The sequence below is a fragment of the Scomber japonicus genome, chromosome 1, assembly GCF_027409825.1.
Source record: "Scomber japonicus isolate fScoJap1 chromosome 1, fScoJap1.pri, whole genome shotgun sequence".
Lineage (NCBI taxonomy): Eukaryota > Metazoa > Chordata > Actinopteri > Scombriformes > Scombridae > Scomber > Scomber japonicus.
The window spans coordinates 28,377,038-28,489,191 of record NC_070578.1 but is presented as its reverse complement, the minus strand read 5'-3'; the positions used below and the strand labels follow the sequence as shown (position 1 = coordinate 28,489,191).

Below are 112,154 nucleotides of genomic sequence, written 5' to 3'. Positions count from 1 at the left end.
ATCCATAAATACTTTCCATGTAGTGCAGAAGAAATGACTCCCTCATGGCCAGTACATTACGTCTGTTACATTAGTCTGGAACTATTAAAACCCACATAATTATGAAAAAAATGCTTGTGAATTATGACATTTTTAATGATTTTTGTAAATAGGTATTTTTAATACCGCCTGGATGTCTTGAAGTTACTATAGGATATTTGTTTCCTTTATATTTTGAAGGAAAATCTTTGTACAACTGCAATGTCTGTCCTGTGATGATGAAGTACTTTTAAACATTTGTAAAGCAGTTACACACATACTTACATATAGCAGTGAAGGTGGTGTGTAAATAACTCCTTTACATAAAGTTGACATTGTCTCGTGAGATTTGGAGAAATGTCAATAACTTTAGGCCACTTTTTACAGTGCAAAGGTTGGTTTTTTTGCTTTTGTTATTTTAATGTTCAGAAACCCATTGTACCTATTCCTATGAGGAATTATGGTTAAGTCTTCTTTTCCAATAATGTTTTTACACAGTTGTATATTTTTGCCCTCTTTTTTAAAAAAAGTGTACAGTACATTCAATTTGTGTTTAATAAAAGTGATTATAAACTTTGTAAAGGCAACTTTATGCTGTACTTATTATTTAAACTTGAACTTTTAATATGTTTTAAAACTTCCCAAACTCAGACAAGCAAGTCATATAAAAGAGTGTAGGTTTGTATTGTTTTGTTTTCATTGGCTCTAAGTTATGGCCTAATGTTAAAAAAAAACAAAACGGGTCTATTGCACTATTTATTACCACTGAATGCGTTTAACCAATATACAATACTTTATCAATTTTTAAAAAAGAAGTGTTTGATTGTTTTTTCTGTATTCCTTGCTTATTCTTGATATTCAGATCAGGATGAGGAAGGGTACTGTATTATTGATATGATGTCATGTGTGTATGTTACATTTAATAAAAAGTTTAGGGTTTGGAGGAGATTTCTTTAGAGAAGAAAAATGAGAAAGGAAAACAAAAGTCGTTGAGGAATTGCTGTTCAGTACTTAAAGACCCCTCAAGACATGTTCTAAGACTTACAAAAAAAGTGTCTGATATGGTTTTTCCACAAAAAAAAGAATTGCTTAAAAAAAGAATTGCTTGTTTTCTTATCTACTTATATCTACTTGGTACTTCTTGAGAATTCAGAATATTTGAATATACGAATAATAATAATAATAATAATAATAATAATGATTTCAGAAGTTCTGTGGGATACAAGATGTCTCCTAGTTCACTGTCCATCCTCAGTGTATGCGCACAGGAGGCTTAAACTTTCCACATAACACTTGTGTAAGTTGCATACTGGACCATGATTGGCTCCAAATTAGTTGCCATGTCTCAAATCTTGTCTTAGGTTCACACCTTTAACTTAGATTTTCAGTGAGCACAGTGACACTTTCCACTTTAAACAGATGGATGTGATAACAACCTTCTAGCATCAAACTCTGCACACATTCTGCACAGGGTTCACAATTTTTCATGTCTGTCAAAAAAACAGTCACGACAGCTTCCACAGCAGCTCAACAATCAAAACACAAACAGGGAATATGATGGATGGAAATCCATTTGATATGACTCAAAACTGCTGAAGACTTGTTTAAGCTTCAGATAAACCTTTAAATGCAGACCATAAGAATTGAAAGAATAAAAATGTTTGAATAAGTAACAAATAAATAAAGTAAAATAAGAGAGGATAAGAGAAAAGATTATTTAAAAAAAACTATGTTAAGATAGATTCAAAAGACAAAAGAAAAGAAAAAACTATTTATTTATATAATTTATTATTATTTTAGTTAAAGACATTTCACTGCTAGTTTTAGATTTAGTCTTAGTTTTTCATTAACTATGATAACCCTGCTCTAGACCAGTGTGTATGTGTGGGTGTGTTAAACTTAAATAACTACATAAATAACTAAAAATAAGTAACTTTTTATTTTAAAGTAAAGGCATGACTGACAGACTTCTTTAATTAAAAAAAAATCTGAATACATTTTGATAAACTTTTCAAAACAGTGCGTGTGCGTGCGCGTGACAAAACTGCGACTGTGCAGCGCGCTGTGATGACGTCGCGGAGAGAGGAGGTGCGGGTTTGCCACGTCGGTCTCTGTGCAACGCATTTTTACACTGTTGCTCCTCCACCAGCCCCCCCGAGGGCTAACTTTTAAAGCCGTCTTTTTTCTTCTTAAATGTTTCCAGCCGGAGTGAAAGCGACCTCTCAGCATCGTCCGTGCCGTCGTAGCTCAGCCGGGAGTGTTGAAGCTCTAAGGAGGAGAAATGCTCGGTGCTGTCTGCAGACACACAACTGACTGATGCATCCTCGCTCAGCTCACCCCCCCGTATGTTGTCCATGTTGTGTGAGTATAACGACGGCTTTTGCAGAGCTTTTTATACTCTAAAACAACCTTCATTTGTTTTCCGAAAGCCACCAGCTAAGCTACAAGCATGCATATTTAATATTTTTAACATCTTTGTGGACGTGTGTGTGTTGAAGTTTCCGCGGTTAGCCTGATGTCATGATTCAGATAGACAGGCAGGCAGGTTTAGCATGTCATAGCAAGTCTCTGCAACACACAGAGAGAAAACACACTTCCTAAAAGTGTTCCCCCAAAAGTAACATAGGCCATGAAAACACACACCACGCAGCTGCAAATTCAAACAACCTCCCTTCTGCTTTGTTTTGTTTTGTTTTTGTTTTTTTGGAACATATATATAACTTGTGGTGAGCAGAAAATTGGGAACGTGTTGCATTTTCACAGAGTTTACAAAATCCCTCGTTGTATAGATTATTTCTCTAGATCTCAGTTCCTGTTTTTCACTTTTGACTCAACTGTAATTTTGTTCCCTTGCTGTGTGTGTGTGTGTGTGTGTGTGTGTTTAACTTGTTTCCTGTGTTAAGATTCAGCTTTAATATTACACACACACATACACACACCGGCTCCATGTTTCATGAACCATATCTGCAGAAGAAGGAAATGTTGATATAGACAGTGGGTTGAATGTTATCTGGTATACTGGTTTGTGTTTCGTTTTAGGAGCCTATCACCGGTTGATGTAGTGGGGATGAGTCTTTGCTTCTTTTTTTCAACCCACCAAACAATGATAAGGTGCATAGTGCTGTACATTCAGTTCAGAGTTCAGTTGCACCTACATTAGCTCAGATGGGACATAAAGATCACCTCCATACACGTATTAACACATAAAAGTTCACTGGTTGCAAAAATAATGTGTGTCAGATATCAAATAAAAATATAATATTAACATGTTACTATCCTTAAAATGGTATCTAATCTTTCTCATCCCTCAGTCATTAAATATTCAAATATATTTCATTATATTCATATTAGAGTAGTTGTGCGCTCACAGGCCTAGATCTTAAAATCGTATTTTCAGAGAGCACAGAGAAATTTCCATTTTCTGCAGATGAGTGTGAAAACAGATGCATCATGCATGCACACATGCATCATTCTGCTCATTGAAGCTCAAACATGAAACTGTAGGAACCCGTCTTTGAGTAGAGGAGGACTTTAAATTATTTTATTTGTGGCCAGTGAGTTTGAAGTTTGTAGAACTGCCATGTATCAAAAATAGATTCAATTTAATGCCGACATCTGGATCTGCAATAAAATAAAATATCTATTTATTAATTGACAAAAAAGTTCAAAAAAAGTCAAAATTGTCTGTTTCCAGCGTCCCATATTTGAGTAAACTGAATTATCTTTGGGTTGTGGACTGTTGGTCGGGACAAAATACGACATTTGACGATGTAATCTTGGGCTTCGAGAAACAGTGATCATGATTTTTCACCATTTTATAGACCAAACAACTCATTGATTGATTGAGAAAATATAATAAATAATGATAATTGCAGTCCTCATTGAAATAAAACTAACAAATGTGTAAATAAAAAGTATTTGTTTGAATAAATTAGGAATCACTTTCCACATCTAGACTATTCATTTTCAAATGTTTTGAGTGATGTTTGAAATAAATCATTATGTCTCCAGACCTTTTTGAGAGGGAACCTGCGCTTGCTGCATCAGATGATTTGACATGTCACAGCAGGAGGTGTAGGGTGTAAACAATAATTACATAATTAATGGCAGCGCTCCAGTTAGTAGTAGAGCTATCGTTAATGGTATTGAGTACACCTGCGGTTTTCTTGCTATGTCAAGGTAAATGTCTGCTGTGAAAAAGGCCCTCAAATAGTGGTTATTAACAACTATTCAAACATCCAGGGGATGGAGAAGAGGCTCCACTTGCAGCTTTAACACTGATGTAAATGTCACAAAGATGTTCGCTATCGAATAAATGAATGAGTGAAGACATACTGATCGTCAGTCACTTCACGTAGACGTTACACAGGGTTTGTCTTTTTCTTGATATTTTTTCCTCAAAATGAGCAGCATATGAACAGGTCTGATGGTAACAGATAGGTGACGGCTCTGTTTGTATTTGGGGATCGTTGAGCAATGGAGTGACAGTAGCCAGGAGTGCTGCCACTAGGAAGGGTTAATCATTTTTAGTCAGTTTGTGTACACACTGTTGCCAGTTTATGAGGACGCCTAGTTTAATATGACAAACATCAGTTTATACCTCATAAAATCCTCGGTTTTTGTTGAAGCCGTAGAGAGGTGTCGACTTAACTTTATGGCTGTTAAGAAGGCTGAATTGAACTGCGTTTATGTCTACAACTATTTATTTATTTTTATTATCGATTAATCTGTCAATTATTTTCTTGATCAACCGATTATTCGTCTGATACATAAAACATTAAAAAACAGTGAAAATGGCCACTACAATATCTTAGAGTACACGTTGGCATCAATAAGTGTCTTATTTGGTCTAATAAACAGTCCAAAAAGTGTACGTACAATTTACGGTAAGTAAGTAACCATCAAAAGCGGCAAATTGTCACATTGAAGAACCTGGAACCATCACATGATTGTCATTTTTGTTTTAAAATATTACCTAAATAGTCTACACCTAAAAGTAGGTGACGATTGATTTTCTTTTGATCAAGCAATCAATTAATCAACTAATTGTTTTCGCTCTAACTGCATTATACTGTAAAATGTGTCTCATATTTTATCCACTTCCATTTATATCAATGAGGTTACACTAAATACTACAATTACAGTTTAATTCAGCAGAAAATAAGACAACAATTATTTTCTTGTGTAATTGTAAATCAAAAATTTCATCAGTGACACGCCAGCGTAAAATAGTGACTAAGGATTGATGTCTTTCAATCATGATAGTAGACTGGTAAGTCTGGAAACAGTGGAGCAGAGCTCACCTGGTTATGTCCAACAGTAATAAAATTATTTTAAAGTTCATACTTTATATTGTGTTTGTTAAACAACAATTTGTGGGTTATGTATCAGACAATTTCTTGGCCAGTAACAGCCACTTCCTGCCGTTGCGTGAGGTTGCCAGGCAACCAGGAGGAGGATCCAGGAAGTCATTGCACCCGGCCAAAAAATAGATCTGCAGATAGAGCCCGGCTTGTTGTTCCCCTCTGTTCCCAGATTATATACTAAGCTAAGCATCTGTGCTCTCTAGCCTCATATTGAACAGACAGCTGAGGACGGCATCAGTCTTATCATTCAAGTCTTGGCAAGAATTTTTCCTAAAAAGCCAAACTACTCCTTTTAAACGTGTATTTTACCGTCCTCTGTGCTGTTTCTGGGTGTTGATGGCAGCTGTATCCAGGACGGGTTGGCTCATTTTCATTTACTTTGGAAAGGTGAACTTATCACAGTTTTCACACTGTCCGATAACACTGCGGTCACTGTACAAAGATAAACAAAGTCTCTAATATTGATATGATATTCATAGTATTCGTTCCCCTGTAGGACTCAACAAAGAAACTGCCACATCAAAAATCATTTTTGTCATTTTTTTCATTTAGTTGTGACCTTTCTGAGCTTAAAGCTGCAGTTGGTAAGTCTTATAAAAGTAACTTTTTGTCATATTTGTTAAGACTGTCACTATGTAAAGACAGCATTACATGAAACTAGTAATCTGTAAAAAAAAACAAAAAAAAAAAAACAGGCTCATTTAACCCCACCTACTGCTCCTACTGCAAATTGCCAGACTCCACCACGACCAGACAAAAAGAACCAATCAGAGCCAAGATTGTGTCTGATGGAGTGTCTGACAGCTGTCAATCACTGCTCCATGCACACAGCCCCCTCCCCCTTCCTCCTCAGCTCGGTCAAGCTCATATCTCCGAGAGTGGCTTCAGGAGCGTAGAGAAAGTAATGGCGTAGCAACAACCACCGCGTGCACGTGGTCGCGTGCACGTGGTCAGCCTCCTCTGGGGGAGGGACTTTGGAGGCAGGGCAGGAGAGCAGCGGAGAGGGAGGGATCTGAAAGTTGTACTTCTTCAAATTTGATGCTAAGTCCTCTCTCTCCTCAAAGTTACCAGCCTACCAGTTTTCTCAGTGCCAGATTGTGAGCAAATAATACTAATAATGTGTGTATATGTGATATAAAACTTGACAGGGCAATGTTGGCTTCAAAAGGTTTTATTTTCTGATTCTGATCTGTTGAGTCCTCTTATGTTTCGTTGGTTAAAAACATTTCTTCATCTGGATTGTCAATACCAATTATCTTAACCCACACAAGGCAAGAAAAAAAGGTCTAAATTCTCCAATTCCAGTCTCTGAAAAGTAATCATGTTCTGGTTTTATTGAATCTTCTATGATGGTCAACTAGACTGGTCTCCTTAGACTTTTGGAAACAGTGATTGACATTTTCCACCGTTTTAATTTAATTGAGAAAATAATTGACAGATGGATTTTTTTAATCGACTGATTAATCAATAATGAAAGTAATAGATCAATAATAAATTAGTACTTAATCCCTGTTGCCTGAACCAACAGATAACAGGAGCCGTCCAATCTTTCTAAGGCTGCAGCAAATTTTCATGATCAAATGATGTATTGATTTTCTTTATACTATGTAATGTCAAAATGATGCTTTCAAATTACTGTTGCTTTTACAAAAAAAACATCTAAAACCCCAAAGACATTAAAATGACAATGATGTAAAGTTTAAAAGATTCAACATTTAGTAATTTCTTGCCATTTCAGGCGTACAGTTGATCTCAGCGCTCTCAGCAATAATAAAGCAGAGAGATAAGCAGCAAATCCTCACAGATCAGAAACTGAAACCACAGAGTATTTGACATTTTTTGCAGCACCGATGTTACGATGAAATTGTTTAATCTCTAATTTCAAACCTTCAGTAAAAGTTTCTCACACAGATTTGGTGCTTGTTCTGTTTACAGTGTGTTTTTGAAATAAAGGCCACCTCCACTAACATCAGAAATAAGCCACTTTTATGAAGAAAAAAAACACTGATATACTAAAGAAATGAGTAGAGGCCATTTCATCCAGCAAATGCCACATATTTCAGGACAGTATTTCTTCTTTGGTTATCATCTATTAAATCACTTGACGTGGTATGTCAGGATATGGTTGGCTTACCACCATTGCTGAGTAATTTCCTGGGGGAACCCCTGGCAGCTTTTGTTAGGGTCAAAATGAACCACTGATATGGTTTAATGTCAGACAGTCACGTGTCAGTCACGTGTCACTCACCTGATGTAGGTTTGAGGAATTATCAAAGCAGCACCAAACTGACTATTTGTTAGGCTTTGAATACTTTGAATTTGTCTTCTGTAAGCCTTACCTCTGTTACTGATCACACCGCTATTATCAACATAACAAACGTGATGCATGTTTCACAGTACAGCAGATCCTTATGCTAGAGAAAACAGCTGATTTTACACTAAACCAATTTGACCTAGTATTGTATCTGACAGATATTATGGCTTGTACAATTAAGAAAAAGCAAACAGAACATTGAAAGAACTGGAGCAGCAGTGCTCTAATAGTCCTTAAATACTTTCACTTCTGTTTACTTATTACTTGCACAGTGTAAAGTAAATACCACGGGACAGATCTGGCTCTGGGGTGGTTGGCTTGAGGTGTGCGTATGTCGATTAGGCCTCGGGTTTGTTGTTTTTTCACTTTGTCGTTTCAACCTTAATTATGTCCTTTCTTTTTTTTTTATAACTCAGTCTTGTCTTTTTGTTTCCTTTGCAGTGGCCTTGGTGTATATGGTGGCTCATTGAGGAGAAAGGGAGGAGTCCCAGCAGCTGTTGGTTGGTGGGCAGCATCCGTGGTTGCCGCGGTAACTGGCGACCATGCCAGGGGGTCGCAGGGGTCCCAGCAGACAGCAGCTAAGTCGCTCTGCTCTGCCATCCCTGCAGACTCTGGTAGGAGGCAACCTCGGCAATGGTACAGGCCTCAGGAACAGGTAAACACACACACACACAGACACACACACACACACACAGGGTTGTATTACTCAGAGTATTATGGGCAAACTGTACAGATGTAGTGTTGTCTGTCAACTAGAGCATTTCTTTCCCGTCATCCTGACTTGAAATGTTTTTATGTTCTAACCCACAATTTCACAGTTTGTTGACCAACCCTAATTTTACACAACAGATGTTATCTATCGTGTGACAGTAAAGATCTTTGTTGCTCAGTCATATGGAAATTATTTCAAAAACTATTCAACCATGAGTCAAAATATACAGCAGTATATTCAGCCTTCATTCATCATTTACTTTCCTTTACACTCTGCATACCATATTAAACTACTAAATAAACTACAGTTACAGTACTTAAATAAAGTGCTGTTATAATGAAATGAATAGTTAGCAGTTCGTTAAACCATTACAATAGAAAAACACTTGCCTTGCCTCACCTCACCTACATACATCACACATACTCTCCCAGGAGAGAGGTCTGGATGGATGGGCGAGTGTGTGCGACGTAGGTGAGATTTTTTTTTTTCATGTCTGTAAGAGGGAGTGAGTAAGAAGAGGAGCGAAACCTCAAAGCGAGTGTCAGGGTGGTGGCTTATAAAGAAATCACATGACAATTTGTACTCAATATTCACAATATAGTCATTTACCACATCCCATGTAGAGCATGATGCAATACATGCTGCTTCCTCTGGTTTTATATGATTGTAAATGGAATATTTTTGGGTTTTGGACTGTTGGTCAGACCAAATTAAAATGATCTCAAGTCGCAGCCTTTATTCAAACATGTCCCCTTGCAGATTACAAATGTGGGCACAAACTAAAGACTCCTTCAGCAATTTTAAATCTGTTTAAATACATATTTTCACTGCACAAGACAACATATGGAGGGATTTTGAACAAATAAATATATACTGGTATATTATTACAATACTTGATGAGATCGTTTTAGAGCTTGCAGTATATAAGTGATATGAGAAATAAACATTTCACTCATTTATTTAAACTGCTCTTATAATTTGGTTTGAATTCTGTATAAATGAATAATATATGTATATATGAGACACAAACATTGTTTTTATGCACACACTCTGCTTCTCAGATATACGTGTCTGAATGTTTGTATTATCTTTGTGTGCATCGCTTTTCAGGAGCAGTAACTCGGTGGGTCTGTCTGCCCCACCTCTCTCGGCCCTAATTACCCCGGAGCCAGTCCGTCACTCAAGAATCCCTGAGCTGCCGTTGGACAGCAGCCTGCTGTTTGAGTTCCTGCTCTTTCTTTATTTGCTGGTGGCCTTGTTTGTCCAGTATATAAACATCTACAGGACGGTCTGGTGGTACCCATACAGCCACCCTGCTGCCTCTACCTCGCTTGTAAGAACACAGCACACTTTACACACACTGCTTCACCTGTTGACTTTGTGATCATTGCTTCCTCTCTCTTAACTTAAAATGTCTGATTCCCAACACTAAATTTGTATACTTAATATAAGAATACAGGGCTCATCATCCAACTAAACTTGAATTTATTAGTATTTGAAATATTGAAAACTTTGTGAAATCACATCTTAAAAATTGCATCTGGAGTTTTATACACTATGTAGCTTAATACTTTATTTGTTTCACGTTGATTTACTGCTGTGTAATTGGTAGATTATTTTTCTTTTCACTTTCATTTACGTCTTTACTTTCTCTTTACTACATTGAACATAACCTTTTGCAACAGGAAACACAGCAGCCTTGAGGTTTTAGGGGAAAACAAATCTGGGTTAAAACCAACCTCCACTTTTGAAGTCTGGGGTTTTTTAACGGAAAATGTCAAATGCCAAAAAGGATCAAGTTTACCCTGAAATATATCTTGGCAAAAGTTTGCACAGGTTTTTGATGTTTTATGATGATCTCCTGAGATTTGAAAACAGAAACATTCATTCAGCCAGTGCATAAACAAGTGGTGATTTTATCTATTTACAGTTCATAACATGGCAGATATTTAATTGGCATGTTTAGTTCTCACTTCAAACTGTGCTGAAATATTAAAATGTCTTCATGGAAACTAATGATATCCTTTTTTTCTTCTTTGTGTGCATTAATCTGCTGTGTGCCTGCAGAACTTTCATCTAATGGATTACCACCTGGCTATCTTTATCACAGTCATGTTGGCCAGGAGGCTTGTTTGGACTATAGTTTCAGAGGTAAACACCCAGACCTAAACATTTATTATGCAGTGGAATTTATTTTTCCCTGAGCGTTTTTAACACATTTAGTCCCATGGGACTCAAATCTAAATGAGTTATTCTATTGTCTGTCTCATCCAGGTGTCTCAGAGTAGCGGGAGATCACTGGTCCGCTATGTGGTTCTGATCGCAGCAAGACTCAGCCTGCTCACAATGTGTGGTTGGGTGCTCTGCTGGACACTGGTCAACCTCTGCAAGAACCACTCTGTACTCAACCTGCTGTTCCTGGGATACCCGTGAGTCTTTCATACCCCAGCGTCACACTCAAAAGGAGCAAACTAGTTAATACAAATTGTCATCAGGTCGCATTTAAAGGCAAGTGTCTTTATCTGTTCTGAATGGATTGAAAATGGTGCAAAGCACCTGCCATCACAGAGAGGGCCGAGCTGCAATGAATCGAACAGATGGGGATAACAGTTGACACTAGCACAGACTCTCCTCAAATCAGTCATAGTGTCGCACTTAGTTGTACTCACAAAATGTGAAATAGTAAGCAAAGACAATTCAAAGTTCAAATTCTTCTTTTCCCACCTTTTTTCATCACACTTTGCCATCTGATGCATGAAGTGGACGTGAATGTCAGATTGTCAGTTTCCAAGGTATGAATCAAACTGGTGCCATGTTTAAATGTAATTTGTGACCTTACAATATGTGTAAAAGAACATTTTTACGCATAGTAGCCACATTAAGACGATACTATAATCGTCACCGTTGTCAGATTAAATAGTTAACCAGGCCATCTTTGTGGAACTTAAACCGGAACTGGAGCAGTAAACTAAAGTCAGTAAAGATTTCTTTATAGGGTTTTTTTGTCTGCATGTGCTGACAAAAGTTAAGGAATGGATCTGATGGAAACAAGTGCCTCCAAACACAAATTCAGCCATTGTACAAGCGATGTTGGAAATTCACGTCTGTTGTGAAATGTGTTTATCGTAAATGTGTTTTTTTTCCTTTAGGCCACCACACATCTCTCTAGACATAAACTTGATTTTCAACCAAGTGATGTAGCTGTTGCACTTTAGCTGTAAAGTGGTTTTACTAAGCATGTTTTTCTGCTAATGGAAGTAGAATTTCTGGACCCGCAATCCCTTTATGTCTCACCATTTTAAATATGCATGATGCTTTCACATCATACAACTAATTTTAATCCTGCCATCATTTGAAACCAAAACTCTTGATGCTCTGTTCTCACTCACTGTCCTCCCTCCATCCTAGATTTGGCGTGTATGTTCCGCTCTGCTGTTTCCACCAGGAGGGGGGGAAGAGCCAAACGGCACCGGCTGATTGCGATTACCCAGCAGACCACCAGCAGACTGACCTAACAGAGACCCCGTTCTTTCGACCACGTGATTTCCTTTTCCTGTTAAGAGAGAACCTCAGAGAGCAATTTTCCAGTGCCCCACACATGCCTACCCACACCTGCCCACCACACACACACACTCACACACCGGAGCTGATTCGAGCGGAGGTGGAGGAGCTGAAGAGCGACTTCAATCGACGAATCAAGGAAGTGCTGTTCAACTCACTGTTCAGTGCTTACTACGTAGCCTTCTTGCCTCTCTGCTTCGTAAAGGTTGGTAACTGTCACTCCAGTTGCTTTTAGGGCTGCAACTAACGATTATTTCCATTATTGATTAATCTGACAGTTACTAATTTAAGTAACTACTTTTTTTTCAGTTAACCAATGGACTATATTTGGATTATAAAATGATCTGTCTTGTTCTGACTGAACAGTCTAAACCCAAAGGTATTCAGTTCACTGTCACAGAGGACTAAAGAAAACCAGAAAATATTCACATTTGAGAAGCTGGAATAAGATAATTTGGAAATTTGATTTATAAAAATCACTTCAAAGAAATAGTTGGCAACTAATCGACTAATTGTTGCTCTATTTGTATTTTTTCTTAATTTCAGTGTTGATGTGCAGATTAAGATGAAGCATTATGAAAACCTTTAACTCAGGGGACTTATTGTGTGTTCATTTTGAAGCCCTTAAAAACATGGCTTAAAATGTAGGCATATAAGATGATGATACACTAAAAGTTTTCCATGTCAGTTTAGAAGGAGTACATCTCAAGTTTCTTATTTGATATTTCTCCAATCCTTGCTTGAACCAGAAGTAATTTCTGGTCCGCCCTTTTGAAGGCTGTCTCGAAGCTCTTATTTCTGCCTTGAGTAGCGAGGAGGGGTCTCTGAGGATCCATGAGTGATACATGAGAGCAGCCAACCGACACACCCCCTAATTGGAAAGCAGCTGATCTGATACATCACAACATCACTGAGTGGAGACAGACTACAGATTAAACTCAACTGTATTACTCTCCATATTTTATTAGTTTTCTGTGTGACCATCTAGTTCATCATACCTTTCATGATCTGTTGTTAGCCTCCCATTAACTTTTATTATGGATACAATTATATCATGGAAGAGTCTGTCTGACAGCAAGAAACACATTTTAAACACATTTATATTTTACATAATTTGTAGTTTTATTTCCATTCAGTTACATTTGAGGCTGAAAATAATATAATAATAATATAAATGCATCCTGCCAGTAGAAACTGTTCATGCCTCTGAGCAGGACACAGAACACAAAATAAATACAAAATACAGGTTTTTATTCATGTGCAGGTGTTTGTCAAACAGATAACAGGCTGCAGAGAGAAAACACTACTGCTCTGGCAGTTATAACTGTGTACCTTTTATCAGTGTGCACATGTGTGCAGACACAAACTCCATCTAAATTCTCTACAGCTGATAGAGGTGACTGACAACTGATCCAGCTGTGATCTGTGACAGCTTTCATCAGAAATGGACGTCACTTTACATGATGCCTTGGAGGAAAGGACATTGCATTTCACTAAAAACTTATTTCCTCTCTCCTTCCTCACATAGTTTCCTTGAATCTCTCTATGCATACTCAGTGGGAGGGGCGCAAGGCAAAGGCACAATGAGGGAAATGTGGATGCAATTAAGAGACCTGAGATGTACCCAGAGTGATAATATGTGTGGTCACAGCTTGTTTTCTCTGCCCTCCAGTGTCCAAAAATGTTATTGCAGGTTATAGTGTTTCTCCATAACATCAAACATTCATGACTAAATATTCAACAACCAAATTTGGGGGAAAAACATTTTTTGGTTCTATTTAGTAAGAGCACTGAAAACTCACCTAATCAGGTCTGATAAGATCGACGATAGCCTGGCAGCATGAGCACGCAACCCTACAGCTGTCATCAGATTATACATAAATGTTGCTAAAATCCTGATTGTGCACAGAAATATGTGATTACGTTTTTTCCAGCTGAGTGTGGCCCACTTGTGAGAACAGGCAAAAAAAAGTTTAAAAAATGTCTGGCACAAAATAACGAAAACATTGGTAAAACATTGTTTTTTCAAGTCGGACTCCATCGCTCACAGCAAGAAACGGATGAGAAAATCATTTTTAGGGCCTTTAAGGCAAATTTACCTTTTCTTGTCATTTGTTCTTCACAGAGTACTCAGTACTATGACATGCGTTGGTCATGTGAGCATCTGATTATGGTGTGGATCAACGCATTTGTGATGCTGATGAGCCAGCTGCTGCCCCCCAGCTACTGTGACCTGCTTCATCGCTCGGCGGCTCACCTGGGTCGTTGGCAGAAACTGGAGCATGGCTCATACAGCAATGCACCACAGCATGTGTGAGTGGCTCTTTGTGTACACAGAAGTACACACACAGAAAATACTCTTATTAATGGTTTATGTGTAACTGTTGTGTCATTGCTTTTTATAGGTGGTCAGAAAGTACCATTTGGCCTCAGGGGGTGTTGGTACGACACAGTCGATGTCTGTATAAGGCAGTTGGACCCTATAATGTCGCTCTGCCCTCTGATGTTTCACATGCAAGGTTTTATGTGAGTATCTGTACTTAATATTGTAGTGACAGTAAATAATTCACTTAGAGTTAAACAATATAGGACACCTTTAAAGTATAATACAATCCAGTACAACAAAACTGCAAATGTGCTTAGCAAAGTTTGAGAGACTTAGCAGCTCACATTAATGGTTACTTTTTTATGCTCATTCTCTCACTCACTACACACACACACATTACGCACTGCCTTATTCCTTAAAAGGAGCTACGCTACCAAGGTTGTCCCAGGCAATGACACAGAGGTTCCATTTCACGTTTCAGAAAAATGCTGTACAGAGGTCCCCAAATGCTATTTATTTCCATTGGCATTATTTTTGGCATTAATAAAATATATTTTTAGCCCGATAGGGGTTCTCATTACCCAAGCAACCCATCAGATTTTGTACAGGCCACTAGGGGAGACTAAAATGTATTGTGTTTTGTATATAAATGTAATGTGTTATATTGTATTTTATTGTCACCTCTGTGCATATTAAATTTTTTCATCTTTGACCTTCTAAATGCTCTGTAAGGCTTTTTTACTTTTCTGATTTTCTCTTGCTGTCTTTGTTCCAGTTCCTGTTCCACAAGCCATTGCGGATCCTGAACCTGCTGATCTGGATCGAGTCCAGTGTGGTTCTATACCAGTTATACTCTCTGCTGCGCTCTGAGCGCTGGAACCACACTCTCTCTCTGGGCCTTATTCTCTTCTGCAACTACTATGTCCTTTTTAAACTGCTCCGAGACCGCATTGTGCTGGGCAAAGCCTACTCCTACCCCGTCTCCTCCAATAGTTTGGGGCTTAAGTCGCAGTAAATGTTCTGCACAATGAGACCTTACCTACGAACTCTGGATGTGGAGGGGAGATGGGTGGAGGTCTGGTGAAGTAGAACACCAGCAGGCTGTTTAGCGCTCACACTTGGAGGTTAAGTGACTTGAACTCATAATAATCGTGTTTTGATACGGTTCTATTTTTAATGCAATGTTTATATATACCTATTTAAAAGAATATTTTTATTTTGTATACTATTTCGAGTTACGCCGGGCATTACCACGCTGACGGCATTAGCATGTTGTGTTATGTTGTTGCTAGGCGACAGGAAAGTCAGGGAATGCCAGGAGGTGACTTTCACCAAAGATATTATAAGTGCACGTGGCCAATCACAGAGCAGACTTGGCCTCTGACAGTAAACACAACAAGCAAATCAGAGCAGTTGAAGGAGGAGTTGTGTCCGAGATCCTGAAACCCGATTGGTCTGTATTCTATTTCAATCCTGAGGCTCTCAAAGCTTAAATCAGAAACCAGTTAAACAGATTCAGCTGTTTGGGGCAGAAGAGCAATTTGAACATTTCAGCATTTCTGTAGCAAAAACAGTCGTCACTGCACTTAACAATTTCTTTATGGTTTTTTTCATCAATGATTTTAAAGCAAAACACATGTTGCACACATTTGGTGTACAGTTAGATGATAAGATAGATACCACTCTGTCCATCAAATATAAAGCCACAACCAGCAGCTGGTTAACACAACATCAAGTAGAGATACATTTACCTCCAAATGACTTGAGGTCAGTCTGTAGGACAAAACACCTTAGGTACTCTCATCCACTGCCTCTGCAGAGAATGCTGTATTCATTCAACTTGTTACTACTTCACATGCTACTCTGTTGACAGTTACAGCACCAGTCTTTACAAACTTACAAGTGAGAGGGTGTTGGCTGAAGGACAGAGAGATGCTGTTGGTATCCATCAACTCAAAGCACACCCAAAAATGTCAACAAACCATGGGTGTTTCTTTACTTTATCATACAGCCCTGCCCAGCCTGCCTGTGGATACATACAAAGTGTAACGTTTGAAGGGCTGCTGCTGTAGCCAGGTGATTTTTTTTTTTCTGTAACAACTGATGTCTGACCACACTCTGACATGCTGAAATCTTCTTGCCATGATAATAGTGTATGACGCATTTCTGTTCCTAAATGTCATCCAGTCAGTGTTTATTTTATTGCCTTTTTGGTGCCTGAATAGTTAAACCCCACAATGGAATTAGGACAATATTACATCAGGTTCATCTTTTTGTGGACTGGATGCAGATAACAGAACAAATGTGGCTAATAAAGTTTTGTTTTGGTACGTCCCAGGATCCAACTTTCTCTTCATATGGATGTGACAGCAAAGGATGTTTTAATAGTATAATTTTCATGGGAAATGATTGCTAAATCAAAGGGTGATGAAGGTGGAGGGGAAAACTGTATGTATCACCAACAGTTCATGTATTCTCAGTTACCAGAAATGTGTTGCAAACAGGTTGCCTCACATGTTGCCTATTTGTTGAGTCACACTTGGCACCCTCCCTCTTTTGTTGTTTCTTCTGAATTACGTCTCCTCTCCTACACCAACTCTTAGTTACGGTCGAGTTACGGTCCACCATGCAGATAGATCAATGCAAGTTCAATACAAGTTTTTTATAAGGAGGTGAAACATCATTTGAAAATCTGAAATCTCCTGTGCTGTTCTGAATTTCATACTGACTTCAGTCAAGTTTCAAATTGAGTGTAGATGAGGAGGAATGTACTTTGTGATGAACCAGTGTGTTTTACCGGTGCTGCTCTGTGCCTCAGCTGAAGTGAGAGGAATCTTGAATTCTTGTACTTATTCACATTTGTCTGCAAACCTAGCTCATTGGTGCTTATGTTCTGTTAGCACACAGTTGGTCATTTTCCACTTGAATGTAGCAACATTTTATTTCAAGTGACTTGAATTGGCATGTTTTTGTCATTTGTAGCACTGGCCTTCAGTTGAGCACCATCACTGAAATATTAATTTCAATGGGTGTCACTTTTGACTTGCCCTAATCTCAATAACATAAAATTTAGAGATATGTTCTATTAGTTGCTTTGAATTTTGCTTATATGTCAGTTCTCACTTGAATGTTAAGTCTTTGCTTAAATAACTCTGTCTGCCTTTGTTGGTTTGGTGAAACTTACACAATCATCCCTAAAGAGCAAAAATTAGCAATTATATTTGGAAAGTTTTTAGATTTGCCTGAAGTGTACTCGATCCTCCCCCAGCCTACATGATTCTCTGAGACAAGACAAAAGTAAAATAGATGCTGATAATATCGGTATATGTCCCATTTATTATAGAAGTTGCAGGATTTGTTTTCTATGTGCCATATCCCAGGATGCTGTTTGTGGTGTCTTGGTTGAACCTGTGGTGGGATGTGTCAGTGCTGGAGAAGTCAGGAGCTGGTCCTCATATTTCGGCTTTTTACAGTATTAATTTTCCCCACAGCATTTATAAAATGCTTTTTGACATCTGAAATAAAAAATGGTGTTTAAATCAAAATAGTGGTTTTATTTGTGTATAAAATATTGTGCAAAAGCAGACTGAGAAGAAAATGACACTGTTGCTTATTTCAAAGCATATATTTCATTAAATTTGTCTTCAACTTGAAACAAATAATGCAATTGCACAGAAGTTAATCAAGGAGAAGGTAAAAAGTGCATATGGAGGAGGCCTAGGCTATGTTGGCATAAATGCTCATTGCAGACACCTGCAATGTTTTATCATTCCCACCAGAGGGTGCTAAGCATTAAAGTAACATTCAACAAAATGTGTTCAATTGAAGAAGTAATTGCAGCCTTGGCAAAACTAGTCTGTTGTCCTTCAACATCAGTCTGTGTAACAAATGGAATAGTTTGCAAAAAACGGTTTTAATTTAGCTGACATAATACATCATGCTTGTAGGTAACTAATGTGTCCACTGAGAGGAGATACATGATGGTGTGGACAGAAACAATTGGCACCTTTGGTAGCTGACTTGTACATTCATCCACAAAAATCATTATCAGTAGAAAAAGTTCTCCAAGAGTTATAACAGTGCAATCTTCAGTATTAGCACAATAGAAAGGCTATAATGCATAATGAAACTGTTCTCCCAGTCCTGCTCCTTGGGGCTTGGTCCAAGGAGATCTTAAAACATCTGTCCTTGTTCCGGATTTGAGGGACTTCCAGATAACTTCATGTTCCAAGACGCAGATTAGCTTGTCTCTGCTCTGCAAAAACCATGTATCCCAAATGTTTCCCCAGTTAACATGAATGTTATCATGCTTTAGAAATGTGTAGGTGAAAATGCAAAACTGTAAATGAACACACTTGACCTGTTTTATATGGTGTCATTACTGGATTTGTTTCTGTAAGATCGGTATTTACATTACTTCTGTTTCTGTTAATGGGAGCAGCACAAAATTTAAACATTTATGTTGTGTTATGTCATAAGAAGCAGGTTGAAAAGTGTTGATTCTTGCAGCCTCAGTATGAGGTTCCTAGCTTCACTCCTGTGTCACGTTAACTCTCCACCTTTTCCTCACCCTTCCCGGCAGTCCACAAAGTTACCTTTTATCCAGTAGCAGATCTGAGCATATTTGAGAGGCGTGATTCTTACTGCTACATTAAATTCCTGAGACGCTCCTTGTCGCTCTACCCACTGATGCCCAGAAAACACACCTATCACCTTTCGCTCCCAGCGCCGGCGCCGCCCGTCCCACATCCGGGCGTAGACTCCTGACCCGCTGGCACCAGGCTGAGCGTCACAGTGCTGGTACAGCAGGTCTGATGTTTCCTCACCTGCCTGACAGAACCGATACACCAGCTTGCCGGGGCGGTCATTGTCAAATCCTGAGAAATGGACTCGATGACCAGGCAGCCTCTGAGCCGGAGGGCTGACACCCAGCTTCATGTGGCGGCGTTTGTGGGGTTTCTTGAGTTCAAGCAGAGCATAGTCATAGTCCATCCCAATGTCATTGGCATTCCCTTTAATCCATCCTTTGGGAACATGGGTGCGCTTGACTCTGATCCACTGGAACTTCATTTTGTCATTGGTTGGTGGGGCGTACGGAGCAGGGCCACCTTCAACATGATTGGTGAAGTTGGAGGGGTAGAGGGTAGACGACTGTGTTTCTCGCTGCTTGGGTTTTAAAAACCCAACACGAAGCTTCTGGGCTCCTTTCACATAGTTTTTACCATCATGAACACAATGAGCAGCTGTGAGAACATGGCGGTCCCCCACCAAGGTACCAGTGCACCCGGTGGACAGTTTGACAGCCACTGAGAAAGGATATTTAAGCAGGAAGTTCTGCCCTGCAATGCTAAAACGCCCATCATGACCAAAGATCTGTCGCTTTCTTCTGACGTGTGACTGCTCGGCCTTCCCAGATGACCCCATGGAATAAGCCGGACGAGTGTTAGAACTGTGGTTGTAGCCATAGATCCCAATTGCGGTCTCAGTAAGTTGACCATCAGAGTGGAGTGTCTCGTAGGCCAGAAGACCCCGCAGATCCCAGTAGCTCGGTCGAGGGGCTCTCTTATGGCATTCTGGGTCACAGGATGAGGTGACATCCAGGCGGGCTGGAGACAGGAAGTGAGGGGCAGGCCGACTCTCTGTGTGCTGTGGGAGGACCACAGGAACGCGCTGGAGAATCCAATGGGGGCGTGAGGATGAGGAGAGGATAGAGGGAAGGAAGAGGACAAGCAGGAGGGGGAGGATGGTGGCGAACCTGTGGATGTATAGGAGGACAGATCAGGTGAGCTACTGTACCAGGAAGATGGAATGTGATTCTGTGGAGTGCTTGGCCCACCACTGGTTGACCCAAGATTTCTGCAGAGCACCAGCAGTTCTATTTAATGTCACTAAGTGTGTGCATGAAAAACATCCTCATTCCTTAAACTCGCATCATGGATTTTTATTTACAAGAACGGGAGTTGAGGCAGGGCATTTCAACTTGAGGAATTTATATCTGCGCTGGAATTTGGCAGCTGTTGACTTGCATTGTTTTTAATGCTGTGAATATAACAGACAGGGCAAAGATCAGGCCTTACTAGGCTCTGATGGAAAATTCCTAAAGTGGCCTGAGGGATTGGCTTTAAGCCTGCAAGAGTGGTTAAATAACATTTTGTTGCTAGGATATTTCTATATGGGTAAGGGGTATACCATGGCATAGTTTTGTATCACACAAACTGACTCCTTCCTCTGACACAATGGGACTAGCTACTGTGCTGTCATGGAGAGAAATGGGGAAATGGATAATATTAAATAGATAACAATAATCATAATCATAATCATAATAAGTCTATCTTCTTTACAGACTAATGTTAAAATCTGCATCCTGCAACTCATGAAGCATGGTCTTTATTTTAGAGTGAATAAATAATAACACTCTACCAATCGTTTTTATTTTAGCACTGCATCACTGAAATGTTAAATCTGCAGTTAACATTTATGTATCCATTTTATAAGGTTTTCCAATGCAAATTGTGTGCAAAGTCACTGATTCCTGTAACCGCAGATTTCTCCATTACGCACATGCAAACATGACAGAGGTGACTTACCAGGAGCGCATGGTTCGGCTTCTGAAGGTGAGCCGATGGCTGAACACAGAGGAAACCCCCCTCTGGAAGAACAGGCAGAACTTGCGATGGGGTTATATTGTAACACTCCTGCTACTAAAAAAAAGCGGTCTCATTCACAGCTCTTCTCTCAGAAACTGACGACTTTATTTATTCCGTGACAGTTCGTGCAAAAGCAGCAGCCGGGACAGCAGCGGAGTTGGATCATGGTGCGCTGCTGAAGGAGGTGGTCTCCTGTCTGTCTGCCTGAGCGCACAGTGTCACATCTGCCTACGATGATATGAAGAGATATCCGACCCCAACGCGATCATATGACACATCATTGCTGCTGGTAACCAACTTACTGCTGTTCATTATGTCAGTGGTTCTCAAAGTGAGGCTAGGGGACCCCCAGGGGTCCTTGGGGGGTCCCTGAGGGGTCCCAGGGAGTCCCAAGCAGAAAAGGGGAATACTTTATTTTCACTCTAATCCCATCCATAAGTAAAACAATTAGGATGACTATTTTTTCACACTTTCTAATTAAGCATCTAAAATCAGAAATCTTATCAGATTGGGGTCCTGGGTCCAGGGTTTAATTTGTATCAATGTTTTGGGGTTCCTGAGGTGAAACATTTTGAGAACAACTGCATTATGTCTTCTTGGTGACTCACTTTTCTTTGGTTCAATAAGGGTAATGATAATTAGAGGTAATGCTGGTCTGTCTTTTGCAGTTAAATTTATTGAACATTTATTTCCACTGTGTGATGAGTTTCAATACACTTCCACTTTACTTAAGTGTTTAACTAGGGCTGCACAATGATTACATCTTTTGTTGATTCATTTTAATCAATTATTTTCTGTATAACATTTCTTAAAACAATGGCACGCCCATGCATGTTGCTAGAGAGCAAAATTACAATCTGCTGTCTTTTACTTACTTAACCCTGTAAAGGCTGAACCATCAAATCATTTCTAGAAAATTTTGATTCTTTCAAACTGACTTTGCATTAATGAGTTTTTTTTCATTTTTAAACACACAAAAACATACTGACTTTATGCATGATAATAATACATAAGGCATTGAAATGCAATACAATGAAAATTGACAAATTTACAGTTGAATGACCTTCTATACCTACTGTATCTAATTTGATATACACACATTTTCAATTTACCATAAAATGAGCTACACAATATTTAGTCATTCAACATTGCATTGGTTTATCTGTGTATTACATGTATCTGATTGTATATATCAGGTTTTTCAGGAAAAACATATGATCACACTGATAATTTAGAGGTCTCTAAAACTCATGTATCAAATATGATTCAGCTGGCATTACAGGGTTAAAAAGCATTTTCTTCCCACTCAAAAAAGTAAAATAAAGTAAAATGGTTGTTCACTATAATAACATTCTTGCCGTAAGTCATGCTTGCTCTTCAGATCTGAGTATAAAGTCCCCTTGCCCTATGTGACATTGTACATATATTTTTGTTGCAGTAACGGTTCACTTCCTGTGCAATGATTTTATTGCGGTCTTATGTGGCTATTTCTATAAATATTTACATCTGTTGTACTTATTTGGACATTTTGAGAAAACATGCGTAGGCTATTAGAGGACCAGGATGTAAGAGGGCAGTGCAGATGGTGGAAAAGGAACTTGAAGGGTGTGTGGCTGTGTGCATGTTTGCTTGTGTTTCAGAGACAAATTGAGATCTTGCATATACTGTGACCTACTCGTCACACAAACACTGACCCACATCCATTCTTCAGATCGGGCCAGATTCCCCCTCCTGCTCTTTCTTTTCCTTTCTCTTTTTTTGTGTCTCCCTCTGTCGCACACTACCCTACTCATTAAATAATTATGTAGCACCCATACATCAATGTTTTGCCCAAGCACACTTTCACACTGTCAGTGCACTGGGTTGATGCACCCTCATGACCCTTGGCATTAATCACAAAGACTTGGGAGAAGTTATTTATTTCGCAACAAAAACCTCATGTTTCACGCTGTGCAGCTGGGATTATTCTGAAATATGACATTTGTATTCAAAAGTGACCTCACTGCTGTCGTGAGTGCTTCTTGTGAAGAATTAGTTCCGTGGGCAGCGTGTGGGTCTCATGCCAATGTTGGAAGTTTGATTTCCACTTGAACCACCCATGCTGAAAATGTGCAAGCTGTTGGTAGATGCCACCAGAAAGACAGGAAGAAAAGAAAGACAGGGTGGGGGGGGGGGGGGGCACTCATGGGGACTCATGCATGGCTGAACAGTTAGTCAACCAACCTCCACCCACCCTGTCCTGCAGCAATGTGTTCATAGATAAAATTGTAATGAAAAACAGGGCATTATCACTGCATTCATGCGTAATTTGTGAGCAGCTTTCACATTTTGTCCATGCTTAACCCTCATGTCTTCCTCCCAGGTCAAATTGACCCCATCCGTTTTGACTGTTCCTTCTTTCTTCCGTTCCTTCCTTCCTTCATCCTTTCCTTCCGCCCTCCCTCCTTTCCTTCCTTACCTCCTTCTCTCTTTCTTTCCTCCCTCCCTCCTTCCTTCTTTCCTCCCTCCTTTCCTTCCTCTCTCCCTACTTTCCTTCCTTACCTCCTTCTCTTTTTCTTTCCTCCCTCCTTTCCTCCCTCCTTTCAAGAGACTTTCAAGGACAACAGGAGGGTTAAAGCTGTAGTTTGAAATGTGGAGAAATGGATTTATTTGCTTTCTGGTGGAGAGTTAGAGAGGATTTAAACCTGTCTGGTCAATGTAAGGTGACAGCTTGTAGCTAGTTAGGTTAGCTAAGCAGTGAACAGTTACCTTGGCTCTGTCCAAAAGTAACAAAAGCAAGCACCTCTAAAGCTCACTAATTAACATGTTAACATTATTTCTTGTTGTCACGGTGAAGTTGGATCAGTGGAGACTTCAGGAAGTCACTGCACCCAGCAAAGAAATTGTCCGACACATAATCCCCATAAAAACTGCAACTTGTTGCTCCCTTGGTTTTGGTCTTAAACTCTGGTTTTAGTACAGATTCAGTACAAATTAAAGTAATCAGCTCGTACAAGTAAATTAGATTCAAGTTGTAAGGGGGAATCCAGATTTTTGTACCCTACATTTGGATGGAGATAGTCACTTAAGTGGGGCATCAATCTTCTCATCTAACTCCCAGCAAGAAAGCAAATGAGCATAATCCCCAAAATGTTGCTTTAAAAAAAATTAGAATCCCATTTGAGGTCTCCTGCAATTGATTATATATCAGCACTTTTGCCAGCACACAGGGTGGACCTACTGGCTCATCAAACACTGCTTTGAATAATACAAAACTCCACCCATCCCACAACACAAATTTACAATAAACACACACACACACACACACACACACACAACTCTGGAACAGTATTTGGGGCGAGAGATTCTGCCAGCATCTCGTCCTCCTCTCGTCCAGTTAACTCTGATCCGCTTTAGTTTGATCCGCCAGTAGTACCTGAGGGTTCAAAACAAGACTCTCTGTAGATTCCTATTGGACAGCTTATTTCTTTTTATAATTATCTTTTTCTCATACCAATAAATAGTCTGAACATTTTGGCACACGTGAAATATGAAGCACAGAGGTTTAATTTTATAGAAAGGACTTTAGACTAAAATACATTTTTCCCCTGGAGGGCACCAGGAAAGGATGCCTCTTTCTAGTGCCTGGGTGCTAATAAGGGAGACATTTGTGTTTGTTTTGAATTGTTATGAAAGGGCCCATTTGTTTTGCTATGCCCGCTGTTGTCAAGGAAACCCACATTCCCTGGAGTACTGTTCATGCTGATTGTTTTATTCCTCCCACTCTCCTCCTCTCGCTTCTGGCCACAGACACAATCAAGCAAGTGTGGATAGTCTCATGTTTGAGTCTTCTCTTTTCTTATGTCCCCGTGTCTGTATGTCTGCTCTTTTCCTTCGTTGTATTTTCCTATCTTGTGTGACTCTCAGTCTCTCCATTCTTGTTTGAATCATCGCTCCCATCCTGAACCTCTTTGCTCACCCGTCCCTTGTGGCCTTGAAACAGCTGTTTGGCAAAAAAAAAGATAATCACAGAGGTCTTTTAACATGTTGTCTGCTGTGAAATCTTTTGGGAAACTTAGGCCAAGTTTGAAGCTCAAGGCAAAGCCAAAAGGAAGATTATACAACAGTTGGCAAGTACATTTGGTATATAAATTTGAATAGCTCGTGTTGAAGATAGTAAACACTGTTTTGCTCAGTTGCAGTGCAGAAATCACTTTTTGATGAAGACTAGTTAATTTTTTTCTTTTTTCTTACCAACAGTGATGATTGTATAACAGCAGGAGAGCAAGTTCATACTTATATTGGCTGCAGCCCGACGTCCCAACAGTCATTTGATAACAGATTGTACACTGAACATATTCAATGTAAACAATGTAAACTTGTGCACTAGAACGTGCACATTGTGCAGTCAACCATGTCGTGAGAGTTTATGGGGCCCTGCTTGATCACAGATTTGGCTTTTAAGTCTTATGGATGCGTTACATAATGTTTGATTGAGGCTGCAATCTATGGTGGATTATTCATAGTTTGATTAATAAGGAAAGAAAACCTCCTTTGTACCTTTGTGAAAACGTTAACCAGGGCATAACTAATGCAGGACTTTTGTTATAACAAGATCATTATTTCCTTTTTACAAAATACTTTTTCTTATTATAATAATTAAGCTTTCTCATGATAAATTCTTTTTATTGTCACAAACTTATACCATGGGTTTGGTTCTTTTTCAACAGAGAGTGCACAATATCCTTCCACATGTGTCCACATGATAATAACACAGTGTAAGGGTGCTTAGATTAGATAGCTTAAATTGTATTATATGTTAGCCCTAAAAGAAAGTAAAACATGATCAGTTCATTCAAACATTCATGCGCATCAAGATAATATAAAAATGTCAGTAATGAATATAAATGGCAGTAATAAATATAGAAATAATAGCAGTTGTTACAGTTTTAATTGCACATGCCGGCACATTCTAGGTGCATACACAGTAGTGCGAGTTTATAATGCTATTATAATAAAAACAACCTTCACCAAAAACAAGCTGATCTTGTTGAAATGTAAGTAAAATAAAAGATTATCAATTCAACTGAGGAGCAACACCATCCTTCCCTAATGGAGTAAAAGAGTAGAGTGACTCATCTCTGTCACACTACTTAAAGCAAACACACAGCTCCCACGCTGCAGGATGGACCACAAGCATTGGCTCTTTTATACCGTGGGCATGTAACACCCCCTGCCATAGGAGCAAACCATGGTTGACATGCACAAACAGCATGCAAACTACACACTCTGTTTTTGATGACTGAGCTATCCTAAAAAAAGTTTAAAAAAAGTTTGCCTACAGGAAAGAAGTTTTGCATCATGACTAAACCCTTGACACATGATACTCTAGTTTATTGGAAAAATGACTCACATCCTTGAAAGATATGTCAGAGCACTTACATCCAGCAGGAGTTGTGGTCTGCTGTTGCTAATTTTTTTGTTCTTTTGTTTTATAATTTAATGTAATTTGATATACAGATGTAATTATGTCCATTTAGAGGGTAATTATTATTTAAATGTATCTCTCTCTACTTTTCCTGTCACCTCCACTGAAGTCATTTTTCACTCATAAGGCCAACACATGTAATTAGATCAAAGTGTAATTTAATCATAACATTGAGTGTTTCATTGCACAAAAATTCTGTGGTATTTTTCCCTTGAGTAAGAGGAATGTTAGTCATGGGTGCAGTTCATTGGGAAATGACTCGTGATCTCACAACATACATGCAGAACAAATTCTGAGATTTTTTTTTTTTTTTTTTTTTTTTTTTTGGTAACAGCTTGTTTTTCCTTTCCTCTGACTCTCTTTGAATTGAATTTTCACCCTTTACTAAGGATTTTTGAGGCAGCTTTGACAAGGTTGTGTTTGAACCACTGCTGGTGTGGGTCTGTGAAGTCACTGAAGCACTGTGACAAATACATTTGAAATTATGTGACTGGCTTTAGTTTTCTTTGTCTTACATCATGATTTTTAAGTGTGGAATACATTTGGGTTGCTTCATACTAATGGTGTTTTATTGGACCACAGGGTGTTCGATATAAAACAACTACAGGATAAACTGTAGTACTGTATCATAGTATTGTATGTATAAACTGTATCACTGATGTTAGTGGTGAAGAGTCAACTCTTTTAATCCTAATTGAAATGTTGTGAATGAAAAAATTAAATGTTGCAGCATCTTTTCAACACACAATTTCTACCTCAGATCAACACATCATAATTGGTCCTTTGAATTAATCAGCCTAACTCACTAAAAATACTAATTCTATTATTAAAGTATTGACGTTTCAGGCACTTGGGTTGGTGAAACATACGTCAGATGATATTGTTACGAAATACAACAGTAACTTAACCTTTAAACAACTTAAAAACTTGAAGATGAATAAAGATGACTAAGAAGGCAACTGTAATGTAACATTACTGTGATGCAGTAGAAAGTAATGTGTGTGTCCAGCACTGCCTAACTCACAAACTAACATGTATCCCATTATTAAAATATTATATAATCCGTACATGAACAGAAATAGAAACATTTGTAAGCAATTTGTGGCTATCTTCATGATGAAGAATTTCTTGGCGAACAACTATGCGCATCAGTCTTCACCACAGTGAAGCTGCCAGATTTGGTACCATTGTGTCTGCTCAGGAACCAAAACCAAAACCAAAAGGTTATGGACAAATGGATCAGCTGTTTGTCCAGAAAAGTTGCCTCACATGAATTCAACTGAAACCACAAATTCTCATCTTCATATTTCTGTTCAAATAAGGAACATTTTATTTAAAAATGTGAGCTTTAGAGATGCTATTATACATAAGTTTGAATTTCACACAGAGCCAGAACAGTTCTTTCATCCTGCCTCTGATTTTTCTTCTAAGCTAGGCTAACCAACATTCCAGTCTCCAGCACCAAATGTAACACATACACATGAGATATGACATCCAAAATATTAAAAAATTATTGCCAAAAACTGCGAACCATTCAAGCAGTCTGGCCCAGATATTTACTGTAGATAAATTCACGGATAAACTATTTATCTCAAACTTAAAGACATTGTCATAACAGCAACATAGTTTACAGCTATATGCTTCACAACAAAACCCAGCTGTAAATGTAGTCAAAAGTCTTTATTATCATATTATTCACTTGAATTTTCATAGAATATCAGTAACATGATTTTATAATCCAAATGCATTGCCTGCCAAAGGACACTGTGACTCAGACAAGTACTGCATTTGCTTGTGGTTTCTCCCATTCTGACACAAGTTAAATCACTTTGAGCATCCACCCATTCCTGAGAGAGCAACCACACACTTTCTGTCAGGCACAGATAGACCCCAGATATCAGGAATCCCTCTGAATCCAATCCATCATTTAAATCTCATGGGTCTTTATGAAGGATTTCTCAGGGCTATCATCTAGGGATTGTCGCATTCTCAAAGAAAAATATATTCATCCTTTGAGTATGGATCAATTATGTGTGATTGAGAGACTAATTTCACACAATCAGACACATTTTGAGATGATATCTTGCCCCACAGCAGTCCAAGGTGTGTGTGTGTGTGTGTGTGTGTGTGTGTGTGTGTGTGTGTGTGTGTGTGTGTGTGTGTGTGTGTGTGTGTGTGTCTGTGTGTGTGTGTGTGTGTGTGTGTGCATGCATGGGGATTTTCTAAAGAGTAACAAGTGGTTCAGTATGTGTTACAAAGTCAGGAGAAAGATGAGCATCTGCTCTACAGGAGTATTAATCTCTCCAATGTTCCATCCAAAGCTGCAGGGACAGTGCATGTTAGTCTCATCAAACCTTTCTGTGTGACTCAGATAACCCAAAACATCACCCGCACAATGACTGTTATTCAGCAGCAGGTTTTTTGTTGTGCTCCCACTTCTGATAGAGAATATAACCTCTTTTTTTCTCTCTCCTGGTCCATATCTTTGTATATCTGATAGCTCAGAGGTTCAAAGTCAAACCCTTCCACACAGCACACACTTGAATATGGAGTCTATCAGCATACCAGCAAGATTGCCTCTGACCATTATAAATGCCCAGCAGACCACAATCAGCCCCCTTTGCACTTTTGATGATGAAATGATCTCCATTCCCCTCGTGCGGGACCAATTATCTCACTGTGGGATTGTGGGCGATGTTAATGATGGAGGTCTGGATTTGAGTCACTTCCAGGTCATTGAGCTGCAAGCTGTCCAGCTCTTGCTTTTTGTCAAATGGATCAGCCAGCACTGAAATTCAATTCAATTCAATTTTATTTATATAGCATCAATCACAGTAGAAGTTAACTCAAGGCACTTTTCACATGAAGCAGGTCTGGACCGTACTCTTTACTTTAACTTGAAAGGAAAAAACTTGAACCAGATCCAGGCTTTAGAGACGGAAGGAACAACAATAATAATAATAATGAAGGTGTGACTAATGATGATGATAATAGCATCATGCATGGGCGTCAAGCAGGATAGGATTGACAGGAATCTGACAACGTATCCAATAAAAGTGAATTTTCCCGTCAGTCTGCGCCTACAGCAGCATGAGTTGGGGCTGGTCCAAGGCAAGTCTGATCTGGCCCCCAACTTTATTTCAAACGAAAGTAAAGCCTACTCTTAAACACAGGGGGGTGTCTGCCTCGCATACTGAATCTGGAAGATGGTCCCACAGGAGAGGAGCTTGATTGCTGAAGGCTTTGCTCTCCATTCTATTTTTGGAGACTCTAGGAACATCAAGTAAGCCTGCATTCTGGGTAGTGTTGTAGTGGGGTAATAGGGTACTATGAGCTTTCTAAAATATGATAGTGCCTGACTGCTTCGGAATTTACAGGAAGTCAGCGCAAAGAAGCTGACATGGGAGAAATATGGTCTAGCCTCCTAGTTTTTGTCAGTACATGTGCTGCTGAATTCTGGACCAGCTGTAGAGTCTTTAGAGACTTGATGGAACAGCCTGATTATGATGCAATAATCCAGCGTCAAAGTAGCAAATGTGTGGACTAGTTTTTCTGCATTTTTTGGAGACAAGAAGACATCAGAAGTGTTTGTATACGTTTTAATTTATATTTGACATTTTATAAACATTCAGCTGGGTTCATACAGGTGTGCGTCACTGAATTTCAGGTCATAGCTCTGAAAAAGAAAGGGACAGTAATGTGTTTGATTGGCTGCACTCCCACAGTAAACAACACTCTATAGCCATGATGTGAGCTAAATGCAAAGACGATCCCAGCATGCTGATCTTTGGCAGGTTTTATGTTTACAACGCTCAGCTTCTTGATTTAGCACATTAGCATGCTATAATTTGCGAATTGGCACTAAACACGATGTACAGTCAAGGCTGATGGGAATGTCATTTGTTTTGTAGACATTTTATAAACTAAAGCATTGTGCAAATTAAAAAAACTGAATTGATGCTGGCTCTGAATGAAACACTAAGGGTTGATGAAAGTTATTACAAATCACCCTAAGGGGAAAATGAATGTTGATCATTGCTTTCCATCCCATAGTTGTGATATTTTGCTCAAAACCACAAATCTCAACCACAACTTTATTCTGCTACTAGGGTAAAAGTCAGCTGATTGCTCAAGAAAGTAGGATTCATCCTCTCTGGGAACCACGAATGATAAACCATCCAATATTTGAGATACTACTTTAGTCTGGAACAAATAGGTGATGAGATTGACCATTGCCATACTGCTTGTGTTGTTAAAAAACTGCAAAGAATCAGTGCTCACTGCTTTTCAATTAGCTGTAAATAACAATCACAGACTATTTATTTCTCTACATTGGATATGGGGAAATAAGGATTCTGCAGTTGCCCTCATTCTCAGCCAGTACAACAGTACAGTACAGTAACGGTTTAATGAGCCTAAATTCTAACATTTCATATATTTCAAGCATCCAGTAGACAGCTGGCAGTGGACGCTGTTTTAGAAGGCTGCTGTTAGCATTCAGTCCAAAGATAATGCTGTTTTCTTGATATGTTTGCTGTGATCTGGCATGAGAAGGAATTGCTGTGGTGCTTCTAGAAATTATATGTCCCTGCTGAGTTCAGATGTTTGTCTCATGAATCAGAACATTTTTATATTCACTGTATGAAACACAAATTATACAAACACAGCTTGTGTTTTTCAGGAGAGCAACATCATGGAAATTTTAAACTGTTAAAGCAAACTGTTTTTGTCCATCAGAGCCTTTTCTCTTCATTCATCTTAAAACTTGCAGATTTGTAACAAAGTCCAAGTAGATAAACGTGTACATGAACATCTGCGTCATAGATGACCTTTGAATGTTTTCTGTTCAACTCACAGCTGTAGAAACATTAACTACATGATGGATTATAATTTCTCTTTCATTTTCTTTTTCATGCATATACTCGTAAAGCTGTGTGGGAGGATAGATAAAGGAGTATTAAGCAATTTTGCCTTTTTTTTCCGGCTAATTGTCACGTAGCGCTCCTTTATGCCTCATCAAAGCAGAGACAAAATTACAATTTTTCTGGCGACACTGCCCTATAATAACTTGTTTTATACAGATTGAAGTTTAATTCTTGTTCTTGGAAGCAGTTGAGAAAATCTCACCACAAGGTCCCTTTAGGAGCTGTTCTGGAGCTTTCATCTGCATTCCTCAGCAGATGGAGTTTACCAGTTGTCCATCAATAGCTCCAAAATTACTATAGTGTGAAATTGTTTTGTCAACTGTTGTTTCTGAGCTCAGATTTGGAGGTGTGGACCTTAATGAACTGTGAAAACATGGAAATTTGAACATCAACATCTCATGTGATTTGATGGGAAGCTTCAGAACAGTTACTTCATAGACCTTTTTGAAATGTTTTTATTCTCTCTTTAGGCCTTTGGGCTAAAGTAGCAGCATTATTCAGCTACTGCTACATTTACCTGTTTTTATATTACTCCTGTAGCAGTAAAGCAGCATGAGGTAACAGAGCTGAGCTACAATTAAAGAGAAGACTTCTTACTGTACAGTCTGCCTTTATGTCTGCAGTGGACAAATATTTCTCTGTAGTCATCATTTGACCCCCCTCTGCACCCAGACACCCCCTGCTCCCACAAAACTGTTGCCATAGTAACCCTTGACCAGCAGGAAGTGTGGGCTTTTCCAGTTAATGAGAGCTTCCGTGTGGGAAGGGGTGCGCTCACAGTAGGAGGGAGACTACTGCGTCATTCTAACAAAGGGGTTTTCCATGTTTTTTGACAGTGGGAATATTGTTCCATTGTTATTCTGCGGGTACATACAGCAGCATTTAAATCAGGACCCTTTTATGTTAAGGCTATTTTCTATTTTCCTGTCTTGGGCCTGTATAGTTTGTTCCATCTATTGTGTGAGATACCTGCAAAATATGTCCACATACCACAGACTCAACAAGGTTTTTAATTTGGCCTCTTAAGATCTAAGGAAAAATAGGGGAACTTATCTGACTTGTGGAATAAATTCACTTGTTTCATCTAATCATAACGATACATCTGCTAATTTGAGAGAATATTTTCTTAGCTGACCTTTCTTATCGTGCTTCATTTCATCCTACTTGACACCTCTTGAGAATATCAGACTTTGTTTAACTGCAGTAAAAATAAAAGGAGGAATCCCCCTGGAAAAATAAGTCACTTAAAAACTGAAATTTTAAAACAGTTTTTGACTAAGATGGATGGACATAATAGAGTTTGTATCTCATAGGATACAGATGTAATCCAACATTTCCTCCAAGGATCTGAAACTTGGCTGATTTTCTACTGTAATTTATCACGCTAAGGCTGGAATGTTGTAATATTGAATACATATACGTACAGCCTTGATCAGGGACTGTGGCGGGAAATGGCCTGCAGCCAGTTTGGCTTAATTTTCAGTAATTATGTTCTGTTATGTGCTTGTCTTGGACCTGAACTGAAGACCACAGTCTACGAACACACACACACACACGCGCACACACACACACACACACACACACACACACACACACACACACACACATTGGCTTTTCTGTTGTTAGCAAACACATTAAAATAGCAAACATTTATTTTTTGACTTGCAGAACAAAATATAACACAACACTGACATATCCTAAATAACACTCACAAGTTTGTATTCTCAGTGCATGTACATGCACACACATGTTTCTTGGTTTTGGCAGGTTATCAACATTATCTCCATCTCTCTTTACTTTCCCTCCATTCCCAGCTGTCCACGTCTATCAAGACTCCACTCATTAGCAGCATGCAATACGGACTAGAGAAACTGGACAGAATCACATTCAAACAGATGTACAGATACACACACACACACGCACACGCACACACACACACACACACACACACACACACACACACACACACATTGAACTTGGTATTTGTGTTCAGACAGAGCAGCAGTGTAATCAGTCATGCAGCAGCTATACCTTTGTCATGATCTGCTTACAGCTGGATCACATTGACTCCGCCCTGTTTTATCTGCCAGCCAAACTGCTGCATGAAAAACTATTTCGACTTTATGCTGTCGGGCTCAGCCTGAAACAGCATCTCACTGGGACCTGCTCCCTCATCTTACAGTATGAAAAAACACCCTTTGTCTCAGTATTACAGTAAAGGACACAGAAAAAGAGCAGAGGGAACAGAGAGAATGAACTGTGGTTAATTAACAGGTGATGACACATGGACTGGCCTGCATATAATCTGGTATGTGTGTGTGTGTGTGTGTGTGTGTGTGTGTGTGTGTGTGTGTGTGTGTGTGTGTATGTGTGTGTTTGCTAGTGAACCTTATTGTGACTATCTGACTATAATCCATAAAGGCATGTTATGTCAGTGGTTCAACACACACATTTTTTAAATAGTCTCTTGTGAGTTTACACATTAGAATCAGATTTCCCTTGTGGCATCATAAAGTGCAGAAATAAACTCGTGCCAGGACTCAAAGCACAAATAAATGTGAAATATGGGAAACCTTGGTGGCCTAATGGTTAAGATGCATATTACATTCTCCACAGCTTGACTCTTGCCTGTGGGACCCTTGCACGTCTTATTGTTCTCTCTCTCTCTCTCTCTCTCTCTCTCTCTCTCTCCCTCTCCCTCTGTATAACGGGATTTTGAGCTCATAGCTTTTGAGAAAGATGACATGCACTGTAAGCATATACCAACCATCCTTCATTGGTACGTCATATTTTTCTCTCGCTCCTCCTCTCTTTTGCCCTTTTGCTCCATCATTCTCTCTCCCTCTTGCCTTCTTCCCATGTCAACTGACTGTACTCTACCCTGCTGGCATAGTTTGCCCATAAAGAGGCATGAAAGAAGGCTGGATTCCTGGCAAAAAACAGACAAGCATGCACATTTTTATATCTACAACAGAACTGTGACTAATTTTAATTCAACAAAGACTGAAATGCAAAATCTGTCTATTAGGGATTTTGCTTACACATGTAGCTCAGACCTCCTATAATATGGAAGTCATTACGTGAGGTGTGAATTGCAGCTCACTGCCTGAGTTCATGTTCTGTGAAGCAACTATCAGTTTGAGACAATGTCCAATAATGCCTTGTGCTGTTCTAAACAATATAATGCCAATATACCACAAACCACAACACGCGTGGGCATGCTTTGCCATATCCATGCTGATTTCCCTGTGTTGGTGCCAAGATTTTATCTGTGCAGCATCTGTCTCTCTGTGCATATAACTGAAAACATATGTGTTGTATTAAGGTGGAGAGGAACCCCATAATAATAATAAAACACTGGAGATGAAAAAACATAAAGGCCTGGACAAAAAAGAAAATGGGATAAATATGTCAAGAAGTGTTGAAGAAGGAGATCATTTTATTTAGTAGAAAATGAATCAATGTAAAAAGTAAAACAAGTCAAGAGAAGGATAAGAGTGAAAAGCAGAGGTATTGGAAAACAGCAAGGCTGATCTTATAACTGCTCAGAGAAAAAGCAAGATGGATAAACGAGGAAGAGATGGAGATTAGAATTGGCAAGACAGAAAATGAGGAGAGGGGGAGTGCATAAGACTGTATGAAATGTTGTCCAAGTGTGTAACAACAGGATGTCCAAATCAGAAGTATGCACTGCCCTTGGGCAATCATACAAAACATTTTCTTCATGCGTGTGTGTATTTGTGTTGAGGTTATTCATGTGTGAAACCGTGAGGATGTGCTTTATGATGGGAACAGGAAAAGGATAGGAGTGGGCTTCGACGGAACAGAAGTATATTTTTGTCAGGAAATTACATTTTTTGCAGAGTCTGTGACATGAGATGTGTGTATACTGTAAGTGAGAGAAACAGGCTGTGAGTGTGCACGTCAATGTGTGTGTGTGTGTGTGTGTGTGAGTGTAGGTCAGACAGGCACGTGATTACATGTAAGACATGCTGTTTAGGGGCTGAGGGAGCAGGTGTGGCTTTTTCTGGGCTCTGGCCTGAACTCAGACCAGTTTCATGACAGGAAACAGTTTTCTGGTCTCAGACAATCACTCTAATCAATGACAGATCCTTATTTTGAAGATAAATACATTTTTTTCCAAACCTCTGTGAGTTTGTTATTTTAGAATTTTTTTTCTTTTTTTTTTGTGGGAAAAATTAAATAGCAAATCGTATTCACATGATAATCAACCACAGAGCATTCTTCATAGACTAATTCTTTAAGCTATGCATTCCTAATTTCATACAATGATAGACAAAAGCAGGATTCTCATTTTTAGCAATGACCAGCTAAAATGAAAACTGATTTGAGCTAGCTTATTAAGCTAACGCTACCTCAATAAGTTGGTTAAACTCTGGCTAACTTTTTATAAAATTGGAACCCTGTAAAAGGTGTCATAAATATGCACTTAATGCACTTCACTACGTACATGATAATGTGCAAAAAGATTGAGGCTAAAGCTGTACGTTTGACTCATTACAGCCTTATAATGTTGGTTCAGTGAACATATGAAACGTGCCAGTTGTACGTAAACATGGAGCAACATTGGCATTAATTTGGAGTCGTGGTGACCTGAGAAATGTTACTTTCCTTTTAGCTCTTTAACTGGGTACCTGTATGCTCTATATTTACCAATCAGTTGATAAATGTGTCTCCTGTTTGCATAAAGGATGACAGACTGCTGCTGCATGTGAGCAGTGAATCCAAACAGAAAAGTTGCAGGCTTGTACTGCCACTGTCAGTGATTATGACTTTTCACATCATGTGCACTAATTTGATCTACAAATTGTTAAAGGTAGAATATGTAGAATGAGCAGAACAACGCCATCTAATGTCTCGAGATCGTAGTCGCAACAACCAAAAAGTAATTCCAGCAGTCGGGTTGCCAGGTCCGGTGCCGGATTTTATTTTAGCTCTAACTCTGTAAATATACCACTTTATCCACATGTCTAACCTTTTTAGGTGAGAAAGTAGCCCTTTAGATCCACAATGTGACGCTAATTTGTCCAAATAACATCTGCTTAAAGTTTTGTTCCTGCGAATTCGGAGTCACTCAAGTTAGCCGTAGCGAGTAACGCACTTCCGGTCATTTTCACAAAATAAAACACCCGTTGCCTTCTCTTATTAAGAAACCCATAACGATAGAGTTGGTGCTTTTATTTTGAATACAGGAAGCGAACATACCCTCGCTGTAACTGACTAGAAACCACCGAGGTACATTACATTGTAACGCCAGTGGGAGTAGCAGCAATGTCTCTGCATGTACTGCCTAATCCTAAACACCGATTGGCTTGTGTGTGGTGTCGTCAGAAGCAGAAGAGGCTCACGGTCGTAAACATCTAGTCACGTGTACTCTGAGATGGACGTGCAGGTCAGGAAATGACGTAAACGGACCGTATATGGTTTGTTTTTTGTGTTATTACATTACGTGTTGGACTAAATACATGGACATATTGAGGAAAGTATTCCGGTTTTATGAAAACGGATTTCATATTTCACAAGAATGGATATTTGGCGAGCTGTACAGAAAGTGCTGAGTCATAAGATGATCGTTGTGGGTAAAGGGAAGACTTTGAAGGTATGTAGGCATTATAGCTTTTCTCACTTAGCTGAGTGGCTAGCCGAGCTAATCGCTAATACTATTACGGGTGTGAGCAACCATATAAGTCGTGAGTGGTCTTGAATGAATCAGAACAATCTAAGCTTTCCAACAATGTACGGCATGAGCATATATGTTTAAGGGTTGGTGTTTAAAACATTCAGAAGAACGTGTGGCTACCTCCTAACATCCGTCCCGTCCCGTGAACGGAACAGCGTGCGTTAAGAGGTTAATGATCAAATATCAAAATCCGAATAGCGTCAGAAAGTCAACCCACTCTCCACATTTCCATTGCTACCGTTTTGATACTTCATGGTACACAAACAAATAGCATCTCATATGAAAGCTAAGACCGTGGTGAGTTCAACAGTACCACTATTATTGCGCTAAAAACTCAGTGAACCAGCAGCATACAAAGGTAAACAACCACTTATTTACAGCGACTAACAGATATTCTGTCTTACCTTCGAAGTTTTGTGATGAAAAGTTGTACTTGAGAGCAAAAAACGCTGGTTTTAGTAAGTCCAACACGGCTCTGTTTGTTTACAACTCCATTTCACCCAGTGCCAGCCTACAGTAGCTGCACCGGAACAACAGACAACCCTGGCAACCCGCACTTCCGGCCGCTAATTGGCTGGTACAATGTACACAGAACGTGTCAGAACGTCATTGTCGAACCCGTCAAAAAATATTAAAAATATTAATTCAGACTAAATTTGTTTTTTTATGGAAAAGCAATACTGTCATTCTGTACCCCTCAAAACGCCCCATGGCTGTATTATTTTTTTTTAAATATAGCTTTTAATAAATATTCTACATATTCAACCTTTAATACAAAAGAAGATTAGAGCAGCTTTAAAGTGTGCACATTTTATCACTTGGCCAAGAGAATGACACAGTATTCAGGATAACAGTGTCTGAACTGCATGAATATACAAGAACCTTTTTGTACACCTCATTTTATTTCAATTCTAACCATATACCATACATAACAGGTTTCTTACAGTGGACATGCACAGTATTGTTCCCCATTAGTTTCTCTTAGAGTGTAAACAACTGATCATGTGTTGATTGTCATGCAGTTACACAGCTTGCCTGCTCTCACGATGTGTTTGGTTCATGAGGATTGTATCCTGATGTCGTGCGGACTGGATGGAAACATTTGGATCTGAAATAAAGCTCGGACACATACTGTCTAAAAGCCAACCACAATCTTGCATGCCAATAAAACAAGGATGGATATCCATTAGATCCACTAGCCTGGGAGCCTGGGAACACACACACACACACACACACACACACACACACACACACACACACACACAAAAGTACGGCTGGAGGCACAAAGGAAGAAACAGACGGAATAATGAGGGTGTTCACCATCTTTCACAAGTTTGTTTAATTTCACACATTTCACATATTTTCTAGAGTAAATAGGATATGTGAAAATATGTTTATACATATTTACAGAGGAAATAAGTTCACATTTCAAATGTGTCAAATCTATGAGAAATCTATTTTGTGTTGCTGCAGAGCAAATGTTCTCAGCCTCACATAACCCACATGGTGGTCATCATGTGCTTGACAAACAGCATTATGTTGTCATTGGTCTCCTGCTGTCTCACATGGGAGCATAGATGCCCCATTAGCCAATGCCCTCCACTCCTATAATAACACCACGATGTGCTCCAGTGACTCAGTTTAGACGACATCATCTCAGTAAGCCCAGTTAAAGGCTATGGTCAGTCCAAACACAACAAATGTTGTAGTTCACTCACCTAACCATGATTCTAGTCCAAGAAACCACCCAGGGAACAAGTAACCTGTGCTACAAATATGTAAAGAGATTTAGTTACTATTCAGGTATCTTGGGACTTGTTCTCAATTTACGGAAAGACTTGAATTTTAATTTGATTTTTTATTATTAGAATATTCTGAAATTTGTCTTGTGTCCCAAGACGTACATTGTGTCACATGAATAATGAAAACACAACATTTAACCAAGCTACAAAATAAATATTACAACATATGGTATATACATACTGCATCGGTCACTCCCTTCAACATTCAGTGCTTAGTCCAGACAGGAGCAATGAGGTCTACCCAGAATCCAAACTCTGATTTAACAGTTTGACGAACTGAGGAACAAAAGACTTACGCAGCCCGTTGAGTTAAGCCTTCTGACTGATGGAAAATAATAGAGAGGGGTCGGACATAATATTACCTGCCAGAAATAACAGACCTTTGTTATACTCAAGCACACAATTGAGCAGTCTAACCAGTTGATCTTTAAGCTGAGCAGTGAAATAACTGTAACATACATTGATTCCATGCTTCACAGCACTCAGTATTATACACTGCTCAAAACAAAATTAAGGGAACACTTAAATTGGATCTTGAGGATCTCTGATAATTAAAGCTTGTTCATTTCTGAAAAAATAGCACTGAGCTAATCCTCCATAATGTTGATTTTACTAGCTGTGTGGAGTTTGTGCAGAATATATTTTGTTGATAACAGTTTGCTGTAATGTGTTTTAAATTTCTGTTTCATAATATGTCATGCTGTGAGTATATTTGAAGGTGATAGTTCAGCTTAATTCTTTCTGTATTTTCAGTTTTACAGCTTACCCACGTGTAAAAAAACAGCGTCAACTTTACATCGGGTTTGTGTTCACTGGGAAAATTGTTAGCTATTTGCTAAACTAGTCAATCAGTTACACCTAGGGAGGGCAGAGTACTCTCGATCAGTTGGATCAGGGCATCAGTGAGCTTCTGGACAGTCTGTGGAGGTACTTGGCAGGGTCAGATGAATACATAACATATTGGATTTAGGTCAAGGGAACTTGACCTAGGGCCAATGAATGGCATCAATGTCTTCATCATCCAGGAACTACCTTTATACTCTGGCTGCATGAGGCCGGGCCATTGTTCTGCATCAGGAGGAATCCAGGACCCACTGAGGATTTCATCTCAGTACCTAACAGCAGTCAGGGTAACTTTGGCTATATGGAGGTCTATGTGACCCTCCAAGGATATCCCTCCCCAGACCATCACTGACCCACAGCCAAAGTGGTCATGCTGGATGATGTTACAGGCAGCATAATGTTTTACCATGGCGTCTCCAGACTCTTTCATGCCTGTCACATGTGCTCAGTGTAAACCTGCTCTCATCCGTGAAGAGAATGGGGTGCTAATGGCAGCCCTGACAATTCTGCTGTTTTACTGCCAGTTGAGCTGCACAGTGCTGGGCTGTGAGCACAGGTTCTACCAGAGGACGTCGGGCCATCATGCACCCCTTACTGAATATGTTTCTGACAGTTTGGTCAAACATGCACATCAGTATCCTACTGTGTACACCTTAGCATGCTTACATTTGCTATTTAGCATATGGCACAAAGTGCAGGTATGGCTAATGTGAAAGCTAAGGAATACAGTAAGTAAGTGACTCAAAGTATTGACATTTTGATCACTTTTTTTCCCACAATTAATAATGTTTTAATGGCAATCCGTTTCATAGTTCTTAAAAAGTTCTTAAAGTCATGGACGTGCTGGAGTAAAAATGAAGGGAAAGATGTTGCAATTAATTGTCTGGAAAGATGATCTCCTCTATCCTTCCTTTCTCTCCTCTCAACCCCAACCGGTCGAGACAGATGGCCGCCCACTTCTGGTTCTGAGTCTGGTTCTGCCTGAGGTTTCTTCCTGTTAAAAGGGAGTTTTTTCTCGCCACTGTTGCTCATGTGGGAATGTTGGGTCTCTTAAAGTTAAAACCTGAAGAGTTCGGTTTAGAACCTGCTCTATGTGTAAAGTGCCTTGAGATAACTTTGTTGTGATTTGGCGCTATACAAATAAAGATTGATTGATTGATTGATTGATTGAATATCTGTGCAAAATGTGCCAATTTATCGACTAGATTTTGAGATACTGTACAGGATAAGTAAAAAACCTTTGACCTGCTGGTGGCATTAGAGGAAGTCAGGGCATCCCCAAAGTCAGGAAGATTCATTTCCTGGCATATTTCAGTCTGAATCACGGGGTTTGACCTATCGACCCACAGACAAACAGAGCCATGTTGCTACCATGAGTAAAGAAGACGATTAAAACTACTCAGAGATGTGACTGAATGATTGCAGATTGCTATCATAAATAAGGCTCTTAATAGGTGTTTCTGCTTTCACTTACTCAAGAGAGACAGGATGTGCTACTCGAGAGTCCATCATTGTTCATATACTCCCTGAGTTATTAGTCAACAAGGGCTTGTAAAATTGTACTGTAAGTGGACCACACCAAGGGCTGGACACTTAAGGCAGAGGACCGCAGAGACTATAGTGAGTCACTCAGTAATGACGTTGGGGATTTTTTTTCCTATATGTGTGTGTGAGGGTGGGTTTTTCTTCTGGATCACACTTCTCTTTGCTGAAATATGTGTCAGATAAGTTTGTCTACCACCAGATAGTACATACACACACACACACACACACACACACACACACACACACACACACACACACACACACACACACACACACACACACACACAATCTATCAGTCAGTTCACAAATTAATCAGCCATCAGTGTGTGGGGCAGTTAATTGTGCATCTGTTTTAGTACAAAGACTTTGAGGGAGGGAGGTTTGTCTTCACAGAGATCTGGGACTACAGCCAGAAGAATATTGTCATGATCTTGCAACACATTTATCTTCTATATAAACTCCCACATTTCATGAACCCATCCTCCCATATAAATGTCACAAATTTTCTTTCATCCATATCATGTTTTATTTTGCTCACTTTTCTCTTTGCCCCTCTTAATTTTCACCATGCAGTGACTTATGATTCAACCCATAAATGATTTGTGTTTTTTTTGTTGTTTTTTTCCCCTCCCTTCATCCTCACAGAACCGCCTGGGGCCCTGTCAGCACCGTTTTGCTTTGCTTTTCTCCATAAGTCATGTACTTCTTGGTATGTTGCATACATTGTTGTTGTATTCCCTCATCATTTATCAGGGTCAGCTGTGGGACAGTGACCCTTCCAAGTATTTCATGTCAAAGGACAAGAACAGACGCAACAGTTTCTTCACTCCCTTTGGCACTGTGCTGGACTGATGGGGGAAAAAATGATAAATTCAAACAGTAAACAAACTTAATATGGTAACATGACCTATAGCACTCAGTAAAGGAAAGGCAGATTTTTAATTGAGTGTAGACCATGTTAACAAGGAACTTAAATGCATTAACTTGTAGCCTATCCGTATGCTTACTATTTTAACTGCTTAGTTATAAGCCTTTTTAGCAACTTGCCCCTAATAATGAACTGCTGAGCCAAACTAAAGTGTCACAGACCTGTCAAACCTTGTTTGTTGTTTGCACTGTACAACATATAAGTTAGTATGTCAAAACACATGGAACGACTGTTACAGTAGCAACAGATGCTCAGGTAAAGCAAAAAAAATAAAAAATAGGCTCATCGTGTGCACTCCACTCTGAGGAGAAAACATGATTCAGGGGGAAATAAATGCAAATTAATTACTGTAACAGTTAGCAGTGAGAGATTAGGTGAAAGGCTAAATGTCATGAAGGTGGACCCAAATGTAGAGACCAAAAGCAAAAGCAGGGCTGAAGAAAAAAGTCTTTATTCTGGGATGTGCAGGCATAGACCAAAAGCTGGCTGGGCTTAACAAACAAATACAAGACAACTCAACAGACACTAAACTGAAAACTGAACTTAAATACAAACCAAACTAACCAGATAATAAGGACAGGTGGCACAACAGGGCTGGGAGATGCAGGGCAGGTGTGAGGAGGAACACATGAACACACAAGGAAAACACAGAGCAAACCAAAACCCAGAAAACAAAACACCCCTCAATGACATCCCAGCATAAATGAAACCGTCTCAGCATACAAAACTCAAGCATACAACACCATAAGCTCATCAAGAATGTGAGACAGTCTTTCAATGATAAGTTAAAGAACCTAAATGTGCCATCATCAATCATCAATGTGAGCTCTACTCTGTCATTGATCATGTGTGTGTGTAAAAACAATTTATTGACTGTGTTTGACTTTCGTAACACATAATCATGTGACAAAGAAACACAAAAACAACCGTAATGTGCAGAAAATAAATCAAATTACAACTAACACAAACCGCAAAGAAACCAATTTATGAAAGGAGCAAGAGGAAGTCTCACAGTAACACAGCGCCTACTTGCATACCATATCATCCATGTATGCTTCACATAACTTAACTTAAACTTCACCATTATTGATTGTCACATGATGAGTTTCAAGTGGCCTGTTAAAGCCTTGATGTTCAAGTGGTCATTAGATCATAAACTGTGAGCCAGAGAGGTAATGAGAGTCTTTCCAGATGTTGGTCTCTCCACAATTGGAGGTCCTCCTCTTACACTGGCAGCAGCGTCTGTATTGTGCTAGCTTATCTACCAGGAGCTGGCCAGCAGACCTGACCACAGAGAGACACATTGAAGAATGAGTGAATGAACAGATCAACTTCACCTTCAAAGGACAATATCTAGAACTGTATCAAAGCACTCTTGGAAAGTCTTTGAACACCAAAAATCAGGAGAACATTTACTCAAAATCAAAATAATGTGTACAATGTGTTATAACCTTTGAAAGTTTTCAGTTTTGGCCTTTAATCAAATCACCCTATCAGAAATTAGGAACATAAGTCTGTTGTTTGAAGGATGCAGTAACTTTCAAACTAAATGGCAAACTTTTAAGACAGCGTGTGAATGTTAAACCAACTTGACACAAAGTTGTGAATGTGATTGTGAATGTAAGTGATGATCCTACGTCACACACCTCAGGAAGCGCTTTTCCTCTTCCTCTCGTTGGTGTTTGAGTTTCACACTCAAACTCCACTCGTTCTCGAGTGACTTACTGATGTCCCGCTTCTTCTCAAAGTGATTAATGTGGTCCAATATTAACCTGGACAGAAAACATACCAGAGAGAGACAGACTGTGACAGTTTCTCCAGAAGAAACACAGGCATGTCTTGGACTACTTTCCACTTTGTCATTGTTATTGTTATTTCTTTCATTTCCCGATTCTCTGACCCACAGCTTCTCTACTCACTCCGTTCGGTTGTGTGTGAACATTTCTTTCTCTTTTTCCAGCTGAGCTTGGCGGTTCTGTAGTTCTTCCTTTTTCTTCTGAGTGGCAACACCGAAATTTGCCTGAAAGAGCTGCTGGTTCATAGAAAAATATCAAATTGAGTTTAATATGTTGTGCACCAATTTAAACGCAACTCATACAGTAAGAGGCCTGAGAATATTTTTTCAACTGTTATTTAAAAAAATACTTTTACTCAAGAAAAGATTTTGATGCCTACTTTTTGCTTACTTTTATGTGTACTATAGTCTCTTCCATTAGTGCAAAAAACTGCAGAGAATTACAATCTAATGTAATAAATATGATATGATGTTATTTCCACCACTGAGTTTCAGGGTCAGTTGATGGCAGCATTAAGAGACAGAGATGACCTTTTGTGCCCTTTCTCGGCTCTCAGCGTTGGCGGCTGGTGTTTCACAGCGGCTAAACCCGAAGCTGTCAGGCTGGCAGTCTGGAAGGTCCGTGCCCTTCTTACCCTCCACCTATAAATGTCATGAGGGCAACATCAACAGTCTATCAAACAGACTCATTTTATGTTTAAGGTCACCATAGACCTGGGTATAATACATCAAATAGGTCAGATGCAGGCCAATGATGTTGTCTTCTGCAGCAGTTGGTTGTACAAAAAGAACCTCTAAAGAATTGGATGTTCAGTCTATCCAGTAAGTACATTTGTTCTAATGGTCTAAAGCCTCTTGTCACTAGTGAAAAATAGCATGAGCCTTAGCAATATCAAAGTCAAACGACTGTAAATGCACAATGATAACCAAGCAACCAGCTAGCGTTCAACCCACTCACTTTTCATCACTTCTGGCTCCAAACTTGAAGCTTCAAAATGTGAGTCGACAAACCAATGGGAGACATCAAAGTGTAGCTATGTCTTTTATCTACTTTTATGCAGTCTATGGGCAAAGCACGTAAACCATACAGGAAATCCAGCTGGCTTGAGATAAAACAAGTGAAACTGTCTTTAAATGGCTTGTCAGCACAGCCTGTGTACACATGACCTGCAGGATAGGCGTTAACTTTACTTTATGGCCTTCCTTTGACCTATGTTTTTCCTCTGTTGCAACTACACAATAACACACAGGGGATGGGATACTGCAGAGATCAGCAGCATAACAGAGGGATACAATTATCCCAGTAAAAGATCTTAATTTATGTATATTCTACTTAGCTAGCACAACAATTGTTAGAAAGATGAAGAAATTCAAAACATTTATAACCTGAGGAATATTCATTCTGAAAAAATAAATTGAAATTAATCACTGTTGAGACTAAATGTGATTTTACTCCCTTCTGCATCCATATTTATCACTGGTGATGATTACTTGTGTTGCTTTATTTGTACCTGTGTGACTGCACAAAGACTACTAAATCTGGCTTTTCTTGCCTGATTGTCTAGAGCCATCTTGTAATGCTTTGTTTTCTCCTGTTTCTGCTGTTTCTGCTGAGCCTTCTGCAAAGCTAATCTGAAACACACACAAAAAAGAGATGACGCATTAGTTAGTAAAACTAATTAAATATTTGCTTGAGCAGTAGCGCTGAAACAGACTCACTCTTGGGCCAGCTGGACCTGGTCTAGATGCTCCATGAGGAGTCGGTTCTGCTGGTCTCGAGCCTTGTGCTGCCGCTGCCTCTCTACCTGGCTCTGAAGCTCGTTCCTGTAACAATTCTGTTTCATGTTTCTTGCAGGAGTGAGGGGCCGAGCCGGGAAGATAAATGATGTCTAAACACAAGCAGCCCAGAGGAGAAACTGAATATGACGAGCCACTGCTACGCTAAAGAGATGCCAAGAGCTGTTAAGTGTGATTTAACATCTTTAATGTCCAGGCTCTACTCACAGGGTACAGAGGACAGTAAGTCTTCTCTTTCTTCTCTGAAATTTGCTGGTTGAATGCAGCGATCTGCTTTGAATGCTCACGGTGCTCATGCAGCTTCGCCTGCCAAATGAACACACACAAATAAATCAATTTCATCATAACACTGATTGGAAAAAGAAAAGACAATGAAAGCATGACATTTTATCATTACTAGGGTGATAAATTAACTTTTTTCAGAGGGCAGGTATCTTTAATACTTAAGAACACTGTGATCTGTTTTAGAAGCCTTTTTATTGAACTATGAACTAATATTGGGAATAACAACACACAAGGCACTCATAATGTATTTCAGTTGCATCTTACTGTGTGAGGAACTGACACTTTCTACAACCTTAGTCTTAGTTTCTCCTTCTCTTTTCTGTAGAATATAAGCAACTAAAAAATCCCCAGACCAGTTTTGAATCCCCTCAAGTGACACACAGCAGATAGAATATAAAAGGAATCTAAATAGGAAAAATTAAATCCAAAAGTGTATATTTATACATATATTTATATGTTGTAGTTTATTCATTGGGGCATCTTCTCTGACACCACCATGATATTGACATTTCTGGTTTTAAGTGAAATGTTTCCATGAAATGTGTCCCCCTCGGGATGAATTGTAATAACTCTGATGTAACCCCTAAACTTTTCATCTAGCGCCATCATTCGGCCAAAATTTGAATTTGTCCAGTGCTATTACCAAATACCTGTAAAACTAACACGATATTCCTCAGCTGTACTTTGTATTTTGTTTAGGTCTATAACGGTTGATGTTTATTTACATTTAATTTATTGTTCGTCTGATCTGTGAAACATCAGAAAACAGTGAAAAATATCTATCACAATATCCTAGTGCACAAGGTGGAGTCATTAAATGTCTTGTTATGCTCAATAAAAAGTCAAAAATTCGTATATATTCAGTTTACTATACTAGAAAACCAGGGAATTCTCACAATTAAGAACTTTGGACCATCAAATCCTTACAACAACTGATTTTGATTACTGATTTTTTTTTTCATTTGACTAATCCATTAATGGACTTATTGTTGCAGCTCTGCAAATGTTAGCATGGTATCATACTTAACTAAGTCGTGACCATGGTTATTACAGCTGTTTATCATCAGCATGTCAACAACAACACGTTGAAGTGCATACCCCCCGCAAACACACACACACACACACACACACACACACACACACACACACACACACACCTGCTCTCTCTCCATGAACTGCTTGTCTCTCTGTTGTTCTTTACACAATAAGAGTTTTTCCTGAGCTTTTTCCTCAGTCTGCTGCTGCTCCCTCAGGTACACTGGCACATTTCTTTGGGCCCGCTGCATACACAGGTAGCACAGCTCCTATAGTGACAAGGACACAGAAAGCTGACATTACAAATCCATACTCTAGAGAACTACCATCACTTTCACACCTGCACACTTACCTGTCCAGCACGGGCATGATCAGAGCAGCTAACATTCACATGTGGTTCCTCAAGTTTGGGAGTGACCTTTGGTGGAGAGATGGTGGTGAGCCTGAAAGGGGAAACAGATTGTTTGCGACTGTAAACAATAAATGATGACTCCACGGTATGTATGGGGGTTTGTTGGTGTATGTTAAGTGTTAGCAGAGTTTGAAACAGCTAGCCTAACTAAAGAGAAAAACACTCCCTGTAAAACTACAAACAATGATTCCATGGTATGTGTGTGGGACTCCCACACACATACCATTGTGTGTGTTCATTTGGCAGTTTTCATTTTGAGGAATTGTCCAGTTTCAGTTTAGTTTTTATTTAGTTTTAGTTTTAGTTTTATTTTTTCAGGTATTAAGAGAAAGCCTTGACTTGTAGAAGCTGAAAAGGATGAAAGAATGTGTGACACCAATTATCAAGTCCCTTTTAATTTCATTCTTTAACCATGGCTGCTGCAGGACAGGAAGTCACTGAGGGAGAAAACGAAACAACAACGAAAATGAAGCTGAATTTATCTGCAATTCAGTTTAGTTTCAGTTAGTTTTACATTGTTCATTGTAGTTTTTATTTTAATTTCAGTTTACTAAATTATTTTTTCATTGCTAGTTTTAGTTTTAGTTTTAGTCTTAGTTTTCGTTAATTATAATAACCCTGTGTGGGAGTGGATGGGTGTATATGTTAAATGGTTTAATTTTCCCTTTTTCTTGGGACTTTAAACCGAGCAACTGGAATTCAAAATAAAACATAGAGTCAAATAATAGTGAAACACTGCCTGTAACCCATGCTTGTGTCTCATGTGAACAGTTTAACATGAGACCTTACACTGTGGATATGGGTTCACAGAGGGTGTAAAGTAGGCATGGACTCTAACTGTTCCTGAGCATATTATAACAGACTAGGTGGACCAAATTTGATAAAACTACAGTGAGTATCTTCTGTCATCCAATCATTCTCTTTCACATGTTGGATTCAACGTGTTTCATGATTCTAGTTAACAATGAACCCAGATTACAGGTCTGTGTGTGTGTGTGTGTGTGTGTGTGTGTGTGTGTGTGTGTGTGTGTGTGTGTGTGTGTGTGTGGATCTTGACAGTGCAGGGAGCTGATGAAAGAAGAGGAATCTGTCCAAGAGATAGTTGTGCATCATTGATGGAGCTGGAAGCTGCCTCAGGGCAGTAACAATATAGGACCACCTGTGAGCTCTCAGTTCTCACTGACTCAGGCCATAGAGTGTGTGTACCTGACTGTCTATGTGTGTGTGGGTGTGTTTGTGTGTGGTACTTGTCTGTGGCCTCCATAGGTGGTTTTGGTTTCAGGTCTTCATACAAGCTGAACGCTTTCATGTTAGCAGGCTGCAGTATCTGATGGGATTTAGATTCCCGCTGTTGGGGAACTTCTGTAGAGACACACAACACCTTGAGTGGGTTCACTGTTCCTAAACATATCTTTCTCCTAATAGGGGAGCTTAACATTATCTATCTATCTATATATCTATATATCTATATATACATACATATATATAGTTGCATCTCAGCCTATTGCACCCTATTACAGTAACTCTGTTTTGATTTGAGGAAAGTGGCTTTCAAATTGGCAAAATGCCTGGCCTTGTTAATCTCTAACAAATTGCACATCTAATCTTGTATTGTTAGCTTGGTCATTGTGATACATTTGCCCCTAGTACACCAAAAGTGAAAGTGAAAATCATTTCAGATTTCATGTGAAAACAGGTGATTCATCTCAGTCTGCTAGTGCAACGTGTTCTTCAAGTACACCAAGTACACTTAAAGTAAACAACCTCTGGCAGACCAAAGTGCAAATAGAACCAGATTTCACTTCCGGTACAACATGTTCTTCAAGTAAGTGGAAGGAAGAGTATAACATTCTGGGGAAAGCACTTATTCACTGTTGTGCTGGGCATTAGAATAGAAAGCTCTGTGAAGCTGAAAAGCTAGCCTGACTCCATCCAATGTCAACAAAATCCTATCCATACAAAAAACTCCTGCAGTCTTGCAGGTAATGTGATATAACATCTTAATTAGTGAGCTCAAGGGGTGCTAGCAGGTGAATATTGTTACTTTTGGACAGAGCCACTAGTCAGCCGTCAGCCGAGCCACTAGTCAGCCGTCAGCTTCATATGTAACATATTGATTTGAGTGTTTTAACCTCAGCAAGAAATCAAAGAAATAATCTGCGAAACATCAAACTTTAAACAGCTAAAGTAAAATGAGGAACAAAAGTCTTTCTCCCTCACAACAAGTTAATGAATAAGACAAAATAGAGAGATTCAACTGTCAATTTTAAAGTGGATTTGATGCAATACTTAATTATTTATTAAAATGATTTTAAACCTCAACCTTAATTGTCAGCCTTGTGCAAAAAGCTCTTTCACCTTGTGCATTCCTCTGGTCTGGAGCTGGTGACAGGCACCAGCCTTCTTTGTCACCAGCTTTGTTATCTGGCTGAGGAGAGCAGACAGTTGGCAGGGTGATGTGGTTGGCATTTTGTGGCCTTTGTAGCCTGGACAGTCCACCAGACATTAAAGAGGCACTGCTCCCCGGTCTCTGGAAGGGCAAAAGTACCAATGATATGCTTGAATAATTACACATACAGTGTATACTGCAAACAAGCAAAAGCACAAACATATATGTTCATCTGTACTCACATTATTGAAGGCTAAATGTAGCCTGCCACTTCCATCCACGGCATTAATAAAATCTCTGTTGAACTTCATCCGTACCTTTAAAGTACATTAGATGAGATTTGGTTTGATCGAAAAGCAGTATAATATCATATCATTCACAATGTGAATCACAGTGTAAGAAGTGTGTGCAGGTGAGGCACCTTGTTGTTCTTAAAGGACAAAACTCCAATTCCCTGGAGGGGGAGAAATACGATTTGCTCAGAGGCCAAAGCTCTGACAAGGAGCAGAAGAGTTTCTCTAACACAGCCCTCCACTATGTCTCGACTGAAATGAGTCTCTTGTGACACAGCTGTGAAGTTCAGTTGCACTACAGGTAGGTCTGTTGCTGTCAGGGACACATACACAGACACACATGCAACAAATGGTCTTCATCATATTGTTCTATTGTTTAAGGCCAGGTCGTGACAGTGTCAAAAACAATCATGGAACCAAATCCTCTCTGACCCACCCTGCTGTAAGTTGCTATACCTACATACACACAAAGATCACTAGTCTGAACATTTTATGGCAACAACGAATTAATGAACCAATTGGTTAACTGTTTTGACCCAGTGATAGTGTTTTTGTAGTACTGTTGGTTATTTACCAAACTATAGTATGTTTTTGTGTTAGAAACAATAAGCTCAAGTTGTCAAAAACATCTTGTACAAAATGATGTGTATATGACATTTAAAACTGCAAAAGATATATATTGTTACAACAATAAATGTTCACTTTTCTTTTTCAGAACACTACTATCACATTGCTTAAAAGGTTTAAAGTGGTATATTAGCTGTATCTATATTATATCACATATATCCATATTGCTTTATTTATGATGACAATGTTTATCCTCACCTGCACCCAGTGGTTTGGCTTGCTGTAAGCCTAGAGACTGGGCAAGTTTGCCAGCAAGGAGGAAAATGGGGTGCTGGATCATTATGAACTTGTTCCCAATGTCCAACTTCTGCTGAGAGAAGGTGAAGGTCCCCAGTCCTGCCAGATGGACCCCCTGTGGATCAATAAATCAATGTCATTAGACAGACAGACAGACAGACAGACAGACAGATAGATAGATAGATAGATTTTTAAGCCATGTTTTATTTAAGCAAAATTGACTGAGCATGAAGCTCTTTTACAGCAATGCCCTGAGTTCACATTCATATGGGCTAAAAAGACATACAATATATAATAATAACAACCACAGTAATAAGAGTAAACTGTCAAATAATACAAACATATCAAATGAAACAAATAAAACAATGACAAAAAACGGTAAAACGTGACAAAAACAAGTCAAATAGCTAATACATATAAGTCTACCAAGAATAACATCATTAATAACAGTACATGGTAGAAATAACAATAGTGAGCAACCATGTCTAATCAACCATGGAACACTGTAGGCTACAACCTCTAATTTAACATGATAAACTGACACATGCCTGTCCAATTTCAATACATCTTGCAAAAAAATTGTTAAAAGCTCATTTGCCAGGCTCTGTATTGATCTGAGGAGACCGATGACAGGTGGATTTGAGTTTTAAAAGACAAGTGAGGCAGCCTTATAAACAACCATCCACATTCTTGTATAGACAGATAAAGACATATATACCTTCTTTAAAGTGATCTGACGTTGAACGTAGGTGCACACATCAGCCCAAATACTGCCAATATCTGAAAAAACACACGTAGTTGTGTTTAATGCATTTTTCGTGAATGAATAGGCTACATATTATCATGAGCTGCACTGAGGCAACACTGGTGACTAAGCAGTTGAATAAACAGTCCACCACAATGACACAATGGCTAAAAAAAAGAGCCAAGTTTTATATATCTCACCGCTTTCTGAAAGTTGGGATAGTATAGGTGTCTTTCCCGCTTCTGACGCCAGTTTCAATATGTCGGTCATCTCTGACAAACCTGCAGGAGGAAATTCCTGGAAGGATTTGTGTTTGTTTGGTTTCTGAGTTTCTGAGTTCCACTGAAGTGGGCTGTAAGATAGTGGAAGATACGTGACAGCCACAGCGCACCGGGTAGGTTACTAATAGGCTAACGAAATTGGGAGTGCCACAACTGGTGCATTACTATGAACACAGAGGAAGACTAGAATAAAGAAAACATAAGACAGACAAGACACAACAGGCACATCTGACGTCATAGATAAACGCACAACTGACGCACGACTGTCATGAATAAAGATAATACATGAAAAAAAAAGTGAAGGTGAGGCAGTGAATTATTGAAAAGCCATGAAGATCAGAAATGTGCTTCCACATTTATTTTGCAAACTGTGACACAGAGCCTATGTTTGATATTTGAAACGAAAACGGACATGAAAAAAAGAGAGGGTAGGGCTATCTCTCAGCCGTTATTTTATGGGTTTCCTATTTCACTTTCATTATAGTCACCAGTAGGCTACAGTCGTGAGACTACACTGAGACGTTTGCATTTTTGCAAGATGACTGCGAGAGTAAATCCAATCCAACTCTATTTCCTCCTGGCAACTGGTAAGAGAAGTTTCAGTTATGTAATAGTAAACGGCAATCAGGCAGGTTGAATTATGTGTTAATCTTTCTCTACATGGTGTTAAATATTCAGGAAAAAAGTGGGGGATAATTATTACTACTACACTAGCAATTACTAGGCAGTGGTGAAAAGTTGATTTATACCAGCACTGAACTTGTACATGTAACTGAATATTTCCATTTTAACATGAACTCTACACACACAGACACACACACACACACACACCAAAAAAAGATGATTTGGGGCTTCTTACCAGATTAACAGTTCCAGCAAAGATAAGTAAAGTAAAATTACTAAATATTTTATCCAAAAAAGAAATGATACAGATTGGTGAAGCAGAGCTATGTTTTCCCTCTTTCTAACTCATGAATCATCTCATGACTCCAGATTTATCATGTGAACCTTGTTTGGGAACAACTGAACTAAACTACCAAACTTCACATAAAAGTAATTGAAACTAGCTCCATCAACCAATAAATCATCAACCAATCAATCAATACTTGCTAAAAGATAATAAAAAATAAAAACAACAGGCATTAAAGCATTAGCATTTTAACATTTTATAAACTGACCATATGTTTTGCTTGTAAAATCTCAATCTTCATAGAAATGTGTGATTATAGCTGTCAAATGAATATAGCAGAGTAAACAGTACAATATTGACCTCTAAAATTGTTGTGATGTATAAGTATAAAGTTGTGTAAAATATAAATATTAGTAAATTGCCCCAAAATCCATTACTTGAGTAAATGTAAATCAAGTCTTGTGACTGTTAAGGTTTGTGGTGCTCAAGGCAAGAAGAGCATCAATACAATATGACAATACTAAGATAGTATAACATGTTGCAGTTGCCAGTGTTATTATAGAATATGAATCTCTAGTGTCAGCTAATATCAACAATGATTTTGACGCGTTCAAAATAACATGGACAAAGCATTCATCTGTTCTTCAAAAAAAGTGGAAATAGCACAAATACAATTGGGAAGTGGTCACAGTGTGATGCAGTAGTCATATCCTTCAAGATCATGGAATTATTTCATCAAATGTCACACATCATATTGTTGCTGACATGTGACAACTCCTGGTTAAATCTAAATATTATAGCCAGTCAACATATAAGTTTAAAAAACACATCAATAATTTAGGGAATTCTTGAAACAGTTGACAGCTATAAATGGTCTATTTATTAATATTGGGAGGATAAAATTCACCAGCTGAAGATACTTTTAATAGTTTTTAACCGCTTCTGTCCACAGACACGTTCATGGTGTTGTCTTAAACATTAAAATTTACTAAAAATGTGTTTCACTCATTCACAGTTGTGTATGCGCAGACAGTCGAGGAGATCTATGTCAAGGAAAATGAGATGGTGGTGCTGCGGTGCTATGGAGGATATAATCATGGTGGTGCCAATCTGACCTGGACCAGTTATACCACCCAGGAGATGGATCTGACCAACATGTCATCAGCTGAGCAGAGGCAGATGGATATGCTGGTTCTTGGGAGGACCGTTGTTATTCTCAAAACATCTGTAAACCATCAGGGGAATTACACATGCTCTCTGGGGTAAACTCTAAACATTTTCAAACTGATCAATAGTATTCCTCTATAACCAGGGAACAGTTTGTCTCTTTATAAGCACATTTCCGTAGAGAATGTTTGAGTTTGACACACTGTATATAAGAGTAGACTGTATAGCATGTAAACAAAGAAATCGATTAATTCTGTTATAGCAGTTATATCTTAATGAACATATCGTTTCTAGATTTTCAAATACCTCGGACCATATTTGATCAACACACCACCTACATTCACAAAAGGTCCCAACAGAGACTCCATGTCATCCGCAAACTTTGTGCCCTCTCTGTTGACCCCCACCTTCTGTCACTACTGTGTCACTACACCAGCATCATTCAACCCATCCTTTTGTACTGCTCACCATGTATCTACAACATGCTGTCCACCACTAACAGAAACAAACTGACAAAAATAACACACACTGCATCCAAGATCATCAACCATCCCACACCCAACTTCACCGAGCTCTATGTCAGCATTGGCCCTCTCTTTCCGGGGCTGATTTTAAAAAGCAGATGACAGGTTTAGCCATTTTCAACCCGTGAAATTATGGTTTTTATAAATTTGGTGTCAATATTAAATCGCATTTTACCTCTTTAAAAACCATGAATGTCTAATTCACAGCAATCCATCCATTTAGTCTGGAGTCTGGACCAAAATGGGGTCTCACATTATACTGCTTGCCTGGTTACAAATTGCTCTTATGTTGAACTTTATTTTTCCATCTTGATAGTTTTGGTAATTTGGTTTTGTGGAGCACCAAACCTTGTTAGCTGGAAGTCAAATGCCATTGAGGTCTGATGTATTGTGATGATGGCAGATGTTTGTCATATTAACTTTTTTTTTCTAATGACATGACAGGAGTGGCAGTAGCCAGAGCTGGTTCAGGCTGACAGTATACATAACGCCGTCCAGAGAGTATGAAGAGAAGATCCAGTACAGTGAGACATGTTACACACAGGAATCCTGCAAGTTGAATTGTCCAGATGTCAATTCCCCTTCTAAAGATACCCCAAATATTACCAGGAACAACATTACATGGCACAAGGTATTTAAACACAGTAAATATTTGAGTGTGAACAAGATCTTATAGTGTAATAGGAAACTGCAGAGGTGTGGTTGAGAGATACAACCTTTTTTTAGCCCACCCAAATTTCTGTAAAAAAAAATCTTGTAGTTTTTATGAATTTGAGTGTTTTTTTTACACTTAAGGCTGAAATTGTTTTTATTAATTTCATGCTTAAAGCTTTGACAATTTTATTTCCTTGTAGGACGGCAAGTCATTGCCAAAAGACAGGTTCCTTAATAAAGGAAGAGTTTACTACTTATCGAGCACGGAAAAGGAAGACAGTGGTGTCTACATGTGTACCAGGTCCTACCTGTATCTTGACCAAATATACAACATGAGCTATACAGTGGTGCTAGATGTCCAACCAAACAGTAAGATAAACACCTGGATTAAGATATACTTATCTTTGAAGAAATTCACATTAAGAAAAAAAAAATCTAACCTTTTCTTATGTTTGCACAGAAAATGACAAACGTGCAGTGATCAAGTCACCTCACGAAAATGAAACATTTGAAGTAGATTTGGGTGAGCTTCAGTCTTGTCATGCAGACACAAACACATGCACACTTTACTTTTATAAATTACTACTTAAAACTTGTAAACTGTTTTTTCTAGGCTCAACAACAGTGATTAACTGCACAGCTGATCTTTATTCAGACTTTGATGTAGTGTTCTGGTTGGTTGGGGACACATTTGTGGAAACGAACAACAGCTCATCAGTATTCTACAACTTTACACAGTAAGCACTTTGCACAGCTCTTATGACGAGTTTTGAGAATGCAAATGTAATAACTGGCCACACACAATCTTTCTCATTATTTTATCTCCTTTCCTTTTCTTCACAGGGACAATGATAGTGAAGAGATGACAGCATCTCTAGTCTTCACAAAGGTGTCAGAGGAGGATCTATCAAAACGTTACACCTGTAAATTGCAGTCTGCCTCCCAACCCCCAATATTTGTCCCCATCAACCTGGTTAAAAAACGTAAGTTTTGATTTTACTATTGTTTCCAGATGTTATTGAAACAATAATTTACAACCTTAAAGCTCAAACCAGTTCAGTTATTCTCTACTCTTTTAACTGACATCAAAGTTATTCTGTTGCTTTAATTACAATTCTTAGAGTGATTTTCCTTTGCATCATTACAGCTCGTCCTTCCCCCTTCTCACTGGCATCCAGCATTGTTGTGGTGATTGTTTTGGTGATCGTTATGACGACTGTTGTGACAAGTGTTGTAGTAGTCATTCATGTGAAATTCAAAAATGACATTACTCTTTTCCTGCAAAACACTTTTGGTTGCTATCGCAGCATCTCACGTGGGAGTCCAGATCTGGTTAATTACCATAGGCCTTGAGGCGTCTTGGTAAGGATAGATACTCAATCAGGCACGTTTCCTAAACCCCTAAAAGTAGCTGCCATTAAGTCACTCTTAAAAAAGAGAACGCTGGATTCTTCCATGTTAACCAACTACAGACCTATCTCAAATCTTCCTTTTATAGCCAAGATCGTTGAGAAAGTGGTTTTTCACGAGCAAGGAACACATCACCAACGAGATACGTTTTAACAGATTTATGAATTGTGTATTCTTGATGCGGAACGATTCTTGATACGGTGATTCTTGATGCGGTGTGGGGAGGTCGGACGAAGGATCCGCCGCTGCGCCCGGGCAGTGACGAACCCCCAGGAACCTATAAGAGAGGAGAGAAGAACAGAAGAGAGGGCGGGGGGGGGGGGGGGGGGGGGACTCGAAAGCGAGAGTGAACGAGGGGGAAGCTGTTAGGTCTGTTTATATAGGAGCTGGAAGGGGTGTAATTGGTGTGTGTTCCCGCTCCTGAAACTGCGCTTATAAGCTTCGATTAATCAACTCAGCAATTTCTTGAACTCCAGTGGCCTTTTTGACAAATTTCAATCAGGCTTCCGACCTAACCACAGTACAGAAACAGCTCTTATTAGAGTGTTAAATGACATAAGGTTGAACACTGACTCAGGCAAGGTGTCAGTTCTGGTTCTCTTGGATCTCAGTGCTGCGTTTGACACTGTGGATCACAGTATACTGTTGAACAGGTTGGAAACTTGGGCAGGACTCAGCGGAACAGTCCTAGACTGGTTCAGGTCCTACTTGGAAGAGTTATGAGTTGGAGGAGTTATTTTGTGACCATTGGAAGTTATGAATCTGATCGAGTGGCTATGACATATGGAGTTCCTCAGGGGTCAGTTCTTGGAACCCTTCTGTTCAGTCTATATATGCTGCCCTTGGGCCAAATTCTGCAGAACTCTAATGTAGACTATCACAGTTATGCAGATGACACACAGATATACCTAGCACTGTCCCCAGATGACTACAGTCCAATACAGTCATTGTGTCACTGTTTAGAGCAAGTAGCTAATTGGATGAACCAAAATTTCCTTCAATTAAATCAGGACAAAATTGTTTTTGGCAATAAAGAGAAGAGGATTGCTGTCACTAAACATCTCGAGTCACTCTCTCTAAAAACTACGGACCAAGTCCGAAACCTTGGCGTGCTGATAGACTCAGATCTGACCTTCAGCAGTCATATCAAATCAATCACCAAAACAGCCTTCTATCAACTTAAGAACCAGGTGTTCACAAGTCATTTTTTGCAAGTCCAAGTCAAGTCTTAAGTCTTTGAGCGAGAGTCCGAGTCAAGTCTCAAGTCTTTGAGGGTCAAGTCCAAGTCAAGTCTCAAGTCTCTGGTTAAGAGTCCAAGTCAAGTTTCAAGTCTCTCGCAAACACTAACACTAAATCAAATTCAAATTCTATAAGCTATAAAATCCTCTATATAAGACAGTATCGATGATTGTTTCACTAGAATCTACAGCAATGTGATGTGGAAAGGATTGTTTCAATTTCATAACTGTATTTTTCTTTAACAAGAGTTTTTTTTAACAATGCTGTAAAATACAATAAAAGAAATATATCGCACCAACAATGTATTTTGATAACAGGCTCGCAGCACCAAATGTAACGATCCAAGGGACTCCTGTTGGGCTTCTTTCACTCGCCATTGTCTTGAAATCAGAGAGTTTCTAATAAAGTATACAGTAGTAGACGGGCTCTGCTCGAAATGCGCGCGTACACACACAGCGCATGCGTGATGGGTGTTTGATGTTGGTGTTTACTGTCAGCCTCAGTCACAGCCAGAGATCACTTCCCAAATGCAAACAGAGAAGACGAATGACAGATAATAAATAATGAGAATATAAATGATAACATGAAAATAATGGTAATTTGCGAGTCTCCAGCTTCGAGTCCGAGTCAAGTCTAAAGTCTTTTGAGGTCGAGTCCGAGTCGAGTCTGAAGTCAATGTGTAGTGCGACTTAAGTGCGACTCGAGTACGAGTCGCAAGTCCGAGTCACCAGCTCTGTTAAGAACATATCCAGAGTGAAGGGTTTTATGTCTCAATCAGACCAGGAGAAGTTGATTCATGCTTTCATCTCAAGTAGACTCGACTACTGTAACAGTCTTCTGACTGGACTCACACAAAAAAGCATTAAACAGTTGCAGCTCATTCAGAACGCTGCAGCTCGAGTTTTAACCAGAACAAAGAGATCAGAGCACATTACTCCAGTTCTCAAGTCTTTACACTGGCTCCCAGTCAGCTATAGAATAGATTTTAAAGTTCTGCTACTGGTCTACAAATCACTGAATGGTTTAGGTCCAGAATACATGAATGACATGTTAGTAGAATATAAACCCTGTAGAGCTCTGAGATCTACTGACTCAGGTCAGATAGTTGAGCCCAGAGTTCAAACTAAACATGGTGAAGCAGCTTTTAGCTGTTATGTTGCACACAACTGGAACAAACTACCAGCAGAACTGAAATCAGCCCCATTTTTAAATCCATGTTAAAAACACTTCTCGTCTCCTGTGCTTTTCTGTACTTTGTTTTTATTATGGGGGGGGGGGGGGGTAATTGTATGTTTTAATGTTGTACAAATGACATGTTTTTCTGTTTTATGTAAAGCACATTGAGTTACCATTGTGTATGAAATGCGCTATATAAAAAAACTGCCTTGCCTTGCCTTGAATGCCATTTTAAGCTACAGTTACGGTAGGTTCATATTGAATAAAGTTTTAGTTTTCTGTACAACGAACTACTGAACTATTATATTGGTCAAATATATAGATTAATTTAACATTAAAAAATACATATATGAATAATATAAATATAAATAGGTGACACTCCAATGAACATAAAAAAGCCTTTTAAGGAACTGTACTTACAAACATGCAGTCTAATTTATCCCTATCTTTCATATTGTACACACACACACACACACACACACACACATATATATATACACACACACACACACACACACATATACTATATATATGCACACACACACATATATATATACACACACACACACACACACACACACACACACACACATATATATATATGTATATATATATTGTTTTACAAGCACATTAAAATGTGTGATAAATAGTGTGATGTAAACATGCAAATTCACTGTTGCCATCAACCCAACAAGCTCTGATGGACCCACTGAACACTGCCTGTTCAGAACACATCAGACTGACAAAATTGGTGAAGAAAACTGAACGTATTTCAGCTAAAACAAGATATTTTTTCTCAGGAAACAGGTGGCTCAAAAAAAAGAAAAAAAAATGTTCGACATTTTCTGTAGATTATTTCTTGCTGAGTGATGAGTCTATTAATTTACTTTGATGTTTTTCTGCCCTCTAGTGTCCGACATTGATTAGTGCAGCTTCATAGAGGGTTTGACACTAATTGTTTACTTTCCCTAATCTGGCAATGTATCTCAGAGTTCAGAGTCTCCTCATGAAGAAACTAAACAGTTCATGTTTCTATGTGAGAGATCACAACATTTTGTAATAAATGTGTAATAACATTTTCTTGGAAATAGGAGATTATGATCCATATCTTCTCCACTGCAGTGGTGGAAAGTACATTTACTCAAGTAATTTTGGAGGTATTTATACTTTTCTGGTTCTTTTCTGTTGGTGTTTAATGAAGATTTGATTGAATGGATAATATAAGCATTTAAAAACACAATGTTAAAGATTAAACATGCATGTGGTTTCCAACCTTTTTGGCTTTTGACATCCTACAAAAAGCAGTAGTAGCAGTCAGGGTCACATTTAAGATGTCTATGAGTTGTTAACGGCTCCACCAAATACTGATTATGCCTTCTATAGTTTCATGTTCAAATGATCCAATATTTCACCAGAAATCAAAAGAACCCCCATCCCCAAGAGTTGTTAAAACAGACTGGTCTAATATGACCATGAATTAAGAACAACACACACACAAGAAAGGTAAAGTAGGTTTTTTTCATGCAGGATTTTAACTTGTAAGTAATAATTTTTTACACTGCTTTATTACTTTCACTTAAGAATCTGAATACTTCTTCCACTACTGCTCGTGAACACCATACTCATAGATTCAGTCACAACTAACAACTTCAGTCTGACTGACCTCTGTCAAACTATTGGATGAAATTGATTAGTATTGATTAGTGAGAACTGAGCATGAGTCTCCCTGCTCACTTGATTCAAGCTTTTAACATCGCACCATGGTGACATGTTTCGCTCTGCTGTGGTGAGAAACAGGCAGGAAAAGGTTTATGTGGGTAGGATAGCTGCAAGTAGGTCAACCTATCGACACATTTAAAAAGCTTTCTGTGGCCAGGCCCAGCAACTAAAAGTGGGCCATACTTAAAGTTTAGACAATTAAAAAAAGCCACCTAGGAACTGGCAGAGCCTAGGGCTCTAGAAAGACTTACAGGTTCTTATCAGGTGAGCAGAGTTAAAAACCAAAACAGGACTGTAAAACTCAATTTAAAACAAAACAAAGGATTGAACATTTAAAAGTAATTTAAATAAAATGCTAAGCAAGGCTGATTCGCAGGAGTGTTAAAACCCCACTACAAGTTCAAGTCCATTTCAAACGATCCTCCCTTGTCCACGCTTCCTCTCTCTGTGTCTCTCATTGTGTCTTACTTGCACACCTCCCATGCTGATCTGAAGCCATCTATGGAGCCTTGTCTCTCTGTGGAGAAACAGAGAGACAAGGGGAGTAGTGTGCTCCCCATTGCACTCCAGCAACGTATCTCTTGTGTGCTTTGCTGTGCCTGCCTTCCCAATATGACAAAAGGTAGGGGAGAGGGTTGGTTGTCACACTTTTTTCTCTTGTTTTGATTGCTGATCAGCAGAACATCTTTCAATAATCATTCCTACATTAAATGGAAGCTTAAGGTCTAGGCTTGAAATGGGTAAGACCTTCACTTACAACAAGTAGTAAGTAACCATCAAAGACACTCTGACGCATTGTGACAACCAATCCCGTCACTGTGTTCGTTGTCCCTATAGATATCAATGGGGATTTAGTTAAAAAAAAAAATTAAAAAAAAAACATGTAACTTTTAAATCTTTCTTTAAGATAGAACCACCCAATTAATTTTTGAAATGAACACCACCTCTATAATAGTACTCATCAATGCCCCATGTGTTTAAACCATGAATTTGAACCAGGTGATTGTTTGAATTAGCCTCTCTAATGAGAAGTAAAATGAAGGAATTGACAGTGCTGAGAATAAGAAAAAGAAAAGTCTTTATTAAAGCCATTGTTTCATAACATATGACCCTCAGTGTAGGCTATAGACCGGACCTGTTGGTTGTCACCCAGAGAACCATCCCTAACTAACTTCTTGACAAACATTTAAAGCTCAAATCAAAGTTATTACATTTGGCTTTTTAATAAATGTTTGATTTTTTAGATGGCTAATAATCTACATCATTTTAATACAAAAACACCACCAACATGAAAAATTACTTTAACTCTTAAAAATTAATAAAGATATCTCATCACCTCAATGTTTTGTGTGTGTTCCACAAGATGACCAGTGCAAAATGGGCAGGATGTTAGTCTGACTATCTGATGATCAACATTATGTCATAGCACCTTCTAGTGCGACTGTAATAAGCACTGTGATAACCTGTCGCTCATGAGTTAATAGGTCAATAGCCGGATGTGGGTGATGCACTCCCAGGGTCAGCACAGATTCATTTCAACTGTATAAAAAACACAGCTCACCACAAACTAAAAGCAACAAGCATTTTAGAAATAAATAAATAATTAAAAGGAATGTCTAAAACCACAGCAGACCAGTTATTGTAAAAATGCATGCAAAGTCAAATAAACACACACACACACACACACACACACACATGCACACGCGCACACACACACACACATGCACACGCGCACACACACACACACACACACACACACACACATATAATATAAAAAACAATATAACGTACATTTTTTTAACCCTGTCACATTCATGTCATGTCATCTATGTACTGCTATAAACACATATTAATAAAATAAGAACATGGCATATATGACACTTTCCTCCATAATAAATCAGTAGGCCTAATACTGCAGTTATGGAGTGGGAGTATGAGAAAATAAAGGAAAATTCCGTCATTTTTTTACACATAAAGGTTATACATGTCATTGGGTTTTGGAAAAGCTTACTTCAGTTTCTGAAAATAACCACTGATGAAGTCACCAGTGTTCACGTCAGCTCAGGATTGGAAGACTATGAATTTATAACAGAAAGTCTGTGACTCAACAGTTGTATGAGTTTAAAATGATTGTGTTTAACATAGCCTACAGGAACGGTCAAATGAAAAGATCAGTTGCATTATGGGAAATGCAGGATCCAGTGTTTCTGGAGTTTGAGCCAATTTAAGGAGTGAAGGTCAGGATATCTCAGTTTATATCAGTCTGCTGTGAGTCCCCTAACTGTCACATCCAAAAGTTCTCAAATGACACTGTGATTGTGGGCTGTATGACGCTGGATGTAAGTAAAGAGTCTCATCAATGACTTTAAAGAGTGAAATTGCCTCCAACTCGATGTAAAGAAGACCAAAGAGCTACTGGTGGACGTTCACATGGTTAAACGACAATCCAGTGTACATCCAGGGTACTGAAATTTAGTTTGTTCAGTCCTATAAATACCTGGGTGTACATTTACTCAAGAAATGTTTACAATTTTTTGTCACTTGTACTTATAATTCCCATTTTCTGCATTTTTTTACTTATACTCAACTATATTTCAGAGGGAAATATTCTACTTTTTACTTTGCTACATTTATTTGGCAGTTTCAGTTATTAGTTACTTTTCATATTAAAAATGTACACAAAGAGAATTCCTCATGGTTTCCTTCAAATAACTGTTCAATGCCTAATAAGGTAAAATTATCCAAATTGTCACAAAAAAGTAAAAATGCTGTCCAATGTCCAAAAGCTGAAAACAGATTTGTGTATCAGAACTTTGTTTTTTCTTTTTTCCTCTCCCCTTAATCATATGTATGAGGTGAACCTTTGGAGGGGCCCAACCCCTGTAGGATGGGAACCTCTGGACTAAACTATCTAACTGTATATCAAGTACTGTAGTTGAAACTAGCTCCACCTCCAGCAGTAAAATGCTGCTCTAACACTGATGCTTCAGCATGAAGCATCAATGTTCAGCATTATATATGACATCTAATTATGTCATATATAATAATACATAAGTCAGGGGGACCAAACCACTACTTTTACTACAATAATTTAATTACATTTTGCATCTAATACTGATGATCTTTTACTGACATAGATTTTTCATGCAGGACTTTTAAAATTAGGTTTTTTTTAGTTGTTGTATGGGTGCTTTATCATCTGAGTATTTAAAAGGAGGAGATTCGATCACTGAAGATGAAAAAGAAGAGGAAACAGAAAAAGAAGAAGAAGAAGAATGTTTGCTAACAAAGGGGAGTTACAAATATTTCCTTGGTGGGAAATTAAGGGGGCGTGTATGTGCCACTGACAACGTGACGCTGAGCCTTGGGTTTCACTTCTCATCAACTCTCTGCTCTGACAAGCACTTTGTCAGAGCTCTGGCCGGTTATCATGAAGATGAAGGTACATCTGATCCTCCTGTGTTTCCTCCTTGCATCAGTGACAGGTAAGATGATGATGTTATCTGCAATGTGGAAGGGTAAGAAGTCAATGTTGATTTGATTTTGTCATAAAACATGACGGACTTCCAAATAAAAAAATATGTACATGCAAAAAATAAGAAATGTTGCATGTAATATGGCATTATGTGTAAAAGAAAGACAACGTAGAACAGGACAAAAACACTGAAAGTAACTAGCCAATTTCCATAGTGGTTTTGTTATAATAAGACCAAAGACTGCTGTGTCTGTGCTACAGTGTGAACAAATATTGCACGTTACTCACTCACTGATATTGTGTGCTTTCAGCACACACATTTTCTGCAGGAAATGCATTTCTAGTTATCATTGTTAATGTGTAGATTATTTTCCTGTGTTCTGTTGCTTTTTGACTGTGCTACTCTGCAAATTGCCCTCAGGGACAAATAATGTGTTTTGAATTGAATTGAATTGAATTGAATTGAATTGGTGGATGAGCATTAGAAACATTGTATTACATCCCACCGTGTATGTGTTTTCAACTTATTAACGGTGTCAGTGAATCCATAACTACAAACACTATCTATATCTTCCTGTACTGATCTGACATGCAAACGATTTTGGCTCAGTAAATTTCAGCTGTCAGTCTGCTTCTGTGGACAGAGATGCTGAACGCAGATATAGTGAGAAGTGGGGCTGTTGTGCTCACATTAGAAAAAAACATTTTCCACTCATGATAAAGTGCGAGAGGAACAGAAATGACTCTGCAGCTGATGCATCATTGGGATTCTGCCATATTTCTCTTCTGATTTTTTTATTAGAGTGTGTATATGAATTTTGGGGGCAGAGCTCCTGGAAGGGTGTATCGCTTTGTTTATTTCAAATATCAATAATCTTTCTCCAGAAGAACTGACTCTACCTTTAAGTGTCTTTTGCATCAATAATTTAAGGAATTATTCAATAGGTTGATGGTAGTATGTTATCCATTAATAGACATTACAACATTAAACAGCCACATTATGCACTAAACTGAACTAAAATGAACACTCATTCACAGGTGTATATGCGCAGGAGGAGATCTATGTCAAGGCAAATGAGATGGTGGTGCTGCGGTGCCCTCGCTATGGAGGATATAATCACGGTGGTGCCAATCTGACCTGGACCAGTCATACCACCCAGGAGACGGATCTGACCAACATGTCATCAGCTGAGCAGAAGCAGATGGATATGCTGGTTCTTGGGAGGACCCTTGTTATTCTCAAAGCATCTGTAAACCATCAGGGGAATTACTGTCTGCAGTAAGGGGGCTTTTGTTTATATTCTAATATCTTATAGCATTGGTGTTAATATACCATTTCAATCAGGAGAGACCAGAGAATGAAGTAAATTAGTTTTTTATTATAACAATGACAATCAACTTCAATCTATTTCTGCTAAGACTGGTTAGGCTGCTGAGGTTGATGAAGTGATGCACTGCTGAATCTGAAGACTGGGTGGTGATGGGGAGGTAGTGGGTCGTGCAGAACAGCATCAAGTAAGCACTAAAGCAGAGAGGAAGAAAACATTAAAAAGACAGCGGCAATATGATAGACTGACAAAGAAGGTGTGTCACTGTGCTATTGGTTAGATGTGAACAGGTGACGTGAACAGCTGATGTCTTAATTGATGTCCCAGAAATGACAGCAAGGAAATTATGAGCCTTGAGAGAGACCAGTATGTGCTGTGAGAAGGATCAGAATGACTGAGAAATAAAACTATAGACATGAGCAGGCGAAAAGATGGTCTTCCTGTCTGAACTTTCGCTAAGCTTAATTTTATGTACGTATTTTTAATGTATTTTGAATCCTGTCTATCAGTCATCCAGATATGCTCCTATTGCACTTTTGGTGCTTTCAGGTGTCTGCAGTGCCAGTAGACATCTACTCTCCCAGTATAATAGAAATCAACAGCTTTTTGTTTGATGAAAAATGAATGTGTAAAAACAGTAGCCTGAATCTCCCAACTGTCTGTCAGTTTGTTGCTGTGAGATTATTGATGGCTTTATACAAATGAAGATAATGCAGATAATTCAGTGCATCATCAAACACAGTACCACTTAAATCTGTGGTATTGTGGAGATCATTTGCAAATCTTGTCAAATGATACCAAAACTATCTGGCTGTAATCCTTTGACACAGGCTTAGAGGAAAATGTGTATTTTGGATTTCATATGCATAGCCAGTGGTTGTGATTCAAATGTAAACTAAACTCTCATTTTCTTTTGTGACATGACAGGAGTGGCAGTAGCCAGAGCCGGTTCAGCCTGACAGTATACACAACGCCGTCCAGAGAGTATGAAGAGAATATCCAGTACAGTGAGACATGTTACACACAGGAATCCTGCAAGTTGTATTGTCTAGATGTCAATTCCCCTTCTAAAGATACCCCAAATATTACCAGCAACAACATTACATGGCACAAGGTATTAAACACAGTAAATATTTGAGTGTGAACAAGATCTTATTGTGTAATAGGAAACTGCAGAGGTGTGGTTGAGAGATACAACCTTTTTTTAGCCCACCCAAATTTCTGTAAAAAAAAATTTTTGTGTCGTTTTTTTTTACACTTAAGCCTGAAATTGTTTTTATTAATTTCATGCTTAAAGCTTTGATTTGATTTGAACTTTATTTCCTTGTAGGACGGCAAGTCATTGCCAAAAGACAGGTTCCTTAATAAAGGAAGAGTTTACTACTTATCGAGCACGGAAAAGGAAGACAGTGGTGTCTACATGTGTACCAGGTCCTACCTGTATCTCCACCAAATATACAACATGAGCTATACAGTGGTGCTAGATGTCCAACCACACAGTAAGATAAACACCTGGATTAAGATATGCTTATCTTTGAAGAAATTCATATTAAGAAAAAAAAATCTAACCTTTTCTTTATGTTTGCACAGAAAATGACAAACGTGCAGTGATCAAGTCACCTCACGAAAATGAAACATTTGAAGTAGATTTGGGTGAGCTTCAGTCTTGTCATGCAGACACAAACACATGCACACTTTACCTTTATAAACTACTACTTAAAACTTGTAAACTGTTTTTTCTAGGCTCAACGAAGGTGATTAACTGCACAGCTGATCTTTATTCAGACTTTGATGTAGTGCAGTGGTTGGTTGGGGACACATTTGTGGAAACGAACAGCAGCTCATCAGTATTCTACAACTTTACATGGTAAGCACTTTGCACAGCTCTCATGACGAGGTTTGAGAATGCAAATGTCATAAATGGCCACAAACAATTAACACATACATAAAATGGCTTTTCTTTCTCATTCATTTATCTCCTTTCCTTTTCTTCACAGGGACAATGATAGTGAAGAGATGACAGCATCTCTAGTCTTCACAAAAGTGTCAGAGGAGGATCTATCAAAACGTTACACCTGCAAATTGCAATCTGCCTCCCAACCCCCAATATTTGTCCCCATCAACATGGTTAAAAAAGGTGAGCAAAATGAATGCATTTACTTTTAATGTAGGGCTACATCTAACAATTGTTAATATATATATATTGGTCAGTGGACTAATCAATCAATTTGATTTGAATCAAACTTACATCCACATATATCCAAGTGACATGCAAGTCTAATCATGTTTGAATGATTTAATATTTTTTTTCTCTGCATTATTATCCTACAGCACGCCGTTCCTATGTTCCCTTATCTGTCAGCATTGTGGGCATTTTGGTGGTGATGGTTATAACAGTAGTAAGCTATGTTAAGTTTAAAATTGACATCACTCTTTTCCTGCGAGACACTCTTGGCTGCCATAGCAGCACCTCAGGTGGGAGAATTTTAACAACTCATGTTTAAGAAATATGTCTGTTCTTGTTTTGGAGCAGCTGGCCATACTGTGTCTACCCACACTAGTATCCATTCATGTTGTTTGTTGGTGTTTTCTTAGATGGAAAAAGCTATGATGCCTTTCTGATGTGTTATACGGGCGACACAGATGCAGGACTAGATGCACATGACAGAAAATGGCTGGAGAGTGTTTTGGAAGAGAAGTTTGGTTACAGCCTCTGTCTCTACGATCGTGATGTCTTACCAGGGAAAGGTATAGTAATTGTTTTTATGATGTACTTTGAAGAAAATCTACCTACAAATCTCAATGAAGTAATGTATAGTCTGAACACTGGTCTGTTGTAGCTGTAGCAGAAGCAGTGTTGGACTGCATAGAGGAAAGCCGGATGGTGGTTTTGGTCCCCTCTTCTGTAGATCTTGATCCAGGGTCTGGCTTGTTGAGTGCCATCCATGAAGCTCTTGTGGAGCGGCAGACACACTTGGTTTTCATAAAAACAGAGACAAAAGAAGTGTCAACATCAGGATCATTACCGAAGATCTTACAACATCTTGGTGAGGCCGGGCACTGTGTCACCTGGGATGGCATAAACTCCAAGCCACCATCCTCCTCTTTCTGGAAGCAGCTACGTTATTACCTCCCTGCCACACAACATCCACCAAAACGTTGGCTTTTACCTCAGACAATCCATGATGTTAAGTCATATGAAATGTGATATGTGAAGTGTTTAGCTCTGTCAGAGTTAACATATCTTATTTGTGTTTTCAGTATGTGACATACCGCAAATGACAAATATGAAAAATAGATTTAAGTGTCACATTCAAAGATGGTCACCAACAGCTTTTATTCTGTATTTATTAAAGAAAATTAATATTTAACTTAATTATTTATTTTTTTACGTTTGTTTTCTGTGTATTCATTTTCATATATAACACCTTATATTCTTGTAACGTCCAAGATTTGTTTACTTACTCAGTTGGAAAACTGCTTTAGTATGAAGGCTGACACTGGTGTAAAGACATTTAATGTTAAGTGAATCAATATAATGCAAAAATGTGAAATTATCTATGTGTGTTACACTGTTGCCGGACACAGAATTGTCCAACTGTACATTATTTTCTGCATACAAAAGGTGTTGATGTTCATTCAAGTTGTTTTATATTTTATTGCATTAAAGATGGATGGTAAATGGCCTTTTCTAGTCTTTACGACCACTCAAAGGGCTTTACATTACATCAACATTGACACACAGCTGTATAGTGTTATACATGTCCTGTCAGACCACTGTCCTTTTGTGTGATAAACATTCCTTACCCAAATTGGCTTTTGAATGTCGTCATCATTTCCTTCATTGACTGTAAAATGTGTTACTGTATGCCAAAGGGCAAAATATATTGGAACTGTACTTAAAAATGAATTGTATTCAAATCATCTATACCTGCAGTAATCAATATTTTTATATAATCACTGAATCAAATAATTATGAATCACTCATAATCACAATCATTGTTGATAGTTGTTAGTGACATGTCTTTACAGCAACAGTGCTGGATGGATTGCCATGAAATAGAAAGACATTCGTGGTGCGCAGAGGATGAATTGATTTTGGCGATCCTTTGACTTTTTAACCTCCTTTTCCTCTTTCTAATGACCCATGACCTTTCCTCTAGTTCACCATGAGGTTGACGTTTGAAGTGCTGAGTCAAACGTCTATTGCATTATGAAATTTGGTACAAACATTCATGTCAACATCAGAATTAATTGTGCAAACGATCCAGTGCTTTTCATTTCCAATGCAGTTGTCATGGTTATTATAGGCTATAGGTTACACTTCTGATCCTTCCAATCAAATCATGCGACAAATTATTAAATAATTAAATGTTTGAATCGCAATGTACAGAACTTTGTGTAGTGAATATCTGCATTTTGAATCATTTTTAGCAAGTAGAAAAAAGACACACCAGAGGGGAGACAGTACAAGGGAGATGTAGACCAGAATGTATGCTGCTACTTGAAACCAGGTCAGTGAAAGAAAAGGTGTGTCCCAGAAATGGGGATCTGAACCACCACACGAATGTTATGGTCTATACACACCAGAGCTAAAAGTAGTTGGGTTTGTGGTCTCTACATCTACTCTTCAAAACTGTGAGACTGTGTAAGATTTTATTTTCCATTTTTCAACAACATAACAGCTTTGCAATGCAATCAATATGAAGTACCAAAATACACATTATTGCATGTTGTCCATTTTCATAATGCCCCCCGTCCAACCCCCATCCCTCCCTCCCATAGAGCCATACATAAATTGTGCAAATGTAAATTATATAATAAGTAAATAAGAAACTAAGCACAGAAACTAAGCAAAACGACAGAAACAAAAAGAGAAACAACCAAACAAATAGCAACAAAAAAAGAAAATCAATAACAAAATAGTACAGATAAAGCAGTGATTAATAGAAATATGCATACACATTTAAAACATAATACATGGTAAGGTAGATCATATGTTGCCAACTAGCTTTTTAAGTTTTTTGTTGTTGTTGTTCATGTTATGCTTAACTTTAAAGTTTAATGTTGCCTTAAAATGTTACACAACACAGCTATGCTCTTCTTACATAGGAAGTGGCTAACAACTAACCGGAACACAGTAATTGGGCAGGTTCCAGTGAAATAATGTTCGAACACAACAAAACAGGAAGCCATATATTGCTGTGATACTTTGGTGTGAAAAAGGCAGATCTCAAGAGTAACCACACAGAAACTACAGAGGAAATACCAAGAACCTCAGCCATGTTTCTTCATGGGTAACACATGCACAGGAAATCGTTTTTTTAAAGAGAAGAAAGCGGATTACGTTATCATCATGGCTGAAATCGACAAGCTATGCCAGCACACTTACAGGCACAGGATGCAAATTGGATACGTTCTACTTTTTTTAATCATTACCACTTTCATGGAGGGATGCTGTATGGACAATCATCCAAAGAAAACAGGTATTTCATTTATACACAAACTGAATGGTGTGTGTTTGAAAGGTATGTCGCTATTAATGGTGTCTTAAAATAAAAGAGAAAACTCATGTTTCTCACTGTTTCTAGCTCTTCAGCAAAATATTACACGAACACATTTCAGAGTGGTGAAGGGGGAAACCTTTTTGATACCATGCAACAACACACACAAGGTAGTGTGCTCCAGAGTTGAAGGGGAGGGAAAGGAAAGCCTGTCCTTTGACTGTGGGAGGCAGCAATCAACTGAAGAAAAGCATTCTGGGAATTATACATGCCTTTTAAGGTAAATAATAATGCATGTTACAGTGAACATTGTAATGTTCCAGTGGAGAAAATAATGCAGGTAAAACAGTATCACTTTACAATATGGTATATTAATTTAAGGATAAGGCTGGTGACTTTCTGTATTTTTCTTATGGTTAACAAATCTCTCATACAGAGCCAAACAAATAATGAATTGATCCTCCTTATAAGTATTGTCTGATCCAAAGCCTGATATAACGTATTCCTAACGGCGTCCATAATACATCCATTGTCCATATCGATTAGCGGTTAGCACGTTATTTAAATATTGCACAGTAATGGTGATAATGGTGATAATGCAATGAGTAATGGGTATGGACAATGAGGGTAATGATATTGCATGGTATATGGATATTGCACAGTATTAAATTACATTAAATATTAAGTATTGATAAATTAATATTCATGTGAAATTTGTTGTGACTGTGTGTGCATGTTGCAACTGCTGCCTAATCTGAAAGTGCGCAGTTAATTTGGCTGTTGAAATATTTTATTAATCTTTGTTTTATTTAATCTGAGAACTCTATTCAATCTTAGTTATTGTTCAGTCCTATTGTGAGTGTGTGTTCGTGTGTGTGTGTGTGTGAGAGTGAACCCCCCTACCACCACCACACAAACATAATATTCACATTTGTATTCATAATGTTGATATTAAAGTTAAATCCATGAAACAATAACATAACTTGATTAGTGTAGGCTTCTAACTAACTTCTGAGTTTTACAGTAGCCTATAAACTTGTGGAGTCAATTTACTAGTCAATTATACTGTTACGATAAACATGTAACTGCAACAAAGTTCATAGAATTATGTGTAAACGTATCTGGGGTTTTTTAGGCTTTTATTTTTGTTTTTCGCTTGGAGTGGCGATTAACTTCCGCCTGACACTTCTGGCAAGGATTGGCTATATATGAGCGACGATTGACTAACTACCGCTTGGGCAAGGATTGGATTCACGGCGGCGCTCTTGTCGGCCATCTTTACTGCAGGAAGGTACTCTTACTGCAGGAAGGTACTCTTGGGGGAAATATCTTGACCGTCCTCTGGTGTCTGGCTGCAGTACAGGTCATAAATCCCTTCATGTAAACAGATGGGACATGAGCCAAAACTAAAACAATCAAAGTACACATCAAACATATTTTTCCCAAAGATAAATTTGTTCTTAATTAGTCATTTGCCTATATAAGACGGGGTGTATCGGGGTGCACTCTCAAACTTTCGTCAGACAGCGGGAGAGCTGAGGGGGCATGTCCCACAGCCATCATCCCAATGCCAAATTTTACAGCACAGTGTCTGGCTCCAAATAACACTGGATAAACAAGATGAAGAAGAAGCTCCAGAAAGGAGATATTTTGGCTTCATTTTACCTCACATAGTTTTTTGATGTGCGTAGACTTCTATTAAATGTTCAGGTCTCTGCTGTCCAGCGACAGCGAGTTCCATCTACAGGTAGTGGAGAAAACCAGTCTGCTATGCTCCGAGCCTGAGGAAACTCAGTTAACCCTGGAGGTGGCAAAAGGTGGGAAGATTCCCTGCCCGGGTCTCAGCTGTTACAGCAGACACGTCCTCTGGTACAAGGTGAGGTACACACATGAACAAGATTTTCTTTTTCACAACGTCTAAATCAGAGCAAAATTTCAAGTGTGCTTTCTTACAGAATAACAAAGATCCGTGTGAGAAAAGAGCCTGCGATAACAGGAATGGTGTGTTAACGCTCCTCACAGTCAGTGAACATGATAGTGGTGTATATTTCTGTGATAGACAGATAACTGAGCAAGGAGTCATGTGGACCTTCAGGAGGGCTGTTCATGTCCAAAGCATACGTAAGTGCTGTGTGTGTGTGTGTGTGTGTGTGTGCGTGTACATATTGGGAATGTTTAAGAAATTAATAATAAATGACTAAAGAGTCCTTATATACGAAAATATTGGAAAAAAAGATTTGTCAGTCCACTGGCAAAAAGAGAAGCCAAGTCCACACCACCGTTGTTTCATTTGTCTGTCCCAACACATTGGGCCTCATGCGAGAAACACTAGGATGCACAGATTTGTTCTTAATTACGTGTATAGGAGATTTACAAGAATTTGTTGCATTCTCCAATTTTCTTGTATTTAGGATTTTCTCCTCGGCAAGAACTAAATTCACAAGTGGTGCTGCAGTCCTGTCACACTAGTCATATAGAACCATCCTGCCGTTCTTCACACTTCAGAATCCATTATCATGGTGAAATTACTCTGTATAAGTATTACTTTAGCAGTAAAGTAATATTTGATAATTTAGGCATTAAATTATCAGTCAATTGACAATTGAAACTGTGAAATATTGCCAGTTTACAATATAAATAATGGCTGAAACTACAAAGCAACTTGTCTACTGTTAATTTGCCTTTGTGAAGTACCAAAAAATAGGAATATCTAATCTTCACACGTAGCTATCTGTCATCAAACCCAAACCACTGAGCTTCCTTAACAGTTTGTGGTTAGCCATCTTTGGAGCTATTTTCATTCTGATACAAGAATGCATGATCATCAAGATCATGTCAGATCATACCTTCAAGCTAGATGTTTCATAAACCTAAAGAGTACTGAACCACACTGTACTCCTCTTGCTTAAATCTTGGGAAATCCTTTTTTTCAAGAGCACTAAGAAAATGCTGATAATTTTGCAATAGTACTTCCTCTCTGGTGATCTTGCACACATTGCGTTTCTCAAGCACCAAGGTGTAACTGCGGACGACTTTTAAACAAGAACATTTTGTATTTGTGCGCAATAGTAACTATATACTTATAATATATACTTATACTAAGTGGCTACCAATGGCAGGAAAACCACAGAAAAAAACCTACAAGTCATCCTACCGTTAAGACAAAATAGATTATTTCTCTATTCACCACCCTGGCCTCTTCCCCCTTTTTACTGGGGTAGAAAGAAAGATCATAATACTTCCTGTTTTGGCAGTGTCAGAAAAACATGTTGTTACTGTCCCACTTTGTCTATGTGTGTAATTTGTAGTATACTACTACTACCACTACTATTACTACACAACTACTGCTGCTACTACTACTACTATTACTGCTGCTACTACTACTACTACTACTACTGTAGCAGCTGATATGTAATAATGGCCAATAATAACGTAATAAATTTGCCCATTTCTTAATGTAATAAGCCGAAAATGTAATAACTTGCCAATAACGTAATAAAAGTCCTGAACCAATAATGTCATAACTTTTTGCCAATGATGTAATAAGTTAATACATTTCACAAATTACCTACTTGTGACTGATATTAGACTTACTTCAATTGTCTAAACGTCCTTACTTCGTAGCATAACATGTTAAAAGGTAATCAATGATCTATTTTTTTTTTTTTGTAACAATTTTTTATTGGTGATCTAATATTCTTAGGAAAGAGTTCATTTTGTTGAAATTCTTGCACATACAATCGTATATATTTTTTCAGTAAATATATTACCAATGAGGCTCACCAGACTTTGGTATTAACTCAAGAAATCCATATATATAAAGAAATTAAAACATTAAAGTCCACAAATAAAGTTATGTGTGAAATGAAATAAAATGAAATGAAATGACATGTATTGAATATTTAGTGGAGAAGCCTTTGTTTAAACATGAGGGGCCCTTATTATCCAATACTAAGCCCCCAATATATCCAATAAATAAAACTTAAATAAAGTGATATTAGTATATTATTACGTTATGAGCTCCAGTTATTACATTTGTAAAGGATTATTTTTTACCAGGCCAATAACATAACTTTTTAGGTGATTGGCAAAAAGTTATTATGTTATTGGCAAGTTATTACATTATTGGCTTATTACATAAACAAATGGGCAAATTTATTATGTTAATGATAATAATCATAATGATTAGAAGGAGGAAAAATAGACAAAGAGTTAGATACGTCTTATTTTTTCTTGAGTACAGTTGAACAGGTCACTGGTTACTGGTTAAACAAGGTTAATCTCTTAATCTATCAATGGCCAAGCTATTCTTCTTCACTCCAAATTGGGTATCATGATTCCTTTCATCATCTAAAATGGTTTTACTTACATGTTGGTATGGCCAAGAGTCAAGTCAGAGTTCAGGACTGATTTATACATGTTTTTTCAGACACCCCATTGACATAATATAGAAACATAATTGTGACTGTATTTCCCATGCCCTATCAGCAAGAAGCAATCCAGTTGGTCCAAGGATTTTGTATCCTGCTGACAACATGACAGAAATAGTGGAGCTTGGTAAGTTAATGCAGTGTTTCCCAACCTTTTTCTTGAGGGACCATATTTTTACCACTGTAAACTGTGATGACCCCCACTATCAACAGCAGAGTGATATGGATATATTGCCTATTTTTAAACCCCCATTTTAAAGGTAGTTTATAAATACATTTTAGATGAGTATATAAGATGTTATATCTGTGACAGAATTAAACATCAAAGGCAAGGAGTGGAAGTTTTCTTGCTTACTGGCTCTTGTGTTTCAACAGCAGCTCTGAGATCAGTGGCCATTCTCATTCTCATTTTTCCATTTCCTATTATGATCTAACCCTAACCCTCTAATTTCGTTGTTGCAAAAATCACACTCTTAACCTCTTAACTGTTCTACTGCGCAGACCTGCAGTCTGTTCTCCCTATCGCCTCTCGTTTCTACATCTGCAGCCCCGTTTACGTTGCTAGCTAACCTCCTTACTGCAGGAAGGATGTTCACGTTACACAAGCCCTTATCCTCGCGATTAGTTTAACCTTAAAAGTTAGGGTTAAAGTTAAGTTAGTTTTACCTTAAAAAAAAAAATGGACACCCAGTGGATCTTTGGCAGCTTCCCTGGTTGGGAATCATAGAGTTAATGTACACTGATCCTACATCAGTCAGAGTTAATAACACATTTAAGCGTTTTTAATGACTTTTTCAGATCCATATTTTCGTGTCCCTGAGGGTTAAAAGTCACACATGCTTCGACTTGTAGAATTTAAGTGATTTATTGCAAAGAACCCAAGAAATCCATCGTACATCTCATATTTATAAACATATTAGATATTATCTTTCACAGGATGGTTCGATAGTTCAGGAAGCCTGCCAAAAGTCTGACTGGCCTCCTGTTTCCTAGTGACTCACCCAAAATGACTTTGCATGAACCATCCTGTTTTAACACTCTACCTAAAATTACCCTATAGTCTCACCTCTGTGAGTCTCCACACCCACAATTATTCTATTATATCATTGCACATGAGGGTGAAAACCCAGTCATGTCATCATCAACTAGCATTCAGCAATATTCTGCTCGTTAACCTGCTGGGAAAGCCCCTCAAGGCCCTCTTTACTCATGGCTATCCTCCCTTGTTGGGAGACCACAAGAGGCCTTATGCCCCCCTCTGCTAATCTCTGGAGCAGTTTGATTGAATTTTGATGGAAATCATCTAATGTTGATGAAAAAATCAACAGATTGTCTACATATTTTATCAGTGCAGTGGATATCATCATATCTTCAAGATCTTGTTTCTGTATCTTATTTCAACACGCAAGGACTAAATTTGTAACTATTGTTTGCAGCAGTCCTGTTTACTTCTGTATGTAAATGCAAAATAAATCTTCAAGGTGGCTTGAAATAGATTGGACTTAGTTCCATCTGCTAAAGGGTCAATCATCCATGGCACCTCCACTTGCACACAAAAGAGTTTCCATTACCGGGATGCCCGTTATTCAGGCCCACAAAGCCTTAGTATGTCCAAGAGCCAAATGTTACCCACAGTCTCCTCCTCAAATGCATGTATCCACTCGCTAGCCCCCTTCTTCTTCTTTTGGCTTATGTCCTTAGACCTTCAGCTCCGTTGCAACAAACCAGTCCAGTGTTTTATTGTCCAGGTCAATTAGACCACGATCGCCATTCCGTGGCCGGTGTTTGGGGCAGCTGGTTATTATGTGTTGTAGTGGATCTCTGCATCCACAGTGGGCACTGTCCACTAGACCCCATTTTTGCATTGCTGCCCCTGGTTGAGAGTTGTCCATTGCTTTCGGGGCAGGTTCTGGCCAGGAACATCTGTGGGGTCTTTAATATAGTGGTGGAGCCTTGATAATTCTGCTGACCTCCACCTTCTTTGGCCTCTAAGCTCTGTCCACTGCTTCCTTCTGTCTGTGTCTCACCTATTGCACCATCTGCAAAACACTTACCATTTTCCTCATCAATCTCCTGAATCCTAGCTCACTCTAACTCACGTTCTAAATCTGCCTTCCCCATGAGAGTTTGATTTCTTTCCACATAGCAATCACACACACTTTTGGTTTTTCAAGATTCTCACAGATCCATCTTGCATTTTCTATATTTGGTACTTTCATTTTGGGACAATTTTAGTATTTCGAGTTCTCTTTCCCTCTTTAATGTTTTGTTTGTAGTCTTTTGCATTGTTCCCAATTTTCAGATTAACTTTGAATTTTCTTCATAAATGTTGGATATTTAATTCCTAGAAAAGTCACTTTCATCTGTGCAGTGTGTATAGTTATATAGCTTCAGAAATATGGCAATATTAAAATTTAAAATTCAAATGTTTTCTCACAGAAGTGTGCATTTAATGTCATGTTAACTAAGTGATATTCTGTCTCATCTTATTACTATTATTCTATAATGTTTGGTTTGTTTAATTAGACTTAACGTATATCATTTTAACTAAGAACACAGCATCTGAACAGCACAATTGTTTACTTGACTGACTCAGTACCCAGAGATCATTCAAACTCTAATAAAATCAATGGTCAATAGTCTCTAATGTACAGACAATTAAAAATAATATCAGCAACACAACACATATACACAGGAGAGTAATGCAGGCAGAGATTTTTCTAAGACACAGGTCTGAGGGTTATGGCCGTCCCTCTAAAGCACCCTCTACAACTGTTGTCTCATGCAGAAGGGACCCTTTTAACTCTTTCCATCCTGTCCGTGACGCCAATTATTGTCAACCACATGAGTGGGGGAAAAAACACTTGTGAGTTCCTTGTGCTTATCACAGGTCAGCCCTTTTCCTGTGTCAAATTAAGGTCATAATCAGCCAGATTGCACCCAGCAGACATCCCAGGATTCATGAATTCTGGTTATTCATTTACACTTGTTGATAACTAACAAGTGATTGGAGAGTTGTTTGCCTATTCAAAGTTTTTTAAATTATTCATTTGTGCAGAATAACATGTGTGTACAATGAAATGATTGAGATGAGGCTCAGGAGAATACAGCTTACAAAAGTATTTACACACAGTAACAGTATTTTAAACAATAAAGATATATGGCAAAACAAAAGACAAGAAAAACTACTAACTGCACATATGGAAATTACAGTACACAAAAGAGACAGTATATAAATAAATAAAAAATAGATGGCCTACATGTGAGTATGGAGTATAGAGAATATTTAAGCAGCAACACAAATATACAATAATACATCAAAACAACAGGTATCTATATGAACATTGGAAGAGGTTTTACTAATAATTCATCTTGTTTATACTGGCTATTAAAAGATCCTCTTCTAAAGTGCTTGTGCCCAAAATCAACAGTCATTTTGGGCAAAACATGCATTTGAAAGTTTATCTGAAGTTTATAAGGCTTCAGCAGTCTGAGTTAATCATATCAAGTGGGTATCTGACACATTTACAGTCATTTTAGCATCAAATTCCCTCTTTGTATTTCCTCAGACAGTGTTTCTCTGTTGAGCTGCAGTGGAGGTATAGTAACAAGAAGAGGGACTTTGGCACTGAGAGGACTGGAAAGCTGAAAGATATTTACTTGTTTTGACTAATTTGGACAGCTGAAGCCTCACATTAGCAGATTTTGGCACCCATCACTTACATAGTAAGCGCATTACGGAGGGATATTTTAATGGCCAGTAAGAACAGGGGGAATGATTACAGCAAGAAAAACATATTTCAATATTCATTTAGACGACAGACTATTGTTACAAGACAGACTTTAAACATGTGAACCCATCCTAATGCTCAATATGTTGCTGAAACAGCCTTGAACACTATATGATGATCTTATCTTTGTTTGAATGACTTGTGTGCATCTTTCAAACTGGTATGATATTAAGGGTTAGATTTTAATGGCCATGTTTTTTACTCCTTCTAGGTCAGAATCACACTCTGAGATGTAAAGTAGATTCTCCTTTTGTGAAAGACTTTTTGCCGAAGGTGCAATGGTACATGAATTACAATGGCAACATAAAGAATATGACTGAGCTACCCATGGAGAGCCCAGAGTGAGTAACTGCAATCATGTGCAATGTTTGTGTTTCCCAGAAAAAAACTGTCTTTCATCATGCAGTTTGGATTTTGCAAACTACAATGCATGAAGTTTTCATTAGGATACAAAAGAGTTGACATTTTTTTCCCCAGAGTCAGACATCATCAATATGAAATAATCACGGTGTTACAAAAAGCCATCATAACGGAGGTGACTTCACTACACTTGAACCACACATATACCTGTATTGCCAGGAACACTTTCGGAAACAAAAGTGCCACTGTCAAGCTCAAGGAGAAAATTGAAGGTACCATTATTTTTATTGTTACCTTCAGGTCTTTGATTTATTCAAACTGTAGTCTGTATTTTGTCATAATGTTACATTACAGTTTAAATGATTATACCACATTGAATTATATAGTATTGTATAATATTTAATAACTACAGTAAAATCTGCCGACACACCACAGGAGTACAAGTATAAGGTGAGACAATCGAAGCCTTTACTGCTAGTGGGTGGCTGCAGGCAAGTCATCTCAGCCCAGAGACCGTCTAATTGAACCAGTTGGTCGAACTGAAAAAAGTTCATCCAACAAGGGCAAAAATGATGTGACCAACCTTTAAGGCAACTTATTCCTACAGCCATTTTCAAAACAATATTAAAAAGTCCTTTACAGCCATGTTCACACAGTCATGTCCACTGATTGATACCAATAAGTTTAAAACATTAAAGTATATGTGGTTTTTTATAGTTTTCTTACTGTCAAATATTGTCTGAAGAGCCAAACCAACTTATTCCCCCACCTCCATTACTTTTCAGAAATGATTAAAAACACTTGAATGAGCCCAACTGTTGTTCCTTTTACAGCACTTCACTAGTTGGTCATAGTTGTCTATATATAGTGACTATCTTTCTTGGGTGAATGAAAATGTCACCCAGTGCACCAATTTGAGTCATGGACCAGTTTTAGTAGTTTTTTCGGCAAGATTGTCCCACCCACATTTTCAATGCTTCCCACGCCCACAGATAAAAACATACTATATGACTACACAACTACTAATCTAAGTAGGATCATTTCAATGTGGGTTTGGCTGTGAAGATTTAATTTGTTCACAATAAGAAAAACAGAAAATTACCAGCCTTGTTCTTAAAGTCTAATTTTGTACAAGCAAGATTTTAAGCTGCACTGATCATTATATTTTTATAACCAATAGATCAAACAAGCAGTTGTGATGAGGAAGCTGTTCGAAATGACAAACCCACAGAAAATTATCCCACAACTCTGCAGTTACCTTAACTTTACAGAGTACTTTAGGAACACTTTAGTGTTTTTGTTTTGGGGCCCACCTGTGGTACTGACAGAGTGGATGCTGTATGTGTCTTTTTATTGTTTTTTCGATGCGACTTGAGGCTGCAAACTGAATTGCCCTGCCCGGATAAATACAGTTGTTTGATTGATTGATTGATTGATTGACAACATTTTTGTTTGTGTTCACCCTCACTGCCCATAACAGCAGACAGACAAAGATAGCGTATAGATTGTGAACATGGCGTTTAGCAGCTAAAAGGCAAGATATTTCCCGCAGGGTTTGGTGATTCATAAGATAATATTACACTTTAGTGTTTACAGCTTGTTTCTGTTGCTGCCAAGTGGTCAAAAGATCAATTATTGCTGCTTTAAAGACATAATACAATCTAATGAGTCTATTTTGGACTGGATTTCAGTAAATTGGCCATCACTAGTTGGCTATCCTATTGCATCTTTCCTGCTGGTGGCTGGGCTGGGAATTGTCTTGCGTGTGAAATGGCTGGAACTACAACTAATCTACAGAACCCATTTCCAACGTGGAAAACTTAATGGAGGTGTGAATGCAAACACAGACACATGGACACAGAAACTCACAATACAGACACCCAAAGGCAAGGTTAGCGTGCATGCAGGCACAAAGATTCTGGCATCCTGACTACAGCCATCTTCACAGGATGTGGCTTAGCTTTCAAGATAAAATTTTTCCACAGCAGGCAGGTTTTTCACAGAAGGGAAATAATTACTTTAGAATTGTTCTCAATTTCATCCTTCAAAGCATTACATTATTAAACACAACTAAAACATTATAATAACTTTAATTTGTGGTGACTGCTTTGTTCTCTAATCTGTAATCAGGCAGCTGTCATGAAAATGTGCAATATTATTTATTATTTATTGATGTGCATGTTTTACATTCTCCACACTTTATACCTGTCCAGAAATTAATTTGTTTTCATCATTTATTTGTTATATATTTATTTCAATTTATGTTATGTGTTTTTGACAGAGCTTTGCTTGTAATTTTGTTCTCTTTGCATCTTGGATGCTATAGTTAATGACAGTAAAATGTAATCTTGAATCTTGATCTTGAATCATCAAACACATTTAACAATACAGATTTAAATGTATAATGTTTCGGTTTCAAAATTGTCTTTCCCCTCCAATACAACCAATCAGATGAGAAAGAGTTTGATGTGCTCCTGTCATATGTGTGGAGTCCTCCATCAGCAGAGGTGGAGGGAGGTTTGACCCTATCCTCCACATCAAGACCAAGCACCGAAGTGAAATGTAGGTCAATGTGTTCAGTGTATCATAACTTAACCTTTTTTATTTTCATGTCACTGCACTGGTAAAGAAAATTAACAATATGTTATGCTGGCAGCATGTCTGTCCAGCCCGGAGCCACTGAACATGGAGGAGGGGAACACCCAGAGGGCACCAGAGGTGCTGCTCCGCCAAGTGTTAGAGGACCAGTGGGGGTATCGGCTCTGTTTGCTGGAGAGAGACATGGTTCCTGGAGAAGGTCAGAAGATCAAGTCTTTGTGTGTGCATGCACATGTGTATGTGAGTTGACTGCAAAGGTTTCTGATAGTTGTTTTTTTTTGTGTTGTAGCATATACAAATGATGTGGTCCATGCAATACAGAGAAGCAAAATGCTCATCTGTCTCCTATCAGATGACTACCTCTCCAACAATGATGCTCTGTTTGTACTGGAATCAGGCGTCCAGGTAGGCCTACATAAGTGCAGGGTCAGTAGTGACTGTTACTTTTCAACCAGAGTTGTTGTGTAAGACACACAGCCATGCTTCCGTCTCTGTAAGCGTGTGCTCTGAGCTAAAAGTTCACATCAGTGACTGTGGTCACAAATTACCACAACAGCATGTTCATGTTTATCTTAGTTTACCATCTTAGTTTAGCAAGTTTGCATGTTAACATTTGCTAGAACTAAGCACAAAGTAAAGCTGAGGCTGATGGGCATGTCATCTGTTTTGCAAGTATGTGAATATAAACCGAAGTAACTGAAAGTAACTGAAACCTTAGATGCAAAACCACTAGTGTCCTCTGTTTCAGTGCAACTTGTAGGTTCTGAGTAGTTACATTTTCAGTTTGAAATGTAAAACATAATTTAACTACTGCTTTTATAGTTTACTAGAAATACAACTCATTAACAGTTTAATATTTGTTCAACATTTTTAGGCTTTGCTGCAAAATTCTGCCCCCAAAGTCCTGCTAATATGGACCAGTAGAACCTCGACGTCCCTCATCCAGCCAGACCCACCGCTGCCCTCAATGGTCCAGAGGGCCTTGAAGGTGCTACCTAGTCTGAACTGGACCTTAGGCAAGCCTGCAAGAGCAACCAGCAACTTCTTGAGATCGCTGAGGAAGGCGCTGGCCAATCACAGAGTTGAGGCTAGATCAAATCAGATAGTGTGGCAAAAACACCAGTCCTCCCATTCTTTTAAATAGGACCAGTGTGTTTTGGCCACGGGTGTTTTGAGAAGGGTTCAGCTCATAGACTGTAAAAACCTATGGACATAGTTAATGTGACATCACCCATTGATATATGGACTGCTGGATTTGGTGTGCACAATGTTACTCAGTAAATAAATGATGACTCACAAATGACTGACGTGATATTTGCAGATTATTTACACAGAGATTGTTTATTGTGTATTGTGTTAATTTTGAATTTCTCCCTTGGAGGATCAATACCTTATCATACCTTACAAATGACTTGTGTGGGAATACTGCATCTTGTTGTCTGAGCTAAACTGATCTGGACTGCAGTTATTAAAAAAAAAAAAAACAAAAAAAACATACAGTACCAGTCAAAAGTTTGGACACACTTTTCCATTCACTTGAAAGAGAAAGTGTGTCCAAACTTTTGACCGGTACTGTATACACACACACACACACACACACACACACATACATATATATATATTCCAGGTCCATTCATCTGGGCTGACCTGGGCCTCTTCAAGTCCAGGCTAAAAACGCACTTTTTTAGGATGGCTTTTAACACCTAGTAGGATGACACTTTTATTTTATTTTATCTTATTTTATTTTATTTTATCTTATTCTATCTTATTCGATTTTGTTGTATTTTATTGCTTTCACTGTTATTTTATTGTTTTTAATTGTTTTTATTTTTCTCTTTATTTATTTATTACTGTAAAGCACTTTGGTACACCGCAAGGACTGTTATAAAGGGCTGTATAAATAAACTACATTACATTACATTACATTACATTCATCTACTAAAGAACTTTGAGGCAACATGTGGAGCTGCAGGGCTGATTGTTAAAGGTTGAATATGGAGAATGAGCAGAACACCGCCATCTAGTGTCTCGAAATCGTAGTCGCAACAACCAAAAATAATTGCAGCAGTCGGGTTGCAAGGTTCGTTCCCGTGTGTGTCAATTGATCAGCCTGCGCCATGTCAAGTGATGACATAGTACAGGGTAACGACTAATTTCGACCAATTAATTTTACAACAGTATTTAACGTTAGCCAGTCTTCAACTGGAAGTCTTTCTTTGAGTGGTGCGTAATCGATTAGCTAGATCTCCCAACTCAAAATGATTGCTTGTTTCTGTAGCCTGATCGGTGTGAGCAGTCAGTAAACTACACGATAACCCACAATCCATTTCGTTCCTACCCAAGCTGAAATCAGCAGGCTGAAGCTGATTTTATTTTAGCTCTAACTCTGTAAATATACCACTTTATCCACATTTCTAACCTTTTTTAGGCAAGAATGTAGCCCTTTAGATCCACAATGTGATGTTAATTTGTCCAAATAAAACCTGTTTAAAGTTTTGTTCCTGCGAATTCGGAGCCACTCAAGTTAGCCGTAGCGAGTAACGCACTTCCGGTCATTTTCACAAAATAAAACACCTGTTGCCTTTTATTATTAATAAAACCATAAAGACAGAGTTGGTGCTTTTATTTTGAAAACAGGAAGCGAATATACCCTCGCTGTAACTAACTTGAAACCACCGAGGTACATTACATTGTAACGGCAGTGGGAGTAGCAGTTAAACCTGTTAAACTCCCCCAATTGGGAGACCCTGAGACTCTCCGCAGCAAAAGGCATAAAACGCTGCCCTAAGTATGTAGTAATACAGTCATACTGCACATCAAATTAAATAGGAGAAACTCCGCTACAAGCACGTCATTTTTACACACACCAAACACAACTCAAACATCAAGCATATTAATGATGAAATATCAAAATCAGTCAGAAAGTCAACCCACTCTCCACATTTCCATTGCTACCGTTTTGATAGGCCTACTTCATGGTACACAAACAAATAGCATCTCATATGAAAGCTAAGACCCTGGCGAGTTCAACAATACCACTATTATTGCGCTAAAAACTCAGTGAATCAGCAGCCAAAGAATACAAAGGTAAACAACCACTTATTTAATGCGACTAACAGATATTCTGTCTTACCTTCGAAGTTTTGTGATGAAAAGTTGTACTTGAGAGCAAAAAATGCTGGTTTTAGTGAGTCCAACACGGCCGTGTTTGTTTACAACTCCATTTCACCCAGTGCCAGCCTACAGTAGCTGCACCAGAACAACAGACAACCCTGGCAACCCGTAATTCCGGCCGCTAATTGGCTGGTACAGTGTAAACTGAATGTGTCAGAAAGTCATTGTCGAACCCGTCAAATAAATTTAAAAATATTAATTCAGACTAAAAAAAATGTTATGGAAAAGCAATATTTTCATTCTGTACCCCTCAAAACGGGGTGTATTGTTTTAAAAAATATATAGCTTTTAATAAATATTCTACATAGATCTTTAGCTCCAGTTTAGGGGTCACCTTTTGGTTATATTTGTTCTTTTTCTTTGAGCAGCAGCCACCGTCCCTTTTTCTTTTGTAATTGTCTTCCTCTGTTGTGTGGTATTATTATAATTTCTTTCCCTTTCCCCTAGTGAGCTGGGTTGTTACGAAGGAGTATTAGGGCCAGCCAAAAAAAAAAAAAAAAAAAATCAGCCCAAAAAAAAAAAATTCCGGCACAAAAAAGAAAAAATCTGTCCCCCCCCAAAAAAATCCGGTACAAAAAAAAAAAGTCAGGCATAAAAATAAATAGGCTACATTTAGGAAATATCAAAGTAGGCCATGGCATGGCTGCCTCTACAGACGCGTTGATTAAGCGGTACTTCAGAATCGGCTATAATAATAAGGAAATTCTGTCCCCTTTGGCCCACAGACACGGTGTGGTGATTAGTATTAGGACGCTGAAGAGACTGTGTCAGAGACTTGGTTTGTTCAGGAGGAAAAACCATACGAACTTGGAGGAGGTGGCCGCATTCATACAAAATGAAATAGCTGGAACGGGGCAGATGCAGGGGTACCGATGGTTGCACCTGCGTGCGATCCAGAGAGGTTATGTTGTATCACAAGATACAGTAAGGCAACTGATAAAGTTGCTTGATCCTGTAGGTGTGGAGCTCAGACAGACGCGGCGTCTGAGGCGCAGACACTACCGCACCAGAGGCCCTAACGCGCTATGGCACATGGATGGCTATGACAAGCTGAAGCCATATGGCATTGCCATAAATGGTTGCATAGATGGTTTCAGTCGTTATGTCGTGTGGATGGAGGCTTACAAGACAAACAATGACCCTAAAGTCATAGCGGACTAGGTAGGCGGTAGGTGGTCAAGCCTCTGCAGTTTTTTGTTTTTTTTTTTGTACTGAAAATTTTTTTTTCACCTGACTTTTTTTTTTTGTGCTGATTTTTTTTTTCTTTTCGCCTGGCTTTTTTTTCATGCTGAAATATTTTTTTTTCGCCAGACTTTTTTTTTTGTGCTGAAAATTTTTTTTTTTTTCACCTGGCTTTTTTTTTTTTGGCTGGCCCTAATACTCCTTCGTAGATTATATTATCAAAGTGACAAAGTAAAGAAAATGTTTGTATGAAAAGATTACATAATATTTAATACTGATCAGATCGATAATGATTAGTTAATAGTAATGGATCATTGTCACTCTGGAAAACAATAATACTGATGTATTTTGTAATTAAACAGTCAATGTGTTGTTTCATGTTCAGACAACCTTTTATTCAACTCAGAGCAGTCCTATGTTTTGCAGAACATAATTTTATTGTGTGAATGTTTGAAACACTGGAAACGATCTGAAGACTAATTTGGACAGGAGCCACCAGTCCAGGGGGGTGCAGTGTGAGATCCTACAGGCTGCAGCCGGGGACTTTGGTTTCACTCATGCAGAACTAGTGATTAGTGATTCCCTAACATTATGCACAGCATTTTTTTTCCTTCATTAGGCATATGTGGTTTGTGTCACCACACTTAACTGAAACGGTTTGCAGCCAAGTGCAAGACATAAATGTGCCATGGAAATTTCCATAACTGACAGAATGCCCAATCGTGTCACTTTCAAAGGTCAAAAAAAGTATTTATACCATACTCATGATCCAGTAGTGGTGTGTAATCTGACACTTAATTTCTATCTGTGTGCCCAATACAATGTTTTGGTAAAATAGTGCAAATGAGCTACTTCTCAACTCTAAACTGTTGTATTGACACAAATAAACAAACAAGAAATAACAGATGGGTTGCAGAGCATTGATAAGCAATAAAATGTAAGATAAAAGATGCAAAGCTATTTACACTTCAGAATTTACCCTTCATATAGCTGTTTGTGTATCAGTTTAAACGATAATCACGTGAGGTGTAGTTCATGTATCCTGTTACAGCAAACATCAGGAGTAAACATTTGACACAATAAATATCCAAAATCTTTTATTTGACTGGATATTAGGTATGTATTCAACAGAGTTCTGTCCAAGAAAACAAGGTATTGTAGTGGATATTGATATATTTCATTTGGGGAAATCTGCACAACAGTTAGGTAACCCACAGAGGAAATTATTTTGATGAGATTTTCCAAGAAGAGTTTCAGGCAGGAAAAGTCACTGCATTACCACATATATCTGCCCCAGTTATCTTGCTTAAAGGAAACAGGACTATATTCTTCAAGTGTGAATGTTAGAATAGGTTGCTAACCTATAATTTAATCATCCAGAAATCATAAGTACTGATACCACAACCATGTTGATTCTGATAGCTATGTACAATTCTGATTTTCACACTAAAACATATCAGTCTTTGTCTGTTGTGAACATGAAAACACAGCTATATGTCTGTTTGCGAGATTCGGTGAAGCAGGAAGAAAAATACAGTGTTCCATACTGACACAATAATAAAACAAACCAGAGACTATCTATGAGGTGGCACAACTGGTGAAAACAAAGGGTTGTACATTGACGCTGAGAAACTAAATGAAAGAAAAAAGCAACACACGCAAATTAACATGACACACTCATCTGTGAATTTAAAAATAAAATATCACACTTCTATGTACATTTTTACACAATTAGATAAGCTTGCCCAGGGCCACACCTAACCAGCTTCAAATAGGAACAAACATGACAAAAATAGGGGTGTGGGAGCTCTAAGATGCAAGGGTTTCATATTAGCCAGCATAAACCACATGTTACAAATTTTACACTTTAAACAATATTCTGGCTAATTTGTTTGTCCCATCTCTCCATTACCCCACTCTGCAACTCTAATCAGAGGCTTGACACTCTGGTACCTCTCAGTCGGTAGTGGTTAGACAAGTAAACATGAGTTCTGTCACGGAGAATCACAGAAGGCTTAAAATATTCTTCATCAAATGTCCACAAAGCTGGGAAGTTGTCAAAACTGAGGCTACAGTGAGGAATCATTTGAGCCTTCATAGGTATCTCTGGCATGGTTTAACCTATACAAAATGATCCATTAGTGACAAAAACTATGATATTAATTTACAATTTGTCTGCTTGGGCCTTCAACTTCCTCTCCCAAAGTTTTTGATGATCAGAGAAGCCCTGCTTGCCCTTGTTGAAGGAATTAGGTCCCGCAGATGTTGGTGTCTCCCTGAAAAGATGTCAAAAATACTTTCTTCAAACTCAAGTAAAAACAGGTCAGATGATAGAGATAACTAAATCATTTAGTTATTAAAATATGATAAAATGTGACATCTAGAAATTATTTCAGAAAGATACATTTTTTGATGTTTATATACCTGCCAATGTTCTTCATCCTCATCTTTGCCTCCGGAGGCATTTCCTCAGGTTCACTCTGCACAGCAAAAGAAAGTTACGATTAGTCTGTATGTTTATGCTTTATACAATTGTACAACTTTGACTGTGTGTGAGTGTGAGTGTGTGTGTGCGTGCACACTTACATCATCATCCTCATTAAAGACAGACGCCATCCCTGGCTTTTTTGGAGGAACTGCTGGTACAGGCTCTTTGGGTTTCTAGGGCAGGTTATAGACACAAGATTTAGGAAAACTAAAATAAAACCAACAAAACCTGCCAGCATCACAGTTTGTTGACTCTGCTTACTAGAGTGTTTATAACTAGGCACTACAGGGATGCAACTAATAGCCATTTTCATTTTGGTTCCTCTACTGAATTATATAACCTCAAATCATTTGAGTATAAAATGTTAAAAACATAAAATGAACATAATATGTTCCAGGACAATATAGTGATGATTTTGGATAGTTTTTAAGCATGAGCAAAACCCACGAAGTACAGAACGGCATTAAAGTTACAGTGAGAAAAGCTGGCTCACATTTGAGAAATGGAACCAGCAAATGTATGTATGTAATGTATATGTATTCAAATGTTTTACTTAATAGATGACTTAATAATTAATTGTGTCAACGGACTTCATGTTCACAAGCAGGTAATAGGCATGGCACTCACTGTTGCTCCAAGCTTAATAGATATGGGGTTGCCCTTCTTCCCGATCGGACTGCTCATGGCAAAGCCTATTTTGGAAACTTTGCAGGGTGCTGGAGGGTCTGATGAGGACTCATCCTCATCTTCAGACGAGAGATGCTGGGATGTGCGTTTGACTGCGGTCGCTCCTCCTCCCACAGTGCTACAAGAGACAGGCTTAGTTTTCACTCTGCCTCCCTCCTCCTGCGGCCCTGCTTGAGGCAAGACAACTCACCAAGGTGAACAACTGTTTTCTGGGAACTGAGAAATAATAACGCTATCACCTTTACCTGTGTTTCTACGTTTCTAGTCACCAATGAACCAAATGTAACGCAAGTTCCACTTAAATATTTAAAGATATATTAGTCCACCTGGGAACTCTGCATTCAGAAACGTCCTAAATGTCAGAGTTTAGGTATAATTACAAGTACTGTACGCAGGGTGAGATTGCTACTCATTCATATGGTGTTGACATCAGCTAACTAGCTAAAGTTAACGTGAGCTAACGCTGCTTGCAAACTAGCTACACTAACAAGTAGACTTTCTGCTGCAAGTAAGTCTTTACTGTATCAGCTGGCTAAATTAGAATCCACTTTAAGCCCAGCAGTTAAAACCAGTCTCTTTCCCATATCTACATAATTTATACAATGTTAAGTCAAATGTTAGTTACTTCGCATTAGCATTAGCTAGCGATACATAGCTAACATTAAGTTAGCTCAGTATCATTTTGCGATCATTTCCTCTGCGCCCTGTTGTAATACATAAGCAGCACATAAAGCTAACGATAAATACATCTTATTTTTCAAGCATATTTTAGTCGTTAAAATAGCACAAATATCACCTCCGTCGTCGGTGCAGCCCCTTCTGTTGTGCTCGTAATCCGCCATCGTTTCTTCAGTGTAACACCAGTTTCGACCGCTATACATCTTTGAGCGCTGTTCGTTAAAGGAGCACCTGACGCTACTTCCGTTCACACTGTTTACAAGAGAAGAAGAAGAATGGCGAAATATGACAGCAGCGAGCTAACTCGGTAAACAGAAAGCTAGCTGATAAAAGAAAAAAAAGACAAAAAACAAACAGGTAATGACTTCCAGCGTCGATTTCTTAAGTCAATATTATATACAATTACTCAGTGATAAAACGGACCTTAATCTCTTATTTTGACTCTTGTAACGTTAGCTTGAAAGTTGCTGTTCTCACGTTAGATGAAAATGATGTTACAGTAACAGTAAATGTTTTATTGGTTGACACTTCTTTGTTTAAACAGATGTTTATTTCCCACGATGGACTAACCGTTTTCTTCCAATAATTAATATTTTAATGCGTAAAATAACATTAAAACATCACTCTCTATACTTGTCATTTGCCCCAGGTCTTTAAAAGCTCGCTGGTGAACAATGTACCAGCCAACATGGGACAGACCCTGTGCATATGCTCCCGTGGCTCCATCACCATTGACAACAAAAAATACTACTTTGTCCAGAAACTAGACGAGGGGTAAGATAATATATTGATACTGTATGTTTTTTTTTAACTCCATCTTTAAGCTTAAATCTGGTAATATTTTACCTATTCTAATAACACATTCATTTTTCTTCAGTACAATGAACACAGTCATTGTATTGTCCTGCTGCTTTAAGTACTCATCTAAACATATGCACTGTTTAATCCGGTTCTGGTAACATTTACTGAAAATTGCCCAGCTGTTACAGGAAAACAATGAAAGTATACATACCTGACTTCTTTTTGAACATTTTATAATATTCAGTGGTAACAAATGGGCTTTGGACTGACAGGCTGGGGAAGTCAAAGTATTTAGAGAAGTACATTATTGTTGTTTTTTTTCATGGTATTCATTGAAAGTAACAATATATTGAGTGGTGCTAGCCTGTAACATCCAATTTGCCACTCCCTAAATTTTAATCTCTCTGTGTCCCCTCTTCAGTGGTTTCAGTTATGTGGATTTGGTAGAAGGGGTAAAGGATGGTCACTTCTATGCCCTGAAGAGGATCCTGTGCCATGACCGTGAGGGCCGTCAGGAGGCTCAGACAGAGGTGGAGATGCATCAGATGTTTAGTCACCCCAATGTCTTGAGTCTAGTAGCACACACCTTTGTTGAACGTGCGGGCAAGAGTGAAGCCTGGTTACTTCTGCCTTATATAAGTGTAAGTTGGCACTACAGTTTGTATGTTGAGATTAACCACAAGGAAAATGGCTTGATTGTAACATGTTGGTGTGTTTGTGCAAACAGAAAGGCAGTCTTTGGTCTGTTCTGGAGAAACTCAGAGACAAAGGGAGCTCAATGCCTGAAAAACAGATTTTGCAAATCTTGCGTGGCATCTGCTCTGGACTAAAGGCCATTCATGAGAAAGGCTATGCACACAGGTAATCTCTCTCCACACACACACACACACACACTCACTTACAACAAGGACTAGCCTAAAGACTCCTAGCATGGCTTGGACTGCTAGATTTGTATCTTAACTCATTGGCTGCCAGCCATTTTCAGAGCAGAGCCCCATACTGCCAGCATTTTGACCGATCTTTCAAGACCCACCGAATATTGTGTTCTATGACTATGTAAACACTGAAGGTACCAAAAGAAAGAGAGAAAAACATAATTGACGTCAATGGCAGTGAACGGTTGTAATCAGATTGACGTCTATAGACGTCAATGGCAGCCAATGAGTTAATGAAGTCTTGCTTTCTTGAAATTTGGACATACTGGACTATAATGAAAAAACAGGTGCATCAGGCCAGTGTATATCTAATCTCATAAAGGTTTACAAAACAGGAATACCTGATGATTTCAGTACATTCTTTACTGGCACACAAACTGTCTAATAGTGCAGCATAGTCGTTAAAAATTTCCTAAAATCTAAGTATGAACTACTTCAGTGTACGGAAATGAACAGAGCTTCTATTACATCTATGACTGCTCAAAATAGACTTCCAGAGGGAAGAGAAAAAATTTGGAAATTACAGTTTTAATTTCAAGGTTGCACCTTATACATACATATAAATAACAAAATTACTGCTGGCACACTGAGTTCTAAATTTATGTTTTGCAGCCCTTTGCTTCATTGTATATTTTATTGAGTAAAATAACCCAACCTTTGCTTTGAACAAATGTATATTGTATATGTTTTGTGGACCGTAAGGCAATTCTGCATAATGTGGTTGATCCTGTGGTTGAAATACAAACCATAAATTGGCAACAACATTAAATTTAACAGAGAAATCTGAAATTTCTGTTAGGAATCATGGTGTTAGCCTACTTAACGTGATACCACAATTTGCCAGACAAACATTAAATGTGTGTGTGCAACTTTTTTTATATACTGACAAAATAAATTGCAAACATCTAAACACATGTGATTTTCCAGAGATCTGAAGCCTACGAACGTGCTTCTGGATGAGGATGACAAGCCATTGCTGATGGACCTGGGCTCTATGAACAGGGCCAGGATTGAGGTAAGGATTGAGAGTTTTTCAAGATTTTACTGAGACTTTTTTTTTTGAACACTGATTGTGCCCCATTCTGCTGTTTTTTCCATCTACAACAACAGACATGATTACAATAGGAGAAGTTTATCATGTGTACAGACACAAACAGATGTTACGTATCAAACAAATCAAAAGTGATTGGCATACTTTTTAAAGGGTTAGAAAAAAACCCTGATTTATACCAAAGTAATCACTCTCAGTCATCTTTTATGAGCTGCTAAAGGTGTGTGGGGGTGTATTCATCTGCATACACACATGCAGAGCAGAGAGTGGGCATGCTTATCTGTGCTTTAAAAACAACCGTTATGAAACAATCAGGAAATTATTACTTTGAGTCACACCTTCCGTCTTGCACCACTCTCGCTATTCATGCATTCTACAGCCGGCTCAACTTCCTTTCTCTCTCGCTCTCTCTGGCTGGGGTGGAGGGGCCAACTTTGAATGCTCTGTGTTTACAAACAATTACTGCAATTACTGCATAGTATACCTTTATCCATCATTTATATTTCTAGGAAGTGTTACACTATGAAGATTATAATCTAACTGAATTACAGGTTAGAGGAACCAGAGAAGCCATGACCATACAGGACTGGGCAGCCCAACGGTGCACAATTTCCTACAGAGCTCCAGAACTCTTCAATGTAGAGAGCCACTGCATTGTAGATGAGCGCACTGACATCTGGGTAAAGCCTTGTATACCTCAGCCCTTTTTGGCTGGCATATTGTTTTCTTAAGTGACATCAGTAGCACTCTGAAACCTCAAGTGCAGATCATTCACTCACCACTTCTTCTTCTCTTTGTTTTTCTTTGTCTGTGATCTGCCCATACTCCTGTAGTCACTTGGCTGTGTACTTTACTGTATGATGATGTTGGAGGGGCCTTATGACCTGGTGTTTCAGAAGGGGGACAGTGTTGCCCTGGCTGTCCAGAATCCTGTGTCCATCCCACAGCCTTGCAGGTCAGTCTTCATTCAGACTGTAACATTATCTCACAGTAACTTAAATAATGTTTCCTGTTGAGGTATTGTTTTTTGTTCCTGCCCTTGACCGGGTAGGAAAAACTCTCACTGGTTTTTCTGCTTGGGGAAAAAAAACGGTAGTTCCAAAGTAAATGTGAGCTGTTAAAACGTCTTTAATGTCATAGCAGACCAAAACTGAATTGAGTTAAATTGACTGGATTTTAAACATACATGTAATGTGAAAACATTAACTGGGGTATGTTATTTAGTTTTGGTTATTTTTATCATGTTTGAACACAGCTCTGCCCCCGAAACCCCACTTCCTGTTGCCCTAGATTCTCAGGTGTTTATGCAAAATCAGTAGAGTTTGCATTTAAAATGGCCCTGCGTTAATAATGTATGGTTGAGTTTAAAAGTATTTTTAGCAAGATCTGTATGACAAAACCGAACTTGTTTTGAAGTTGTACTAATTTGCTGTTTGTACATCTTGTACCCAGTTACTCTGAAGGCCTGCAATTGCTGCTGAGCTCCATAATGGTGTCAAATCCCCAGGAGAGACCAAATATCAACTGGGTTCTTGACCAGGTACAGGACCTGCAGAGTCGCAGCCCCAACACCCAAACCAACATGGTCTGATCTTGCACAGTACACTAGTTATGGGGTCTAGGAAAGAAATGAAGGTCTTATTTTAAGCGTGAAAATGTTCCTTTTATTTATTGACTTCTTGTGTAACACCTTAGGTAGGTACATACTTTAATTCAGCTTGGGGAGCTTTGCAACACTTTCAGCTTTTAGTTTGAATAATCTGATGCCGCCAGTATATCACAGTTGAACCTTGTAAGCTTACACAATGATCAAAAATGGCCTTAAACTTAGTTTCACCCTGCAATGTGATGCTTCAAAATCAAATATTGCTTCTGATAATTAAGTGGCTTCACCTTGCAATCTTAAAGGAATAGTTTGAAACAAAAGATTTGCTATCTTGCAAAGCGTGACACAAGATGATAGATTAAAACCACTCATGTCTGCCAGCTGATGCCACAGCGAAGACAGGAAACTGCCTATCTGTCTGTCCCAAAATAACAAAATCTGCCTATCAGCTTTTCACAGCTCAGCAATTATTACACTTAAGTCGTGTTAGTGAAATCCATATAAAAACCAAAGTGTAAAAATAACAAGCAGGTTTATTAGGTTATTGTAGTTTTCACACTTATAAAACAAATAATATATAACAAACATGTTGATGAGTGAACTTTAGAAGTGCTGTGAGGTGAATTTTTCACCTTTGGTCAGGACAGCCTTGCTGGCTGTGGACTTATATATAGACTACAGCAGACATGAAAGTGGTATAACATATAAGCAAAATTCCCAAAATGTCAAACTATTCCTTTAAAAAGTGAAAAACTGTTTGTCTTATTATTGTAGGTATTTTTTTTGCAAGAAAAGGGAAAACACAAAAGCTTTGCCAAACTTTCCAGTGGTTGAAAGCTACCTGAGTTTAAAACATATCACACATAATTCCCTACTAAGAAGGTCCAATATTATCCAGTTCCTTTGATTCCTGAGTATTGGCTGTGAAGTACCTCGTGGCTACACGTGTGTGCTGTAATCATCAATGTGCAGAGTCGCCTTCAGCTTTTCTCCACACCTGCACTCACACTTTTTGTCTCTACCTGGGAAAAGTTGAGACAGAGCGCTTCTCTCCTGCAATGCTGCTTTTGAACACACAGAGGTGCTCCACCATCACAGTCCATATATTAATGTGATCATGGTTCTGACTTGTACAGCTTATAATGTGTGAATGGGCTCTTTGTAAAACACGGCAAAGAGTATCCGCTTACATAAAAAGAAAAAACGTAACAGACAAGGGGTTAGGTTTACTGCTACACACCTGAACAATAATAAAATTAACTTTTAATAATTTTAATGAATGACTTAGAAATGTTTTTATTATCTGAAAGTCAGTCATCGTCATACCTACCACTGCAGTTTAACCTTTTTACTTCACTTTTCACTGTATTGTGTTTTTAAACGGTTTAGTATATTCCATTCCAGCCATGCTTTTATTTAATCCTGGGTTTCCTGTTATGTGTCAATGTGGTACACACTTTTGTTCTCTCAGGGTTCACCCACATCTCAAAGCATCACACGGTCTTTACTAGTAGACCTAAATGGTACCTTTAAAACCATTGTTAGATTAAATACTATTTTGGGCATTTAAGTTAAGATTAATGCTTTTGTGACTCTGTAATGCTGTGGTATTGGATCGTATTACAACTAAAACAATTCCCTGTTGAAGTGCAGTCAATTCTTTGAATGGTGATTGACATACTGTTTAAGTATATAATTATTTTAATGCTAAGTTTGGATATGTCAATTGACGTTTTGTGTTTTTGGTAATGGTAAACTAAATGCAGGTATCACGCTGATAAACTAAGACTTTTTTTTAAGTACTGGTCAAGTTCACAGATATCAGTGAGCAACAGTGTATCTTCTGATTATGGAAAATCCTGTTGAAAGTATGTTAAATCTGTTATTCACTGCACATTAAAACGATAAGTAAATATAAAATATGTAGCACTGTATACAGTTTTAATACAATTGTCTGTGAAATAAAGCTGCATTTAAAGGTCGTCGGTGAAGAAAAATACTTGAATCATTACTGATATGCAATTACTAATTGGTCTCCATGATATATTTGGACACAGCTTCTAATTAGTGGGTTCAGCTACATGAAATCAAGCTTACAACTATGCATTTTCTATTGACAAACATTTGCAGTTAAATTTTGCCTTGCTTTTACTCAAGGCTTGCATTAGTATAATATTAATATTAATACTCCAGGCCTACACTTAACATGTCACTTGAGTGAAAGTGCTAATGTTATAAAGTATATAGTATTAACTGAAGTCTAAAAAGTATTCATAAATTGCCCCTGAGTATTATATTATTGATAGATGTCTAAGTTGAAATTTACAGGTGTATTTGGTTCATGGTGCTCATTTTAATTATTTAAAGTCAGTAAGTACAAAGCTTAATTTACACTTCTATGTTAAGGGGCTACACCGTACTGTACCTATGGTGGCTATGTGTGTAGCCACCATAGTAAAAATGAGTTGAAAAGTAAAATATGTACTTAAATACAGTATTTGAGTAAATTTATTTTGATTCATTCCACCACTGTCTGCTAGAGTTGCCTTGGTCATCTATGTCTTTTAAAAAGTGTAAATGTCCAGGAGTCACAACCACTCAGCTGGTATGCTGCACAAGCTCATAGAAAGGGACTTCTGAGTGTAGAGGCACGTAAAAGCATTTGTCCTGACACTGACAACCAAACTACCAAACAGCCTTGGAACTCTTATTCAGATGCGATGCAAGAACAAGGTTGGAGCTTCATGTAGTGGATTCCCATTGTCGAGCAGCAACACTCTAGCTGAAGTCCAAGCTCCTTGTCTTCGCAGCCAGTCCATCTATATAACATGAGATCTGTATCCAGCTTGAATCAATCCAACTCATGCTGACAAAGTCAGAGAGCATGCAGGAGAACTCCTGGAAGAGACTCTTGTAATATCACACATTGACTACTGGCAGGCCTCCCTGCATGTACATTCAAACCTCTGCAGATGACCAAGAACCCGGTGGTATTGGATTCAAACTTAGCTTTATGGCATTTACTCATGTTATTCTCTCCTGACTAGATCCCGCTTGTGTTGTGTCCGCTCTCAGATGTACGTCGCTTTAGATACAAGCGTCTGCTAAATTAAATTGTAAATGTAAGTTCACCATGCACAATGGCAATTGCAAATGGAGTGGTGTAAAGCACACCGCCATTGGACCCTGGAGCTATGGAAACGTCTTGGAGTGATGAATCATACTTTACTATCTGGTGATTTGATGGATGTTTGTTTGAAAGATGACAGGAGAACGCTGCCTTCCTGAATGCCTAGTGCCAACTATAAAGTTTGGTTGAGCAGGAGTGATTGACTTTTTTTTTATGTTTTGGGCTAGACTCCTTAGTCTCACTTATGGGAAGTCTAAATTAAATCTAGTCTAAATCCCAGTTTCAAAACCTCATGGAAAGCCTAGCAGTAGAACAGAGGCTGTTGCCACAGTGTATCATTGCCCATGTTTTTGTAATACAATATCAAGCAATCTCATGTGTAAAGTGCTACAAAGGTGACACTCATCCCTGTAGTGTAAATAAAGAAGTATTTTGACATATTAAATAATAAATAATTCTGAAGTAGCAATGAGTCAATAAGAGAACGTGAAAATGATCTATTTACAGATTTAGTTTTCTCATTTCTAAATCATTTGGCTCCAACATTCAGAGGAAGACAAATTCATCTTTTTTGTTTGTGGTACCTGGTTTCACTTCAAATATACGCTAAATTTTTTAATTCAGCCTTTGATTTATAGTGTCTCATGGCAGGCTTGTACAACCTTGATATAAAAGTATTACAGAAATGGTTATTTGTGTGTTTGTGAGCTTGGAAAGAAATATCAAATTGCTCATGTAGCTGGATTTACAACCCTTGCGTCCACTAAGATCAGTAAGATGTCACACTTCACTGCTGTCCCAATTACTTCCAAAGGTAATTTCTACCAGACCAGGCACAAACACACACAAATGACCAGTCATAAAATATACATACTATAACATCACACATATTTGCACTGCATATGCCCTTTTATACACAAACACCCTAAGGATTCATTACACTTGAATTAATGATACTAGCTGATTTCTTCTTCAGGCCCACCTACAAACCCCAGACTCCCTAGGGATTAGGTTCAGGATGGAGAGGCTATGTTTATGGGTCCAACATGTGTCCACACACACACTGCCACATTCTACCCCTGCTTTTTATTTTCACTATCATTTGCCTGTGAGGGGCTGAAATGATGTCATACAATACAAGCGCAAGGTCAACTCAATGCTGGCCTACATTTTAGCACCAATTTCATGTGCTTTTGCTTGTCACTCAGTTAGTCAGTGTGTGTGTGTTTCATCTGTTACCCAACCCCAGTCCTCAAACACAAACACACTTTAGCACTCATGCCATAAAACATCTGCAGGCTTTATTGATTTGGCGATGAATCAATTAGTGAATTATTTAATTAGCAAAGCATTATGGGTCAGCGCATAGCTGCTCCCACCTTGCAGTGTTCCTAGGTCTCTTTAAATCATCACACATATGTTTGGATCCCATGTGGGTGTGAACATGCAGTCTTATCTATGAAACATGGCCACACAAAAGTTTTCTTAATGCACTGAATTCAGATATGATTTTAGTGAGACCTTGTAAAGACGCCCAGTAAAGTTTCTGTTGCTACGCGCCAGACAAGGGATCCTATTTCTTTAAAGCTTTATGTGTACAGACCCAGAACTTTTCCTGTCACTCAAGTCCAAATTAGCCTTGGCTGCAGTTGAAAGACGGAGAAATATGGACATTACGTCTACCCAGTTGAGTGGATGAGTTATGACTTGTGTTCGTGATCGGGGCGTTCTTTTCTTCCAGGAGCTTTCTTTGTGCTCATTAATTCATGGGAGCGTTTGGGTTAAAATGCATAATGAGTTCATTAAGGGGGATTGGCGTAATCAGGAAAGGTATTGCCTTAATTACTGGCACAGGGCCAGACCTATCCGTTCTCTGTGAGATCGGCAACCCACCCTGTCCACAGAGCTCACTAATTTAATTAAGTGTACAAAATGCTACACCCTAACGTTGCCCTTGGGGGCAATTATGGCACTAGAGATTGAAAGATCTCCACCGGGGGTATTTTACTTACTGGCAGGAGATTGCCTGTGTCAGTTAGCTGATTGCATTGATTATATTGATTTGTAACAGCTTTTCGGGTAATTTCATCTGCAAAGGTGAGAGCAACACGTTGGCCCAGAGACTTTTTTATTTATTCTTTCTTTATTTAGACCATGGACTCTTTTGCCAAGTGATTAGATGAAATGGAGCTCCACAATAAGTCTTTTAAAGTGGGAGTTAGGGAGGGAGGATCGATAGTTTTTATTTGCCGTATAAGGTCAGTACAGGTTGGATGTTATGAATTCTTTTAAAGGCATCACAACTCTTTCATCCACTGTGTAGCTGCATGGTTGTGCTGAAGCAGCAAGAAAATGGCTTGAACAGGACATCTTAAACACATAAGACAGACAGACACACTGGACAGGTATAAAACACTTAAATCACACAAACCTTCACTTTGAGACAGATTGCTCTATTATTCTCTCTTAACTCTGTCCACACTGTCTGATTAAAAAGCCAAAAATCCTTACAAGAAAAAATACCTTAAATGCAGGTTTAGTTTCTACTATTTGCAGCAGGCCTAGTAACACTGAACCACATCTGATATGTCAATATATATGCTATTATCTCATGTTTAATGGTCAATTAGTTATATGGATCAAACCATACTTTCAACATTAAGGAAAACAGTTTCACTTTCATAGAAATGGTTTCATCTGTTTATAGACATTCATTGTGTATATTTCTAAAGATTGTTGTGTACAAATATGCTGAGAGCAACTTAACTAGGGTCAAATTCCTTGTATGCTTAAGCAAACTTGGCCAATATAGATTATTCTAATATTGGCCCTTTACACAGCCCCTCAGTTCAGCTTGTGTCTGACATAGACCGTTTTAGCCTATGTGTTTTTAAAGGCCCCCATCCTATTGAACCCACTCTGGTTTGGTTAGCTTCTGGAAGTTGCCCCTCTGCAGACTACTGTTGGCACCAGAGGCTACATAAAGAAATAGTTGGATTTCACTTCTTTTTCTCATTCTTTTCTCAAAATTTCAACTTCTCAAATACATTTGTACAGTGGCGTGCACAGACTTTTTGAAGGGCAGGGGCGAAAAGAGAAAAAAAGGCTACCAAGAGGGCACCTTAGCACGCGTTCTGGCTCCCAAGAGGGCACCCTATCACGCATTCTGGCTACCAGGAGGGCACCTCAGCACACGTACTGGCTCCGAAAAGGGCACCCTATCACGTGTTCTGGCTACCAAGAGGGCACCTTAGTACACGTTCTGGCTCCCAAGAGGGCACCCTATCATGCGTTCTGGCTACCAGGAGGGCACCTCAGCACACGTACTGGCTCCGAAGAGGGCACCCTATCACGTGTTCTGGCTACCAAGAGGGCACCTTAGTACACGTTCTGGCTCCCAAGAGGGCACCCTATCATGTATTCTGGCTACCAAGAGGGCACCTTAGCATGCGTTCTGGCTCCCAAGAGGGCACTTTAGCACACGTTTTTCAACAATTGGGGGGGCCACGGGGGGGGTGCGACCGCTCCCGCTGCCCTCCCCCTTGTGCACACCACTGCATTTGTACATGTTAGAGCTAAAATCTGTGAGTGGATCATGTAAACAACCCATGGAACAACATTAGCAACAAAGACTACGTATGCTATGCCAGAGTATGTGTGACAAGCCATGAGGAGGAAGTATGGGTTGCTTTGCAATCGTTTAAAGCAGGCTTTTGACATTGAAGGGGCATTTTTACATATTGTATGTCCACATCTTGTTTTGGACTTTTGGCCATGTTTAACATAGACATCTGACATTATAATAGTATATAAATGATAGGAAATAACAAAAAAGGCATGTAATGACCCCTTACACAAATAAATAAAGAAAACATCTTCATCACATTTCCAACACATATGCAGAATTTAGAAAAAAATGATATCAGGATCCGATCGTCCGTAGTGGTTCCCCCTGGTAAATGTCCTCGGCTCCACTCAATTAAAAAAAAAGCAGATTAAGAATGGGGAATGTGTCACTGGTGTTTCATATATTTTCAGCCTATGCGTGAAAGCTGTGAAGATGTTTTCTGAATTGGTGTGTGTCAAGGTCTCTCGGCCACCGTATCCGAAATGCTTTTGAAACAGCAACTAGTGTGTCCATTAAAGAGAGAAATGTGACCCACCAGATTAGTTTTAAGTGCAGGCCTATAACCTTTGCTAAGCATGGCAAAGGCAAACGGAGGCTAATAGTTTGATGAGCAGTTCATCAGCACTGATTAAGAGGATCGGGTGACAAGATAATCCAGAGGTGGCGTGGTCATTAACAGTGGCCAAAGAAGAGTAAATTAGCTGATTAAACAACTTCCCGCCCAGCCAATGCCAAGCAGGCAGAAAGGAGGGGTTTCATGAGTGATGGATGAGGAGGCGTGGAGGAAGTGTTTATGTCGCTTGCCAGTAGAGTTGTCACTGAATGAGTGAAGTGTCTTCATCAATTTGGAGCCATTACCATGTCAAAAGGAGAGGATGGTGCTTGAGGGAGGGTAACAGATTGGGGGAGGAGAGAAGCAGAAATCCCATCTGCATACTACAAGTTTATTCATTTTTACACACACACACACGCACACACACACTTCGCTCCTCCTGCCCCTCCCCCCACCCCAGGCAGCCCAGTTTACCGTAAGGCTGTTTAATTTTCCTGAAATAGGGCTGTGACAGCTGTGTCATGCTGATGAGAAGGTTTTGAGAAGAGTGGCAGCCTGTCACATCTCATCTATCTCAGCTCTGATACTGCTGAGCCTCCTCCTCTTCTTCTCCTGCCTTCACCTGTGTTTCTTCACTCCTCCGTCTAAGATGTCAGACCTTTTTCTTCAAATAAACACAACAGTTCCAGTATGTTAAAGTGATGTGTATGCACACGTTAGGGAGGGGCATTGATTGACGTTGGAAAAGGACAAAAGCAATAACTGGGAGCTGTTTTTTATTTCACCTGCATTGATTGTTATAGGTCCCTTTATCATCTGACCCGGCTCAATTATGCCAATTGGATAGCACAGTGACACCATGAAGTTGTGGGGACAGTAAAATGAAACACAGGAGTGTGAGATTAAAGCATGTGTGTGTGTTTGAGGAAGGTGGAGTAAAGATGTAGTAGATGAGTGTAGAAATAGCTTGTTGGTGGGAATATGCATCACTTAGGACGTATTACTCTGCAGAAAGAAGGACAGCGATTTAAATGTTAGTGATGTCATTTCCACCTGTCAGTCATGTCAGGGATGCGATAAATGTGGAGCCATTACATAAATGAGATGTTGACGTGACCCTCTATATGCAGGGATGCAGACACACATACTGGTATCTCTTTGGTTTTATGTAAATAGAATACAAATCCAGTAAAGGACCCGAATCCCCTCTGTCAGCTACAAGGAACGCTTTTGTCAATTGTACATCCAGAGCTTCAGAAGATTCTCCAAAGAGCTCTAAAAGCGTCATAAATAAATTGAGTTAGTCTGTTTTTGTATCAAAATAAAGTAAAAATGTAAAAATCTATATTCATAAATTCATATGATATATTTCAGCAAATAATATCCAAGTTTTTGTTTATTTGCTTTCTTTAAAATGGCTTTTTTGATTACTATTAAACAAAAAAATCACGGAGACTGTTCCTGAAGTTGATGAGCTATATGGATGTGTGACAGTGGGACAAGCGTTGATGCAGCTTTTACAACTTTACCTGCCTTGTTTTGGTCATCAGCTGGTAGAAATTCAACATCTGTCCTGACAGCTCTCCAAAAACAGTTTTCTCTGCACTCTACAAGATGTCCCATAGCAGCAAGAAAAAATGAGAGATGAAACACTTTGTCAATTAGTCAACAGAAAACGAATCCCCAAGTGTTTTGATAATCGATTCATCATTTCAGTAATTTTTCAATCACAATGTAGGATGCAATTCCCTCATAATTGTTTTTTTAAATGACAGCCTTCTACCTCATTAAAAAAGCCATCCTGTTCACCTCTGTGAACATACACATATTTGAAACATTAGAGGGTTTTGTATGGTTCAAGTTTCCATATCACACTAGACTAAGCTGCATACTGGACAACTTTGATACAAATCACAGTTGTAAGTACACTTCTTAAACTTAAACTCTTAAAAAAGATTAAGGTGAGCACAGACACACTTTCCTTCCTCAGCAGATGAATGTGAATAGAGCCTTCTAGTGTTGAACTCTGCACCCTCTGCACAGTGAAATTAACATGTCCAAACCAACGAAGAAAAAAGAAAAACATTTGAGCGGAGGAGACTTTAAATGAATTGTAAATTTGATAAAACCCTCATACTCTAAGCAATAACTTGATTAATAAAGAAAATAGTTGGCAGATTAATTGACAATGAAAATAATCGTTAGTTGCTGCCCTAAAACAAATGTCCAAATGAAAACTCTTTGTCAATCCAGAGCATTAAAGGAGCAGTGTGTAGGAATATTCATAGTTATGTTTTCATTAGTTTATAATCACCTGAAACTAAGAATTGTGACTTTGTACTTTTGTTACCTAAGAATGAGCCCTTCATATCTACACAATGGCTCTAGAGAGGGACTTTAATGTTTTTGCAAGTTTCGTGGGCCACCACAAGTGGTGGTTGGAAGGGAAGGGGAGGGGGGATTCAGTTGGTTGCAATCTGAAACCTCACCACTAGATGCCACTGAATCCCACACACTGGTCCTAAGACAACAAACTTTTCTTTTTTAAATCAGGGAATATAATAGTTACATTTTGCCATGGTATATACCAAAATTAGTTACCCGTCTTTTCAATGATCTCTCTTCTGTGATTTGTCTTTTCTCCTCTCCTGTGTGACTGTGGAACATCAGTGAAATGTACTGAGAGAGAACATCTTGCACTTTAACTGAGGCACTGATGGCAAAACTCTATGACCAAACTTAATATTCAAGTATTATGTGTGAAATTTTGGTTCACTTTATGAATGTCTCTGTGCACACACAAATACAGGTACCTGTACCTACATGAGGACATGCAAGTGTATGTGTAACCTTCACAAACAGTGGATGGAGCCGATGTGACTACGCCTCAGCCTAGGACTGTATTAATGATGCCTGCCGCTTTGATGCTGTCAGCTAGACAGATTACCACCGCTCTTAACCCTCTTTTGAACTCGGCGTGCCACACAAAAGCCAGCTGTACGCCTTCATACCGGTGAAAACACTCAATGCCACTTTATTCACCGTCATTACTTCACAAGTAAAGGAAGGACACATTCATTTTGAGTCAGCATTAAGATCATATGCCACTCAGTGAAAACAGGCTGGATTAGACAAGAGTAATAAAGGTGTACAACAGTTGAAAGGGAAAAGCATCATCATCATATGGCGATTAGCTCAACATCCCTGGGAAAGCAAATATAGTTATAGCAACAAAAAACTCAGATCAATCAATGTGGTAAGAGTATTACAGTGTTAACAGCGGTGTATGAAGTTGACTTTGTGGTAGTTGGGTTATTTAAAGAATCTGCATTGGCACACCAGTTAAAGTATGAGGACCAGAGATGAGAGCCATTTATTGACTTGTTCAACGGATTTCCATTTAAATAGTTGACAGTCTCAGATCATTTAATGGCTAAAAGGCAAATGAAGACAATAATCAGTATATTACATTCAGATCAGCATGCTGCAGACAAAGACTGAGCAAGACCTGATCCAGTCAGTTCAGGTGTGACCTGTTAGGTTGAGACTAAGTCCCACAGACCTAGGACTGGGCACGAAGGAGGATTTTCAACAAGCAGTTTTCTTCTTTCTCTAAGAATTGAAATGGTTTAATGTTCTGCTCGTGGTCACAGTTTTCTGTTCAATTCAGTCAGCATGACTTTGTTGTGGTTTATGATGGACATAGATGTGATCTGTGAGGCATTGTAATCTTATCATATACACATAAACAAGACTGAGAATCTACAGCCATGCTAGTGGCTCTGTGAGAATGTATTTCAGCATGCTAACATGCCCACAATAACAACAACAACATGCTGATGTTTAGCAGGTATGGCATGTACACCATCTTATATTAACATTTTGGTATGCTAACATTTGCATTTGCATTAAACATAAAGTACAGCCAAGGCTGATGGCAATGTCATACAATTGAAGGTTGAAATTTGTCATATACGTAAGTTTATGAAAGTGGACAAATGGAAATGCATGATTGTGCTAGATGAAACATTCATGGATCACTAATGTGGTTGCAATTTATCCATTTGTCAGTTCATTTAGTATTTATATTCAGTCTGAATCAACGTAGAGGACTAACCAACAAACTTTGTTATCCTTACAGCCACACTATATGGCTAAAACCATAAGCGCATATTAAGTGTTACACGTTAAGAATTTTTGGGACTAATTTATCATTCATTGAATTATAAAAAATCCCATTTGGATTATGTAAAATCCTACAGTATGTCTCTAATGATTTAAAGTGATGTGTACAAATAATTTCTGTTCATTTCTGTTTGTTTACTTTTTTTTATCTAATTTTATCACATATAAATATCTGAAAAATCCCATTTGGATTATTTCTAATCCCACAGTACGGCCCTAGTGACTTAAATTTATGTGCAAACATTGTGACAATACTGACAAGCAAGTGACAAGAAACATCTTCCAATAAGAGCATCTGATGCTGATCTGTGAAATCTGATCTTAAAATCTGTAATTTATGATCTAAACAGTGCATGATGTTGAAGCTTGTGGTGTAAATTCCAATTGGGACAGAAAACTGCATCCATGTGTCACTTTGCAGTTTGGAGAGCTGAGGTGGGATATGTGGGGGTGGGGTTTGTGGTGTTGGTGGTGGTGCAGAGGGGTTAGAAGGTCAGTGTCTCTCCTGCCTAAGGAGGGGCTGCTGTCTTTGTAGGTGTGGGTGGGTAGGTGGAGGGGGGATTTAATTAGAGCAAGTGCCTGCCTCCCCCCCTGGTCCCCTGCTCCGTATTACTACTTGCTGCCAAGGGTTAACTGGCCTGATAAATGGGATCAGTCACACTTGTACACGCACATACACATGCACACACCTGTTTTGTAGAGGAAGAATGGCTAAGGCCTGAACGATACTGATACTATACTGAAACATCATTTAACCCACACACTACGCGCTCTAGATATTTAGCTGATACTGACCCATATACAGATAGCAGAACTGTGCAACAGCTGCATCAAATGTTGTACTATTGTGGGTTGGAAATCAAAACAAGCCTAAAGGAACACTCTATAAATGTTCAAGTCAGACACCTCTGGCACCATGATGTTGAAAGGCTGCTTATAAAATTAAAACTATTCTTACACACAATTTAAGATAATGTACCTGGCTCTGGTCGACTCTAAACTCCCACTCACATCCTCATCTTCCTCTTAGGGATATATAGTATCGCTGAAATATTGGTAGATGGCATCTCTCCATTCATTTATCTAGCTTTACTCCTAGATTGCTGACTATCTTTAGCATTTTACAGTACATTAAAATACACAGTGATGTAAAAGAGACAAACACTTAAAGCAGTATCAAAAATAAGTATAAATTCTTGAGTACATCTTAAAATATTTTAAAGACTTTACCTTACAGTCCTGACATTTTGTGGTGTGTTTACTGCGTGTCCAAAAAAAGAAATATGATGAAAATGTATCCTTCTGGTTGGTGACATTCATAAGGTCACTTCCAGAGAGTCTATCTGTGTGGGGACGCCAATGAAGAAAAGTATGTTAGGTGACACACTGCTAGTGCATGTTTTTTCATAAATCTTCAGTCTTAATCAAAGCGGAGGCCATGTCCATTAATAACCCAGCGTGGTTGGCCTGATGACAGAACACAATGCACCTAATGGAACAATTTATTTCCATAATGCTGCATTGTCAGGGCAAGCGCACAACCTCGGGGAGGGGGAAGCAGAATAGAGAGGGAGCCAGTGCAAGAAAACAAAGAGGACAATGAAGGACATAATAGGCAAATTCAGAGTTTTGAGAACATTAGTGGGTGCATCCATATTTATATTTTAATGGTAGAAGAAACAAACAGTACCAAGTATCTGCCCAAATCTTAACTGTAAACAATACTGAATAGCATTGCACTTTTAGAGATGTTTTAACTCCAGATTTATAGCTGTGGGACACACACTGGAGATTGCTCATACTTTAATGAACCTCCTGCAAGTGAGGGCATATACTGATTAAAAGGTCAAAACACCTGTTATGACTGGTAATGTATATGCCCTAAAATTCCTTTAAAAGATTAATACACATTTTGGGAAATGCTTTCTTGTAAGCAACTAGTCTGACTCTTTCCAGAGTTCAAAAATATATCTACCAACACGTCTAAAGGTCTTGAATTAACACTTTGTAAACAAATAACCATATTCCCCAAATACTGAACTATTCCTTTAAATAAGACTATACTTATACTGATGATTAATAACTGCCTTAACACTGAGACTTTAGACAGGGACACTTTATCATACAAAATACGGTCAGTCCTTGAGTCCTAACACTAACCCTGGCGTAGTTGTCCTTTTGTTCTTGAATTACACTTTGGTCCTTTCAGATGAACAAGTATCTCATGGAAATAGAGTAAAGGAAGAGTTGTGTGTGAGTGGCAGAGCAGGATACAGTAGATGTTCTAATTAGTGACTAAAGTTTTGTGTCGGCCATGTTGTGAGACAGGGCAGGAGACAAATCACTTAGCAGCAGCTTTATCATCCTCGCTTGTCAGAACCTCTGACAGAACAGACAATTATGGAATTGCTAATTCCTCAGTTAGCTCACAGGGAGCCAGTCACAGTTTGGCACATCTGGAACCTTTCATGAAAGTCAACACATCAGAGCAACGAGAGCACCAAGTGCAAACAATACTTGGACAAATAGAATATCACAAATGCTAATAATCACAAGCGTTAATCTCATAAGGATATTTGAACAAAAACCAAATGTCAATAAACAAGATTTAGCAATGTGAATGTGATTGGTTACTCACTATGATGAACACACACTAGAACCCAGTTTGTTTTTGAAAGAGGATGTCAGTATTTATTTACCCACCTTATTTGTATAGCACTTTTTTAAAACAAAAGCTTTACAATGCACAAAAGTATTACTATAAAAACTAAAAGTGGAAAACACACATAATGTCAAAGACTGAAGTTAGTTAGGATCCTAAAATTAATATAAACAGCTGTGGTAAAAGAGGATGCTTAAAAAAGATTGACATTACAAATTCACTTTCATATGAAAGTGAATTTTGCAAAGAGACTTAAAATATGCTAACAACTTGGCTAGGGAGCCTCTAGTAATGCAACTGTGTGGGCAAAGAAATTTGGTCTAAAAAAAGAGATTGAATGTTGTACTTAAGTAACTGGTGGTGTCTGACGTTGCGTGCATTGTGTTTTAATGATGACACTCAGACCAGGAGACCTTTGAAGGCGATTTCCGTTTTAACCCATCTACAGTGATTTTGTGTCATTATAATACTACATATTACTTAATTAGTTATTATTCAACTCTGTTACATATATATATTTTGCCTCTGTATATTGACTCTGTTACACTTACGTTTGTCAGGTGGCAAGACACAACTCCAAATGAATGCTAATTGTGTCTGCTGGATGTTGTGTTTTCAGCTTATTGTTGTGCTCCCTTCAGATGACCAAAAAAATAACAAATGCAGGTTTAAAATATATTCTAAAACTTATCAGCGGCCAGTGAGAGCAGGCTTAAATACATTTTACATAATCTACTTTCTGGGATTAATTTTACTTATGGTTGAATTGCAAAAGACAAAATGAAAAGAGGCACATATGACTAGTTCACTAGAATCAGCGAAGGTCAAAAATATCTGAATTTCACTAGAGGGTATGTTTTAGAAAAATAATGTATGTTTATTTAACCATGATAAATCAAGTCAAATTTCAGACATCATCCTCGGCATAAGTGGATGAAGCACGGAGCACAAAAGGACACATCAAAGGTCTCAGATTTTGATTATTGTAGCAATAAAGGCCGGGGTGTTTTCTGTTGTCTGAGCGCATGTCTCTTCCTGTTCAAGAAGGCCTCAAAGGCAAAGGAGGAGAGGTGGTCAACAAAGAGATGCAATAATTTTTAAAATATTATTATATAAATAAAATAATGGCAAACACTTCCAGACAAACTTTCCTGGAGGTTATTCATAGTGTTGCACTTGTTTGTCCAAAGAAAAGGTGTCCAAATAAAATTGTGTATAGAAACTAAAAAGAGAGTTCAAACCCTGACCCCTGGGTGACGCCACAGGAGAATTCAAGGGCAGAACCTCAGATTTAAGTTGTGATAAAGGTCTTGATTAATTATAATAATTGTCTTTGTGTCTCAAAATGAATATGGTGATTATTGCAACTACAGTACCACATATAAAACCTTTGGATCCCTGTTGACTAAATGAGCATGGATTAGCCCGACTGTTGATTTTATTTATCATTTATAACACGAACAAGATGAAGAATTTGTCCTTCTTTAGTTATATGTGACGGGCTGACTAAAAATGATTTAGGCTTCCTTAAAGAACGAGCATGTGTAGTTTATCAGGAGGAGGGGCAGCTTATTCAAACCAATTAGCACACTGACAGAGAGGGATGAGTCCTCTGACCTCTCTACCCTTGTAGCCGTAAATAGAACAAATTTAATGAACAAAGACTGAAAAAAAGATGAGTGTATGATGCAGACGAGTTTATTTAAACCACCTCAAATCTAAAACTTGCATTGTAACTTTGTCCCTATAAGTCAGTGGCACAATGTATTGATTCTAATCTAAGGCAAAAACTTGTTTTTTTCTATGTGTACTGTTATGTGACATGCAGAGAGTTATTGAAAGTTAAAGTTAATGCTAACTCTTTACACAGAACTAAGAAACTATGTTATCCATATAACATGAATACAAAATGAATAGAGATCTATCCGTTGATACTCTCATGTGGGTGTGAGGGTATTTGGACTTTTGTTACTTCATCAGAGCTCTGCTACCAAAGGAGCCGGACTGACCACACTTTGTCACACCTCTGGCGACATTTTGATCAATTGAGAGCCATTAAAATACACCACAATGCTGTGATTTACATCTGCCACAATGTCATAGATTGACAAATCTTAACAGCGCTCCATTAGTCTATTGACAAAGTCAAGGGACTGATCAATTCATATAAATTTTTTTGGAATATTGACTGCGTCTTAACAGAAATTACCTGATGGGAGGTGCCACTACTCAGAGCGCAGAAATAGATTCATTTGCTTAAAAGATTAGCCTCATGCATGATTGAATTTGTTTTTTTAATCTGCATGGGCCATCTTGCACTGCTCATAACAATTACTTGAAGTAACAGAAAGATCTTAGATCTTAAGATTTAATTGGATGAAATTAAAAAAAACTTCCTCTTCTCCTCTAGCTCTGTCTCTGTGAGCATGTGGAGTTGCCTGTGTTGTGTGTTCATGTGTTAAACTGTAAAAGACACATGATGGTCTTTTGTTTTGTGGTCTAATTTAATTCAAGACCAGCTGCTGAATTTTATATGTACTTATGTGAAAACAGCTGAAGTATACTGTACTGTATGTTTGGAACACAGGGAGTGCTGCTTAAAGCGTATTGGGATTTATTTAATGTGGCTACAATCAATGTTTTATATTAACACTGGATCACAGAACTGCTTATATGTCAAAGGGTCTCTCTTAGTGATGATCCTACTGAGAATTATCACCCTACCCTGCAGTTACTCTCAACGCTATGGAGCTTTATAGTTTCTTTCAATTCATTGTTGAGACTTAAGATCCAGATATTGTTCTTATGAGCAGAGCTACAAGGACAGTGAATATTCAAGGTTTAAGGTGTCTTTATCTCTCCCCTCAGTAACCTTTGGTTAGTGTTAACAGGTAAATCGGGCAATAAGAGAACATTACCTGAGAGCTAATGGCAGTGGGCAATTTCCTCACAGCGGAAAGCATGGTTGAAGGCATGCTATCATGAGCAACAAGCCTCATCCCCAAAGTAGCAATTAGATGAAGATTTAAGTGTCATTTTCCACAGGAAAGTGTGGCTC

At 38.5% G+C, this 112,154-nt stretch overlaps 7 protein-coding genes across 9 annotated transcripts; 4 read left to right on the top strand and 3 right to left on the bottom strand.

Moving 5' to 3' along the window:
• The first annotated feature begins 2,127 nt into the window (after window positions 1-2,127).
• tmem39a (transmembrane protein 39A) lies at window positions 2,128-16,635 on the top strand. Its single transcript, XM_053316423.1, has 9 exons — window positions 2,128-2,379; window positions 8,140-8,353; window positions 9,521-9,743; window positions 10,478-10,561; window positions 10,685-10,839; window positions 11,819-12,176; window positions 14,097-14,284; window positions 14,377-14,497; window positions 15,073-16,635. Exons 2-9 carry the CDS (start codon window positions 8,241-8,243, stop codon window positions 15,310-15,312), a joined length of 1,482 nt encoding a protein of 493 aa, XP_053172398.1. The 5' UTR covers window positions 2,128-2,379; window positions 8,140-8,240; the 3' UTR covers window positions 15,313-16,635.
• Window positions 16,636-16,764: 129 nt separating this feature from the next.
• LOC128356013 (serine protease 23-like) lies at window positions 16,765-21,152 on the bottom strand. 2 transcript variants are annotated; one of them, XM_053316445.1, is made up of 3 exons: window positions 20,885-21,152; window positions 19,004-20,052; window positions 16,765-17,812 (listed from the first exon to the last, which is right to left on the bottom strand). In XM_053316445.1, the coding sequence occupies exons 1-3, from the start codon at window positions 20,893-20,895 to the stop codon at window positions 17,736-17,738; spliced, it is 1,137 nt and encodes a 378-aa protein (XP_053172420.1). In that variant the 5' UTR covers window positions 20,896-21,152; the 3' UTR covers window positions 16,765-17,735. The 2 variants fall into 2 exon arrangements, with proteins under 2 accessions (XP_053172420.1, XP_053172410.1); XM_053316435.1 differs by lacking the exon at window positions 16,765-17,812 and having other exon boundaries at window positions 17,908-20,052.
• A 22,033-nt stretch (window positions 21,153-43,185) lies between these two features.
• Window positions 43,186-52,137, bottom strand: LOC128361290 (coiled-coil domain-containing protein 81-like). Its single transcript, XM_053321694.1, has 16 exons — window positions 51,971-52,137; window positions 51,744-51,805; window positions 50,987-51,140; window positions 50,290-50,474; window positions 50,111-50,185; window positions 49,838-50,009; window positions 48,727-48,841; window positions 47,420-47,510; window positions 47,190-47,336; window positions 45,955-46,053; window positions 45,670-45,839; window positions 45,504-45,582; window positions 44,482-44,592; window positions 44,075-44,184; window positions 43,802-43,927; window positions 43,186-43,439 (listed from the first exon to the last, which is right to left on the bottom strand). The coding sequence occupies exons 1-16, from the start codon at window positions 52,038-52,040 to the stop codon at window positions 43,301-43,303; spliced, it is 1,905 nt and encodes a 634-aa protein (XP_053177669.1). The 5' UTR covers window positions 52,041-52,137; the 3' UTR covers window positions 43,186-43,300.
• A 452-nt stretch (window positions 52,138-52,589) lies between these two features.
• LOC128360029 (interleukin-18 receptor accessory protein-like) lies at window positions 52,590-68,861 on the top strand. The gene is made up of 16 exons (XM_053320379.1): window positions 52,590-52,638; window positions 53,977-54,223; window positions 55,097-55,283; window positions 55,507-55,675; window positions 55,767-55,829; window positions 55,920-56,043; window positions 56,150-56,289; window positions 56,454-56,534; window positions 65,364-65,604; window positions 66,581-66,660; window positions 67,244-67,306; window positions 67,397-67,520; window positions 67,651-67,790; window positions 67,985-68,128; window positions 68,249-68,401; window positions 68,494-68,861. Exons 1-16 carry the CDS (start codon window positions 52,590-52,592, stop codon window positions 68,859-68,861), a joined length of 2,373 nt encoding a protein of 790 aa, XP_053176354.1.
• Window positions 68,862-71,059: 2,198 nt separating this feature from the next.
• Window positions 71,060-83,583, top strand: LOC128359925 (interleukin-18 receptor accessory protein-like). Its single transcript, XM_053320274.1, has 12 exons — window positions 71,060-71,139; window positions 71,245-71,437; window positions 72,883-73,033; window positions 73,113-73,278; window positions 75,646-75,714; window positions 79,590-79,719; window positions 79,856-80,010; window positions 81,430-81,567; window positions 82,190-82,300; window positions 82,395-82,535; window positions 82,626-82,741; window positions 83,211-83,583. Exons 1-12 carry the CDS (start codon window positions 71,100-71,102, stop codon window positions 83,478-83,480), a joined length of 1,680 nt encoding a protein of 559 aa, XP_053176249.1. The 5' UTR covers window positions 71,060-71,099; the 3' UTR covers window positions 83,481-83,583.
• A 4,189-nt stretch (window positions 83,584-87,772) lies between these two features.
• LOC128357532 (PEST proteolytic signal-containing nuclear protein-like) lies at window positions 87,773-90,788 on the bottom strand. The gene is made up of 5 exons (XM_053317899.1): window positions 90,664-90,788; window positions 89,808-90,034; window positions 89,279-89,353; window positions 89,117-89,172; window positions 87,773-88,968 (listed from the first exon to the last, which is right to left on the bottom strand). Exons 1-5 carry the CDS (start codon window positions 90,746-90,748, stop codon window positions 88,857-88,859), a joined length of 555 nt encoding a protein of 184 aa, XP_053173874.1. The 5' UTR covers window positions 90,749-90,788; the 3' UTR covers window positions 87,773-88,856.
• Window positions 89,926-96,915, top strand: stk16 (serine/threonine kinase 16). 2 transcript variants are annotated; one of them, XM_053317880.1, is made up of 8 exons: window positions 89,926-90,061; window positions 91,195-91,319; window positions 91,768-91,987; window positions 92,074-92,207; window positions 93,209-93,296; window positions 93,884-94,012; window positions 94,166-94,287; window positions 94,785-96,915. In XM_053317880.1, exons 2-8 carry the CDS (start codon window positions 91,234-91,236, stop codon window positions 94,921-94,923), a joined length of 918 nt encoding a protein of 305 aa, XP_053173855.1. In that variant the 5' UTR covers window positions 89,926-90,061; window positions 91,195-91,233; the 3' UTR covers window positions 94,924-96,915. The 2 variants fall into 2 exon arrangements, with proteins under 2 accessions (XP_053173855.1, XP_053173863.1); XM_053317888.1 differs by lacking the exon at window positions 89,926-90,061 and adding an exon at window positions 90,816-90,902.
• Window positions 96,916-112,154: the final 15,239 nt, after the last annotated feature.

What these genes read in the sequence shown, in the direction of transcription:
- tmem39a (XM_053316423.1), top strand. Translation starts at nt 8,241, where the DNA reads ATGCCAGGGGGTCGCAGGGGTCCCAGCAGACAGCAGCTAAGTCGCTCT. An exon ending in CTGCTGTTCCTGGGATACCC is followed by an intron (nt 10,840 to 11,818) that starts GTGAGTCTTTCA and finishes CCTCCATCCTAG; the next exon opens with ATTTGGCGTGTATGTTCCGC. An exon ending in TTTCACATGCAAGGTTTTAT is followed by an intron (nt 14,498 to 15,072) that starts GTGAGTATCTGT and finishes TCTTTGTTCCAG; the next exon opens with TTCCTGTTCCACAAGCCATT.
- LOC128361290 (XM_053321694.1), bottom strand. Translation starts at nt 52,040, where the DNA reads ATGACCGACATATTGAAACTGGCGTCAGAAGCGGGAAAGACACCTATA. An exon ending in ATCATGCCCGTGCTGGACAG is followed by an intron (nt 47,337 to 47,419) that starts GTAAGTGTGCAG and finishes TTGTCACTATAG; the next exon opens with GAGCTGTGCTACCTGTGTAT. An exon ending in CAGGTCCAGCTGGCCCAAGA is followed by an intron (nt 45,583 to 45,669) that starts GTGAGTCTGTTT and finishes TGTGTGTTTCAG; the next exon opens with ATTAGCTTTGCAGAAGGCTC.
- LOC128360029 (XM_053320379.1), top strand. Translation starts at nt 52,590, where the DNA reads ATGACTGCGAGAGTAAATCCAATCCAACTCTATTTCCTCCTGGCAACT. An exon ending in AATTACACATGCTCTCTGGG is followed by an intron (nt 54,224 to 55,096) that starts GTAAACTCTAAA and finishes ATGACATGACAG; the next exon opens with GAGTGGCAGTAGCCAGAGCT. An exon ending in AACATTTGAAGTAGATTTGG is followed by an intron (nt 55,830 to 55,919) that starts GTGAGCTTCAGT and finishes TGTTTTTTCTAG; the next exon opens with GCTCAACAACAGTGATTAAC.
- LOC128359925 (XM_053320274.1), top strand. Translation starts at nt 71,100, where the DNA reads ATGGAGGGATGCTGTATGGACAATCATCCAAAGAAAACAG. An exon ending in GACAGAAATAGTGGAGCTTG is followed by an intron (nt 75,715 to 79,589) that starts GTAAGTTAATGC and finishes TACTCCTTCTAG; the next exon opens with GTCAGAATCACACTCTGAGA. An exon ending in AGACATGGTTCCTGGAGAAG is followed by an intron (nt 82,536 to 82,625) that starts GTCAGAAGATCA and finishes TTTGTGTTGTAG; the next exon opens with CATATACAAATGATGTGGTC.
- LOC128357532 (XM_053317899.1), bottom strand. Translation starts at nt 90,748, where the DNA reads ATGTATAGCGGTCGAAACTGGTGTTACACTGAAGAAACGATGGCGGAT. An exon ending in GGGCTGCACCGACGACGGAG is followed by an intron (nt 90,035 to 90,663) that starts GTGATATTTGTG and finishes TGCCTCAAGCAG; the next exon opens with GGCCGCAGGAGGAGGGAGGC. An exon ending in CTATTAAGCTTGGAGCAACA is followed by an intron (nt 89,354 to 89,807) that starts GTGAGTGCCATG and finishes AACCTGCCCTAG; the next exon opens with AAACCCAAAGAGCCTGTACC.
- stk16 (XM_053317880.1), top strand. Translation starts at nt 91,234, where the DNA reads ATGGGACAGACCCTGTGCATATGCTCCCGTGGCTCCATCACCATTGAC. An exon ending in GTCCAGAAACTAGACGAGGG is followed by an intron (nt 91,320 to 91,767) that starts GTAAGATAATAT and finishes TCCCCTCTTCAG; the next exon opens with TGGTTTCAGTTATGTGGATT. An exon ending in ATGAGCGCACTGACATCTGG is followed by an intron (nt 94,013 to 94,165) that starts GTAAAGCCTTGT and finishes ATACTCCTGTAG; the next exon opens with TCACTTGGCTGTGTACTTTA.